Below are 144,179 nucleotides of genomic sequence, written 5' to 3'. Positions count from 1 at the left end.
TTTTTTTTCTTTTTTTTAATTAACAACCTAGCATCATAAAAATCAATTTGTCTGTCTTTAATGTGGTCATTTTTACCAAGGCAATGTGAATGCAGAGTGAATACAAACCATTAGAGGTGCAATATAATAATATTTTATGCCCTTTCAATTCATTGTGAATTGTGAGTAAACAAAATAGAACATTAAAATAATTCAACTTCCTACTATATTCCAACAGATGAAATAGCACACACAAAAAACTAAAACTATCATGAAAAGTAACACATAGAAAGATTCACAAAACCCACTGAAGTTGTTCCAAGAAAGAGCCAGAAGGGACATTTGCCTAGAAAAGCAGGAATCCTGGGGATTTAACAGACGAGTGACAGCAGTGACAGCAGGTAGGAGTGGGCAGCTGAGAGGTTTGGTCTCGTGGCAGGGAGAGAAGCACTGCACCTGGTGTTTCTGGGCACTCATGTTGGTGGGAAGCAGGTAAAGCAGTGAGTGAGGGCAGAGAATCCAGACAGAAGAGGGCAAGGAGAAAGCTGAAAATGCTGGAGAGAAGGGCTGGCCAACTGGAAAGCCTTTTCAAATCAGCACTGATTGGAGAAGAAAAGGACAGACAGGAGGAGGAGGAGGAGAAGAGTATGATGTAGCTGTCTCAGAGGTCTTCCACCACTCTAGCAAGTATGAATTTCTCCAGCTGAGGAAGGAGGGAAACTAAAGCAGAAAAGGCAGCAGGTAGAAGATCCTTGCCAGCTTCAATCTCCCAGCCAAATTTGTTTAGCATGGCCGTGCATGCTTTGGCTGGCACCTGCTGAGCTGACCATTTGTGATGGTTCAGAACAGCACTCCTTCCCTTCTCACTGCATGAGATGATCTTGGGACACTTATGGTCAGCATGTAATTTAGAAGGTTATATGGTGAAGCTGTAATTCTTGGAAACAAAAAAAGTGAATCATACACACACATACAATTAAGTCTATACAGAAGAACAGTTTTTTGCCTGTTACCATGCACTTTAAGTCTTGCAATACTGTGAGTAAAATTTCAGTGCCACCTCTCTTTAGAGCAGCCTCTCAGTCAGTGCTGAACTATGACACACCTGTGGCATGATACAGCCCATTGTATCAGTTCTCAAACATTTGTGACTCAGAACTCAACAAAGCAGCTCCACTAACGAAGACTTGCTATTTCATCATGCAAAGAGTTATAATAGGTAAAAATTTCAGGCATCTACTTATTTTTGTTTTAATTTCACATGGAGACACTGCTCCAGCATATGCACACGTCCTAATCTGGTTAAACTAGTGGTAAGGAGTAGCCACAGCCCGTAGCTGCTCCTTAACACATAAGAGATAAAGCAGATTCTGAGGTGGCAATGACAAAGTTTGCATTTCCCTGTTTTTAGTTTCTCAGTCATCATGAAGCATACTGTGCTGCTCAAAGCCATTTTTGCTCTCTACAGCAAACAATTTACTTCTATCTTTTACAGGAGTCTTTAAAAGCAATGTATCCAAAGAAAACTTCACGCGTCTCGATAACATGACCATCATGGCCATTTCATATCCATAGCAGAATATATTAAAATCCTCCTTGAGGAACAGTTTCCTCACAACCTCACTTACATTTAACTTGCACTACTAGCAGAGATTTCTGTTCTGACACATTGAGCCATCCAGTGGCACAGATTGAAACAAACTACTACATGTGCTTGTTAATACATTTCTGCAGTCATTTCCTTATATGAGATTTATATTAGTGATTATGAAAAAAAAATAACCACAACAATAAAATATCTGTCTAGTGATTATTGTAAACTGAACTGAAGGGAATAAAAATTTCTAATCATTTACAGTTGAGCAGAAGTGGTCTCCTGACATTGATTTAATAGAGAAGAAGATTGGAAAAAAAGAAAGAAAATAGGCTTTTAAGTCATGATAGTGGCAGCTGGCAGCATCCTGGTCCATTCTGTTACCTCTGAAGAGAATAAAATTTATTTAGGTTTAACTAATATTCTGAAATCCTCTGACTTAGCTTGTCTCTCTTTTGTGTGTCTCTGAGGTTCACCTCATCTGGAATTAAATGGTATTTTCTTCTCTAACTTTAGAAAAGCATATCTCAACTTCATTTTGCAATCTTTTTTCATCTGACTTCCTGTAGTCACCCATTTGTTCTTATCCACAGAGTAGTCTCTTAATTTTTTCATCATGGTAGCATTAAGTATAATTTAAAGCAAAATAACAAACAAGTTGAAATAGCATAGTATAATATGATCAAGGAACAGTTTCAAGAAGTCTTTGCTGTTGTCTGCACATAATCTGATTCCAATCAAGTGAATCTCAATGGCAATTTTACTTCACACAAGATGCCCTTACTCCACCCAGATCTGCACTAGCTTCAGCAGGGCTGTGAGAAAAGAGACTCAGAGGTTTTACAAGCTTTATCAATGCCCACCTACCTCTTAATATGTAAGTACTCCTGATGTGACATCTTTGTCACAATAATAGATATAAAGCAAATTTTGGATGGAAAATTCCAAGTCCAATTTTCAAGTTCAGTGTTTAGGTCATGCATCTGCCCTTAAGCCATCTCTTTATACATCCATGCTTTTCTACCTACAGTGGTTAATATCAGATGTCAGTCCTTGATGTCCTGCAAATTCTTACTATAATTGTTTGAAGTTGCTTAATTTGTTTCAGATTACCTTTTGTCAGTGTTATATTCTTGCTACTGCAAAACAATACTTAAGTATTTTAAATAGCAGAAGTGTCTACACACAGAAGCAGAGTTCCAACCAGTGATGGCTTTAATGCCACTGGGGGCAAAAATCATCCCCACTGAGAGCAATAATTAAGTATAGTGTGAGTTTGGGTTTTATATTTTAAAAGACTGTGAGCAAATCAATTGTTGAATAATGATGCTATAGCAGTAGCGAGTAGAGCTTGGCTTAGCATGGGCAAAGAAGAAAGATCATTAGCAAATAAAATAGGGAGCACCTCAGGGGACACGCCTACAGACAGTCTGTCACCTACTGGTTTTAACATTTCATTTCAAAATTTAATTAAATATCCATTTCTGAATGCCTAAATAAAACCAGCCCCTCTGCATAGCGTCAACATGCATCAGCTCTCACTGATAAACATGAGGCTGCAAAGATGTTCCTCCTCTAAACTTTTTGAGAGTTTAGTAAGAAAATAGCCAGAAAGCCTATTCATAGTTCAGCAACCCAACAAGAAATCTAACAAAGGTAAACAATATTAATACTAATATGCAGCCAGATGTACTGGAAGCATTAACAGTGCTATGCAAAAACTATGTATGAAGGAAAAATATTTCGCACTAACTTAGCAAAGGACAGGGCTGAAAGTATCTGGTATCAGTGGTTAATAAGGAAATGCTTCATTGATCACAAAAACAATGAAAGTCATCTATCATTCTAGTAAAATTCCTCTAAAAGAAGATAAAGCTGTGGTTACAGTTTGCCCACCCTTACTGACAAGTATTGTTCACCTACACATTATATAAGAGAATATGAAAGTACAATCAGCCGTACTTAAAACACACGTAGGCCTAATTTTTTCTGAAGAGGTGTTTTTCAAAGGGAGTAAAACCCTGTCTTATCCAGACTTATTTTTTCAAGAAATTATGGATAGTCTTAATTTCAGAATAATGAAAATGAGCTATTCTCTGATAAAACACAATGTTCACTAGTTTAAGGGAAAACATTTACTTTAAAAAGCAAATTTTGAATAACATTAGGATCTACTTTGTCTGATCAAACTTTGTAATTTATCTTGGCAATCACTACAAACACTATAAATAACACTAGAAGCATTCAACATATAAATAATTAAGAACCATTTTAGACTTTATGGGATGCCAATACTGATTCAGTGCTCAGTGTTGAGAAAGAGCATTGCAGAATCTCACTGTCACCAGAGCATCATAAAGAGTGAAAGATGCAAAACAAAAAGAAATAGTTCTGTTCTGGGGACTGGTTAATCTCTAATGATCAATCTCTTTAAAAAGTAAAGGCAGCAAATCAATACAATGTGCAGATGGTGATGTAGGTGTACTCCACCTCACAACGTACAATCTTGAAGTCTGCTTTTTCTTACAAAGGCAATCAAGGTTTGGAGGAGAGTGATGGCAAAGAGCACGCTGGAGTTTCAGAAGCTCTTACAACTGAGCTTTCATTTTCCATCAGTTAAATATACCTACAGCTTTTTGAAATAGTTGTCAGCTTCTCAGAAATATGACTGTTGTGCAAATGCAAGAGATACCTTAATTACTGGTGTCACTGCATTTTCACCAGGGGTTTGTAGGCTCAGCAGTTTTTATACTTTGCAACTAATTCAACACAACTGTAGTAGCTCAGTTATGTTCTGCAACAGGTGGGCAGGATGACACTGTGAGCCATCTGTCCATTCGTCTGTCTTAGAAACATATCCCTTAATTTCAATAATACTCAGACATTATGTCATTAGATAGCTGGTAAAATCGTCTCTGTTTATAGATGGGCAATGAAATGAGGCCTGGGGTCTTCCTTCAGGTTAGGGCTGAAGCTTGCTGTGTCAGTTCCCTTTGTGATAACAGCCCAGCTTTCCTTCACCCATGACCGTATCTCTGCCTACAGAGCCTGGTGCCTGCAGCTGACACACTGCTGGAAGGCATCAGCCCTCCTTACTGTCTTTGCAATTGCACAGCACTGTGTTCTGGAGGAGGAATCCATTTGGTTCTTTAGGATGTCATCATGATCCTAAAGAATTGCTACAAAAAGACATGGAAGCCACTAAAGCCACTTGCTAATTCAAATATGGTGGGAGTAATGATATTAATATACATGGCAGTATATACCTATTACCAAGGTAACTCCTATTTGTGAGAGTTAGCCTCCCATGTCTCTGCACAAGAGGGCTTCTGAGGGCTAAGAATGGGGATATGCTTTCTCTCTTTTTTATATTATCATCAATATTTCCTCCTTTCTTCAGAAGTAAAAAGGTCTGGACAAACAGAGAATCTTTTCAGTATGGCAGATTAAGAATTACAAAATTTGTGCGTGGTGTTGAACATGTTTGAACAAAGTCATACTGAGAAGGCTGAAACCAAGTGAATGTGCAGCCAGAACTGTAGCAGAATACTAAGACTCTGCATACATCTCCTATCAAGAATTTCCAGTGGGCAGAAGGGGCTACACACTTCCAAATGGACAGTGGGAAGATGTAGCTTGCTTATGCTCTGTGACAGGGATTGCTGTTGAAGCACTGAATTAACTTCTGAGCTGTGAGGCAGTCAGTTGGGGCATTAGCAGTGCCAGGACACCGTGTTAAGGCTTTACTTACAACTGTGAATCCTTGTAACACAACACACAGGAAAACATGTCTCTTGGCCCCATACTATTGGAGTTGGGCTGAATGATCTTAGAGGTCTTTTCCAACCTTTATGATTCTATGATTCTATTACTAGATTTGCTTGGTGTAATAAATGCCTGTATTTTGGCACAAGAGCAATGGAGCCTTGCTGCTCTCAAAGCACCATAAAAATCTCATAGTAGCAGAGATGCCAGCAATGGCTCCTGCGCTCCAGAACCCTGTGATCAGCACCATGCCTGGGGCTGAGTGAGAGTATCATAGAATCCTTTAGTTGGAAGGGACCCGTAAAGGCCATCTTGTCCAATTCCCCTGCAATGAACAGGGACACCTACACAGTTCGATCAGGTTGCTCAGAGCCTTCTGCAGCCTGACCTTGAATGTCTCAAGGGACAAGACATCCACCACCTCTCTGGGCAGCTTATGCCAGTAGATGGCAAGGCTCAAAGCAGTCGTATAGCTATGCACAACAGAAAGTACACTGTATAGAAGAAAATGCGTAGAAAACCCTGTAGGCAGCCTTGCCTCCCCATCCAAGCTGTGCAGGGGTAGCATGTAGCTGGCACGATACATGAGCAGGAACAGGACCTGCTGTGCTTAGGGCTGCACTGCTGCATCCACCTCATGCTCCTGCCACAAGTGTGCTGCTTCTGCATTGAGATTGGGACTGAAGCAGAATTAACCTTGAGCTCTCTTCCCAGCAAGCAGGAAGCCAACGCATACTTGGAATTGGGAGCTGCCAAGACAAGCCCTTGCTCAGGGCAATTCCAGGTGGACACCACAGCAAAGTCACTCGCACCTGAGGTCACACAAAGGCAGCACTCCATCTGCTCCCTGAGGAAGCCAACACAGTGTTAAAAAGTGTGTGGGATGCACAGACCGTATTGGACTTTAGACAGGAAATTATCTTTTCAAATTTTGGTTGAGCGATAAGAAGCTTTTAAAACTAAAGAAATGAATGATGTATGCAAAGCTGTACTTGAAATGATTCTGGTGTTGCAAATTGCCATGCTCTTACTGTGGAGCTGATGAAAATAAATGAAGCTCTGCGTTGCTGGGCTTTTTCCTCCCCCTTCTAATAAATGAAATGAAAAAGCCCCATTATTGTGCCACCTGCTTCAAATTCCTAATTGTGGTAACTGAATTCTGAAATTGTTTGTTAGCTGTGTAATATCACAGGCATTAAAAATACTGAGAGGCTATTAAGTTCTTTAAAACACAGCACCGGATAAAAAGGTGCAGCTATCTTCAGATTTTATTTCCATGAAATAACTTTTCCAGTGGAGAAATGTGTTAAAATCCTACAAGTGCATGCTGAAAAAATCCCTGTTAATTTAACAGTTAGAGAAGCTGCAAAGCAAAGACCCAGGAGAGACACATAAGCATATTTCAATATTTTTAAAAGAGAGCAGTATGACATTCTGTTCGTATTTTTCTGGCACAGAAATATAAAAAATTCAAAAGACAAAAGAAATAACGTGAAATTCAAATGTTATATTTCTGATGAACAGGTAGGTGTGTGCCTATAAGCACATAATCTTCCTGTGTGCCTGAGCTATTGTTGCATGTGTGTGCAATCCATCCCATGCAATTCCTAAATTTCAGTTTCTCCTTTTAAAATTGTTCCAACTTAGATATCGACATAGTTTTTAAATTAAAGCAAACAAAAAATCACCCACAAACATGGAGATAATCAAGATGAGCTAAAAAGAAGTCTTGAAATAATTTATCATTACAAGTGATTTTTCTGGAGATCCTAATCCCATTGTTTCAGTCATTTTAATGAGAAAGGACTGAAGCCAGTTCAGCAAGCAGATCTTCTGCAAAAGGTTATCGCCCACACGCATCCTAGAAAGTCTTTTATTTTACAAATGCATATGTAGATGCCTACGTATATGTATGTATAAATTACAAGATGTGAAGCAATTTTTTCCCTTCGCTCAACTTCTAATGTGTAAAATCCCAGTGCAGAAATGAGTAAAGGGTTAAGACAACAAACTCAAAATTCAAGTCAGCTGTGACAATATTCAGCATGCTGAACTGCTGAAATCTGCCTGGAATTAGACGTCCCTTTGCCCATCAAACCAAATTAACCATTTTGTCATTATCGTGCTTAGGAAGTATTTTAGAGTATAGGGGCCTGGAAGGAGGAGGACAGCTCTTGCTTATCCTGACACAGTTACTTCCGAGCTCCGGAGGCAGAAGTCACTGGGAAGCCCCAGAACAAATCCCAGGAACAAAAATTCTTTCTCAGCTTTATGCTGGCTCACAAAGGTGTCCTGGTGGTGGTGAAATCTGGCTTCCTTGAAAAGGAGGAGATATCCAAGTTCAGACAATGTAATCTGAATGTTTTAGAAAGAAGCAATAGAACACTGAAAAGGGAGCAGCCGGAGAGATCCGTTGATAGAAAGGAGTTTAGCAAAGTTAACACTAAACTGATTAAAACAAGAGAGTGATTGCAAGTGGAATTTAGCAGATGCTATTTAAATAAATTTTTAAAAGGTTGCAAGCAGGCAGCAAAAACAGGTCTTGAAGGGATTAAGAGGAGCTGAATAGTTACGCATCTCCAGTTAATTTATTTGATTATTTTGCCTCTTTTGTTGTACACAGATTGTCAAACCACAAACTCCGAGTTCTGTTTTGATTGATATTTAAAGTGATATGATGATTAATTTGCACGTACACATTTTAGCTCTTGATTTGCTTGCAAACTAGCTATTGCAATTGCTAGTGTGATTACGTGAGAGCTGTGCTTCCCAAAGAGCCCAAACCCGGGCCCTGAAGACAATGTCTGCCCAGAAGCCCATGTAGGCCGTTTACTGCCAGAGCTGCCCCTCGGCTGGAGTCATCCTCAGCCACTAAGAGCTCCAGAAACAGCCACAGAAAGAGCTGGGCACCTCGACTTGCTGGAGCTGAATTTCCATGTGTGTATCTCTGGAGACAGTGCAATATATTCTTTTTTTCCCTCCCCCCCCCCCCCCAAAGAAAATGCTGGGGAGAAAATGCTTGTGAAAAATGTATGGAGGAGGGCAAAAATGTGAATGATCACAGCAGTGTGGCTCTTCTTCAAACAAATGTTTGTGAATATTTTTGTGAGACTAAGCGCATTTTGTTTGCAGTATGCTGTGTGACATTAGAAAGAGAATATTTAAGAATACAGGCTCACATCTGCAGAAAGAGCAGCGCTAATTATGAGAAAACAGAGAAAATGGACATAAAATGCAGTAATATATGCAGAGGGTTTTTTAACTCCTCTAAAAGTAAAAGGAATGAAAACCTGGTAAAAGGGGAATAAAGCAAGCATTAAATATAAACATGCGTGACTATCTATCTGGAGTATCTTATTTAGATTTTTCAGCTATTTATTGTCTGTTAATTTCCTGTGTTTCTGTTTTTCTATTGAAGCATCAAACACCAAAGCACAAACCTTCCAGTGGCTCTGCATATTTAATACATACACACACATGCACACTTTCTATATGCTCACGCAGCGAGCTGGGTGCTAAGGGTACGTGCTTGTATGCCTTGGAATAACTACATTTTGCACAGAGTAACTAGCAGAAATCAATCGTCCTTTTAATTCTCGTGTAAAAGACAAACTTTTCCTAACGTGATTCCTTCTCAGTCTTTTGTAATGAACTTCTGTAGAAAGCTGTAGGTAGCAAGTTTCATCTGTATATCTAAAGCTCAATATGATTTTTTGTATTAAAAATAAAGGGGAAAAGCAGGGGAAATATTTTGAAAGTCAATTAAAATTTTGTGTACGTTTTCATTTTTTAATGATAAATTAAGTTACTAATTTTGTCCGTGCTCTTTGTAGACACTGCAGGTTTAATTGCTAATTGTTAACTGCGAATGAATACATTTGCATATTAATTAGCTCCCAATTTACATTTTTAATTTGCTTCCTTCAAAAGGTGCAAGATAAAAGGTCGTGTTATTTTAAATAATTTATGCTTTATTGCATGAAATACGCTAATATGAAATGTGCCTACTAATTTTAACCCCTTTTCTAAGAAGCAAAGTGAAGAACGTTAAAAAGAAAAATGAATCTGGGGGTGTTTTGAAAAACAACATTATGCCATGTTGTTCTTCAGCATTAGAACTTGCTTTTTTCCTGAAGCCTGATCTGGTTGAAAATTAATGCATTCTTTCTTTCACCATCAGTTTAAAAAGTGATAGTATATTTGAAGAACAAAACAGCTGCCAAAGGGGAATTGATTGTTGTTGTTTCCTGCAGAGGATTAACAAAAAAGGTTCTGTCCCTCTCTCCCCCCCATCTCTCACCCCAATATCTCTTCCAAGTAAAAGAAAACTGTATACAGTAAAAGGATAATTTGCCCAAAGCATCTTGCTTACAAGGAAAAGAAACACTGTTAAATGTCCATGTGCACTTACATAGCAGGCTTTTGATTTTAATAGTCAACAGGGATAACCAAAGAGGAAAAGGATGCCCCACCTTCCAGGATCACAACAAGATAAGCTTAAAGAAGGAAAGTCTGTCTGTTTGATTCATGTGACCGAGTTCTTCTTGGAGGAGAATTTCAACGTGCTGTTCTATACATATCAATACAAATATGCCTAGGCAAAAATGTTATTACAAGTGATCCTAATGTTCCATAAAAAGTGTCAACTGCTAGCCTAAAAACACAGAGGCACAGATTGGATCATATACCAGCACTGATTGTGTAAACATCTCCTTCTATTTTGATTCCCTTTTGTTTGTGACAGCAAATTCAGTCTGAAGAATCTTGTGCTTATTAAGGCTTTTATTATCATAATTGTTCTGCAAGTACAAAAGAATACTGCTACTTGTATGTCAGAGAAATATTATATGTGTATGTGGTATGAATCTAGCTAGAAAGAAACTGAGGCATGTAGCCTGAGCACTGTAAGGTCTTCCTCACAAGGACCAATCCTGAAAATAAGTTGTGTGTGGTCCTTTCTGCTGTATCATTATTAAAAAAAGAATGATGACTGCAAATTATGCACATATGAAAAAAAAGTTGTGAGACGTAAGAATTTTTAGGAGCACAAAATTCACAGCAGAAAATGGAAAATGTTTCCCCCCAGTTACCTAGCCTGAATCCCTATTTGTTTCTAGATTTAAAAGTGTTCTAACCACATTTACTAAAGTAGCTTTGATATGATTTCCAGTAGCATTAGAGAATTCTTAACAGAGACTGTAGTTTTTGTTGCTTGGATAAAAAAGGACAAAAAAGCCTCCTTAGTTTGACAACACAAAAACACTGGAAGAAATAACAGCAATGAAGTATTATTCCCTCTAGATGTGTCAGCTGCATAATCAGATCTTCAACTGTATTAGTACAGTTCTTGAAACCGTGGATCTCAGTTTTTGTACATCTCCACTGAAATAAGAAAAGCACTGCCAATTTGTCCATTTAGAGTTATCAAGATAACGAGAAAGCAATCTCAATATTTCTTATTTCAAACTAGACTGACACTGCATGAAAACAACCAGGACCATTGAGAGCCATCAGCTTCTAGCAATCACAATCTACTGAAGAAGAAAAGAGACTAATATCAAATTAAAGATGATTGTAAAGAAATTGCCTTTGATGAGCAGGGTGGGAAAGAAGGAAAAAAAAAGGAAGAAAAAGAAGACAAAGGTTGGGTTAACACACATCAGTTACTTGGATACAGCTGATACTTTTTGTAATGTATGTAAAGTATGCAGTGAAGTTATGAGCACTAAGTTAAGAAAACTTCTGAGAACATTGTCCTTTTATATGTCTTGTTCTAATCATATTGGCATGATTAATCCTTCACTGCATTGTACATAACACAATGCTTCTGAAAATAAAGAATTAACTGTATTTCTTTTGGATTTGTTGGGTTTTTTGTGTGTTTTTGTTTTTGTTCTTGTTTTTTTTTGTTTGTTTGGTTGGTTGGTTTTTTATTTGTTTTTTTTTTGTATTTGAGCATAACTACAAAAAAAAAAATCCTAAAATACACATAAAAACACAAAGATACAACTGCAGAAAAATAGCACATTGTTCTTTACCACTATTTACTTGTTAAGTTTTCCTAAACAAGCACTGAAATTAGTCAGTTAATTTTCATAATAAAGATATTCAAGAACAGCATAAATCACATAACTAAAGATTTGTGCAGGAAGGATAATCTGTGACATCTATACTGCTTTTGCTTAGAATAACAGTCAAAACATTTTTGCTTCTTGCAGGTCATGTTTATCTGTAGAAAATTTGAATTCTCAAGGTGTTATCCATACCCTATTCCCAACAACTTTCCAAAAATAGAAGAGAATCCCTACTTTACTTAAAATAAGTTGTGGCACACATGTGGCTGAGTTCTGACTTGCAATCAGGATAAGTCTGGAGCTTGGGTGTCAGATCCTCAGCTGCATCAAACTCCTGCAGCTCAGTTACACTTGATAGGGATATCCCAATGGAGGATATAGTCCTTTCATATTTCAAGCATACATCAAGTACTGCCAACTGTTTTCAAATGTACCTGAAGTGCTGGAATGTCATTATTACTAACTGATGTCTACATAACACCTTTAATGCAGTATAATGTATTTTACAGATTCTAGTGCCAGATTCCACCTACAGGAGCACTAGACTAAATCAGAAGGAATACTTCAGAAAAGAAAAAGCAAAGAAAAGAGAAAAGGAACAGCACATCTTGAACCAGAAAGTGCATCTGGCCATTAGCTGAGTAATTGTTTGCACATTACTGAATTGCAAAATCAGACAGTTCTGGTAGGACAAGGCAGCAGTTCTCCAGTACCAATGTACAATTAAACATGGTTTCAGGTAACAATTCCTTGATGTTAGTTATGACAAGCAGTAATTAGTTCATGGCTGTGTAAATATATTCTTATCTAGGTAACGTTTTTCATTGCTTGTATCACAGACAGAAGCTCCAAGAAACTTGCACAATTAATAGTAAATTTATAGATGATGATAAAGAGCTTCCAAGGTGTACTGTGTAACAGATAGTAAGATCGAGTTTCTCTCAGGTTCTGGCTATATAACTGATCTGTGACAAAGGTACATTGCAACATGATCTGGAGCCTAAACTGTTGCCAGCTGTGGCCTTGGAAGGAGCGGTGACACACAGCACTGCTACCTGCTTTGGCTGTACTGAGGAAGAGCTGACCACTCCGTTCTGCAGAGCCATCGTCTCTATGGTGCTAGTTGATTTAGTACAGTGTTTCACAGAAATTCACTTGAGACGTGATAAATTTCAGTGGCTGCATCATCCATGATGGAAAAAGTGCATTTTGGGTATATCTGTACAGCACATGTGCTAGAATAAAAAAAAAAAAATTGGGGTATCAGCAGCAGCACAGTGCAGCACGTGAGATACTAACCCCTCACAGTATTTAAGAGACTATTAAACATGGTACTGAGGAATGTATGATAGAACTTGGTAAGTGAATTCAGTCATTTGATTTGATAATCTTGACGTCTTTTCCAACCTAGATCATTCCATGAATCTATGTTAAAAAAAAAAAAAAAAAAGTATCGAAGTCCAGGAACAGCTGCACCCTGTAATCCCCAAAGTCTATGGGAGTACGTGGCCTTCATGGTTCTGACTCCCTCTGAGAGGGATTTGCTAACCCTTGCTCTCTCCCACCTTAGCTTGCTTGGTAACCAGGTCAGCAGCACTTGGTGGCTGGCTTAACAGAAGATGCAGAGAGTAACCTAGGGACTGAGATGTGACGTTTGTACTATCTCTGGAATACAGATATAAAGATCAAGAAGTGGGAAACATGCAGCAGACAAGAAAAGCTTGGTATGGGAACAGAGAACAAGCTGCAAGAAACAGACTGAAAGTTATTTCAAAGATGATTATTTCTATTGCTATTTTATTCTTGTGAGATGCTCAACGAAATGGAGCCTGACATTTTAGAATATGTTCCTCATGCTGTGATACTAATGATTGGCAGGGTATTCAGCTGACTACTTTTAGTCTATTAGACCTTGGAAGCATCTGAGACTATTTTAAGAGGCTCACTGTAGCATGTAAATGTGAAACCCTACATGTGATGACGTGCTTCACTTATGAAATGGTGAACTAGCCCTGAGAAATTATTTGATTACCATGGCTTATGCCAAATAATAATTGATCAGTGAAGGATTGTTCTCACTGATGAACTATCGCTTGCTCCAGCACGCTTCTGTAGCATATGTACTTATGAAATAGTTGTCTTTCGAATACTTCCCAGGACTCATAAATAGCACTGCTTCAAATAAAATACTCAGTGCTATCTAAAGTGGGAAACTTAATTCTCCTTATGCTGAGTTGAGCTTGAGGACCAAAGCAACAACACAAAACAATTTGTTTGGTTTGTAAACTGAGAACAGTTTCCATGTGACTTGCTTGAACAGGAAGCACATGTTGAGAGCCCCCAAGTACCATTTCCGCAGAAGGATTCTGTTCACTGAAAAGAGACCTTTAAAAATATCCAAGATGTGAAAATATATTTGAGAAATTTTCATGAAGAATTTTTAGTACCCTCTGCTGTAATAAGCAGAAGGTGTTTAATAAACATGATATGCAGCAGTTGCTAAGCAGAATCTGATTTATGTACGGTAGCAGTTAGAAGCAACTACACATCAGGGTTGTACTCTTTATCTGACTGTGAATTCTGATTTTCTGACGGAAGCAATTGTGCTGAACTTTATTTATAATCAGCTTACAACATGGGTTGCAGTATTATAAATGCTTCTCAAGTTACACAGCAAATCTTATTGTTTTCTTGGGGGAATAAGAGACCTACATTATGAGCTTTAATTGCAATATGGGTGATTGTTAAGGGTAATAAAGACTTTCCAAATCCTTCTGAGCTCATACAGAATTTTTGAAAAGGATGCACAATAGCTCAGGATAGTTGAAATGATATTGCATCTACCCAATACACACATTCAAAAATAAATCGTTACTGAAACTTTTTTTCCATTAGTTATTAAAACACAACAGATTCCTGTATGGATTATATTTCTTCACTTGTGTAAGTGAAGAAAAGGAGACAGAAGTTTTAGTGTTTGCTACATCAGTGTGAAGAGAGCTTCATTCCATGGAAGTTAATAAACTCCTTAACTTTATATCAGAGTGAGATCAGAACCTGACCCAGAAGCAGGGCAAGAGAGAGAAGTATTGTTACATTTAGTGGTGTTTAGGAATCAAACACACATTCTGTAAGCATACAGAACAGAAAAGAGGATGTAAACTGTGCTTCACAGGGCATTAATCGATTACAGCGCTCTATCCTTATCTCATTATAAGTCAGTAAAATCAATGAAATGATGTTTACTCACATCAGATGAAGGTCTTGCCAAAGAGAAAGCAGAAAGTACACCAAGAAGTATCCAAATCTGCCTTCCCCCTTACCTTGCTTTTTCCCTTCCCTTCCCCCCATTAGTAGACTAGAAATTTTAAAACAAAAGATTAGGAGATTTAATAGACTCCCCTTCTCCTCTCCCTCTCTATGGATTTGTAGTGCTAGCAAGTGGTTAATGACATTCATATCACTCAAGTCAAGTAGATATGCTTCAGAATGTCCTCCTGATCTGATGAAAACACATTTCTGGGCAGGCATCTGTATGCCACATTGTGAAAAAAAAACAGAAATAGAACTGTGTCAAGGAATAAGCTTCATTTTTATCTGAATTAATCTGATGTTGTCAAATAGGTATCATAGTATATTTACATACACGTACTCTTTTTTTTACCCATTGAGACAGACTGATAGTTTAATTTCTTCCCCAGCATTTTTTTTAAGAATCCTCAAAGTTTTCACAGTAGACCAATTCTGTAAGCTATCTGACACACAGACCCTAACATAGCAAACTCTCCCACTGACAGGCTTTTTAAAGACCAAGTGCTCACCAACAGAGCACAGGTACACTATTATTGCTTGTGTTTACCAAAGGATATGCACAGAAATGTTAATGTAGAGGCTTTGGCAGGAAGAACAAGAGTGAGAGTAAAATGACTTTTAATTTGAAGAAGGTAGGGCTGGCTTTTAGGTCCCTAACAAAGCATTCTGTCCTCCATCATCCGAAACTCATAGCCTCCCCTTGTTTGCATAGTGCTATGCAGGAACCAGGGAAATCTCTCATAACTCAGTGAAATACAATTGAACACATCCACAGCAATGAGAGAACAGGATGCTAGTCCACCCAGACCAGCATGGCACATAAAAGTTGCCGCAACAGCCCTCTTTGCCTCCAAAGAACTGTATCCGTGCTGCTACACTCCACAGGAGTAAGAGTTTTGCAGTTCATTGTTGCTGGGTCAGATTATTCCTACAGTAAATTTATCCCCCTATTAAAATTTGTAGGGTGACTGTGGATGGATGAAGACACCTCTTCCATACACGATGGACTGCTGTTCCATCTGCAGAAAATGTGCTTCTCCTTGTCATCCCACACCAAGGCAGACCCTGCAGTGGAGGACATAGTGATCACGTATAATAACCTTCAAAGCCCACTTTGTTGACAACATTAATGTGTTATATCAAGCTAAGTTCTCACCCTTTTTCCAGCTGCCCTGGCCTGCAAGGTTTGTGTTTCCCTCTCTCAATCAATAACTGCTTAAGTGGCAAATACAGTTCCCATCCTCCAGCACTAATAGACCCTCATGTAATCAGGAAGCATCAAGATGAACCCTCAGTTACCACTGTGCACCCTGTTTAATGTATGCAATTTTATGGTCTCTGATGTATATGGTTCCATTACTGTCTATGAATACGGAGTACTTGAGCTAGTTAATGTATTATTTATTTTATTGCCCCTTTGTATAAGCTGGTGTTTGTAATTTGGAATGTTATATACTTTGGTTCTATAATGGTTTCATAATGTGTACACAGCTCAATAATTAAAAAAATACATCTTACCACTTCACCACCAGAGCCAAGCTTGTTTACACTGCTAACTGCACTCCCTGTTCTGGCTCATTCTCAGCCATCCGCCAGCCCTAATACTGCCAACCCCAAAACATGGCTGTCTCCAATGTCCAGAAACGGCCTTGAGAAACACAGTGCAGAGGAGATCTGCTTCAAGAGGCTTCCAACAGACTTTGCTATGCTTTCACCTCTGATGCTCCCCTCTTCCTCAGCAAGGTCCTGAACTCACTCATAGTAAAGCAAGGACATTTAGATCCAGCGTGTGGTCAGCTGGGTTACCTTCTTTGATTCTAAGGATAGAGGGCCCCACACAGAGTTTCACGTGTTTAGTAGCAGATATTTTTCCTCTCACTGACAAAGTAAGCTTCTGTCATGAAGCACGTTTGATAGCATGGAGAGTGGAAAGGAAAAGACAGTTTCTGTTGGCACAAAGACCTTGACAGGTGATCAGCGTGTCCTATACACAACTCAGTCCAGACCAGGCACCCTGCAGCACCACTGGGCTCCTGCCAGATCCTCCCAGCTACCTGGAAATTCACCAGCCAAAGTTCATAGCTGTATCCTTCCAGGTACATGCCCTCCAATTTGATTTAGTACTTTTTATCCAATTACATCAGTCACACTAGAACTATGACCTTCAAGGAGTCCAAAAATATAAGAAAGCATAGTGTATTCTTCTCTTCCTCCTCACGTGGAGGAGTATGTCAGTCTAATCACGTGGCATCTCCACCGAAAGCCCTTTGGTTTCATTCCCAGGTCTGCAAAATGTAACTGTGGCACGACACAGGCTCTCTACCAGCTCTTTGGCTGAAGGAGGCTCTACCATTAAACCAGATAGTTCACTGGCCAGGATGATAACACTGACAATTATCTCAATTGTTTTATTGTGGTTCTCCACATCAGCACAAACACTTGGTTTTGGCTGAAACAGCACTAGTAATTTAAGGTCCACAGAGGATTGTGTCTAACATAAAGGCATCAGCTGCCAGACTTCCCAGCTCTGTGGCTGGAAGCAGAGCCAGGAGAGTGCACAGGTGAGGGAGGAGAGTGCACAGGGATGAAGATACTGAAGAGTACTCAGTTTATGTCAGCAAAGAGGGAAGAGTCAGTGTAACAAGACCAAAGCTTGTTCTGCTTTTTTTCACCCAACACGATCTGAAACAATACGATGTAATGCTCAAGCACCAAACTTGCACAGAAAGTAATGATGAACAGATTCACTTGCAGCATCAGAGCGTGGTAGTCTGAGAAGTTCCTTACAAACAGCCAAGTAAAGGCCACCTGGCCCCAACAAAGGCATCTAACACAGGTTCTGCTTGCAGGCATGGTGACTCGAGAAGGGATGGGATGTGCACAGAGCACAGTGCAAGACAGAGGAAGAAATGTGGGCAAGTGATGTGAGCTGGGGAAGACTGAAATACAGAATCAATATTTGTGTTCAGTACACAAGAGTGTAAAACGGATTCTTCTCAAAAGTTGGGCAAAACTAGCCAAGTTAATAAAATTGTGCCTGAAGAAAAACACTCAACTATGCAGATCCCTGGGAGAATGTAGATGGAGTGAGGTTCATATCATCGAACGATAAATGAATCCAGGCCTCCAAATGCACTAGCAAGGACTGCCAACACCCAGAAGAGAACCCTCGATAACCTAAAATCTAGTACTCTGCCTTGATTGTCAGTATTGGTGCCATCAGAGCATCACTGAGCTGAAAAGAGGACTGGAGGACTTTGTGGTGAAAGCACTGAGTATGAGATGCAGATTCTGCTTCTGCCTTTCCTTACAATTTTTCCATGCTGCCCTTGCCAAGTTAGTTTTCTGTCTCACCATTCCACTTATTCAGATGTCAAGTACCACATATCAGAGATGGTTTTGTTGTACGTGTTTGCAATATAAACTGGGAGAGCAGACTCCACCATCAGGTGGGGCCAGCAGGTACAAGAAATAAAGAGCAACCACCAGATAATAAATAGTATTTAACCAGTTTCTACCTTACCACAACTGCACTGATATAAATAACCAGTGCTGGTAACAGGTGATATGAAGCCACAGACTGAAAGAGAGAGAAGCTTTATCTGCTTAAATTAACCAAGTACACACATACACACACACGACAGTTTTTCAAAAATGAGGATGCAGATGAGAGATTCAAGGACAGTTCTAACTTGCCCTCTGTCAATTTACAAGAGAATTTATTCCAGACTATTCATACATGAATATTTAGCATGGCAACAATTACATCCAATGACACCCATGAGATACATAGTACTGAAGACCCTCTCTAAGGAACAAGCACATTCCTTGATGTCAATTTTTTAACTGGACTGAACACTTGAAACGTGAGCATTACATTTCTTTATATCTTGAAGTAATATTGCCTTTAATTGTTATATTAATTTCTTATATATTGCTGCCATGTTTTATAAATGAGAGGTGTGATTGATTCACATGAGCAGAAATGGATACGTGACAGGAAGTAAAGGGGAGAGAGTGGCTGCTGAGGCATGTTAAAATAGCCTGTGGTCAAGCTTATTCGTAATGCAAAGACCTTGTTTTTATTGTATAGAGGAAGAAGGAGGGGGGAGGGAGAGAGATTGTTAGAGGGAATCACTCAGGGCTTAAATAACGCAGACTTAAGAACATATAAAAAGAAGGTTCCTTCAAGTTCTCAAATAAGATTTAACCCCAGAACCACAAAGTAGTATACATAAATTCTATATATATCTATGTAGAATGCTTTTCTGTGTGCATGATTTATTTTCAATATTTTTTTTGTTATCATGTCCTATTTATAAGCTCTTGCTGCGGAGCACATTAGACTGTTGTTTGTTTTTCTTTAAAAAGGCAATTAATATTCGTACTAAACATTTCAGACACAAATCTGACAAGGCCAACAAAATGGGAACCAGGAAATACAGAGGTCACAGCCCATGCAATTGCAGTTATGATAACTCACCTTGTGCCTGCTTGCTTCAGGATTTACATTGGACTGGAGATCATTCCAAAGAGTGTGTCTACTCGGATCTGGGAAAATAAAAGGATGCCTTTTTTTTTACCATGCGATGTCCTTTCTGGAGAGGGAGTAGGATATGTTCACATGGATCTTGCTTCACTGCAGAATTGAATGCTGCAGATGAGAGTCCTCACATAATACATGGAATCATCTCTCAGTTCGAAGCAGTACATGCCTCACCTCCAAAAACTTTCTAGTAACAACTGAAAGTGCCTCTCAGAGTTTCCATGACCACTTAACTTGTCTACATTATGTCAAGCCAAATTTCTTTTGCCAGGATGGATTTTAGCAGCTATACTGAGACTGGTGACAGTGAAAGATAGAGCTTGGCAAGTTGGTCTTCTACTGGCACGTTATCAGTAAAAGACATTTATGATAGTTCACTGAATGCTTCCCACAAACACAGAAATCCTTATAATCCTCGTCTTAGGACAATTAAGTTTAATAAAACCTTCTAATTAGGTTTTACAGCCTTCTGAAAATATGTTTTTGATGGAACATTGTTTTACCTAGAGAAGTTGCCCTGGAACTCATTCACAGGGTATGGGAGCATATCTGCAACTGTGACCTATGCAGTACAATCCCTGAAGAAATCCACTGAAAACTCCTCCTGCCAGTTGTATGGTTGGACTTGATAGTATAAATCTCAGATACTGAAGGATTGTGTTCTAAGCAAAAAGTATTAAGTTGCAGTACATTATTCACTGGGTTAGAAAAGAACAAGCATTTAATAATTGCAAATTTAAAAGTAAAATTCTGTTAGATTGGAGTAAGGAGATACATCATTAAGGGATTAGATACTACTGAACAGAGTAATGCAACGAGCTCAAGAAATGAAACTAAGACTTTGACTCATTACTAGCCCCTTAAAAAGCAATGGCACTGCCTCTCTGAAATTGATTTAGTCCCTGTCCATGCCACCTCTCAAACACTATGGGAAATGTCAGATATTTGCATCTTTACAGTGGTTTCTAAAGCTGCCAGTTTAGTAGAAACTCTTTCCTCCATTCAACTGATCACAAGATCAGGGCACCATTCATCCAACGTATTCAGTGAAAGTTTCCTCGTGCTTTGTTCTTGTTTTCCTGCTAATAGTGTAGATGTTGACTGCTCATTCCAAGAGGATTGTTTCTTAGCTCTCTGCAAGCAGAGGTTTCATCTGTGATGGGCATTTGAATTTGTGAATGTTTCCAGAAAAACTTATCATTTATAGAGTTTATCCTAGGGAACTTGTAAGCAAACATGAATATCTCAAGATTAGATTTCTATCCAAACTCTAGTATAGGACTTTTCTGAAGCCTTCCAGCACGTAAATCTTAAATCTATAAAGAAATATTGTATCAATAAAGCCATAACTTAAGACAAGTTATCATATTATGAAGTCATTGTATCATAAAGACATAAGTCATCATATCTTGAAGTCATAACTTAAGACAAAGGAGTGGCTGATGTTGATATGAAGCCATCATCAGCACCACCTATCAGCACCATCCCGGTAAGGCTAATACTACTGATGTATTACTGATGTACTGATGATTGGGCCAGGCATAGAAACAAAGTGTAGGGAATTCCAGCCTGACTAGAAATTTTACAGTTCTGATCACTATGACTAAACTCTCGTTTAATTTGTCACTTCTCAGCAGTAAGTCAACATAGGTAAAACTATAAACTCCAGTTGGAATGTGTAGATTTTGTAGATTGAACAAGATTCTCCCAGGTAAGAGCCTATTAAGGCTTGCAGCATTTTTCAAGGGGTTGTGTAGATCAGCCATAAGTATTGTGGCTGGTCATATTCTTAGGAAGAGTTTTCAGGGAGTAGGATAGGGTACTATGAGCCTGACTGAAGCCTTCTAACATTAACAGAGGAGCAGATGTTAAGGCTACTGTCCTTCAAGCTGCTACTCCTGGCTCTGAGCAGTCAGTGAAGGAGGAGAGACCATTCCAGAAGGTAATCAATCACTTACAGTTCTAGAGGGTGGTTCAGATAGTGTGTATGTCTCTACTTGGTTGCTTCAGATGCCTTCAGTAATTAGGCTCTTAACATATGTAGCATGGAGAGGTGTAAATTTAAGGGCAAGCTCAAGACTTTGTGCCTTAGGGAGGGAGTGCGTGCAAATGAGAATTATTTGAACTACCAGACCTTTTGTACTCTGTCACTGTATTGGCAGAATTTTCATCTGGGCAATCTTAAATTTAAGTGAACTAAAGTTGGACTGGGTAACTGAGTTACAATTTAAGGAAGTTTACCAGCATGAAAAAAAATGTACGTATATGTGTGTATATATATGTGTGCACTATTATTACATACAGAAGCTGTCTGATTTTGTTGCATAACCCTGACCCTGTGACACTATTTTCAGTTTTTATCTCTCCATTCAACACTTCCTTCCCTTGTGGAATGTTATCACTCTTGACTCATCACCCACAGCAACAGCTCACTCTGTTCAGTACAATTCCTTATCCTGTAGGCTCTCCACTGCTTTTCTTTCTTACCAGAACTTCTTTTTTCCAATCCTGAGTAAACTGACAGTAACCTGAGCTATTCTGGATAAATAATTAAGTCCATGGTCTTAAAAATCTTATAAACGGTTCTTAATCTCTTCATGTATTACTGTAAATAAATGGAGATTTTCTTACGTTAACTTTTGGAGATGGAATCTGAGAAGAAAATGTGTTGTGCTGACAATCATCTTTCTCAATCATGCTTGAAATACTGATTTCCTTGACTAGAAGCTGTAAGGCACAGATTTAGATCCTGTTGAATTCAAGTAGAGTATAGAGGAGTGACTAAGGGAACCACTTGGTGCAGTGTCTTTAGATAAAAGTGACTCATCCCAGGTCACCTTCCAAGCAGCAACCCTGATCCTACAACCACTTAGGCAGGCTCCTTAATTTGCGCAGAGGCTCACTGAAGACCTAATTTTGATTGAAGACTTTTCCTTTGCAGTGCTTTCTATAAGATTGGAGTGACTGTGAAGCCCAGCATCTCCTATTCTCTCTCTGCTTCAAAATTTGTTGGATTTATGTTATCAAATAGCTAGCAACTTCTCAATTATAGATGTTGTATGTTGGAATTCCCACTTATACTATTCATATACTGATTTTAGATTAGGAAAATTCCTATTTTAAAATCTCCACTTTTATTCAGTACTCTCAAAAAATAGTATTTTGAGGATTCAAGGAAAGACTCAGGAAGTTACACACATTCTAAGGCTTACAAATATCCCCAAGAATGCAAAAATTTACATCCAAATGTATTTTGTTTAAATCCAATATAATAACAAGAATAGTTACTTCAAGAAGCACATCTGCCTTTTTCTCCCTCTTTACATTCAAAAAAGGAGCATCACATAGAAGTCTTTCTTCCATAAACTAATCCAGACACATCCAAACAGCTGAAAAGAACAATCCCATTAAAAGAAAAGAATCAGAAAGGAAAGGAGGACTGTTCACCTTTGCCTCTGTTTGAAGGTCCTTGCATTCACACAAAAGGCCCCTTTATCCTCCACCTCATTTACTGGCAGATCTGCATCTCCAGTCGTTCCAGTCCAGCACTGGGCTGGCTTCATCCCTAGCATGAAAGTCCCATCCAACTGCTAAAAATGGCCACATTCTCCTTTATCACAGTATTTGAAAAGAAACACCCCACCCCCCAGTAAAACAAACACCAAAACACACTGTGCCCTATGCTTTCAGATGGACATATAGAGGTTTGCTGATTAATTTTCCAGCATTTTCCCACTGTGGAAAGAAACACAACTGCAAGAGAACAGGAGGTATTGACCAGTTTATGCTGAAACCTGTGATTCATGCAGTTAACATTCTTCCAGAAGCCTGTGGACTTCAAAAGCACATGTGCAGTGATTAAGAAAAGCCATGCTGTGAAGGGCTGGCATTGTAACTAGAGAATTTATGGCCTTCCTAGCTATGATTTTCTATCATGGCTTCAGCAACGATTCCTTTGCATCTTTAATTCCAGATTAATCTCTATGGCTGAAAAAGGCTGGTGAAAATTAAAAACTGGCACACTGCTAGACAGCCTCTTAGAAGCCCAGAGGCTGGAAAGCAAGGTGTAAAGGCAGCTATGTGATAGGACCAGCTTGGGGTTGCAGTGATAGGGATGAGTATACTACTGCAGACGTTAGCTCTCTAAATAAAAGAAGTCATTCCTACCAACAGAGCACTGCTGATTGTAAGGGAGCTTAGAGACCTCACCAGGCCAACTTTTCCTTTAAGTCTTTGCCTTTTTTTCTATCTCACTGTAAACAGTTCATGGCAGCTGTCAAGCTCCATGTTCTGCCACATCCCAGTTTCCTAGATCTCTGCCCAAGTCTTAGTACCTGTTAAATTCTTTGCTCTCATCCTCAATGCTCAAATTTTTCCCTCACTTCTTCCTTTGTCCACCACCAGTTTTGCTTCCCATCTCTGTGTAGGGAAGGAGAGAAAGAAGGAGCTACCAAGTGCCATCATTGTAGAGAATTCAGCAGAAATTCTGCGCTTCTAGTCACTTTTAGTCTTAGCCTAGAGATCTTCCACAGTCAAGCTCCTAGGAGGCACGGACACTCTTTGTTCCCTCTGTATCACTCCTCTGATGATCCCTCTGTGATCCTATACTTGGGTTTTCATTTCTGTAGTCAAAGACCCAAATTACTCTATTTGGTTTTATACTCAGCCTTGAATAATAGGAGTACCTGCACATAGTGAGACCTCAGGAAATACATTTCGGCTTCCAGGCCCTAGGCAATACCCTTACCACTGTCCTTTCACACTACCAGGGCTGCTGACAAAGTGGGCATTAGCAAACATTGCTTTCAAAATCCCACGAAGGGCTCAGCTCCCACTGGATTATCCTCAGCAGGTGTCCAGGCACTGAAGATTGCAAAACGCAGCTCCAATTGTTTGGAGCCTCTGCTCAGACTAGAGAGATTTCTGAGCCCCTCAAAGACCCCAGTGACTAACACTGCAGAAATCATAGCAAAAACATGACATCAAAATATGTACTGCACATACTTTTGAAATATTGTCCAGCACTAGATCAATGTAAATACATTTTCTTCCTATTAAACTTACTGGGAAAAAAAATCATCCTTTTAATGGAGCTATGATGATTTACACTAACTGATGTTCTGTCCCTTTATGTTGTTCTATTCTTATTTTCAGAACAGCAGGGAAAATTTCACTATTATAAAAAAACCACAGATGCTGTTATTAATTTCCTGTAACTTTTGGAAGCTAGCAGTTATGTTTGCTTCTCTTTTGCTCCCTCACTCTCCCCCAAGAACAATCAGAATAATAGAAAAATATACAATGTTGTTATGATTACATCTTTTTTCTTGCTTTGGTCTAATTTTTCATACACTTTTGTTTATACCTTTCTGGAAGTAGGAATTCTTCTTTGAGCAAGAATCCTCACAAAGAGAAATTATAGTCATCTTATACCTAATGCATCACTGAAGAAGAAAGAGGATTTATTATCCTTCAAGTATCTTTTCACAAAGAATTTATCCCAGCAGGTGGACTCAATCTATGTGGGGTAGGTAAGCGTAAAATTTGATCCACAGATTTTAGAGCTACTGTAAAATAGCCATTTATGTTGGTACCTTTACTAATAAGTGTTTCGATTGGCAATGAAAGAGATTAAATTGAAGTTCCTCTACTACTTGATGAAGTATACTTTGGCAAATGAGGGTAAAAACTATTCTGTGGCTAGAAAGAAGGCTTATTTCCTTTTAGAACATTGTAGTACATTTTAAAAAAATGTTCTTTTTTCTGTGTCATGCTCCATCCTTTCATCTTCCTTTTCCTTCCTCTCAAATTCTGCACTCCCCTGATTTACTCACACACTCCATTAGCTTCACATTTTTTAGATAACTATGAGCAGAAACAGCTTAGATCTTTGCAATACTAGTCAAGGATAACATTCACACTCTTGACAAGAGACTCTCTCAGCTCTAATCTACTTCAATTCTAATTGCTGAATTATTAAAACCAGAGACCCTCTTGTGCTCTGTCAATACCTACCTTGCTGCTGAAGTATCAACACTGATGGTAGAATGGCTGCCAGCTGTGAGCTTGTGGTGTGCCTATATGGGAACCACTGGAGAAGGATCAGCCTTTCCCCTTCATCCATGAGGAGATTCCTTTTAAATGTTAATTGTTTCTAGGGAAAAAAAAAAAAAAGTCTTTCAAACACTGCCTCCATTATGAATGTAGAACACTTGCAGAATATCCTGGCTGCTCTTCAACTACCAACAACTCATGTGGAAAGCTAAGCTTTCCCCTTACCTGGGCTCTTAAATAGCCTCCTCACTGACCTGAGCATGCCTGACAATGAATGTGATCACCTGAGGATATTTTCAAACTTTCTTCCATCCAAGCAATGATCAGGGTGAGGAGAGGTATGCTGATTTAAAGCACAGCTGGAAAGGAAGGGAAAGTATAGAGGTGATGCGATGCGAGTGTGTGCCACACTTGGCTATCTGGATAATGACTATTACAAGAGCTTAGGCTGTAGTGTGCTTCTTGGCTGTGTTGTCTTCAGTTTGCAACTGGCATAAACCAACAGAGATCAGGGAGCATAATTTGTTTGTGTGATGTCCAATATTCAGCCCTTTCTGGACCCACTCATGGTAGCTACAACAGCAGTGAAAGTTTTGATAACTCATTAACTGTGAGCATGGAAATGAACTTATGCCATGGAGACATGGCAGAAGCCACAAGAATATTCACTCCACTCTGCTGACTTTCTCAATGTCAACCAAAGTTACCATGATCCTAGCAAAGCCAATGTTGTGACTGCAAAGTCTACTCTGAGCTGCTTGTTTATATACTTACTTGCTTTTGAAATAAAGAAAAAAAAAAAGAAAAGAAAATGTTTCTGCTGTCTTCAGCACCAGAAAATAGTTATTTTTTACAAAACCTATAATTTGAGTCTAATTTGACCTGACAGAGTCAACTGACCATGCAGTTACTTGGCACCTGCTGAATGCCTCCCCATTAAGCCAAGTCTATGTTAATAAGCAGCAGTCATTACTGTTCACTGTCATAAAATTAAATCAGTTACCTAAGACACTTCCCAGTAAAAATAAATCCTGATAAGATACATTCCAATTAAGAACCAAATTCTTCTTTTGTCTCCATTCTCACTGCTCCTGTCTTTAAGGTCCATCCATGTACCAGCCAGGTTATCCATGTGCCTGTTGCACTTCTGCACACTGCCTCTCATATTCTGGATCCTCAGGAGAGAAGAAAACATCCAGCTGTTTGCTGCTAACACACACAAACAGCAAATTGCAGTGGCTGCTGGCCACCTCATCTGTGCTGCAGTGTTTACCTGGGAACAGACCTCAGGCTTTATTTTTTCCATGCTCTTCATGTGTAGGAGTAATATGGAATCAGTTGCAAAGCTATCTGAAACATTCATTTTCCATTTAGTATGTTTTTAATTTGTTCTTATTTGAAATTAGGTATTTTGATTTTTTTATGTTTCTAAAAATTCTGATTAGAATATTGTAATATTTCATTTTTAGATTGTTTTTTTATTACTTTCAGACATGCCAGTAGTAGAAACACATAGTGTGAATTATACAATTCAAAGCTATGTTATGCTGTATTCTGTCACGACACTGTTAAAATAGTAACATAATTTATCTTATGGTTTATAGGTTTCAGCTTACTGTATAAATAAGTAAGCTTAGCCATGACATAGTACAATTTGAAATATTGTATTTTCCAGATGAATATGTGCCTTTGTTGTGCAGTAATGAAATCTGCTTTTATTTTGTTTTGAATGTGTCTACTCTTTGCTCTGAAACTAAACAAGTTGGCACTTTCAACAAGCAAATAAGCTGATGTCATACTTTTGTTTCAATACAAAGTAGAGGCATTTTGATATAGAAAGCAAATATTTAAATATGTATTATGTAGTGTCTGCCTCAATTAAAAAAAAAAAAAAGAAGAAGAACAAACCATAACGTAAAATAAAGTACTATAATATTACTGTTATCATTAAGTTAATGTTATATCTGAAGCAGCAAGGAACTTAACATAGTGACATTAGTTTGAATTTTTCACAAACATGAAGTGCTATGAGAGGAAACCATGGTTTTTCCAGGAAACCAAACAGTTCAAAATGATGTGTTAAGCCTTTCCCAGTGACCAAATTAGTGCACAGGACGATGGTAATCCTACAAATAAATTGAGGCAGCACTTTTGCATACACAAGTTTTGATCCTTTCAAAATTAGCAATAATAATATCTGGCTCCCAGACAGACAGCACATTTCTTCGCATCTCTGAATGCTTTACAATGGAGATCAGCATCCATCTCACAGCTTTATAGACGGAGAAAAAGAGGCACCAGAAGGCAAGTGGACGTGCCCCAGTTCACCCTTGAGGCTGACAACAGAGGTGGGAAAAACAAATCAAGTCTCTTTGGTGCTAAATTTCCCACCTTCTCAAATAAACCTAATGACCTCATCGTCATTTGTGATGAATAACCCATTTATTGTAAAAAATGCACGGAGCATCACAACAACACATATCTGTCATTTTCATCTGTAGTGGATTCCTCTTAGGCTGTCATCAAGTGTCCCTTGAAAATGTCCCTTTTTTACCCAAATGTGTACTCGGGGTTAAAATTCTTTGTATGCAGATGCTTATTTTTAGATATCATCTCCATTGGTTGTTAGTGAATGCTTAACTTTCACAGAGGGTCAGAAAAGGTCATCACTATAGAAAAGCAGTGTATAAACTAACAACTCCGCCTGGGTCTCTTACTTAAGGGGAATAATATACTGCATGAAAAAAAAATATTCTCAATGTGTTCTACTGCAAAAAGAGATGACAAATATATTCTTACTCAAGGCTGCAGTATGCCATACAAATTTTATTTTTTTGAATATTCTGAATGACATACACCCATAGACACATCAGATAATTTACACAGTGTATGCAGGGAGTGATAATGATCTTACATCGTCAGACAAAAAAGAAGAAGCTTTGTTAAAGCAAAGATAACCCGTGAATAAATCACAGTTAAACTTAAAAAAAAAAGAAAGGAAGAAAATAAAAAACAAACAACATTGGTGTGCATGGAAATTCCATGCTAATGTTGAATTCATATTTTTAAATGATGGAGGTCAGGAAGTTCATTCGTCATATTCATATTCATATTCTGCAATCAACCACAATGGAAAGACTCTCTACTACAGACCTCTACCAGGGTCTGTAGTTATAGGAATAGGAGTAATGTTTTGAAACTAGATATAAATTAGGAAGAAATTCTTCACTCAGAGGGCAGTGAGACAATGGCACAGGCCAGCCAGAGAAGCCATGGGTGCCCATCCCTGGAGGCATTCAAGGAGAAGATAGATGGGACCCTGGGCAGCCTGATCTGGTGGTTGGTGTCTCCATTCACAGCAGGGTGGTTTGAAACAGATGGTCTTTAAAGGTACGTTCCAACTTAAACTTATGATTCTATATTTCTAAAAAAAAAAAAGAGCATGAGAAATGTATGACTTAGACAAAAGCACATTTTTCAGCATTCCCTTCAAAAGTGGGAAAAACAAAGAAGAAAAGGAAAACAAATAAACCTTGTCAGTGTTGAGATTTTTTAAAACACTTGGATTTAATTGGGAAAAAAAAAAGAAAGTGGGGGGTTATTTTTAAATGTTGTCTTTTGTGAAATCTCTAGTTTTCGTTCAAGCTGCGTCAAGTGGCATAATAAAGTTGCTGCAGACATGAGAGGTTGTAGTAATTTCCCCCAGCTTTTCTTTTCCTTTGTATAGCAGCCCTGGGCGCTGTTAGTTGTGCTCATTTTGTAGCAAATCTTCTTGCAGTGGGAGGGAAATGGTGGGAGAGCACTTGTGGAACGAGAAAATTAAAATAACAATGGAGTCGTGTGGGGAGGTGCAACCTTCTGCCACTGACTCAGCACGCTCGCCTACATGCGGGTGATGGTCCATATGACTTTCACTGACCTAGTTGACTCAATCAAAGAACTTGAAATAAAACGTGAAGACCAACTTGGGGACTTCAAAGTATATTAAAAATCTCTACCAAGTTCTTGTGCACACTGAGTTGGAAAAGGAAGAAAGTAAATATAGAAGCAGGATGTGAAAGAAGAGTTTTGGAGAGAAAATTGTGGAATAATTAAGCAATGCGATTTAGTATTTCTGATTTAATAAACAGACAGACTTGTCCCTGGTTAGAACTCATAGCTTTAGCATAGTGCAAATGTGTGAAAATTTTTACCAAGGAAGTTCTTCAATTGCCAAAGTTTAAGGCAACTGAAGAAGAAAATATGGGGCAACATATACTTCTCCACAGAAGATATCAGGGGAAGGAAATCCAGAAGAGCATCAGGTTTGTTTAACAGTCAAGAAGGAACATGATATGAATAAAAGGCAATGAGAGAGCACATTAAAGAAAAAATCCTGTGACAGTTTAAAAAATATGTTGCTGGAAAGCATCAGGAGACCAGACTTTTGGGGATAGACTGTCTTATCCTGTCTCCCTTAGCATCCTGCTAAGGATAGTCATCTCTGGTCTTGTGCCTTTCAGTTAGCCTCACTCCTCTCTCTCTCTTCTCTTCCTCCATCAAAGAATTTGGCCAGAGTGGTGGTGAAGTCACCATTTCTGGAGGTATTCAAGACTGATGGAAGTGTGGCACTGAGGGACATGGTTAGTGGGCATGGTTGGTGGTTGGACTAGATGAACTTAGAGGCCTTTTCCACTCTTAATGATTCTATGATTCTATAATTCATTATTTTGGTCTGACCTTAGCAGGAGGTGCAGAGAAAGGCCAGGAAGGGATTTTGTTGGGCTCTATAACACCAGATATTTAGCTGCCTCCTGCAATCTAGGGAAACCTGCAGTTCAGTGCCCTACAAGAAACCTGACCTGAGCTGTGAAAAAAAAAGATGTAAATAAAATTGCCCCAAGTGAGATGTTTGGCCAAGAACAGTGTGGGTCGATATAGCTGTGGCCAGTAGTGCTGGCAGGGTGGTGCTCCCCCAGTTGTCCCTTATGTGCATGTTTGGGGAAGGGGGGAAGAGGGAGGAAGAAAGGAAGGGGGCACAGCAATAGCCCTTATTTCAGCTCTCTTCCTAACACTCCGTAGCAAACACTGTAAACACCTGCCTGACTCCTTGTTGAGAGAGAAGGTGTAAAGGAGGATGTGAGATGTGTGGGAAAGGAAAGGAAAAGGAAAGAAAAAGGAAAGACATCAGCATGTCTATATTAGCATGAGTTTAAAGAAACAGATTTGTGTTAAATACAAAAGTGAATTGGGGAGGGAAAAATGAACCTGTAATCAAATTTAGACTATTTAGCACTTAGAGCTGAGGCTTGGACATCTGAAAGCACAAAGAGAAGGTTTGTGCTGAGTTACATTCGGATGGTTTTTATTGCAGCTACCAGGATTAAATGTTACTTTTTTTTTCTTTCTTTCTCTTTTTAATAAAAAGGAAAAGAGAAACATTGTGGAAATTACTAGGCTTCTAAGGAAGTGCAGCTAGTGTAATACACTAAGTTATCAGCAGATTGCATGCTTTGATTTGGTCTGAATAAGTTAGGTGCATGAAAAAAAATCATTGCGATTTACAGATTTCTCCACAGTTTGCCTGTTTTATAAGGTTGACTCATTCACAGAAGATTAGATTGGTTTGGAATAATCCCCCTGGAAAAAAAAAAAAAAAAAAGTTCCACCTTTAAATGGCTTCTCTTTGAAAGCAACAATGTGTAATGCACAAGCTGGAACTAAACAAGCTCTTCATTCTGAATATGCCTCAATTAAGTGTATCCTTTAGTTCTGATGATGAAAGACTCAGAATATTTCTCTTCATACTACTTATTGTAAAGCTTCCCTTTTTTGCAAGTGTGTTTCAGACTTGATTTTGCTTTACTGGGATGACTGACATGAAGGAGCATTTGATATCTAAAGCTCTAAATTGGCCTTTCAAGGATTAGGCTATTGTTTTTGCTCTGTGAATGGAGAACAACACATTTAAATCTGACTCAATATTCTATAAAATTCACACCCTTTCTACTTCTGCTTTCCCATAAAAATTGATTATTAGTACATACATGTACTAGAGATTTCTACAGATCCTGGTATCTGTCTATCCATTCATTGGCTGCCATCCTCACTTACTTTGCTCCTCACTAAGCTGGATTGCCAACCAATTGCATTTATTTCACAATTTTTCTACTGTTACAATGGCTGATTCCTGGACAAACACCCAAGAGTAGCAACAGGAGGCCTCCAGGACTAAATGAACTGCTTAATATATGCCTGAGAGCTCAGATCTTGCCAATTACCATCCCGTAAAGATCTCAGGAGGGTTTTCAAATCACCAACAAGTTCCACTCCCTCTCATCCCGCTTTTAATGTCATTCTTCTTGGAGACATCTTCATTGGCCAGAAAAATACACGTTCTATTTCTATAAAGATGATCCTTCCACTAGGTCTCCTCTTGTCTGTATGGCACGACAGAAATGTAATGAGGCATTTGTGTTTGATTCTGAATTTGACAGAATTTTTGAAGGATGTTGTTGGGTGTTTTTTTTTTTTTCTAATATGATATCACAGAAATTACAGTACATCCCTTTTACTGCTGCCCACAAACAGGCTTCTGATGAAATCAAATTAAAACCATCCAGCTGACTTAAGAGAATCAGGATTTAGAGAAAAGCAGTTTGTACAGAAACAGTCCTGAGATAAAAAGATTCCTGCTCAGGACCTAGAACCTTTGGCAACGTTACAGTCTGGATCCAGAAACAGTACATTTGCAGTCTAAATCCTGGGATATCACAGAGCAATTGTGGCAAATTCAAATTCAAAGAACTTCTCAGAAGTCAAGGCAGACTGACCTGGTCTGGGTAATAATTGCCTCTACCCCATGGTGACTTTTAATCTAAATATTCAAGTAGAGGCATGATAATGCCAGCTTAAAAGCACCATGTCCTGATTATCTTTCAAATGAAAAAAACTTGTGAGACATTTTTCTGAGATGAGACTCACCCTTTGTGCTGGAAGGTGAGAGCTGACCTCTGGAAGCTAGAATCTTCGCTCACATAACATGCATATTGTATTTGCCCTCGAACAGGTTTTCCCTATCTGAAAAAAAAATCTTTTGTATCTCAGTATTTTCTGCATTTATAAAGTTCTTTTGTTAATGATAAAGCTGCAGCAAGGGTTCACATACTCTCAGAGTAAACACTCTGTGCAAGTCAGGACCAGAGGTGTACGCTTCTATGAAGCTGCCCTCTTCAGTTTTCACTTTATCAAATAAATTAAAGGTGCTTCATCTATACTTATAAGCACATCATTACTTCTAAGTGCCATATTATTATTATCGAAGTGTTCTTACACCGTCACAGAAAGACCTTGACATGCTGTAAATAACTGCCTCTCGCTTTGATACTGCATAGACTCCCGCAATTGTGCCTATTGTCTGCAGGCATTATGGATGCCTAATATGAAAGAACTGGAGAGCTCACACTCAAAATGAATGGATATACATTCTCTTTCTATTCAGCCTAAGTCTCTACCTCAGGGAATGTCTGATACATCATCTTGGGCTTTGGGACTGAAAAGGCTGAAAGGGAAAAGAAAAAAATGTACACTGACTCTTTCAGAGCTTATTTTTCTTCATCACCCTTCAGGAAATGAAGGAAAGGTGGGGTATTATGGAACCAGCAGGAGCTGAACTTCAACAGCTTCATAGGTAAAGGGCAGGTGCTTAATTATTTGCTTACATGAAACTTTCTGATCACTAACCTTGTACTAAATACTTATAGGCATCCTGATAGCTGCTATCCTGTGCTAGCCAAGGCAGACTGCAGAAAAGCCTTTAAATATCACAGTAATTTAGTATTTTAATGTCCAGTACCAGGGAAATGAGCAAACAAAAATCATAAATATAGATAAGGAAAAAATCCAATACAATGGATGACTCAGAAGTGGGTCAAATTGCCAAGACATATTAAAGACCAAATTTGAACCTGTGGATCGAGCACTTATAACTGGCAAGACAAAATCTGTGACAGTAGAAGAGAGAGTGTTCACAGTTGCAAGTATCCGTCTGGAGAACAAAATAAATAACAAACAGATCCATAACCTTACCACCTTATCACCTTTCAGAAAGGCTGAAAATCTTCCTTGGCCACAGAGCTTCTTCCTAGCATTGAAACATCCATTTGCTCACAAGCCTGCCGCCAGAGGCATGATAAAGCCTGCAAGAGCCTTTATTGAATTGCAGGTTGTTTGCAAATCACTTGGAAATGGGAGAGAACAGTGACAGTGTAAAGTCCCTAGAAAGAGTTTGTGTTATTTCCAGCAACATGTAGTGAGTTCAGCTACAAATTACACAAAGTGGAATTATTTTCAAGATATTGAAAAATCGGACATATCTACAAAGTAATAAAAAATTATTGCAACAGTTTCTTTCACCAATATGTCTATCTACCTCTTCCTAGAAATGGATGCTTTTCTGTAACCATCCCTGTGATTGTAGCCTCCCATTAACAGAGAAAAAGACTAAATATGTCAGCAATGATGGACATGTATAAAACAGCCCAGCTAGCTCTATATACAAAGCCACCCCTTCACAACATCAAGAAAACATTAGATGCACAACTGGCAACAACAGAAAGACAACCACGTGTACAGAGAATATGAAAGAAATTGTTTGGAGTGATTTCTAGCCACCAGCTTTGGAAGAATTTTCCAGTAAAAAGAATTACTGGCAAAGCTTCCTGGCAATTAGTTTCCTAATGAATCCTGATACATAGAAGAAGGGAATCATACAACTTTGCTGCTTGTGAGCGAGGCCTGCTGATGACATGCAGGGAACCTTCCAGTGTTGCATCCTGATTTGCAACTAGGTTTGTTTCTGCTTGGACAGCAGAGCCAACCCAAGGCTCAAAATGTGGGCTGATTCAGATCTTCTTTCTTTATCAAACAGTGATTGCAGAATCTTTGCTGTTGCTGAGATATTAGCCAGAAAACAAATCCCATTAAGAAGAAGAAAAACCTCACTGTGTTCACTTATCTTTTACTTTCCGTTTCTGTGGATCAAATCTACCTCCCCCATCTAAATATTTTTATTAGATCATATAGTAGACTGAAATGAAATTAACATAATGAATTTAATTCCTGTGTACTGAGCTTCAAATGCTGTGCCCATGTATTTAGTGGTGGCTAAATACTTTGCTGAGTTACAAGCTAGAAATCACCATCAAAAACACTGACTTTCAACCAAAAGAGACTGGCAGTTTGTTATGAGGACTGCCTGACTGAGGTCATTAAAATTTCGTAGTTCTCCTAGTGGTTAACATAGGAAAAAAATTGTATTGTTATGTAAAGAGAAGATATGTAATATAAATACAATAGCCAGATATGGTTACACCATACAGAAAATTATCCTCCTCAAAATCATATTGATGAAACTAAATAAAAATATCTAAAATATTTCCTTCTTCAGATATTAAGGTTTAATTCCATACATTAATGAGGTACAAATCCATGTTTTAATAACTTCCTGTGCAGTGCCTACTAGGGTGTTTTGTTTGATTTGGTTTTGTTTTCCAGATGAGGTACACAGCAACCCCCTGCATGGCCTACATAGGTCTTTGGAAAATAATTTAAAATTTCAACGGCAATGCACATTATATGATCACCACCACCTAGGCAATGACATTAGTTGCCATAGTAACCTCAGGTTGCATCATTAAGAATTTTTAACTTTGACACTTGGGAATCATAGCTTAAAACACTGGGAGAAGAGCTTGAGAGAGGAGTACAATGCAATAAGGAGGCTGTGCTCTCTGTTGCACTAGGTCTGGCTGGGGAAACAATAGAGGGAACTGATGGCATGGATGTAGCAAAAGGCTTCACTGCTTCCCTCCTGGATGGTTGAACCTAAAGTGAAGACTGTTCTCCTGTTTTCTTATTTCTCTCCTCCTTTAGTCCTGCATGTATTTAGTGCAATGCGCCTAAGTAAGAATGATTACCAGTGATCTCCTTTTTGCTTTTTTAAACAAGTTAGAAATGCACATGGCTGGAGAATGACAGCTGGCTTTTCTGAAAATGATGATGTTTTCAGGAGCTCAGTTATTCTGGGTCCTAGTGTGTTTGCACTACAGTGCTGAGGTTACTGTGCTGATTTTGATTACTAATGTATTATGCTCACAATTAACCAGGGCATTTACACCATGGCCTTTGTTATTCCATAAGGTAGCCTTGTAAGTGCTGAGAATATCCCATGACTTCTGTTTATGTTATGTCAGTACCTTCTCTCTGTTAAATCCCTTTGGAGTCATTAAATTGAATAAAATATTCACGTGGGCTTTCACAAGTACTTTCTGTCTAATTTAAAAGTGATCAAACCCAAAATTTTCCCAACTATGAGTGATTTCTGTTTTGTAAGACATATTCCCATTTGGTCCCTCTTTCTGTAACCCTGCCTTTCCCAGTGGATTTGTGATGAAAACAGAGAATGATGAGATCAGAGCCAGAGGAATCTGAATGAGGAGTTTGTGTAGCAGTGTTCAGACCATTTTGCCACCCAGTTCCTCTGGCTTTTTTGCCTCAAAACTCAGTAGCTGATGCATGCTAAGACTGGATTTGAAACAGAATTTTGGAACATGAGCATTTGCCCCGGCAACTCTTCTGTAAACTCCCAAAGTCAAATGCAACAGTTCCATGTTTTCATTCTTTAGGAATTGTACAAGTGCAAATGCAGTTATATTTGAATGCTATACACATGAAGCAAACTTCAAGTTCCAAACACAATTTCTGTATGACGTGTGAACAGTCCTATAGTTCCACAGGAGATGTCATGCAGAACCTATACTTTGTTTCTTCCTTTCTTTTTTTTTTTTTTTTAATTTGTTATAGTTTTCATTTTTTACCTTTCTTTTTATCCCTTTTCCAAATCATAGAATCATAGGATTTTAGAATCCTTAGAGTTAGGAGGGTCCTCTGAAGGCCACTAATCCAACTTCCCTGCAATGAAAAGGGACATCCACAGCTAGATCAGTTTGCTCAAAGCCTGATACAGCCTCTCCTTGTCAGTTTCTAGGGACAGGGCATCAACCACATTACTGGGCAATCTGTTCCAGTGCCTCATGATCCTCATTGTAAAAGACTTTTTCCCTATATCCAACCTAAATCTACCCTCTTTAAGCTTGAAGCCATTTCCCCTTGTTTCTATCACCACAGACCCTGCTAAAGAGTCTGTCCCCTTCTTTCCTATAGCTCCTCTTTAGATACTGAAAGGCCGCTATCAGGTCTTTCAGCCTGTCCTTGTAGGAAAGGTGTTCCATCCCTTGGATCATTTCTGCTGCCCTCCTCTGGACACACTCCAACAGGTCTATGTCTCTCCTGACTGAAGATTCCACATCTGGATGCAGTACTTCAGGTAAGGCCTCATCAGTGCAGACTAGAAGGGCAGGATCACCTCCCATGACTTGCTGACCACGCTGCTTTTGATGCAGCTCAGGGTACGGTTGGTTTTCTGGGTTGCAAGGACACATTGCTGGCTCTTGTCCTCCTTCCCATCCACCAATACCCCCAGGTCTTTTCTGGCAGGGCTGCACTCAACCTTCTCATCCTCCAGCTTGTATTGGTGGATAGGGTTGCCTCGACCCAGTTGCAAGATCTTGCATTTGGATTTGTTGAACTTCACGATGTTCACCTGGGCCCACTGCTCAAGCCTTGCTTCAATTGAACCATGTTCATGTACTTTTACCAACTCCCATAAATCCTGGACACTTTTGCTAAAGGTTTATGACAAAAGACACTCCTGAGGTTCCTACATATTTCCTCTAACCATTACCAGTTATTTCTGGTGCAACAAAGCTGAAGTCACACTTTATTTTGATGCTTTAGGAATATAAAATACAAGTTTTCACCCATGATTTATCACTAATTTGGGGTATAAGAATCTAAATGGGACATTAGACAAGCACATTAGTGCAAAGGCTACATGTTATGAAATGGCTATTAGAGATTACCTTTAAAAATATATTTTACAGCAGATATGCTCATCTTGTTGAATAATCATTGGCTGTACCTCTGTGTTAAATTTATTAGCATATCTACAAGATGCAAGTACATTTTCATTATAGGAAAATGTACTGGATGGCTATTTTCAAATTAAGAATAATCACATGGTGAGATATATTAAGCAAAATGGAATTGATAGTAGTACTGATGTGTCACATACACTGCTATTGGATTTTGCATTAGAAAGTGTATTTCTTTGCTGTTATTATTTTAAACACACTAAATTGGCTCACAAACATACGCATTTCTATGAATCCTAACACAAGTAAAAATTTTCTGCAGTCAGAATTCTTGACTTTGGGATAGTTGCAAATAAACTATACACAGTTGAATTAGAAAATCAAGAATTTCATGCTATTCCTGCCAGACAAATATTTATTGTGACTCAAGACACAAATGTGCAAGTTCACTGTAATACTAGAGGACTTAGATTAAATTGTTCAGATTAAAGGCTAAAGAATGAAACAATTCTATCAATGAACAAACTACTCTGTTGTTAGTCCTGCCTAAAATTTGCAATGGAAGTGTAATATATGGAATGAGGATGTGTTTCTTCTCAGGTTCTTCTTCAAAACTCTACCAGTCTGTGGAATAAAGATCATGAAGAATGGCCATGTTATTGTCTCCTGTTGCAGTCCAGCAATCTCCTAGCCTATGTACAGTGCCTTTCCAAGTCCCTCAGGCCTATTAAGGGGATGGCATGATACATGCAGCATTGCCCAGCACATAGATCACAACATCATATCCAAGGACCAGTGTAAAAGTGATCCTTGAGTAGGATCCTTTTTGAGTGGCATTCTCTACATCACCTCGTGTGTAGACATAAGTCCTCCATGCCTTCAACAGCCTGGTCATGGGGTTTCTCTATGTGTTAAAATCATCTTAGAAGTCAAGGCAAGAACATGGCCTGTCTGGTCTCTTTGAGCCACTAGCCCAAGAACATAGCATAAAAGAACTAATAGCTTCCTTTTCATACAGGAGATAGGAGGTTTCCAGATGGGTTTAGTAAGCACATTCTTTTTTTTATATGCCAGAATCATACCTATGATGAGGAGATGCAAGCAGCAGTGTCTGCTTTCCACCGTTGCATTAATGCTTTCTCTTCATTTTCAGCTTTCTTATAAGGCAGTAAATCTTTGAAAAAGAATGAGCTACACCTCAGAGTTAGCCCCCTGATAGTAACCTCTCTCCCCTGCTGTTTGCCTTTGACAACAAAACACTAGCAGCAAGATAGGGGGTTGGTTTTGGTGGGAGGGAGGTGGATGCTATATAATGCGTATACGAGGGGTAATTTGGAAGAGCGCTAAGAACTGTTCATCAGTATTACTGCATCCCTTCCAGCACACTCTACATGTTTTCTCTTACTTCATATTAAAGAGATATTTATTTGGTGTTTGCACAGCACCTAGCATTATGGGAGCTCACCTCATGGAATATGAACCTAGGCCTATGAGCATGTAACTCAAGGAGGAGTCAATCCACTGGTGCAGGCACAGCAACATCACCTGCAGCATTTCCATTACAGAAACCATGTCCAGACAAGCTGAAGGCACTTCAGCTGGAAGGACTCTCTACTTGTCTGCTATATAATGGCTGTCATGACATTTCCTACACTGGTGTCAAGTTGATCTTCTAGGTATCAGGAAAAGTCCTTGAACTGACCGAGAGTTTTCAAAGGACACCTTGAGGGAGCTGACAATGCATCTAACTCCTCATGGGCTCTGTTGTTACTGAGATAACACTGCCTACAGGATAGCAGCTGGAAGCAAGCAATACTGGCAGTGGTATGTGCAGCTCTTCTGACACCAGAGATGTCAATGTCACTAAGAGGAAGAAGGGTATACAAGTATACGTGAGACACTGCAAAAGACAGAAGTATCACACACACATCTGCCATGGCGGACATGAATGCCAACATCATGCAGTGTGACCTTGAGAGCGAGGAGTATAAATTACAAGGTAACCCTTGCAATTAGGCTGAGAACCACCAAGTTCTTATAGGTGAACATAGCATGTAGCTGTGTCATCAGTGCTGTGGCACAAAGGGTATAATTGAGCATGATGTTCTGAAATTCTGAGATGATATTTGGGGTGATGTGAAGGACAGAGGAGAACAATGGCTTCTCAGACCATTTTTTTTTCCACTGCCAAAGTAGAAGCATGTACAGTCTTGCCAGAGGAAATCACTAGGAATGATCTAACAGAAGAAGATCGAGATACCAGTGGCAACTGAGTCCTCTGAATGGACATGGGGTTGAGCTTGACTTTAGAACTGGAGAAATCATTTAACACTGTTCTGCAGGACAGAATAAAAAATATGGTGGTGAGAGAACAGACAACACCTGAGGTGTATGACTGACCCTACTAGATGCAAGATGCAAGCATTCCTGAAGCCATTTTAGGCTGTCCTGAGCTGGAGAGCTCTTGTACTTGGCTGTGCCTTGGAAAGACAGTTCAGTTCTCACACTATTTTTTTAGTCCGTTAATGAAAGTGCTTTCCTAGGGTGCAAAAAGTACAAGGCAACAGGACATAATAACATGTATTAGCAGTCTCTGATATTAATAGTACAGATTGTCACATGATATGACAGTGATTAAAGTGGGAATGGATGGAGGTCTCCCTTTCTTCTGGGAGGCACTGTTCCCCTTTGCAAACAGAAAATAAACACAGCCCTTCCAGAGCATAAATGCCAATAACAGTGAAATTTTGATTAAATAATAGATATGTGTTCAGAAGCACTTTTTATAGTATGTGATTAAGAAAGATAACTAGACATCCTTACAGCTATAATGATAATAATTAGCACAACACATAAAGTGTAGAATATGACACTGGAAAGGCCACTATTAACCTTTCCAAGGGTTATTTTTTGGTGCGTTTTTGACACTATGGACAGCAGTGTTCAGAGAAATAAATAAAACTACAGACGTGACAGCTCTTTCCAGCAGTTCTCTGGTACGTAAAGAGGAGGTGCAGAGAGGAATGAAATACCTTCTATTCAAAACAGATGTTTGTTTAATATCAAACATCTGAGTTGTCCTAGAAAAACTGTTCTGCTAAGATTTCTGCAAGCATTGGTAATTCAGAAAACTGACAACAGAGCTTCCCTGTTTAAAATTAGGCTATAAATATCAGCTCCATGCCCCAGACCGAAGGCTTTTTCTTATTCCTAGCAAGCAAATTTCATATCTCTAAAGTGTGATACCACATTGTCCAGCAGATCACATACATTATCAGATAACACTAATCTGTGAATTCCACATTATGACATTTCTGTGCCTTGAAGCTCTGGTGGAGAATTACAGACCATACACGATTTATCATAAAAACTCAACGGCTATTTTATCTCCTACCAGAATTACTTAATGTGGAAGGGCCGGGTAGGTAGGTAGGGAAAGGAAGAGAAGATTGGCTGTGATGGCATGAGGTTCTTCAGTAACAAAAGAAAGAATGAGTAAATTCAGGGAGTATAAACACGATTCAGAGCAGAACACATAAATGCATGGAATAGCCAGTATTGGTACAGACTACTTTAAAGAGTCCTGTGACTGGAAAAGAGAGCACCAGCTCTGAAGCTTTGTAATCCACCTGTAATAGAGGCTGACCTCTGTAAATCAGTCAAGCTTGCAAACATGCCACCAATGTTCAGTTCTGCCTTTTATGTGATAAAAAAAACCCTATTAGTCAAAGTCTTCACAACTGCAAAAATCATTTTGTATGAGGCAAGAGGACGCCATTATTTTAAATAATAGCATTGTGATGTGATAGATTGTGTGAAAGAAGGTTGTAAATTCTGGGTCAGTCCTCTCTGCTGCGTCCTGCAAATAACATAAGCAATCCTATAGTCCAGACTGTTCAGGATAGTGCTTTTAAAACACATCAATTAAATCAAATTGAAGCAAATTCAGCCAAGCCAAGACTTTTTTCAACAATTTATTATAGAAAACACAATTAGCTGGAGGCATTTGGAGGGGTTTTGCAAAATCAAAGGCTGAGCTGTAACTGAGACTAAGTTTTCAAGCCGTCAACTCATTAATAGCAGAAAATAGATGTGCTGCTGCAAGGCACCATATCAGAAGTGAAAATATGGAACTTGTTACTGTGACATCAAGAACAGAGTGAAATGATAGAATATTTTTGTGCTGGCATCACCTGTGCTCTAACTTCATCCTTAGAGTTGAAACTCAGACCCTCTGTATCCAAAATTATTGGCCTTTGGGGCAGAATAAGCAGCTAATGGGTAGAGTTCTGCAGTTCAAGTCTCTTTTGGCAACAGCGTTATCCTAATTTTTCAGGATCATTTTCCCAACTCTCATTTCTCACTCACTTTCACTACCCTCTCTTAAAATACTCACTGTCTGCATTGTGCTGGAGGTATCAAAAATAGCTATTACTAGAATAAGTGCATGTTAGCCAAAGTCAGGCCAGAATAAAGAAACCTATTGCTCTTACCCATACACCCTGAGAACCATGTACTCTGGCATCACGACTCCTCTGTGAAAAGAGTTGAGAGTTCAGCCTACAATAGCTGCTGAAAGGAGTAAATAGCAGAGGCAGCAAAATGTTCTTTAACCAGCAGAGCAGGGCCTGACATTCTCTGCAGGAGAGAGTAGCTGCATAGGCACAAAGGAAAAGCAATTTTGCATTACACTTCTGTGGTTAGCAGGGACTGAAACCACCATTTCCACAGTCCCTAAACTTTTGTCCTAATAAGAAGAAAACTGAACCACAATAGAGCCATTACTATGCACACAGAAACATAGCAGAAATCCATCCCTGCCCACTGCAAAATTCATATTAACAGATGTCACGAACTTCTTTGACATGTTGAAATCCATTTGAAGTGAATGCTGTCACAGATTCAAAATAGGCTTCAGCTGGATATTCAAAACACTCTTCATGGTAAAGAATCATCTTTCCACTTGTGCATCTACAAGGGTCCCTACTGATGCATGTTGTTTGTAGACTCAAGGTAAAAACACCCCTTGTGTTCCATATGCAGAACAGTTTTCTGTTACAAGTTGATTCACATATCTGAGTCCCTAGCTCACTTCCTCAACAGTCACAGCTCAGCCCCACATATACCCCAAGAGGACAAAATGGGGTATTTCTCCTACCAAGGGACTTACGTGGTAGGATACTTGGTAAGGGATACTTATTTCTGCCATATGTGCAAGGATTCTATCACCAGTTTGGGCTTCTCCAGGTTTCTGTCTCTAACGCAGTCTAGTTTCATGTTGCCTGATCTGATCCCATTAAAGCAGTTCCCTGTTATCACCAGGGCATTAGATTTATACATGGAATGAGTATGAAGCAGGTAAAGATAGAAAGATCTGAAAATACACAGATGACTATAGATAGGAACAGTTATTTTGATGAGTGGATCAGTAAATCATTAAATTAATCCTATCACAATGCAGGGGAGAGAACTATATTAACCTTTAAAGGTCCCGCTGAAACAGGGAATGCTATACAATGCATCGGGGTAAGGAAAATGATGAATTAAGTAACTTACCAATCAAACACACCAATAATTTATTTTTTCAAATATACAGTGATAGTGGTGATTGTATTTTGTACTTATGAAATGCCCCTCACCAAATCATCTGCATCTCTACAGAATTACATCACAGACAGCTTTCAGAAAACACAAATTGCATTCGGAAGCCATATGAAGTAAGCTTCTGATGAAGATTAACCATGAAGTTTGTCTGAATTTCACTGCTCATACACTCATGAGGTATCTGATAAAGCATATTTTCATATTGACAAACATGTCACTTTTCACTAATACAGTGAGCACATAGATGCTGCTCCAATCCCCAGGAGTGAAACATTCAATGCACAGTTAAGAAACTTCTTAGAGCACATACACAAACTTTAGGGATCCCCATAAACAGAAAAGTCAGAGCAATAAAGAGTAAAAATTAGCCTGGAATTATTTTTGTGTTCTCACTGGTCTCAATTCCGGACCCCTGGAAGTTGCTAGAAATATCATCGCTGCTGGTACAGAAACATGAGAAGACCTCAAGCTGCTCTTGAAATATTACCACTCATTTCCTGATGTGAACTCCCTGACTTTATGGACATGAATGGAATTCAGCCGTGTGTGCTTAAGCAGCTTTTTGAAATCTGAGATATGCTTGAAAAGCATATACATGTAGATGTATATATTAGCAGGTACCTCAATTAGTATGGAAAAAACTTGCATTTTTTGGCAAAACTTCTACCTGATGAGGTTTTTCTGACTCTTTCCTCAAATATTAAAATGGTCACATAAAATAGATCTGTATATTGAAGATATGGCGCTTTTGAGAAATTGTATGAGTGTTCTCCCTGGGTGCAAAACAGAATGGAACGGTAACATTACCCTCAGGTCAAATTTCATCCCCTGAAAGTATGTCACACCGACAACGTCATTGTTGGACAGACAGCTGTAACACAGGCAAACAACCAAAAAAAGAAAAAAGTCCAGAAATCCAAACAACCAGCTGGACACTCTTACGTCTGAAGTACATACCTGACATGCAGAGAATTCAGGCACTATTCTCTTGCTAGAAGAGCAAGCTTAGTTTTCAAAACTCTTTCCAGCAAAACTTTACTGATGTAAAAATATAATTGTTCACGACTGGTGAACTTTCCAACTTGAAGGCCAGAAGTAATTGATAAGACCCAACAAAGTCAGAATGCAACTCTTCCATTAGCCCATAGCTTGTTTTTGCACCTAGCACCCTCTGACCAGACACCTTGACCACGCATTGAACAGCCAGATGTTGAGGTATTGGACAGGTTGCTCACCAATTCAGATATTGCTAATCAGAATACAAGTACACTCCTTTATGCTAATGATCTGCATTTATAATTGCAGATTCTATAAGAAGAGCCTTCATTGTCTGAGGTAGCTTTCTTAACAAGTGAGTGCTGAAAGCCTTCTGACCTGAATCGCAGTTCTGGAGAACCCCAGAGGTTATCCTGGATTCAGATGAGCCCCCAAGGGAGCTGGGCATTTGCTAAGAGCACTCCTGGATACTCGAATGTGTGAGCTTCCAAAAATACCACATAGCATCAAACTGATTTAAAATTTCTATTGGGACCTACTGCTCCCTTGTCTGAGATATTTGTAACAAAACAACAACAACAACAAAACCCTAGCTGAAAAAGTCCTGCAGGGATGACTAAGTTGCATCGGTTCTCCCAGAGGTATAATGTATACAAATCAAATCAAAATATAAATCATTCCACCCTGTTGTGGGGTTTATGCACAGTTTCTTTTAATAAAATATGCAAATATTTTGCAGTAAATTGATTTCCCAGTTTCAGTTCTCTTATCTCCGTATTTATTATTCATGATTCTTCTACTCCCCCACTTGAGTAGATGAAAAAAAAAAAAAAAAGTGGGAAAAAGCTGTATGGAGTTCACTTGCTTTTAGGAACTAGCTTTATTATTGTTATTATTAGCACAATTTTATACTCCTAGGAGTGAAAGATAAATGTAGATATTACTTCTAATCTCAGCCAAAGCTAAGAGGTAATACAATGACACCCTCTTTAATGCAAATCACTGCAATAAATGACTACATAGCCCAAGTGCTCTACTGCATTACAAATTGTAATGAAAGTTTGAATTGCTGAGCAAAATGACTGTTGTTTAACCTGTGACCAAGCTGGATGGTATCTGTTCTGTTGTTAAAGGTGTACACACCACCACAAAATTCACAAATATTTCACCTATCTAAAATCATTGCTAACTAGTGTTTTGGCTTTAAAAAAAATAAAATAACAATAATTAAAAAAAAAAAAAAGGATCCTTTTTACCTACAAGCAAAGCAAGCAACTACAGCTGCCAGTCAGTTTCACATAGCATTAACCACTGTATGCAATTACTATTTCCCATCACAACATGGTTAGCAAGTCCTGCAGAGAATCGAGATTGATCCAAGCAGTGTACTGTTCTGGTGCTGCTGGAACAGAAGAAAGATGAGGCCACTGCTGGATTCCAGATGCAGCTCCTCACATGCCAAGACAAATGATGGGGAAGAGAAAGAGATTTGAAAGGAAGCAAAGTAAAGATTTCATTTTTATATGGGGAAGACCCTACTACCTCGCAGGTAGCTTAAATATGACTTATGACAAGCATATGCTTCAAGTAAGCTCTGTTTTTGCCAGCTTTACACAAATTGAGCTACTTTCAATTTAATTAGGCATAATAATTTCTTCCCATTAAGAACTTCAGTGGATTATAGTCTCACTTTTAAAAATGTCTCTGTGATTTAGCAGCCCAAATCTGCCTTGTGAAGGATTTAAAAGTTTTATTCTTTCACCAACAAAAAGCAAGGCCTGCAAATATTCCAACAGGAGCTACAGCTGAGTAGCAGCCTCAAGAGGCAGAGGAAAAGAAATATTTTTTACAGATATTTTAGGTCTGTTGGACTGGTTCAAGGAATAAACTACATTTTCTTCTGATATGCCAGTGTCTTATAGGACTTCAAGTGACTGTAACTATGAATTTTGATCTCTGCAGAAACAACATTTTCATCTAAAAATTCCTCAGAAGCAAAATTCTCAACAAGACCCTAAGGTGGGCTGTTTGTGGAGAGGACTCTGCAAGGTTTGGCCCAAAGCGCTGAAGATCAAATTCTCTCTCAAGTCAAAGAAATCGTGTCAGCACAGAATCTGGCCTTAGGTATCAGCGGTGAAAAGAGACTGCACTGAAACAGCATTGGCATTGCAAATCAGATAGGGAAAGACGGAAAACTTCACAAGAAGGCCTCAGATTTCTTTCTAATCATTCCACTTCTTATCTGTCAAGAAACTGATGGTGTTTGTTTCTTCACTCCAGCATCAGCCTTCAGCTGGTGTTTGTCTCCCACTCTAAATGGAATGGCATCGCTAACCTAATGTGGTCACATGGATAGTCACACCCCTACCTCCAGAAAGGACTCACAGATTTACTCAACAGTAGAGCCTGACAACAAGTTATTTACCCTAGGCAAGATTTCAGGTGTTTACTTTTGCTTGACAGGCAAATAAGATGTTTTTCATCAGTTAATTCAGTGCATTACAAGAAAAGAATCATATAATCATTAAGATTGGAAAGACCAATAAGATCATCTAGTCCAACTATCGATCTAGAAAAGAATCATATAATCATTAAGATTGGAAAGACCAATAAGATCATCTAGTCCAACTATCGATCTATGCCTGACTGCCCTAGATCATGTCCCTCAGTGCCACATCTACCCTTTTCTTGAACACTTCCAGAGACAGTGACTCCACCACCACCCTGAGCAGCCTGTGCCAATACCTCACCCACCACTCCTTATAAGAAGTTGTTTCTCTTAATACCCAATCTAAGCCTCCCCTGGGACAACTTGAGGCCATTCCCTCTCATCCTGTTGCTGTTACCTGGGAAAAAGAGGCCAATTCCAAATGATGAGTGGCCATCCTGTTTCTCTCTAAAACCTTACTGAAAGGGCTTCTCCCTCTCTAGTGCTGGTCCTGCAGCAAAGGATGGGCAGTGGGGCAGAGATATCTCAGCTCACTGCACTCAGCCAGCTACGGTCAGTTATTGCTCACTGCAGCTTGGCAACAGCCAACACAGAACTTTTTATTATTATTATTTTATTAAGATGTAAATTAAATTTAAAAAACTCTACCAAAAAAAAAAAGTCTGCTTAAAAAAAGTTTGTTCATGTTGCCGAGTATTATCTGTAAGTCCTCCAGCTAGGCTAAAAGCCTATCCCACTGCTCCTTGGGATTTCTAGTGAATTAATAATGTCACTGATGAATATTCAAAAGTAGGCAGCTATTGTGCCTCCAAGCACATAATTAATTATTCATTACACATTTTTATTCACTGAATTAAAAAACACAGGGTGCTCTGGGAAATGAAGTGTACTTCACTGCAGGGGCATGAAATTCTACACTGCCCCTTTAAGGATTATTACTCTGTATTTATAGTTGCCAGGGCAACATAAATGCCGGGCAATTAGATCATGGGTTGTCCCTGAAGACTGATGGGATAATAAGCAGTAGTCAAGTATTAAGTTGACCCAGTAAATGTCCCACATGAATAAACCTGGGCTAGGACCACAGCTGGCATCTTTCAAATAAAACTTTTACATTAATATAGTTTAAAAGGTGCATTTATCCAGGAATTGTGCATGCATCCACAGTGGAAAGGCTGCAGGAAGGGCTAATACCACTTCCCGGTGGTGGTGGTGGGCTTTGTTCCTGGGGCTGGGCTTTGTGCGAAGTTCAGAGTGCGTTGGGCCTCTGAAAGGCTGAGGAAAGTGGGGGGAGCTCCATGTTACCTTCTGAGAGCATTCCGCATCAGGGAAGGGAATTTTCCCCCTAATTATGCTGCAAAGCCCCATAGCAGGGAAGAAAAGCAGTTTTATTCTGGGCTTAAAAAAATAATAATAACAACAACAAAATAGATTCAGAAAATTTGCAAAAAAGGATAACTATTTAACTGGTTATGCTTTCGCCTTAAAACCAGTCTCACAGAAAACAGTGCCAAGAGAACCCCTGTAAATTATTACCTGCAAAGGAGTCCTGTTACCAAGTGTATTTTTTTTTTTTTGCAAACAGAAAATAGCAATCTAAAAATATTCAATGAAAAGGATCAGGAAGATTCCCCTAAACTACCTTTTTCTTTTCTTTTTTTTTTTTTTTGCCAGTTTTGCTGCAAATATCAAATTCAAATTGTGTTTAGCTATTGGACATTCCTTTCATCACTGCATTAATTTCCTTTTCACAGGATTTAAGGCATTTCTCTTTCTCTCAAAACTATTTTCAAGTTAAAAGAATGTGTAGACAATCTCCCCCTGACATCATTTAATGTTTTTCCCCATTAATACTTTTTATTTTATCTTTTCTTAACTAAATGCTTCCCACTGTCCCTACTGGTGACACAAGGTGATGGTTTTATTGTGCTTTTAGCTCACTAATTTTTAGGAGGAAAATGGGAAATCTCAGCTTATCTCTGCCTGCAGATACATGGCTATCGTAGAGCATGAAATAGTCCTCAGTGAGAGATACATTGATGCTTTCTATACTTTTGTAATACAAGCAAAAAAAAAAATAAAACAATTCGTAGGAAGTATTATACATCCCCCAGTGTAAGAGAAAAGACCCATCTTATCAGTGCATGTGTTTGCACATAGATTTATCCAAACACAGAGATATACATCACATTGCCCTAGACGGCTGAATGCATTTCCTCATTATTTAAAATTGTGTTTAAATCTAATGAAATGACTGGCTTTGTAGTGGAAACATTTGGAGGAAGAAAGCGAGTGCTCAGACATATTTTTTCTGTCATGGCATTATTTGCCAGGATGTCCCTGGCTTTCAACAGACTGTACTTTTAATTATGTGGGGCATAATTCTGAGAATCAAACAGCTTATCAGACTGAGCCCTGCGGCCTGTTTCTGGGTATTGCCTGCATCATGTAGGATGGGACATCATCTTTGTGTGCACAGAGTAGGACTGTCCTGTAGTCCTATAGGCTAACACCCGAGCTGAGTTGCTGAAGGTCTTGCACCCTGTCAGGGCTCTCCTCCACCATGTAACGATCCATGAAGGCAGCAGACCCCAGGATATCACCTCTGCTGCTTTTATTTCTTCCTGCCGAGTCCTGTGTGTATTTCCCAATGACAAGTCAAGAGGTACATGGGGATATTTCTAGGTACAAAATATATTCATTTTCATACTTATAAATATGGATGTGGCTATGTTTTATATATATGTATACAGACACTAAAATTGAAAATGTCTAGAGCAAATTAATTCGGTTGCATTTCTGGATTTGAAATATCAGCAAAATATCATTTCTAGCAATTATTTTTAGCTACAGGTAAATGACAGAGGACTGGTTGCTTCAGCAGCTTATATCTGTTTACGAATTACAGGAATGCAAAGAATTGACAAAAATAATTCAAAAAAACTTTCATGGCATAGTGAATCCCAGGACAATCTTCTGCAGAACTGGCCATTATTTCTCCACTCAGACTCCATTCACTCCAATAAACGCATGACAAAAATCAGCCACAATGGATGCAGGAATCTGCAGGATTCCAGTATGCTCCGTTCTTACAGGAAGACACAAAATAACAAGCTGACAGGGAATTCTCCACATTACCTAATGGTTATACAAATTAGGAAATGCCCCAATCTACCACACCAAGCAAGAAAAAATAGCCTGATCAAATAGAGATGTTGGTTTTGCTGGAAGGAACGCACTATCTAAAGCTCAAAATAGGTCATGTGCAGATAACCAATCACTGTGCAAATAGTGACATTGAAGAGATGGAATGTACACGACCATGGCTTCAGCCCGAGAAGTTGTATTCAGTGATTTTCCAACGGATGCATCCCAGCCTCATGATACAGCAGCTCTCATTCCAAAGTCCAGGTTCCAAGAAGTTCAGCCAGAAGCAATACTTCACCAGTATTTCTAGCTCTCCTTGAAGAAAGGACAAGTTTGGTGATTATCCTATACTTCTGCAGTGCAAAGATGGGCATTGAGTTCCCTTGGTAACTTTCAGCTCAAGTCAAATAAATCTACCTGAGAGGACTTCAGGTAAATTGAGAGTATCAGAATATTGATATGCAGAGGTGCAAATACAAAATGGTCACCCAGCAAGGTCCACCTGCTGCACAGTTAGAGGTCATGATGTCAAATCCATGGTTCACCTCTCTTTGACATGTAATGGCAATACTACCCACATTGTCTCCTGCATGCAGGGTCTGGCCAAAAAGTTACTGAAATATTTATCAAATACATTATTAATGTGATAAACACATCAAGAAAGCAAGGATCATCCTGTGTTTTAAGTCCCTTCCATGCCCGGTGTCTTGTCATTAAGTGTCAAGCTAGACACAATATGACACAAAATCTCCTGCGTGTGGGCAAGAGTGCTGGGCACTCTTGAAGAGGTCCATGTCAGAGCTAAAAGGACAGGAACAACACCATCAAATAAACACATCATTCAAATTTCTACACTCGCATATTTTCCTAGCAGAGGGAAATTATACACACACACATATATACACTAACGTATACATGTGTACCGAAAGTCCAAAGTCCACACACTAAGTGGAAGGGTCTATGTAGCAAGGCATCAGGTCTTTAACCAACAGCATTGGCTGGCTTTTTAGCCACCAAACCATACAGAAATTCCTTCAAGGAGCTCTAGAACTTAAGCAGAGAATTTAACATGGGCTGATGTGTGTTCAGATTTGTTCACCGAAGGCATTCTTGATTTACAATGGAGGAGCTATTATTGGGAAGATAGCATCCCACAGTCATTGTTATTTGAGTTAAAGTCTCAGGGAAGAGGGAATAGGTTTTTAGGAGAGACACAATAGCCTTTTATAGTAGTAACAGGACAGCAGTAAGGCTGAGAAGGAGGAAAGAACATGAGGAAAGGGTGAAATTACAATAAAACTGTGCTCTTTTTAAATAGCGTTACAAAAACTATGAGAAAGGAATATCTATCTCACAGGCAAATCAGGTCACTCAGCTTAATTCTTACTGTTGATCAGGAGCACATGATAATTTAATTTATTAAAGGAGTCTGTATTTAATTTTACGACTAAGTAAATATACTGAGGTACATACATGTTCATGTATCTCTATACTTATATAGGGAGAACAACAGAAGACACTTTGATTGTCTGTTTCAAGCAAAGGGAGAGAGGAAAAGAATGGGGAAAGGAACTTGCCTCACGTGCAACTTCCAATCCTTAATTGTAGTACACAGATTAATAGGGAAGCAGACAGACAGGTGGGCAGGAGGACACAGATAAAAGGGCATGAATGTTCAAAGGAAACATAATTACCTTCTATTCCCTTGCTCTATGGAAAATAGTTCAGAGTTTCAATACTGACAGAAGCTAAAAATTGAACCATAGAAAAATGTTCTTCACTAGAGGCTGCAAAAGAGCCTCAGCAACAGACAGAGAAAAGTTGTTCTGAATTCCTTCAGGCAGGTTGGAAGGCAGCTCTGACTTGAATAACACAAGGCCTTTGAGGCATACAGATGCCCTCCTTTCTGAAAAGTTTTTTCTTGGAAAGCAAACTTCCTCCTCCCAACTCATGCTTGGCAGAGAGGATTGAAGTCCAGGCTTGCTGTGCAAATTATTTCATTCCAGTGCTGGTGGACACAGCTCAATAAAAGTTAATAGCCTCTTTCCTGCTTATAGCTTTTTATATCTAACACAGACAGTTATCCAATCTGTCCCTTTCCATAGAGTCTTCCTCATTCTCTCTTTCAATTCATCTTAGTCTCTCTTTCCCACCCATCCTAGCTGTTTTTCCCTCTCTCTTCAAACTCCATTTGGAAAAGTAGCATTTAATTCTGAGTCCTTGTGATAGGAAAGGTTCAAGCTAACCTGGAAGCGAACGGATTACAGACTTCCATCTCTACAGAGTAACATGTGGTACAATAATAATAATAGCCCCTATGGAGCAGGAAATAGCTCTTTCTCCATGTTTAAACAATACCCAGCAAGATGAAATCCTGCCTAAACCATTGGACATATGTATACTTAGAAGTAAAACTAAGATAATTTTGAAAACTTCCTTGATTATGTTGGGGGATTCAAGGCTGGAAGGATGCACACTGCTGGCAGGGCCCTACTAGCCCTGTATATGTTCACTCTGCTCCTCCTTTGCTCAGCTCTGAGTTTATCCTGCTGGTTTTCTATGAACAGTGACAACTTCTTTAAGCCAGTGTTAGCTGGTCTTCTCTATCACCATCTTCAGCCATGTCCATATTTTCTTTAGAGCAATAATTAAAACAACATATTCACCAGCTGGGTTATTTTTTTTTCCCCTAGATTTAATCTGTTCAGGCTCTGATTTACATATTAAAAGCACTAATTAGCCCCTCAGAGTGTCTGAGCACGGATAGTGCAATAACTGGTCATGTAGTCACTAGAGACCACTCCCTAGTGCTTTTGGTAAGATCTCATCTATGCAGCCTCAGTCTCTGGACGGCAGGAATGGCCATGTGCAGAGGGTTGTCTGCTTTGTTTCTTAGCATTGAGGGACTGTAGTGCCGGATTGCTTCATTCTTGCATTTTTTCTTCTCTTTGAAGTGTCGTGTTTGATCTGTCTGCTTGTCTGTCAGGTTTTCCCCCTCCCCCATTCCCCACAGGGTCACGTGGGGGAGCCTGCAAGAGGATGGGCCGCCTTTGGCCAATGCTGCCGCAGAAAATTCCAATCCAGTAAAGGTACCATGGCCTTTTCTCATAGCTTTCGTACAGCATTCAAATAAACAAGAACTATGCACTCAAAATAAATAAATAAATAAAATCCAATAACCCTCTGAGCCATTCCTCTGGCTAAGGATATTCGAAGGAATTGTTTAATTTTCTTTGCATGTTTAGAAGTCACCTACAAAATGGCTTGTCAGTTCAGAAACAATGCTCAGTAGCCCCAGGTAAGAAGCCTAAGTCTGAATCTTGATTGAGCTTCTTTCCAGAACTGCCAGGAGCTGCAAAGCTCCCAGACTAAAAAGAAAGGGTCTCTAAACCCAGCTAACTTCATGGAAACATGGAGAGCAAGACACATACTCCTTCCCCAGCAGCCACTAGGAGATGAAGTTCTCTCCATTGCTCCATTCATGCATCTTAAATTAATCTTGCAAGAATATCCTAACTCCATCATGGGATAGGCAGATAGTTTTCTGTGCAGGAACTCGTTTTGGATGTCAGTTTGAATAATCAATAATGCTAGGAAAAAGATCAGTGAGCAATGTTCTAATTACTCTGTTTGCTATCTACCCAAGAAAATCTAGATTTAATGTTGTGATTAGCCCCTAAAACTGTTAGGTCCATGACTGTACCCGTGAGCACTGTCGTAATGCAAGTGTTCAACAACAGCATTATTACAAGCCATGGAAACATGGCATGTAGTTCATAAAACAAGTCTGAGCAGAAGAGAGCAGGAAAAATGAGAATTTTGTGAAGTTGTTGTCCTGAGTGAAACTTAGTGTTGTGATTCAAATAATAATTTTTGGTGCAATTATTTTTTATTGCCTGGAGGAGCCCTAAAGCCTATGAGAAGTTGCAATACCATAGAGGAAAAAGGCAGATGGCATATACTTAAGCACTAGAGGGTTTGGCCAAAAACCAAGGGGAAATTGTCTTGGCTCCGACACCATCTTTGCTAACTATTTTCTTCATAACAACATTATACTTTTCCAAGAGTCCCATTTCAGAATAGTTTTTTTTAGAAGCTTAAACTCTAGAGTAAGTAGGAGACAAAGATAGAAGACAGCTCAGGAGAGTCTAAAATCATAGCTTCTAAAATGGTTGATTTCTATTCAAATTAAAGAGAGGTAATCCTGTGGGATGTAAGTCTTTTGACACAACTCTGCGTATGACCCTCTGCTCCCGACAGAAGCCATTATCACTGACATATTTAAAAACTTTATGCAAAGAGAGTAAGTCTGCAAAATCCATTTGATTTAAACTAAAGGCTCTCTAAGGCTATCAGAACAGGCCCTCTGCCTACCGAGGGAGCTGTTTGACTAGTGCCAACTCTTGTGAGATGCCTCTCCAACCTTTAAATGGGTTGGAAATGCTCAGCAGACACACTATTCTGATTAGCAGCTTTACGATTACAGCAGAGGATTGACTGTGCAACTGTCCTCATCCACAGTACATCTTAATGATTTCAGAAAGTCACATTCCACAAAGAGGAAGAGAATGACTGCATTTAAGAACACTTCCTTCAAGATGGGGACAAATTCTGTCTTGAATACGTGAGAGCTGATAACGGATTTCCAAGGAAAAAAAAAAAAAAAAATCTTTGTAGAGCAAAATCTCGAGACCTCCTCACCTAATTAAGCACTTCTCACTGAAGTTTCCTTTTAGAATATGTATCTCAGTACACGTTTTTCAACTCCTGTGATAATCTAACAGGTAATTTTTCCCAAAACTTTCTAATAAATCAAGCCATATATTTTGCTTGATACAAGTTCAACAGAATTAAAAGATTTGGCATGTTGTAACCAATATTTACCACTAACCAGAAAATAGCAAAAAGGTGGAGATTTTAGAAAGCACATCCAGATTGGTCTGCTAGAGAAGAGGTTGGAGGGCACCATAGCCAATGTTAGAAGCTGGCATAAAAACTCCAGGAAATGAAATTTTTCTTCCCAGTCATATCAGCCTTAGAAGCAAACTGTCTCATGCTTCCTCCTTCTCCTCTTCTTCACATCCTTTTATCACTTTCAGTTGTCAAATAAGATACCTCCGCCATTCCTAACCCACTCAAATTACTTCTTCACTTCAGTACTGCTCTTTAAATCTCTCTGCTGTCACTCTACCAAAGTTTTCTATTCTTCCATCTGACTTCCCAAATAGATCATATCTGAGCTTTCTCTTGTCTGTGTATTTAAAGTCTCTGAAATCTCAGTACCATTTCCAGTGTCCAGTTACCTTAGACAGATTCTTAAAATTTAGTGAGTATTAATGCCTATTGTTTTTTCATGATCTTCATAACAAACAATGTTTTGGAGATGACGAACAACAGAGAAATATATTCTTTTGCTTGTCGCAAACATGTAGAGGCAAGCTCTCCTTGCATGCTGGGGCAGCAAGTCTTGATATTTGGCACAATGTTATCTGTAAGCACATTAGGAGTGTGTAACTTTGGGAGGTGTGTGGATGAGGACTCAATAAAAACTTCTGCGGTGACTAATACAGAAGTAGATTTCTTCAAGTTTTACTTTACAGTCAGTTCATAACTTTTCCAAAAGTGGCAAAGCAAAACTCAGTGCCACAGGTAAAACCACACGAATTCATGAAGGCTTGAACTTCCAGAGTCAGATCCAAGAGGAACCTTTCTCTTTCAACATGATAACACAAGATCCCATACAAACTTGAAGACCTTGGAGCACACTACCAGTCCTGGCTGGACCGTTCTAACACACCCATGATATAGTCTGGATTAGGCACCTTCTGACTTCCTTCTATTTGGGCTGATGAAAGATGGACTGTATGGGCAACATTTTCCTAGCAATGGTACCATCATAGCAGCTGTGAAACTGTGGGTTACCCCCACTGGTGCAGATTTTTTTTACACGTGCGGCATGCAGGCTCTTGTTCATCACTGAAGAAAATGCAGAGCTAATGATGGTGACTATGCTGAAAAACAGTTCTGTAGCTGGGAATCTGCTCTATCAAACAATGTTATTGTGTTCTTTGTATCTGTTGTAGTTTCCATGGAAATAATTAGGAGGCGTTACTTTTGGAGCCACCCGTGTAATTAGTTTTAAATAAAACTCAGGCTCAACCACTGCCACTGCTAATTGCTAGTTAAGACAAAGCCTCTTGCAAATGATCAGTGCATGTATCCTTTCCCTCTGTGCTCTGCAGTCTCATTTGAAGGCCCTCAGTCTGGACTGTGCCCATCAGTGAGCAGCACTTACCAAGCAGGCCAAAGTCCACAGTGCCACATTTTGGTAGCAGAAAGATGTTGCTGAAAATAATTGGGTCTGGCAGCACTCGATTGGTTTCCAAAACCAGCCCATAAGTTCCAAAGCTCACAAAGTGTTTGGTTGCTCTGTAAAGCAGCCACATGCCTAGATACTGTGCCCAATTAATCTGGAATGAGTTTGATTTAACAATGTATACTCGCAACAAGCTGCTTCTGTTAGAGGAAAAAGAAAAAGAAGAAAAAAATATTTTAAAGTCTTTTGTTTCATCCCAGTTACACCTTTTTACCTTTCTCTCATTAACTGTGTGTCTGCCAGTGCCCACAGGTATTCCTGAGGGATGTGGCAGGAGACAACAGTACAACTGGCTTCCTGACAAGGGAGAGGTGGCCTGCCAACTGCTACCCATTGACTGGAGCGTGTGCTTGGCTCTGGGAGGCAAACACTGCTGCAATATGCTCTCCCTAGAGAAATCCATCCTCAGAAATCATGACTAGTGCTGAAACGTTCCCAGATCTCACTGCATTTTTGAAGTACGAAAGTTGAGCATCAGGGGAACCAGTTAAAGAATCTGCATTTAAACTGCTGGAAACAGTAACGTTGTGCTTCCTCCTAGCACCATTTCTGCTGGGTTTTTTTCAGTTGTTTTTCTCTCATCACTCCCATCACCAGTAAAAGCATACACAAGGCAAATCCAGGCTCCAGATTCCTGTTGTCTTCTGCCCAGATTTAAGACATTCTCTCCTCAGGGGAATGAAGATTTTCCATTCAAACAAGTCTGCAGACATGCAGCAATGCAACAGTTTGCTGTCGTGTTGCTGGTGTCTTCCTTCCCTTAAGTTTCATAGTCATCTGTAAACTAGTTCTGTTAACATTACACATTCACACAGATTCACAATGTGCAAAAAGGCACATCCTTTCTACTAGGAAAACAGAATGTATACTGTGAGAGGTGTCTGATGTAACACCAGCCTAACACCACTGAAAGCAGAGAAATCAAGCTACTAATTTCAGGCATCTCTCTGAGAGCAGAGTATGGTTACAGGGATCCCTAATAGCTTCCAACACTGGAAGAGACAGAATTTCCCTACATAAATGGGGTTGGGGACCACCGATTTTGAAAGCATTGAAAGCATTTTGCATCTCAAATATACAATCTTTCAGCAACAGAGATGCTCAGGTTTCTCCAAAGTCCTCTATTAGACCGTGACTTCAAGAATAAAATGGAAGAAACTCATCCTAAGTTCAGTTCAGTTTTTCCCCAATCTAATTCACCTTGCACTGTTAGATACAAGTATTGGTCAGAAAATGCAGAAATATCACATTACTTATGTCTAAACAAATTAAATGACTTGATGTGTTATGCCTCGTGGGATACCAGCAACTTTAAACCCCCTGTGCAAAATATTTTTTCCTGCTAGTTTGGGAGGAAGGAAGTTGGATTTAAATACAGCTGCCTAAGTTCAGTCAGCCTTAGCTGTTGAGCAGTGACTAACTCTTCCCATTTTACCCCAGAAGACTTTTAGATTGTCTATTTCCAAATCCTACAAACACTGAACAGCCCCATAGTTTCCTTCCAGCAGATGAAGTCTGGAGCAGGAAGTTTGCTTTCATCTTTTGGCTTACACCACAGCCAAAACAGACAGTATGGAGCGCACACCACCTCCAGGCACCAGTCTCTGAAATGTGAGACTGGAGCAGAAAAGGATTGGCTTCTGCATGATTTCCAGACTGAATTTTCCTTGTGAGGAAGGAGGACAACAGTGCTGGCACAGAGTTATCCTCTTGGAGCATTTTACCCTTTCTCAAAGCCCTCCCCAAACTGTGCACGAATCAGCCCTCCAGGACAGCTCACATTTCTGACCAGATTGTGCACAAGGTTCCAGCAGCCGCCTGGAAAGTCACTCCAGCAATTAAGTGTTGGTAGATTATTTTTTTTTAATATGAAGGATATGGCCCACTGTGCGGGGTATTGCAGCCACCCTCCCTGTCAGGCCGTTTCACAGTAGTATTGTGGCGCCATGGAGAGGAGCTAATTGGATTTGTTGTCACCTCCCGAAGCTGCCAGGAGCTCACGTCTGCTCTGGTTACAGATGAAGACATCACGGTGACAGGCTTAGAGATGGCTCAGCTGGCATCCTAGGGCCACTAATAGAGCCATGTTGATTTAATGTCCGAGTGGAGAGGTGCAGACAAGCTGTTCAAGTTTTCTATTCCAAACAAAGCAGAGATCTGTTATCAGATGTCTGTGGATCAGTAAATAAACTTCCATGTGGCTCTCACAGCACCTAACCATCGCTACAGAAGAATGACGAAGTATTTTAACATTGAGATGGTACTTTTAAATGAGAGCACTGTCTCTATGGTTTATATTGCCCTCAGGGAAATCAGTTAATTCCTTCATACATAAATTTTACTTAACTATGTAATTATGGATGAATCCTATTAGTCTTTAAATTGCTCACTAGTTAAAAGGTGTGTGTGCGTGTGTGTGTGTGTGTGTGTGTGTGTTTCCTACATCTTTTTTTTTGTGTGTGTGTGTGTGTGTGTGAGAGAGAGAGAGAGAAAAGTACAGATCATCTGCACTTATGAAGATTAAAAGCCTAGTTGTGGATTTTTGTTTGTTTGTTTTCTGTTTTTCTTTTAACTTTAAAGCATAGAAATTACTCTAAGACTAGAGCATGATTCTGTGTCTTATTCGCATCGTACTCTTTACTCAGAGCACAAAACTGGGCTTAAGTGGGCTTTTCTTCATTCCCAGTGCATCCCCATCAGCACTCACACCCTAGCCTCTGGCTTCTATTCATGTGGTATCACCCGCCTCTGCCTCATGCTCCACGGTAAGTGATCACTCACGTCAGTATGATGAGTGTAAGAAAGATAGTTCAGACAGGACAGAGTTCTTTGATACATGTTTTCACAGCTCTGAGTCACTTTTTTAAGGTCTGAGCATCCAAAGCCACATTAGACTTACTTTCAGCAGCACTTAGGTCCCACTAGCACACTTCAGGCTTGAGTTCTTCAGAGCACCAGAAGTCCTGCTGTTACTAAAGACACATTTGCAGCCAGAGTTTCAAAGCATCTTAGCACCATCTTAGTGCAAAACTGATGATTCAATAGAAATGGAGCACTCTGCATAGACTGAACAAGCTAGATCTACAGACATTCATGAAATGGGCATAAGGTTGTTGACATCTCTGGTACTTCTACTGGTCCTGTTCTTTAGCAAATCCCAAATTTGGTTACATCCTCAATCTCTGATAGGCAAGAGCATAGCCAGGAGTGCTACCAAGCAAGCTCACTGAGACCCTGCCACCTATTACCATCAGCACCTCCTGCAAAGGAAAGGCCACATCATTGACTCACCAGTTCTTCTGCTACCTTTGGATCAGAGGATAATTCAGGCTGTCAGAGACTTCAGGAGAGTTCTAGCCAAAGCAAGGTCAGCAATGAGTCCAAATCAGCTCAGGGCTTTCTTCAGCTGAATCTTGGATAAAGCACAGCTTGCAAGGCCAGCCTGTTACACTACTTCACTGTCTTCATAATCAAAAAGCTTTTCCTTCTGAAGGTCATCTTCATGCCTTTCTGCTCATCATCCATTTTACCTGCACTCTATCTTGTCTCCTGCAGCCTGTATTCAAGTTTCTTGAATACATTTCTGGCAAGTTCTTGGCTCTGTCAGTTTCATGAGATGGCTGTGTTCTGCTTGTCCATCTCTAGCTCTGAGGCCAGCCTGGGGGGAGCACATTATTGCCCCTGAATGGCTCAGGTAGGAGAATTGCTTGTGCATGGCTTGGGTGCAGTAGTTGGAGGAGGGGGCTACCTCCTTTCTTTTTCTGTCCCACCCTGTCCCACTTGGTGGCCTGGCAGCTCCACGAGAAAGGGAAAAGGGCAGAAGGATGGCATCAAAGGAAGAAAGATGCTCAGACAACAAAATAGCTTTCCTGCAGTTAGTCAGTTATGTCCACAACTAACCAAGGTCGCATGGGGCCTGGACAGATTGAGGGTAGAAACGTAGGGTTGAGGATAGACTTGTCTCAGTCCTTCATCAGCCTAGCAGTAAAGTCAGAAATTCGAGTATTGATGTTCCAAACTTCTGTCCAAATCACTGAAATCCACCCCTTCTCCCCAAAGCTAATTATGTACTTATTGTCCTCATCTGAAGAGTGGGTCATGCCTCTGTACTCTACACAGTTCTATTTAAGAAAAGAAAAAAAAAAAAAAAGAAGGAAAAAAAAAGCCTCAAATAAAAAAAATCCAGAAAAATGAGATGAACTGAATATGCCCTCTTCTCTTCCTCTGGGGGCTTGGCTGGGCCTCTCTGCTGTGTCAAGCCTCTTTGCCTCATCGAGAATCGAAAGTCTCAGGGTTTCATCACTGATGGCTCTCAACAGCAGTCATGTCCAGACACACATTGCCATCCAGAGGAAAGCCAAAGTGTTTGTCAGTTAGAGGTTCTGTGTTAATCTTGACCGATTGGTTCCACTCCACAGCAGCACCGCATGTAGTCAGTTACTGCACCACCAAGGGGGACCCCCCAGTCCCTGTCCCAGCGCTGGTAGCCCTAACAGCTTGGGCCTCCTCACTCTTGCAAAGTGAGGGTGGGAGCTCAGACAGCTGGGCAATTACTTCTCTGATAGACACAAGGAGATCATGGAGCAAGAAGCCCATCTGGTTCTAAAAATTTACAGCTTGGCCTAAAAACACAGTGGTGCCCTGCCCGTTGTACTCTGAGATGCAGGTAGAGTTCCTGTGCTCCACACTGCACTGTGTAAACAAAATCTTTGATGAGCTGCCTGAGACATCAAGACGGAGCCGTTTTGAGAATGGCCCAGGGGCACAACCAGCCATGGATTTTGATGGCTTCCAAAACTTTTCCCAGGAATGTAGATCGGGATTTTCTGTGGTACAAACCAGATGGACACTAGAAGTTGGGAGATGAGGTGAGACAAGCTCAGACCAAATTCTTCTGACCCAGCAGTGGAAGTGCTGCCTGAAAAACTATGAAGAGTCATCCTCTCCTACAAACTGAGTTCTCACACCCCCAGGCTGTCTTTTTCAGATACATTATAGGCATCTTTTTCTTGCTAGGCAATAGGTTTTCATCCTTAACATGTTTTTCTGGTGCAGCAGAAACTGTACTTGAAGAAAGGGTCAAAAAAAGAAAAAAAAAAAAAAAATTCCCCAGTGCATTTTTTTCTAATGGGAAATCTCCTCTCTGGTTACCACAGTCTATAATCTCCTCTGAAGGTTACAGTCTGGACAACCTGGACAGATTTTCCTTCTCTCTAGACTCCGTTTCTAGCTCTTTTTGTAATCTTCCCCAAACCTGTTAGGGCAAACGATTCCAAACGATTCCAGATTTATCTACATTCCCTCATATTAAATGAGCTAATTTGTGTGTGGATTGTGGAGTCACTGAGTGGATTAAATAAAGCCACCCAGCTGAAAATACAGTGCAGTTCTCCAGATTTTTCAGGCTATTTCTTCTGAAAAAGAATTCAGAAGGATTTTGACTGAGATTTGGATTAACAGAATTAAGATAATTCTGGCTCCCAAGGACTGGCTAGGATGCGCCACCTTCTCTTCAAATATAAATTAATAGATTGTTAGAAGGAAAACAAGAATACTATGAATCTAAATGCAGATAAGACTGGTTAAATCGTTGTTTTATCTTCTAACTCCTGGTCTCTACATCTCTAGACTGAACTGAGAAAACATTTAGCAGTATAAACTCTAAGATTGTTTTTGACTCCACAATAGTCAGTAAGCAGCAGACTTCCCATGTCCATCCAGTCCACAGCCCCTCACTACAGAGCACACTTTTCTCTCCCCTTGCATGGGCAGGGATACATCCTGCTAGATCAGACCGCAGTGAGTTGAGGTCTGATCCCAGCAATAGGCAAGTATATTTTATATCTTTCATCCTGAATGTTTACTCTACGGCTAGAAGCAACAATGAAACTGCTTCTCATAAATAAAAATGAGTTTCACTTTCTCCACCCCCAAATGCTTTTTCCTCAGATTTAGCAATTAATCCAGCGTTCCCTTGGATAAGTTCCCAGTCGGTCCAGTAGACACTGGCTTATCCCTATCAGCTGCCTCTCCAGACAAGGTGCAGCTATGTGCTGACGTAAATGTAATAACCTAAAGTTTGCTACAGTGATCGGTGATCACTGTGTGCACAAAGCAGGCTAGTGTAGCTGATTAAAATGCATTGCTCAGCATAAGTGATCATTTCCTAAAGTCTTGAATTACAACAACTTGTAATATGAGAAACGTGGAAAGGAATCCAAGCAAGGTCTAAAAAAGCAGTGGCAGAACATGGTATTATCTGCCCCAATACATTGCCCAGCTATTGGTGGATGAGAGTTTTTTTCTGTCTTTCTATTGGTGATTTTTTCTTTTTTCTTTTTTCCCCAAACTGTTTTCAGGTAACTGATTTTTAATTTTAAATACATATAATTCACCTATCTGAGAAATGACTAATGCCAATCACTAATGCCAATGAAGATCTGCAACACTCAGACAAGGAAAATTAGCACGATACGGCAACATAGCGTAGATGGAACACCATATGCAATAAGGAGAAAGTTACTGGTATGCTGAACTTAATTAACTAACCTGTTCGTTAGTAGGAGAACACAGCAAAAAGCTCTGTTCTTATGAGTACTCCCATCAGATGTCTGTGCTAAAGACAACGTCTGGGCATCACACAGAAGCCAGCCACAGAATCCTTCTTATGATGGGTGAGAATTAGCAACTCCTGGATGGGAAGGATGGCCTTGTTATACACCAAGCACTGTACATTTCTCCAGCATTCTCCTCCTGCCTGCTGCAGAGATGTGACTGGGTCACAGCCTGAGGGAGTGTCATGGCACCAACCAATTTGAGCTCAGATTCTCTGTACTACAAATGCTCTACTCTACTTTACAGTAGTAATCTTTAGGTCATCAAGAAACTAAGCTCACATTCTTCAGCTTTGACGGCATTAAATCTGAGAGGAGCTATCAGCTCTTCAGAACCAGCAACCCCAAAGAGTCACCTATGCTATTCTTATTACAGACCACTTTCTAGCAAAGTTCATTCACAACATTTCATAGTCAAGATCTTTATACCAGCAGTTGTATTCTCACCTCCCAGCCAGAGGGTCCTAGGTACAATCTCTTTGGACATCACCTCACATGCAGCTATGATGCAGCAGTGTTAGAGAAGCATTGCGCTCACCTGCAGAAGGACAACCTGAAGCACATTAAACCTCTCAATGTCGGAAATATTAGCCATTTCACTCCAGAAAACAACAGCTATCTCCAACATCTGCTGCTCTGCAGGCATTTCACTAGTGCTGGGTGGAAGGAAACAGTGAGACACTCTGTAAATAGGAGACACTCATTTACAAGCAGCCCCAGCTGATTTAAATTTCCTTCATTCCTCACTGCTAACTTAATGGATGAAGAGAAAGCTGAAAAAAGGCAGGGTTAAGCCTCGCTTTCTTTCCCTACTAACCAGGGGCTCACAACGGGAACAGTGCTTGAAGCCCAAGGTTGATATCAAGGTTTGGTAAGGAAGCCCGAAAGAACTGCTTAAATCCCCAGCCAGTCTGTGAGGCTGACCTTGATGTGCAGGGTTTAAGCTGAAATCCTTTTACTCAGTACACAGCCTTCATCTCCACTTCAACATAACTATGACAGTGTGATATCAGTAATATCTGTACCATGATTCTCTTCATAGCTATTCAGTTTATAAGGTTATATGTGTACGGATATGCATGTATACATGTAATAGCTCCATCTTATCTCAGTGTACTTTTGAAATGCAAAATGCCATGGCTATGTGAGGCACAAAAAGATCAGAATTCACACACACACACACAAAAAGAATTAATATGCTAACATTTGTATCTGTAACTACAGCCATTTAGTAGTAGCAACCCATACAGATGTCCCCAGCATCACACAATTTTATAAGACCTAACACCAGCCACATCAGTAAAGACTCCCAGTAACCTCATTTATATCAACTTTTCTTTTAGTATCTCTCTCAACCCTCCCTTGCATCCTCTTGTTACCTTGCATCGTGCTATTTGGATGCATTTGGTTGCCCTCTGTAATACTATAATGTCTAGAGCAATCTCTAAAAGCCTTTGTTTGCACAACAACTTAAAAAGTCTTTTGCAAAAGGCGTTCTTGTGTCTTTCCTCTTCAGTGGGCTTCCCTCAGCTCAAGGAAGTAGGCTTGCTTTCAGTAGTACGTATATTCCTGGCAAAGCTCTGTTTTCTGTGCTTTGCTGAACTCCTGAACACAGATGTCCCATTTGTGTTTCATTAGTACATCAGACTCTCTGAGGCTTTCGACCTCTGCACTAAGCAATAATTACCTGGCGCAGCCCCATTCCCTCGCCAGCTGGCCTGGGAGCTGCTCTGCTCAGACCAGGGCTCTCTCTGCTGTCAGCCCTTTCCAGTCAACTGGACAGCTCAATCAGCAGAAAATATCAAATATGGTTGGTGCTTGAGCTCAGCCAGCATTATTTCTGCTTGATGTGCAAACGCCTCTCTAAAGAAAGATTATGCTTCCCAAGGTCTAGACTGAAGACAGAAGAGTTAAGATGTCTTGCAGGGTTAGTTGAATTTTGCAGGCTGTTTGGACTGATCATGTCCCTCCTTGACTCCAAGCAATGCGGTAGACACTTTGCTCTCTCAGACCCAGTGACTACTTAATTTGTACAAAGTGGAACAGCTCCGGTGAGAATGAGTGAGTGACTGAGACTGACAGCAGTCCCAGGCTGAAGGTGAATCCTGGGATGTAAGCAGGCAGTTTGCCCCTGATTGTTCCATATTTCTCACTCCTCCCACACATGCATGCAGGGTGGTGGGAATGAATTTGCTTTTACAGATTTCAAGAAAGGTGCAGTTTGTCTCAGTGCAGAAATTAAAACCTTGGAGCTGCTCCCAGGCAAGCATTGCTTGCTGCACCAGAAACCACACACTGCAGCACAGGAAAGCCTTATACCCAAGCCAGAACACCTCCAGCCTCTCTGCCACGGTTACAACAGCACGGTGGCACTTGCTTTAGGAGTTCTGCCACCTAATAATAATAGAAAATACTGTTAACAATCATTTTTTAAACAACGGTCATCATGCTTCTCAAACAGGATGATGCAGATTAGCAAGAGACAGGAGCAGATGAAATGATGGACTGATAGCCTGGGAATCATAGAATCATAGTATCATTAAGGTTGGAAAAGACATCTAAGATCATATAGTCCAACTCCAACCCATCCCCACTATGACCTCTAACCCATATCCCTTGGTGCCACATCTACATTCTTTCTGAACACCCCAGGGATGGTGACTCCACCACCTCCCTAGGCAGTCTTTGCCAATACCTCAGCACTCTTTTGGAGAATGTGTATTTTCTAATATCCAACCTGAACCTCCCCTGATTTGGAGAATATGAGACTGAGCAGCATCCGAAGACAGAAGATGATACATGGGTGAAGCGAAAAAAGGTAAGCAAACCCAAAATGTAGTAATGCTGACTAATAACTGATTCGCAAAGACGACAATCAAGAACATCTTCTATTCACCTAAGGGAATAATGGTGCATCTTAACATCCACAACAGCAGCACTGCAAAACAGATTTGTGGGAAGCTGAAGAGTAAAGGGGAACTCCTGTGTGTTTCATTCAGCAGATCCACTGCAATCTGTGCAGGAGCAAAGGGAGGTTCCATTGGCTTAAAGATAAGCCTGTTAGTTGCTAAAAGAAGGCAAAAGCCATAGCACAGGATGATGATCCAACAAGAGAGAGATAATGGAGACAAGTTGGTTTCTTGAACTCCTACAGCCCTTCTGCAGAGTGTACTGTTTTGAAGAAGTAATGCAACAGACACTGAAGGAGATTTTACTTCAAATAAAGAAATAGAAACTTTCATTTTGCTCAGAGTCCTCTAAGGTATTAAAGAAGAGTCGTCCAGTATTAAAAAAAAGATGGGGACATTCTGAAACAAAAGAAATATCCTTTCTTTTCAGGAATACATGATCACTACATGTCTATTCTCAAAAGAGGAAAGAGAAATAAGCCAGAGGAAAAAGATGGTAGTGTGAATAATGGATAATTTGATCTAGTGGGCATAATTGCAAAATGGTAGGGTAAGATTTATAATTGAAATACAGATATTGATGAGTTCAATCTGTACAGAATAAGAATAACAATAATATTTAGCAATGATGCAGCACTTTTTGTCTTTAGAGCTCATTAACTAATTAATCTTCACAACACCCCTGAGAGGCAAGTAAGTATTATTATTATTAGCCCTTCAGAAAGATAATCCAGGATAGAAGCAGGGGAAGGTGGAATTCAGAGCCAGAAGTGACTTTGTAATAGGGAAGAAGGGGGAAAAATAACTCCGTTGTTCAGACACAGCAAGGGGTAATTCTATTACCAGAGGAAGACAGCCTAGCACAAAAAATGTTCATATAGGAGACCTGTGCTTTCTTCCATACCAGAGTAAAAGGCAGAAAAAAAGAGACAGAAAATAAAACAGTGGAGTAAAAATTTTAAAGGAAAATAAAGCTAATCAAAAAGCAGCAGAATGAGTTAATGCAAGCCAAGAATGGCAAAAGGCAACAAGATGGAACTCAGGGCTAGAGCAATGCTCTTTCATACTAGTAAAATGAACTACAGGGCTGGCTTTGAACAGAAAAAATAATAAAAACCACCGTGTTTGTAGACGATGAAGAATTAGCAAAGGTCTTGTTGATAAAGCTAGTGATAAAACACAGGAACTTGGCTGTGCTGAATGGAAGTCTGGCAGCAGGCTCAGATCACAGAAATCCCACATACTGAAATGAGATAATTCTTGACATTTAATTCTCTTATTCTCTCCTCTTAAGTGTGAGAGAAAACAGAAATATTGAAGGGAGAAAATAGGAAGCAGGCATAACAGTCATCTTCCAAAGAACGTGGGAGCTAATGTGGGCAAGGCTGGGAGGAAGAGCCATGGATCAAACTATTTAAGAGTTGCTTTGTTTCTTATGTCTTGCACCAAGAAATTTTTTGCCTCAGATTTTGGAAGTTAAGAAAAATAGTCAGGTTAGTCTGAAGACGTTAACTATGTTCTCTGAACTTCCTTGTAGGTAAGCTGGGACTAGTTCCAGGCTCAATATAAAATGTAACTTATGCAAAATATTTTAAGTGCAACTACAGTGCTTCTGTATGCCCACAAATTCCACTATTGTTTTTTAAACACAGAGATTCTCAGACATACAAATCAGTATTTAAGACCAGCATCACAGTTAAGAATAACAAACTGGCAGGGATGTGAGAGTGAGAGATGGATAAGAGGAAATGTGAAGAGATAACAACTTATTTCCACAAAGCTTACCAATGTTTAGTCTGGAAATCAAAACAAACTATGTTATTGCTAATGTTTTTCTACCAAAAGAGGAAACAAGGCTGGCCATGCAGAGAGAGACAGTGGGACAGTGATCCTCAAAGGTAGTTAAGTGAGGAGAGACCTGGGAGGATGCAGGTTCTCCTCTACATAGACATCAGAACTAGATTTTCCCACATTTTCATTTTGATACACATTTCCAATTTTAAACTCAGCTAAATCCTTACCATTTGTTTTGGAGAATGTTATTTAGAAACAGCAACAACAACGTGTTTTGCTTATTTCTCTGCATATTTAACCAACTTACAAATATTCTTTCTCACTTCTCTTCCTCCTATATGCATGACTGGCCTAAATAATTTGGGAGAAAGCCAGGCTTTCTCTGGGACATATCCCAGAGAAAGAGGCCTGTTTTGGAGCAAAGGCACACACAGACTCTAGAAGCCTGCTGACAAAGGGAAGCCCAATAATTTTTTCCTTTAGATCTTAGAATTTAGCTCTTGCACTCTTTTAGCTTTTGTAGATTTTTTCAAGGAAAAAGGAAGAAGGAGGGTGTTTCATTATTAAATGTCAGATGAGGAGTTTTTCTTCCTGCATCCCTGTAGATGAGAACCAAAACTAGGGCTATAATTAGAGGTTCACATAAAAGCTGAAGCTTTTTTACGTCCTAAATGCAAACCACCAAAATGTACAGAGTGTTTTTTTCCAGTCCCTCATGGTCATATCAGAGACACTACAAACTTCCGTATGTGCAGCAGTACTACATCTTCCCCTGGATTGGGTCATAGTTCTGAGAACTAGAGAAAAAGAAATGTTTAAAAGAACTTTTTGTACTGTTCCTTGAGATGGATCAGCAGGGCTCAGAAAATCTGTCATGAGGATCCTCGCTGGTAGGGCTGATCCCAGGAGTGTGCATCTCTTTGGCACCCAAATGGCATCTTGAAAAGGTTAATGAGAGCCATGTTATAGTTGCACATGCAGAATGGGTAATTTCCACAAAACACGCTACTAAAGGGGAGAAAAAAGGCAAAATATACTATCCTATGTCCATCAGGTATAACCCTCAGTAGGACATGGTTTGTTTATTCCTGCACTAAAAAGAGTATGTATGTTCTTTTTACAGAACATACATGCTTCTTACTGTGAGAAACACAATTCTTTGGGTTTGATTTAATAAGCTGTTTCCCATCTGCAAAAGAAATCGCTTTTTCTCCTGAAGGGGATGGGGAGGGTGGGGGGACTAGGCATATTCTGTGCTTTTTATTGAGTAAGCCACATTCAGATCTTCCTACATGATCTTTGGGAAAGAAAAAAAAAAAAAAAAACCAGGACATGAATTTCAGAGCATGTGCTTTTGTGTTATTCAATATGACTGATAGGAAAGGATAAGGTTGAAGTTCAAGGTAAGTATGGAAGTGTAATTTCTCTCTACACAGTCACAAATAAAATGAGTCTCAGCTCTACAGGATTAAATTAATTAAAGATGGATCTTGTGCTTGATGTTTGATAGAACCAGAGTTTGTAGTGGTTGTATCATGAACATAAGTGGATATCTCTAGTGGCTAGCTAGTATTTTCTTTATACTCATGAGTGTTTACTGTGGCACACAAATGCTAACTGGTTTTATCACACAGTCATTATCATATCTTCTTCCCTTTCTCTCTACTACTCAGGTGTTGCTGCTGCAAAATGATTTCATATCAATTAGGAATTCCATTTCCTTCAAGGGTCCACTGAAGGAACAGCCACCTGTAATGCATGCTGTTAAACTTCAGCTGCTCTATATCTTCACAAGATCTTTTTTTTTTTTAATTCCATGTCCAAAATTGCAATCTTTTCTGATTAAAACTAAAAAAAAAAAAAAAATCTAGAAATTTATGCTGTATATGGGTATGTCTTTGGAAAATTCAGCTTCTGTGACACTCAATAAAAGTTGCAAGAAAAATCTTCTAAAGATTACTTTAAAGATAAAAAGAGAAGTTGAAAATACGTCAGATTTTTCATCCGGTGTAAAAATCAAACAATAGCAAACAAGTATTACAAAGTTTCTGTGTTGCTGTGAAAGCAAAGGCATTTCATTAAGCATCCTCTAAAGGTGACAGCTTCTTATGTAAGGGATGGAGATAAGAAATTCAACCAAAACAAGCAACTTTTATCCTTATAGGGGGAAAAGCTGTATAGATTCTACGTAATTTTATAAAAAGAAATATTTTTTTTTGCTCATGTATATAAAATAATCAGATCGTGAACAATAGTTCCAACCGCACCTTCACATCATTTCCTAAGTAACATTAAGGGTATCTGGCATTTGGAAGGTTAATTTTCTTATCAAAACTATACAAAATCCTAATTTTGCAGAGTAGCAATTTGGAAAAAAATCAGCAATGGGAAAATGTTGGTTATGCAGCACTAGACATTCAGTACTCAGGGGATCAATTATAAAAACACTCATTCAGCTATTTCTATTCAAATGAACACCTGAAGAGGAGGTCTCAATGGTTTTAAAAGTGTGTGGATATTACTGGATAAATGTTAGTCCAATAAAAGAGATCATCATCTGCTATTTGTGTGCATTTAAGTTGACACTAAAAAGATCTTTGTGGAATATTGCTGCTTCTTTTTCTTTTTGTGTGTGTGCATCTTTTATCTCATATTCCCTTAACACTTTGTGAACTGAAGAAAATAGACCAAATGAGCTGTTCTTTAAGATTAAAGGGGCAGCATTTAGTTGAACACACCTGAATGTGGAAGGAGTCTATTTTCCTCACACTTATGAATATGTAATGATGTGCTTGGAGGCACAGTCACGAACCCCTAATAAGAATTCACGAGTCTGTGTTTGAAAACAGACATTTGCATTTGCCCTCCGGTCACAGTACATGGGTCATTCTTATTCAAAAATTTATTTGCTTTATTTTTCTATTCCCCCTCCCGTTCCTTCCCACCTCAAAATATTTTCTCGTTTCTAGGTTTTGTTTTGAGAAAAAAATTAAAAAGGGATGGATAAATCCCTCCAGAACATTCAGAAATCAATTAGGGTGAGCATATTCAGAGACGTATGCAATTATTTGTGCAAGTGAAAAACTCCATTGTCTGATTTGAAGAAAGACAATTTTTCAGTCTCAAACAAACATATACTGTTTGCATTTTACAGGATTTCAGAAGAAACAACAACAAACCCTACGTAGGTGCATACTGTAACATTTAAAAAAATGAAAATTAGGACCAGTGTAAAAGGAAAAAAAAAAAAAAAAAAAAGAAAGCAACCTAGATTATGGATATTTTTCATAAAATTGTGGAAATACTTAAGAAACTCTTCCAACAAGAGAATGTTAATACAGTGAGCTAATCAGTGTCACATACAGAACTGCCAGCTTTGAAGGCACAGTATCCAGGTGGGTAGGAACAGGCTGTGTGGATGGGTACTTAATGAGAATATTGCCTTTCTCTTAAAATTTATTCTGTAAAAAGCTGTTGAGGAGCTTCTCCAAAATACGCTCAGAATCATTTTCTTCATTTGCTAAACAGTGTGTTATAGTTTCAAATTAAGCACAAGGGAAATTTTTTTCTGAGATGTTTTAAATCCCATTTTCAGTTCTTTCTCATCCCCTCCACCTTTCTTTCAAATCTCTTTCAAAGAAAGTAAGAAAAAGATAAAAAGAAAGAAAAAATAAAGCAAAGTGAGAGAGAGTAAACCTGCAGCACTTCACTCATCTGAATAACTACAGTGGAAAAATCAGAGGTGTTTGCCTGCGTGAAAACCAAGAGACTATTTAAAACAAAAAAAAAAAAAAACAAAAAAAAACCAGCAAAACAAAACAAAAATCAAGCAAAGTCATTTACAGAGAGGGGAATGGAATTACTGCACTAATGCAAATCGTTCAAAACAATCTCAGATACTCACTATCACATCCTCCTGTTAATGCCGAGCTTTCTACAGCTGTATTAAAGATTGCATCACGACTTTGCTAAGGGTCAGTGGAAGTTAAAAACCCATCCCATAGCAAGGGAGGATTCCAAAACATTTAGGGTAAAAGTTGTAAGCCTAATCTGTGGAAGAGTTTGAGTTTGTTGTGAAGCTGCTAGGTTGGTTCTTGGTGGGGAGATGCATGCACAGGTACACACAGACATGCACCTTCAGCACACACAGATGCACACGCATAGCTAGAGCTGATTATGGCTTACTATACATTTTCTGAATTTCACATTACTTTCACAAGTGCGGTGTTCCTAGAAAATAGGAGCCTATTGTGATAGCTGCAGTTGAAAAGCAAACTGCTATTTTAGATGTAACAGTGACACCTGCAGTCGGGTCCTGCACACTAACATGCAAACATCTCATTTAGAAAAATTCATCCCTATTTTTGAATCATGTTGTTACAGCCATACATATCTCCCGCTTAATTATCCTCGCGTACCCAGAATTTGCCTCTCCCCTTGGCAGCACAATCAGCTTCCACACCAGCATGAATCAGCTCTTTCTCGTATAAAGCAAACAGCCTGCCATAAAATGCATAAATAGCCCAGAAAATCTTCCCTGAGCTGCTCGGCGGGAGTCTCGCTGCCCATGCATTCACATACACACAGATCTCTCCTCCACAAGGCATTGCAGAAGAACCACCTGCCTGTCTGAAAAGCTCATCTCCACGTTTCAAAGCTTTAATCACTTTTCCGTTAATTGCGATATAGTGTTACATTTGGTACGAATAAGGGCTGGATAACCTGACTATCTCCGTGACTCCCCTTCACTTTCACCACTCCCTCCTTGGTTTGGCTATCAGTGGTGAGGGTCAGTAACGTGAACACTGTTCCCCTTCTTGCCCAGGCAGCCCAGGAATTTTTTTTTTTTTGAATTTTTTTTAGAGAAATGGTATTCTGTTTGGATTAGCAATTCGAGGGCTACTTTTAGAGGCCTGACTCTTCAGTTAAAATAACGTACGGAAATCTGTACTTTAGTTTTTCGTGTTTCTCACAGCATGCTGCTTATTCAGCTTCTTTCCATATGCTAGAAGATAAGCTCCTTTCCTTTTCTCTTTCAAAAGTGGAAAACACAACTTACAGGTAAATCTGTTACTTTCCTGTAAGATATTTTTTTTCTTTTATCACCAATTCTTTCAACACACTTCCAAAGCAGATTCTAACTGAAACCCGTATTCATATTTCACCCAAGCACAGCATGAATCTGGGTCTTCTTTATGGCTCTCAGGGCTACTTCTTCAGTCAGTAAGCACCTAGAACCTTGCCTATAGACATACTCAAGTGAACAAAAAGATTTCTTTATAACTTTTGTCAATATTCTGCTGATTGCTAGTTGAGTAGCAGATGTGCTATGCTTAATGGTGCATAGACAAGAGGCATTCCCTAATCCCTAAATGAACTTCTTATCTCTAAATATACACAGGATAAGCTATCTAAACTCAATTTAGCAACTACGCTATTAAATCTACCAGAACCAAACAGCAAAGGAATATTGCTAAAGCCAAGCACCTGTTAGCAAAAGAAAACAAGAGGCGAACAAAGAATCCTGCCAAAACAAAACAGTGTTCACTCTAGATCAAACTAAATCAGATATAGTTCTACTTGGGTTAAAATCTATTATCACTGCAACCTTAATCCCCACAACCTCCTTCCGCAGGTGCGTATGTGGTTTTTAAATCCTCTGTTGCATCAATGCTGTCACTTACAATTTGCTGCAGAAAAGTGAGTCGTCACCAGATCAGACTTTTTAACTGCATGTAGATGCAGATGGATCCATTATGGGACTTCAGAGAAACACAAAAAAGAAGGTAGTGTCATCTGGTGGTTAGATTACAAAATTGGGAAGGATAGCAGACGTTCCTTCTGCATAATTCTCTTTGTGACCCTGGTGCATACGTACTATCACTCACTGAATATCTTCATATGGGAGCTGAGAGTGTTTGTTCTCATTCAGAGGCAGGTTTTGAAGGCTGGTCTGGCCCATCAGCTCCTCAGCAACAATCCCACACACCTGTGTTCTGCATAGAGGAGAAAGCAGGGTACAGTCAGGGAGAAACGGAGGAACGCTGATTTCATCTCTCGGCTGACCTTAACGCAGGTCCCTGAGAGAAACCTTCAAGTCACAGCCACCCCCCAGTATCCTTAGAGCCACCTGCAGCTCACTGCAACCCCCACCCACACAAGCGGCTGGGCAGCAAACACCCAGCCTCTACACAAAAGACCTCTTCCAGTTCCCTGGGCCAAACGAACCAAAAAACAAAAACTCTTTAATATTTCCACACAAGTATCTTCTTCAAGTGGTTTACTACCTGCATAGAGGGATCAAGGAGGGGCAAGCTAGGCCAAGGCACAAAGAAGATCCCAAATATTATTGGCCTGGTCGCTGCCATTGCAGAAGTAGAGAACCCTGCCATTGACCTGAGGGTTCTTTGCTGCACCAATACCCACATTCTATCTTTTTTCTCAAATCCACCTTAATTTAGACCTGCGCTATTGAAAAAGAGCATTGAAAAACATTTAGTTTTGCAGACATTGGTCTAAGGTATACCAAAATTCCAAATAAAATTACTGACTACCTTCTCCATCAGAGAAGAAGAGAGATGTTTGTTAGATGTTAGGAAGACATTTTTCACTCAGCAGGTGGTGAAGTGTAGCACAGACTGCCCAGAGAAGCTGTGGTGCCCCATCCCTGGAGACACTCAAGGCCAGGTTAGATGGGGATCTGAGCAGCCTGATCTGGTGAGGGGCAGCTTAGAGGTCCTCTCCAACCCAAGTCATTCTGTGATCCATCTGCACATAGAAAAGAATCCCAGCTCAAAGAAAGAGCAAGTCTTCAGGCTGGGACCAAAAAAGAAGACTGAAACCTGCTGCAGAAGTACACTTTTAAGATGTGTTTTGCAGCATCTGCCTGTGTTTTCTTCAGCTTGTGCTTGTGGTATTGTCTTATTACCTTAGGAAAAGTGTCATAAAATCAACACATTAAAAAAAAAAAAAAAAAAAGGTAAAATATAATTTTAAAAGAAAAGGCTATGCATATGCAAAGTTGATTCAAATGCTTTCAGATTGCGCCATAGAAAAGCTGTGGCCTAGTTTTTGAAATACATATTTCACTTTATTTTGCACACAGCTGGGTTTATATTGGCACTCACACTAATATGCAAAATGCAGTATCTTGTATTCATGAATGACTCTTTACAAAATGCCAGGAGGGCACCTGCTTTCCTTTCTTTAAGTCTATACCATGACAAAGAAGAAGCCTGTATTAATGGCCAGCTTCCAGCTCTGACCACAGCCTTGAGGGATTTATGCCAGCTGTACACAGGTTTGGAAGTAAACAACATGCCCTGGTCAAAAGGAGTTTCTTACACTCCACAGAAAGAGACTGCTAATGAGATGCAACATGCTGAAGGAGGGAGTATGCATCTCGTCCATGCTAGCTGTGAATGGAGCTCTTACAAAGAAGGATACATATACTCAAGCGCATCGCACGCATCTTGGTCCTATCCCCAGAATTAGACCGAATCCAGTGTATTACATACATCATCCGGTCCACATAGCACTGTTGCAGATGTAACTCACAGAAATTCTACCCATACCCTGTGTTTCAATTTTGGGCTTAGTGCAGCTATCAGAGTGCTAGGCCTAGTAATTAACAGTATCCTGGCAAGTTTTAAGTGGTGGGATTTCTTTAGAAGGTGCACCCTCTCTCTGTGGTGTAGGTAGGAACCTGGCTGTTTAAGCCATTTTTTTTTATCATAAGAAGTTGCTTTGTCTACCATCCAAGACTGACAGAACTTCAGAACATGATGCAAAACTCATCTCTTTTATGGGATTTTCCCCTCAGAAATACAGTAACATAAAAAAGACATGTAGTGCTGACTAAACGCATACTTATAATAAAAATTCTAAATGAGATATACATTTCACAAACATTTGTGCAGATACTTAGAACATCAAATAGGAATTTTTAAAATTAGATTGATATGTAGACTCATTTTTACATGGTTTAAAAAAATGAAGAAACAGAAATTCAGCAATTAAAGGAAGTTGATGAAAAATGTGTTACAATCTTCCTGCATTCAACTTTTCTGTGTTCTGAAAGGGTGTTCTGGTACGTGCTTTCTGACGATTCTGACTCAGATTAACTATTTTTCCCAACTAAACTAGGGCACCACAACCTCAGTATGCACTTCTGAGGTAAGCAAGGTATAGTAAGGTCAAGTGAAACTGCATTTAATCAGGATTCTACCTACTTTGTAGGTATTTCTAGCTACAAACTAGGATTTCTACCTACAATTGTGATGGTTTCCTATCATTACTGTGCTGAGTTTCACATTCCATCTAATCATCAGGCTGCTTTCAAAGTTCTATTGGGAAGATTATTATAGTTGGAAATCCCTTCTCCAGAGTGGTTGTATACACTATAGAAAAATTTCCAGTGGCAGTCAGCAGCATATACATCAGGTTTGAGTTAACATTATTATATACTGGAATTCTTCAATCAATGGGCACTAGAAAGCACCTTCTGTTGTCTGTTCTATGAGAAAGCGCTCTAATTTACTATCTGCCAAGCATATAACCATTGCCTAAACAAATAAGCTTTCTACTCCACAGCTATCCTAATAGCATTGAGGTCACAGCTCTTCACTAAAGAATCAGGAGTAACTCCACAATCTATAGTAACCTATTCCTTGGTTGATGGGATACCCATCAAAAGACCCTGTTCTCATTTTCTTCCCAATCTGATGATGAGCAGCCTTGGCTTACAGAAGCAACCTAAAGATATCACAGCACAACTCTGCTTTTCAAGTCCTGTCCTACCTCAGACAGGACTCAATCAGCTGAAGATGGGTTTGCTTGGTACCATATAATATCCACTCCCACCCCTGCCAAAAGCCTAGCACACCTTTTGTATTCACTGTTTTTAATTACAACCTGCCTCTCAGAAACTAGTTTTAAGCATGCTGATGTGGGAAGGGAAAATGCTGAACGTGGTGATCCTGTCCAACAGAAATACAGCTAAACCAGAAGAAATGGGACAAAGACTTAGGTACTTTGAGGAGCCCTTGAGAGAGACCTGGATAAGAGATATGGATAACACATTGTGGATAATCACAGCATTACTGGCAAGCATTCAGCATGGCAGACATTACCATAACATTGTCCCACTTAGGTTTTTTATTTGCTTCCTCAGTTCAGTACAACATGTGAGAAGAAAGTAGGTAGAACTATCTTAACAGGATTATTTAGAAAGCTGCTGAGAAGACTTGATGGGAATGGGATCATCATAGGACACATTCTATTCCCTAGTACAAATATAGACACTTCTGTATTAAATAAATCAATCTAGTAGTAGTTGTCATGATTAGTTACCAAGGTCTATACTTCCTCCAGGTTTTATTCCAGTGTTGCACAGGCTAGCCCTTAAAAGGCAGTGAATTTGACTTCTTTGTGATTAGATTATCTTCTATAAATCATGGTAGCACTTTAGTGCAATGCTATATGCATGGGAGGAACAATGCACTGCCTTCTGCTACTTTGTAAGACTAACATGCTTCTCTTTCATCTAAAGTTGTCAAATATACTATACAAAAAGTATATTATTAATTTTTTTTACATCAACAGAAAACAAGAAATAGAAGGTTCTTTTTTTTCATTTAATATGCAAACTGAGTTTTAAAAGTATTTTTTCATTAAAAATTAAAACCCTTCAACCTTACTGTTGTGAAGAACCCAAACACAAGTCATGCAACAGCCTCACTCATACAAATAGTGTCTTCCCCAGTTTTCTGACAGTGTTCCATATGAAATCAATTGGAGCTTGGACAACTAGAAAAAGCTGGAAGTTGTAAAGAAAAAGGAAACCAATCTTTCAAAAACATCACTGCATTCCCTCTCTTTCTTCACAGGCTGGATAGATCACATATATGCATTGTTAGTTTACAGTGCCAGAAGCTGAGAAGCAGTACACTCTAAATTTATTTTCAGATACACTATACTTGAAATGCCACAGCAAAAAAAAAAAAAAAAAAAAGTAAAAAAAGTAGGCTTACAGCTTTTAGGATTTAAACCTCTGTATTTTTCCTGGGGGATAACCACCATATATATATATCTTGAAAAGACAAAATATTATGTAGTATGCTTTTAATAGAAACAGTACCAAATTGCCCATTGTTATTGTTTTCCTCTATTGGAAAATTGTTCTAACAGCACATATAGGTAACTTCTTCTTTCATATGATCGTTAGAATTAATTTACAGCAGGATGCAAAGATATTGCAAAGATAATACATCTGATACAAAACCAAGATGGGAAAGCGAGCATATGAGTTTCAAGAGATATGTGATTCATGCTTAACATAAAATCCAGTGGAATTATTTTGATGTATCAGAATTCCAAAACATTCCCAAAGTCTCAAATGTTAACAACCAGTAATCATGAAATGTCTGATAATCACTAATCTCATTTTGTACACAAGGTTGAAACAAAGAGTCAATGCAGCCCAGTCAAGGTTGCATAACTACATACAACTCAAGATTAGAATTCAGACATGACTTCAGTGGGAGCCAGTCTTTCCAATAAACTGCTCCGTATCATAGCACCAACCAGTGGGGTTGGGCGTTTTTTTTTTTATGTTATACATTTTTTTCTTATATGTTCATATTATAGCAACTTTGAAACGACTGTCTCTTTAATTCTGAGCAGTAAATGACTACGACTATTTTGTAAAAACAGGAAGCATCCTATAACACCAAAATAAGCTGTTACAGCTGAAGGCCTGATGTCTTGACTCTCACAGTTGTTTGAATTTTTTTGTTTTCGTTAAGACTAGTGACTGGATTCAATTTTACACTGCTCTGGGAGCTGCAAGTAAAAAATGATACATTTAAGGTAATCTAAAAATTTATTATATTAGAACATCAAATAGTAACAAAAGGTAAGTTATCCCTATTACAAATAAAACTAAATGCCCATAATGGATTTTCATATCATCTTTGAAAAATTAATGGCTAGAAAGGAAAAGCAACTATTTGTAACAAATGCCAAATAAATCAAATGTAAAAGTATTCTTAATGTAAAAAAAAAAAAAAAAAAAAAAATGTCCTAATAGTACTAGATCAAGCTTGCTGGTTTGACTTTATCTGTAAAGACAGAACATCTGGTGCGCTTCTGGCTAGACAGGTCTTATTCAGAACAACACTACAGAGACTAAAAACCAATTCCTACACCTTTAGAACAAACAAACGCAAGTTAGGTTACATCACTGCATTAAAAAAAAAATTGACAGAGTAGAGACTCCCCAGAATTAAACCAGAATTTTCATACAACAAACTCAAAATTTGTAATTTAAAAAGAGAGAGAGAGAAATAAAAGCCAGTCAAGATGCAAAATTAAATTGAAGAAATTCACTGTGTTTATATTAACAACTGAAAATATATTAACTACATCAATTCAGCATTTGGTTATTCACCAAATTACTCCGAAGTTTTACCATGCGCAACTCAAAAGCTCGTAGAAAAGGAAACCTTTGTTGTTGTAATTTTTTTTTAAATTAAGAATGACAAAGAATCTATATAAAGCATTAACCTGTGGATTCATTGGTGAACTACTACATATTTCAACTTGGTTTAAAAACGAATTAGTTAACAGATTGTCCTAAGAGAATAGCCCTAGTAAAATTCAATGATAGCATTTGTACAATTTGTCCACAGAAAACGATGATCTACCAGCACTTAAAATGTGGTCAGATGGAAAAGATTAATCTTTCTCCTGTACATACATTCAAAAGCACAAGATGAAAGCAGGCTACTGAAACTGCTTCTAAGTAACTGCTTTTGTTTAGGTTTGTAAGAATATCTTTTTCACTACTTACAGAGAGAAAAAAGTACCCCTAAATGAGATACTGCCTTTAGTGGTCAGAGGGATCATTAGCATATAGAAAATCCACACGCTGTTCTGGATGAAGATAAGAAACAGTAGGAATAATCACTAATAACTCTAATATCCTGCATGAGCAGATGGCCCAAAGTATCAAATGTTTTATCGGTCTTTCTGTTTCTTACGTGGTGACGGATAAAAATTATACATGATAAACTGTCGCTGAGACAATGAATGCTTCCATCCATCATTCCGATCTTCTCTTATTCCAATCATGTGATTGAGTTGAATCAAGTTTATGACATCTTGGCAGGGACATTCCTACAGAAGCTAATATCTAGACTGAATACATGAATAATGCATTCATTCCCCATTAAAAAAAAAAAAAAAATGTTGGTTTTAAGAACAAAGCATCTCCATTTCACTTCATTGACCCAGTCCACTGTGAAATATTTCAAAAGCACTACCAGATCTTTCAGAAAAATTTCAAAATGTATCTGCACTATCCTTTATATCACTGTTTAAAACAGTATTTGTTCTCAAGACAAAATATATATATATATATATATGTATGTGTATATATATATATATTTTTTTTTAAGTGCGATTATCTTAAATAAAGAAAATCTTACTTTAAGAGTGCACACTAAAAATCTAATAGAAATTCTTCATAGAAGCTGCAGACTCCTCTCTCCCCATGCACTGAACAGTCTTGGCACAGCGTCCAGGCATGGCCAGCTCTCTGCTGGGGGCAACGTTCTTGGCTGTGAAGGCAGAGCATGCCCTCTGTCACTCATGGCGAGTAGTCCTGTCCAACTGTCTCTTTTCGACAACTTTATCATCAATCTCTTTATTAACAGCTCCACTGCAGACTGAGAACACAAACAAGGACAATGCGCATGCCAGATTTCTGGAAGGCACACAGCACCAGACACTATGCAGGGCAAGGTTTCAGTAAATCCAAACCAGAAGCTGCAACTCAAAATTCTCACATGCTGTTTTGAGAAGCATCATGTATCTAATTCAGAAAAGAAAAACTGAACAAATCCAAGTTTCTCTGTTGGGAAAGATAGGGAAGATGGAAAAGACAAAAAGTTGTTTTTCAAACATCAACACCCTCCCCCCCAGTCCAGTTTTAACACCATATGAAATGTACTATCAATTAAGTGTACACAACCAAACATTCTGTTCAGCTTTAATAACTGTATCTACCTTAGGTTAAAATTATTATTTAGTAATAATATTATTAGTAGTATTATAATAATAATATTACTTATTAGTATTATTATTAAGTGAAGCAAACATCATAGAAATAATCACAGATTAAACGAAAATTTTGAAGTGTTGATTTTTAAGCATGCAAAACATTTACTTAAGTAGCCTTAATGAAGAAATTTACTTTTCAAAAGATGAACATAAAATGCATTCATAAAATAGATATGCTAGATTGCAAGCAAGACAGAAAAAAAGACATTTGCACTTGCAAGCTGTCCGGTATCTGTGTGGGCCATACTTATTGGGCAGTTTAAATGCATTGGCTATTTTCTCAAGTTAAATAAATAAATGCAGCTTTACTTAGCCAGCAGGTTGAAGTTTTTATAACCATACATCAGAAGTAAATTTCCTCTTTATCCTCTCCTATTACTTATCTGGATTCAAGTTCTTATTTAAAGATGGAAATTCACTGCAAAACCAAACATGATAATATCTGCATATACCAGGTATGGCTTTTTTGATTGTTTCTGAACTATTAGGAAGCTATTACATTTAACTTACGTAACTCAATACCTTGCAAGCTTAGAAGGTAAAGATTTCATAATGCATGTCATATTCTTAGCGTATTCAAACATTCAACTAGAAAACAAGAGTCAGAGAATTAAAGTCATTAAAAAAAAAATAAAATTAAAAGTATGCCAAAAAATGAATTAACCAGATCACAGTTACTGTGTAGGAGGAGGAAGGGAGGAGGAATCAACCACCAAAACAGAAAAAAACACTGCATCCCAAACCTAAAGATAGCATCCCAGAATTTTGTCAGAGCACTACAAATTAGCTATGCCTAAACTTTAATAGAAAACCGTGTAAGCTTTAAAAGTCCAAAACACAAAGCAACTACAACAAAAAACCAGATGGGACATTCAGCAGTGGTTCACTGTATTATCTTTTTCATAATAAAATGTGCCCTCTGCAGTTTGATATCAAAGTTCACATTCCTTTGGTGATGACAGCAGCAGATGTTTGATGTTTGTAGATATTTCAAATTATCAGTTTGAACTTTGTAGGCGTATCAAACTGCATCTGCTTCTATCAACAAACCCAAGATGCTTTATTTCTACTAAACAGATCCTTAACTCTACTAATTTGATTAAAGTAAAATAAAAAATGGTTTTTACTGATGTACTTGCAATATGAACATTTGTATCTTTAAAAAGTGAACCTATCAAGTACAAAGCTAATGTATTGTGTACAGATAAATATGAGAGTACTATCAAGATGTACTGCTAAAAGTGATAAAAATTTGGTATTTTTCAGCAACAATGTCAAAATGAGATTAATCTACTTGTCTAGTGTATTTATAAATTCACATAAGACATGCCAGAATCACTTTAACATGTGAAATGCCTTTTCTAACAACATAAGCAATAAAAACATTCTGTATACTGTCAGTGGTTTCTCTAGTATTTTTTCCAGCACTTAAGAGTAGATTCTGGCTTCAATACTACCTAGCATACTCTTGCTATACAGTCTTTTTTTCATTATTCTAGGAGATGAAGTAATCACTTTTTACTGCTTGTTAAAATTTGTTCTCTTATTATGATACACATACTATCATTTGATATTCTCTACTGCTCAGTTACTACATACGACTACCAGTGTCTGTCAACATACTGTAGCTAAAAACACACCAAAACATGGTTTGCATACCACAGTAAGGAAGCACAATTTTAGCTAAAACCTATCAACTCAGAAGTCAGATTCAAATCAGCATTTCTAAAGTGATCTGTTAGAAACACGGCTTATGAATGTTAATTATTCTGGCTATAACAACAATTTTCAATGTCATCTTTGCAGATCCTCTGCAGATCCTTTGCAGATTCATAAACTTCCAGAACGCAGAACAAACCTATTGAAGCCTACTGTTGGTAAGATGAGAAACACTGAACAGAAATCTGTACATCTACTTGCAGATTTTTATTGGTTGGAAAGAATAGAAAGGAATTAAAGCCATAAATAACATCAGTTGTGATGAAGGGGAGAAGGGACGGGCAAGATATAAAGATGATAAATCTATTCTAAACAAGACAAGCAATTGCATGCTGTGAAAAATATATACAACACAAAGGTCCATTGTTTTAGGCACGGTAATTATAATATGAAGACCATAATCATCAGTGGTTTTAGCAGTTAAAGAAATTTTAGTCGAAGGGGAGCTACTTGAAGTTACTCACATCAAGCATTTGGAGGATTGGGCACATGCTGATACAAAGATCAATCAAGCGATGCAGTTATCTGTAATTTTTACTTTTATTTCAGGGCAAGCTTATACTGTTTGACAAGAAACAGTGCCATCTGCTGACAAAAGAAGTAATAGCAGGAAAAGCAAATATAAGACAGCAAGACTGTTAATGATTTTCTTAATAAACTTAGTTTCAACTTCCAAAGATAGTAGTGAATCCCCAGATTGTTTACACACGTTTCTTCTAGTATTGTCTAATAATTTAAAGTTGAGATGGAATCCTAATCAAAAGATGAGAAAGAGATGTTCTTTAAGCGTTTTGGCAAGCCACATCTCCATCCTCAAGGCCGCTGCACAATCCACAGCCTCTCTCTCTCACAGACTAGAACTCAACATCCTGTTAAGTGTTACTTTCTACATACAACATGCTTACTTACAGAATGATGATTTATGCTGCATTTCTTTTCGACCTCGTTGAAATTTGTATTAGCAGAAAGATCAGGAGAAAAATATGAATTCAGAGTAAAAACACTTTTGTACATTCAGAAAAATGAGGCAACTATGGGATTGTGCTGTTTTTTATTGTGTTTTCAATGGAGAAATACATCATCTGTTTACAAAATAGCTCTTGAAAAATACAAGGAGTACAGATACTATAAAACAAAGCAAACTCCAGTCATGAGACACTACGTACATCATGCGAAAGCAACAGTCTGATCTCCAGGTTATGAAAACTAGAATTAAAAAGTCACTATACAGAAAAGTTCCAAGTTCCCAGCTTGGCAAAACTTGGGTGCAGTTACATGAAACGTTTAATAAAATGAAAAAGATTTTTTGATGTGTAAACAAAATGACAAGACTAAAATTGTGCCTGGCAATTTCGATCTAAACTCCATAGCTACACAAAATACACAGACACCTTGTACACTTCAACTGTTAATATAACCTTCTTTGGGAGGTGGACAACAGCAGGCTGCACAGGGCAAGGAAAAGTGAAGATTTGTATACTAGACTTCTTAGACAAATGGCAAAAAAAACAAACAAACAAAAAAAAAAACTTCAGTTACTGCACAGCCTAAGTAAAAGATAAGCTACACTCTGACTTTGGAGAATTAATTTAGAAGGATAAGGGGAAGAGTGTAAGTAATTTAATTTTAACATGAAAGATGCACGTGTAAAGAGGATGGAGCACAATGGGGGAAGAGAGTTCATAAAACATGCTAATCAAAGTATGGGAATATGATTTGATATCCCACATATCAAATAAGTAACAGTAACATGAAGTTTGTTATCTACATTTGTTATTACTGCTGATATCCCTCATATTCCTCAATACTGTTCTTCTTTGCCATGAGAGATTCAGTTCTTTCAAAAGAAATAGTTGTTACTTATCTTTTTTTATAGGACTACAGAACAAAAAATAGGAGTAAGAGAGTTTAGTAGATGTCAAGTGCTTACTAGAAATAATATTTTTAAAAATTCAATGTCGTTCAGTATGTAAAACTATTTTTGATGAGCCATCTAAAAACAAAAAGTTTAAAATTCTTGGGGAAAAATCTTTTTTCCTTTATTTAAAATTTGAACCTTTTAAATGCATACAGAACTTTTATGGAGTGTACAAAAATCATCTCATATTTAGTGATTCAAAGGCCATCAAGACAGGTGTTACATTTCACAGGCACACAGATTTACTTAAACACTTCAGTGATGGGACAAACTTTTGAATTTGTGCCTACAGGCCACAAGGTATTATGATTATGTAAGGGGAAACAAAAAACAAAAAACAATATTATGGTCTGGCTTGTTTTTATTTTGTATAACTATTGTCCTATATGGTGCATACAAGCTGCAATAAAAACCCCAACACTAAATGCAAAAGCTTTTCCCAAGAAATACAATAAAGAGCTCAAAAAAGAAATAAGTTTGATTAGTTCAAAGGAAAGTTTATTCGCTGTTTGACTGCTGATCTGTATGCACCTTAAAACAATCCTATAAATAAAAGTAGACAACATCTTAATCAAGTCCCACCAATACCAAAAACTTCCCAATTACTTCCTCAACATATGTCTCATTACCCCAGGATTGGACATTCCACTTGAAAGGCTTACTGCTGCTTGATGGCAGTTGAACTAGATATACTATACACTTTGTCTTCAATGTATAGCATATCATAGATCATCATCCCATTTGCAGATTACTACTGAAGAGATTCATCAATAAAATGAAAACGTATCAGCTGAAGATCTAAGATTAGTCATACTCCAATAAAAAAAAAGTACATAAAAGTGCATTTAAGGGATTCTTATGCCAGTTTTATCTCAATTTTGAAACAATGCATCAAACAAATTCAATCGGTATGTCAAATATGGATACAAATAGTGTTCATGTTTTTAAAGGCAGTAATCCTTTGAAATACTTAATGCAACTGTTGCTAACACATTAATAGTACTCCTGGCTTCACATACTAACCTGGACTTCCAATCAAGTGGTGATTTTAGCCCAGAAAGGGAAGTGCAGAAAATATACCTAAATCCATTTCCGATCATGTTCTAGTCTTGCACTCTCTGTTCTCCTTTTTTTTTTTTTTTTTTTCTAGCATTAGAAGACAACAGGTTGAGTTGGCAGATATTGTTTATGGACCCCTGAGGTTGTTTTTACCGGTTCAATCTCAATTTTATTGAATTCTTGATAACAGGAATAGGATTTGCAGGGAGAGCAGGGATATCGGAAAGATCTGTACTGGGTGTTTTCTGAAAAGAAAAGAAGAAGTTTGGTTGTATTTTAACTGTAAATTACAGGAATATTGTAGAAATTGGTACCAGTGTTCAACAACAAATCAAATCTTGAAGAGTAGTTCGGTAAGGATAATTACAAACTATAAAAACAGAAGCAGATATTCCTTTTGCCTATATAGCCATTTTTAACAACAAAAAAGTGCAGTTATCTCTTTCAAAGTGTGCATTTCTTTTTTCCACAACTGCAACAAATTAGGAGGTGCTGCAGAGAAAGCTGAGCCTACTAAGACTGTACCATAATAAAGATATAATATCCACCTAATAAGGTTGACATCTACTATCAGATGACGATGTTTAATATTTCAAGATTGCTATGAATAACTCAGTAACTCTCTTACTTTGAGATTGAAGATAAGATGGCTGACACCTATGCATTTTGTGTCCTTCTACATTTATACTTCAGATTGTTTAAGAATACATATTGATCAAATTTCCAGAACGAATTAAAATAGATTAACATGGAAATACTATGACAAAACACTGCTATGTGACTGGAAAAAGAATTTCATGCTGAAAATACCCTGAACACTTTTGTCTCCCTTAAAATAATCTTGTTTGCCTAAGTTATTTCAAAAACCAAGAAAACACTCAATATTCAATACAATAAATTAATTTCTTACATGCTTAAGAAACCTCCATTTTTAAGCTGCTACCCCTTCATTTGCCTTCCACTTCTGCATATTATTTGACATCACAATAATCCAGTTATTATTTATTACTTCACACAATTTAACAGAAAATGTTTTCTTATGTTATAAGCATTCAAAATTAGTATAAAGTACATTTCACATGTGGGAAAAACTGCATTAAAATGACTACTCTCAACAGTTGCTTCATTAAAATGAATCAGCAGAGTATACTGACTGACATGATAGCAAAACACAATGCAACAAAGATTCACAGCAAAATAGCTTTGATAACCCTCCTTCCCCACCAACCTGCACCCAGTAGCCCACTGCCTGGTTCATGCTGACCTGCATTGTTTTCATGTCCTGCAACATAAGCAATGTTCTAGAAGCCAATGAAAATATTGAAAAAGTGACAGAAGAAACCCAACATAACTTTATAGTTTCCAGATTACCTTTGCTACAGTAACAACTACTGAATTTGTAAGAACTAGAATACTTTATATAATAATCTCTTAATAGATGAAATAAATTTGGCATACTATGTGATCTTTAAAGAAACTAATTTCCTTGAAGTAGTTTTAAGTGCCCACATAACATCTACAATTTCTGCTAATTTTGATACCTTTATTAAATATTGCTCATGTGGCCTGCTCATATAGTTCAAACAGCCTGTTAACAAATACTACTACTGCAATACATCACCATTTTCAATCAATATATTTACTATACATCATCTAAAGAGTAGAGCGAGCATAAAACAATTTGTAGTTGTGAGCTTTTAATCAGTAGAGCAACAATTAAGGCTTAAAAATGCCAGTAAAGATGTTCTCCAGAAATGATTATAATATTAGGAAAGAAAGCTTTAAGAGACTATCACAGAATGCTACTTACACTCCTTTACCAGCAGTGAAGTGAGATAGATGGCTAATAAACTATCAGATCAGAACTTTTCTCTCCCCCCTCATACCAAGTACAAGAATCTGAAGCCAAATTTCTCACATTTTCAAACTCTACGAGGACATCTTTGAGCAGCAGCTATTTAAAGCATTTTTTTCCTTGTTAGAAAGGATTATTCTGTGATGTGCAAAGCACAAAGGAATAAACTGAGCCCCTTACTTTGAAGGCACAATTCAGAAGAGCGAATCCAGCTTCGGTCAGTTTGTATGGCAAGCCATACATGTTTAGCTACAATGCATATTCAATAAGATCAATGACCATCTAAAACACAAAAATTGTGACAGTAACAACAAGCAACTTTATTTTCATTTCATTATTTTCAGCACAGACCAACATAAAGAAACAGAAATCCACTGTTTTCAAAGCCAGTACCTGAGGAGCTTGCAAAGTTGTCTGAAGATGTTCCATTTGGGAATTAACATTCACTTCCGTCTCCAGTAGCTCCTAAAAATAAACAGATAAGAAACCACGTCTAAGGCCTTACTGAAGTCCAGATAGATAATATCTATCCCTATATCCATCTATCTCTTCCCCTGTCCACTAACAGATTTACACCATCACACAAATCAACAATGTTGGCTGCAGCAGGGCCTTGGCCTTCTTGACCTCAGCTATCTAGCACTATCCTATAAACTCCTATCAGGTTACTTGTCCATGCTTCCACTGCCTGTGAATTTTCTTCTTGCTCTCCAGTTTGATCAGCACACTAAAGAATGTTTTGCCCACTAGGAATTTGACAGCAACACAAGTCACCTCACTTCTCATTTGTTGATTGGTACACAACCCATAGCTTTTAAGCAAAGTCCTATAGGAAAAAGTTGTCTGTCATTCAGTTTATTAAAGAAAAAGGATACTATCAAGGAAGACTACATGACAGATTAACACACTTCTTGCAAATTTGACTGCTTTTCCACTATTACGAGTTAAGTAAATTCCTTCAGTGCTACAGAACTAAGCTGAAGTCACTGAACTCAGTTCATGAACAGCTGAAGATCAGGACTAAACTCCTACATAATCACAATACAGAAACTGTTTCAAGAACTGAATATTAATTTCATTGCTCACTATTTTTTTTTTTTTAGCAGCCCCCCTACACTTATCACTACAGATCAAGTTATCCTCAATCTCTACACATAACCGCATCTTCCTGCCCCAACAGTTTTTAAAACTAGAAGGACTGAAGATACTTTAAGAGTTTTTTGTGGAAAAGGAAGCCAGAAGAAAGGTTAATTACTTAAGTCTGCTTTTACAGAGGTTGCAAATAAACACCGTTTTTAAATTCACATTTACATAGATTCGTTACTGACAAACTGGTAATAAGGTTAAATTTACCATTCTGGCAGAACAGTATTCCTGCTACTTTAGTAAATTATATCTGTTTTCTACTACCAGATGAACATCAGTGGGGCATTCAGTGGGACTGAATGACTAAAACAGGACAGTGGGTCATTCTCCTTTTAATGAAAGCCTGTTACTTAAAATTGTACCAAACAATAAGCCACACCTTGCTAAGAGGTATACATTTCAAAGCAGAAAAAAAACAAGTCCATGTTAGTTAAGAAGTCTATTCCCTCATGTCCTACCATACAAATTATGGACATAAGATTTAGAGAAGACTTACAACAGAGCCTAACAGGATTACCTACAACTTTTCTAGTTACCTGTATCCAAAGGATCTAACATCGACATTAGGATTAAATGCTTACAACCATTTCTGCCTTCACCTGTCTCAAGTTCAAAGCGATTTCAAAGTGACTAAATCAGATTTTTCATTGAAGGATGTGGAAGTTAAACGCAAGTATTAACGCATACTAGTTATTTTAATTTCTTGGCATATTTTTCACTGTATTCCAAGAGTACCAAGACACGCCCTATACAAATGGTGTAAGTGGTTATCATAAAGCTAAGGACAGACCATCACCCCTTCCACTAACAGTAAGCAAAAATATTGCCTGGCAAATTTACAAGATACTGTAGAAGCACACCTGGACCTCTGGAAGTCCCCAGAGGCTTTGCTACAACTGCATAAAATATCCGTCAGAAAAGACTTTATATAGCACCATTCATTTCCACACAATCTAAAACTTGGCAAGTTAGCACAAGTTTTTTTTTGTGCTATGCATAACACAGTGGGAATGAACAGCAAAAAAAATCACTATCTATGTATCAATGGGGAGAAGGTAGCCTAGTATCAGCTAACATACTGCAATTTGTTAACATACCCTTTGAAGAACAACATACGAATTTGATGTCTTTAATGGTGAGTCTATACTATATCTACAAGTACTACCAGTCATTTCTAGGGTAAAAAAAACACAGTGATTTTCCAAAGTAAGAGCTGCAATGAATGTAGACAAAATTATATAGACCAGTGATAGATACCTTTGTTTCCATTCTTTCATGCTCGTTCGCATCTATACAGCTAGTAGCTTCACTTATTTCATCCTGCTGAAATGCACACAAAACAAGAAAACTATTACCAATAATGAAAACATTAATTAAAAAACACAAGAAAATACACGGAGAAAGAATTAACTGCAATGCTCATTAAATTGCTTTTAAGAATTTAGAATCTAAGTATTTGTGCTGATGCATTTATATGTGTCACATGATGAGTATCAGCATAATACAGAACATAACACCTTAGTAAGCTGAATATATAAAGAAAATGCAATCAGAGTAGGAAATACACAAAACTAACAAAGTATTTGAAATCTGGAACATGAGAATCAGTACTCAGAAGCAAAAATTAATATTCAAAGATTTGGATTGGAACATTGCAGAATGCTACAATCTCAAAATCTCAAATACCTCTTCAATTTTCATTTTCTTGGGAGAATCTTCTTTATGGGGAGAAGATGTCCTTTTCACTGCTGTGACAGGGCTAGGCGTTTTTGTTGCAACATTTCCTGAAATTCTGGGTGATGGATTTAATAGATGTGTTGAGGAAGCAATTCTAGAGATGGTAGGCTTTGGTGGTGGAGAAATGGCTGGTTGTGTGGCAGTTTGAGGAATGCTTTCATTTGAAGAACCTACAGGTAAATAATTTTAAAAGCTTCAGCAAGATTAGTTCAGACAAACATTTCAGTTTCCAGTTACTAGTCAAGCAATCATTAATCAAATAGGCTTCAAGAAAGTGGAAAAGTTAGTGGTAAAAGCATTCCATTTGGAACAGCAAATGTTTAGTTTCAAGCTCTTTCTAAAGGAAGAACTCACATATCAGACACACGGCAGTGATAGTAGTGACACTCTGCTAGGCCTAATTAGCTCTGTTAAACAGCAGATTATACTAGCCGAGTGAAGCTCTGTGCTAATATACTTATTGTGTTCTTGGTACTCCAAGAAGTACTGCTTCTGTACTCAGCCATACATACATTGCCTAAGAGTGCCTTAAATGAAATCCAAGGCAAATCTGATACTCCCTTTTTCATAGAAGCCCTGAGTATCTCTCAGGCTCAGAGTACAAAACTATGAAGTGAGAGAGAATGACATAAACATCAGACATTCTCTACATCCTTTTGCAAAATGTTCCACTTAACAAAGCTATTCCTCAACAGTTGCCTATCTCAAACCAATAAGCATATGTAGGATGCTTTTCCTCTATCCTCTGATGAGAAAAAAAGTACACACCTACTCATATTAATGCACTTGTAACATGATGAAAGAAATTAGAATCATAAGACTCCACCATGCTAAACTTCTGAGACTGATCAGCTTTCATCTTGAAAGGATAACCAGCTGCAATCCCTTTTGCATCTGCCTTGGTTCATGTATACAGCATAAGTACCAGCAAGCCAGCAACTCCTTTCTTAAGTGAACATTTTCACCAGATGCCTTTGTTACTTCACTAAAACATCAATTCTTTTCAGAAGTACGTTTGCATTTTCTTGTAGAAAATATAGAAGATAAAGCAGCACACACAGTTGGATATGCTTAAAAAGACATCACTAGAGAGCATATGTTGTGCTGAGGCTTTTTCACTCCTAGAATCCATTTCATGAAGCAGGAGAAGGAGCATGGGAGCAGTTTACAGGCAGTAAAGAACCAACCCTTGGATTTAACTATGAAATGGATTAAAAAGAAATGAAAAAAATTATCTTCTAGATTTGGACATTTTTCCTCATTAAACCAGTCAATCTGTAAACATCATCTACACTGGAAAACTTTATTGCTAGTGTGAGTGGCAAACAAAAGAATAAACAAACACTGCTGCACAAAATACCCTGCCGTGATTTCCCAAGTCTAAAAATATTAGATTATCTGTTTATCAAGCAGAATATGTTACGGTACATATTTCATGAAGACCTCAATAGAAGAAATCCTGCTTTACAAAAATCAGTAGAAGCAACGTACTACGTCATTTTCCTTACCCCCTGAGCTTTCACTGGAATTTGTTTGTGGCACAGTGACTTCAGAAGCCTGTATGTTGGTCACAGATGCTGCTGTTACAGCTGGCGCAGGACTGCTTCTGCTAGAAGAAAAAAAAAGAAAAAATGCTTAATATGAGTAAAGCATGCCTATCCACTTTTCATCACCACACAGTATGCATGGCCAGCACAGCTGAAACAACCTACATTACAGAGCACATCACACAGTTTTATGCCATAGCATAAAGACAGAATTTAGCATTAGTCATCTATGAAACTTGAGCAAATACAGCTTTTTAGACTGGCAAGAAATTGCATTAAAAAAAGGCAAAAGTTCAGGCAAGTCTGATCAGATGAGATACAGGGGGAAGTACAGTAATTATTTTCCCATGGGACACAACAACAAAGATATACAAGGACTGGAACAGAAAGCCTGTTTTCAATCTACATGCACCACTGCAACTGTAAGTTCTGTCCGGATCTTCTCAGCAAAACCTGGGATTTCACATGACAAAATTTTCTTCCCTCTCTTTTTCACAAACTACAGAAACAGTGTGTTTTTTTAAATAAGACAGGTTAAGTTATACTTCAATCTGACATGCTAGATACCATTTGCCCAAAAACTCCATATTCTCACACTTCAACTCCCTGCTCACAATCTCTCAGAGCCCTATTACTATGGTGACTAAGTTTTTATTTCACCTTTTCTACGCTCTCGTATCCAATCTCATAACTCCTCATCTTAAGTCCAATGCTGTGCTGCTCTCCATCCCACAAACGTAGCTCTGCTCTAGCGTTCAAACTGGAACCACAGAAGTCTTCAAGTTCCAGTCTGAAATATTTACACCCTGACATAACAGTACTATCTTGTGAATGCAGTACTTGCCATACTTAAACACAATTCAGGAACAGAAAGTAGCCTCAAGACTGAAAGTCTTCATTACCCCTGAGAACTTCCAGAACTGTTCAATGGACTCGTCTTCATAGCACTAGTAGGCGAAGGCACAGACGTGCTGTTATCACTGTCCATAGACAAGTCTAGGCTGCTGTCATTCAGAGCTGTCAGTCTGACTCCTTCTGTTGAATGCTACCATCCACAACACAAAAGAAAGTTATTAGTCTTAATAAAGGGCTTAAATAAACAAACAAAACTGAGATTCAAAAGACATGGCATTTTAGTCATGCAAACTATCAGCCATTACATCTGTGAAGAAAAAATAAATGAGGGGTAATCTACTATTGATAAGCTTCTACAGAGTTAAGCACATATATGTGCCCTAAATATAGTTATTTTAAGAAAAAAATCTGAAAAGAGGATTGATGTAAAATACAAAATACGAATGGACAATTTTCCAATCTTTATATATGTCAATAAACCACTACCATGTCATTATCAGCATTTATGTTCCCCATACTCAAAAATCAAGTACAGATTCAATAATGTTTAAAAACAGAAGATGAACTGTTACTGTATTTAGTGATTGTTATTTTTATTTTATTTCAAGTTTCTTTATTCTTCACAGCCTACAGATACTGCTTTTACATTAGCTTCAAAATTAATAGTGACGTACACCGAAGGATACAAAAATGAATACAAAAACGTAAGAGACCAACTGGAACTTGAATAGGAGAATGATCACTGCTGAATATCAGTGGAGGACAAAAACCCTACTATGACATACTACTACTTAAAAAGATGCATTACTTAATATTTGCATTGATCCCTGAAATGTACTGAAATCAAGTATAAGTCGGTTTGTAATAAAAAATATTCCATAGTTTTAAAAAGTTCTTAATATAAAGCACCTACAGTAAAAACAGTTTACCTTTTTCTTTTTCTGAAGTACATGATTAGGTAGCAGTTGGTGAAGTTGCTTACGTTTCACATGCCTTGCAGCAATCTTCATATCCATCTCAAACATCTTGCTGTTTATTGCTTGCCTATAAACTACACAATTAGAATAACATAAATATGTATCGAAGTATATTGCAAAGTCCACTTATTTGCCCAGGAAGAAATTATTTGTGTTACAGAATATCTGTCACCCTCAAGAAAACCCTCTGGAGAAAAAAGTGAACTGTCTACTACGCCAACACTGAGAACACAAACATCACAAAATTTGCTAATTTTATTGTAGAAACCGTAAAAAAAATCATTTTATTCTGAATTTATACCCAGTAGAAGTTACCCTAAGTGAAGGGACATAAAAACCTCACACTAAGAAACTTTTAAAATGGACTGAATAGACTCCTAACTGGCTATTTCCAACAATTGCTAGAAAGCACAAGGAAGTATCTGGGTTTACTTTAAGAAAATGCCTTGGAAAATGCATTCTTAAAATCTTAAAATGTCCGGATAACATACGTCACTAATAAAGCAAATGCTCAACTACCAGTTTCCTCTTTTAGAAAGAGCTAGATGCATGTATCAACAATTAAGCATTGATACAAATAACAAGAAGCTGATTTAAGTATTTATAAGATACAGACAAGGAGTCTTTCCTTTAGTTCAACAGAAGGAAAGATGAACAAAAAAGAACAAAGTATCTGTGAGAAATCTTACAAAGTTAAGTTTAGATTCGAAAACCAAACCTTTGAAAGTATAACCTAGATAAACAACTAGCCAGTTAGCGCACACAGAAGTAAAAAGATCCACAAAAGCATGTTTCTAAGTTCTGTGGCATGCTGGAAAGCATTAGTTTTCTCATGTTCATAGTAGCATTTAAACTTCTGCTCTCCCAAAGGCAAAAAGAAAGAAAAATAAAGCAGGCAGGTATGTAGCATTCACCAAATTGTTTTGCTCTGAGATTCATTCACACTCTGTTGAAGCCTAAAGACGTAAGGATTTTAAAAGTGAATACAGTTCATTAAAAGCTCATAGCTTTTGGATAATGTTTTGATAAACAGACCAGCAATTACACCATTCCTGAACCCTCAGAATGTAAAATGATGTCTAGAGTTTTATCTTTACCCACTTACAATCAAAAGGGTTATTCCAACTCATTTAAGAAAATAATAATCACCTTGACTGACAACACTATTCCCATGTTATCAAATCATTCCTTACGAATTTCTTACATTCTATAAGTTTTTCACGAGTGAAGGAATAAGCATTAAGAAAAAAGTTTCTCGCATTTATGGATGGACATGAAACCAAAATTAAATAAGTAGTATGAAGTGCCATGCAATAAGAGGCTTTGTTCAAGAATCAATTAGATATCAGTTATAACCCACTGATAAAACCTCTTTCACAAAATATGAAAAAACAAGCTATACACATTGTAAAAATGAAGTTAGGTGAGGCTGATTACATATTATAATTCTGTCTGCTTAACAAAGATCCAAATATAATTTAGTATTTTAATGAGATCCAAAAGATTTGTGTTCATCACTTTAATCAATAATAATCAATCCAGTTATTAATCAGGAGCTTCTAGAAGCATTACAAATCACTATAACTTTTTCACAAAATAACACTAACTCCTTACCTGAATCCTTCTATTTCTAGGTACAGTTCTACTACTGAAAGAATAGATTATGAAAAAAATAGACAAATAGCATGATGTAACAAGTTTCATATCTGAACATCTATAATACAAAACTCACCTGTATCTGTAAAAGACTGGATGTCATAAGTAAGATCCACACTTAAATTTTCAGAATTTTCAGTTTTCTTAAACACCAACCCAATCACCCACATTGTACGGTATTCTTCCCTGCAAAATGTTATATAAAGTCATTTTTTTACAATATCCACCAACAGGTATAACAAGTTACTTGCTGACATTGGTGTTTCATTTCCAATACAAAGAAGTCACAAAACAGATGATCTCCAGCAAATTTAAACCAAGATTATCAGTAAATAACATCATATTATTAACTGTGCTTCTGCAAAGATTCTCTGATTTATATAAGAGTTATCATTAGCCATTACCACATAGGAAACAGGAGACAGCAGCTTTTCAGCACCTGACCTCGAAGTCAAAATATTAACATATTCCCTGACGAAACAATTTCAATTTTACCATCTATACTTGTTTTCAACTCTCAAATTTCTTAGTTGACAGCAAAGTGCAGTTTTCAGGTAAGAAACTCTTCACTTTGACAGTTTATTCTCAGTTATTGTACACTGAAAATGAACTATCACATCCTATTATAGAATATATCAGAACACTTCAAGGCACCTGATGCTTTAATTCCATGTATTTTCCTTGTAAGACTGTTTCAGAACAATTCCACCTTCCAATCAATTACTGAACAAATTTAGAAAGGCAGGTGAAGAACCACACTTCATTGACATTAGAAAATGAGTCTTTACTAGTAGCTTAGCCACATTAAGTCTACTGAAATAAGAGCTAATCAGTGCATGATCATCTATGCAGTTCTATCTGTATTTACCTACTAAAATGGTGCTGAAGTTTTAGTGCCCTCTTTATTCATTTTTCACTTGGAACAAATATAATTTCTGTATTTAACTTTTTAAGGTTAACGGCATACTGTCATTTCAAGCAGCTGATGTCTGGAAAAAGACTATGAAAAGCAAACGTTTTTCACATATTCCCTACTTTTCCATTCTCATAGTTCACATAACATTATAATTCCTTCTAAAGGAAATTAGAACACTATCTAGACAGAAGCTGAAGTCTTAAAAAGAGAATTTTTAGCCCTCAGCTCCAATCATTGTTCTGAGAGATGGAGAACGGGAGTGACAGAGGGTGAAAGAAGTTAAAAATCCCCATACAGTACTAGACAGCATTAAGTGCTTGGTTTTCCCTTCAGTGTTTTCAAATCTTTAAGAATTCTAGCATCAGCTTTTATCAAGTTTAAATGATATGCTTCTCAACTGCTAAATCTTATCTCATCTACTTAAGTTATTCAACATTCACTTCTACCATGTTTTATTTTCTACTCAATTCTCAGTGCTGCTTTGTAATTAAAAGTGTCATGCCAACTAATACCAGGATAGTCAATCAACAGCAGCGAAATAACAGTAGATAACAAGGAGTTACTATTATTTGCAATCATGCAATTACTACAATTATTAGTGAAACACATATTCCTTCTTTAAGATTGTTTTCTGGCTTAGACACAATCTTACACAGAACAAAGAACATCTGATTTTAAAAACTACTTAACAGCTGAAAATTGTATGCCTTTAGGGACCGTCATGAAAAATTAACCTAAGATTCTAAAAAAAAATCTTAGTTTATTAATTATGATATTTTTGCTTACTTGTCAGGATTCTCCTTGGGTGCTGGGAATGACTGTGGATTCACATGAGCCAGTGTAATGAACTCGTTTTTCTCCAGGTTTCCAACTAGAATTCGGATTTTTGATTCCACCAAACCCACCCTGCATAAATGTCATTCATGAGTAAGTTCTCATTAATATGAAATAGAAGTATCAAACATTACATATCAGGCAGAAGCTGTTAGCATTTTGCTTACATAAGTTTTTGAGACTACAAATGAACTAATGCACAATATATGACGAATTCAAATCAATAAGCAGAGTAAGCATGTTACAAAAACTTACACAAAGCAAGCTCTGAAATGAAGAATGCCCTGAAGCTTTATGATCTGCTTTTATAAGTGGATTTAAACAGCTAGCAATTAAACATAAGTAATAAGCAAGCACAAAAGAACTCCCAGGTATTTCTGCCATTTTCTTTTAACATCCAATGTAGAATTTTAAAAGAGATGAAAGTTTCCAAAACTTGACAGTCTTAGATCTTTAATAGAAAAAGAATGTAGAAGTGGGGAGAGGCATTTTTAGTTTGATAAAAATATTTCTAGAGATTGAACACAGACTTACTAACAACTGCTTTTTAAAGCACATAAAGCTTAAGAAAATAAGATTTGTGAAGTGAACCTGGTAGCGTTGAAAAGAAACATAATTAAGCCAATAGTCCTCCTGTCCCAATCCTTCAATTTTATTATTTTTCAGAAACATATCACCACCTTTGTTAAATTTTGTAACAAAAAAATTGCATTTTGAAAGTTTCACACCGCTTCATTAAAAATACACTGTTCAATCTCCTTGAATTCAAGGTTGACAGGCTTTAATCTGCCTTTTTTTTGGAATAATAGTAAGCATTGTACTTACCATTCTAGTCGCTGTTTTTCTGTCGGTGCACTTGCTAGAAGCACAATATAATGCCTTTGGAGATAAAGACAATATGCTATTCTATTTATGCTTCTAAAACTAGACATTCAAAGTTTAATATTAACATTAGTAAGGTCTACATTGCAAACTACAGATTATTAGCTTAGTTCTATTACAGGGTATTTTAAATGGACAGAGGGGCTATGTTCCCCAACCACGTGATTAAGAGATTTCTCAAAGCATTTCAAGTTTTAGGAATGCTTGCAACAACACTTGAATGCCAATAACCTTAATAAAAAGCTAGGAACATAGCACCAATTGAAAAACAGCACAGAAGCTTCCAAACATAATGAATGGGGATTCAGCTACTAGTGAGTCCTTGCAAGTAAAAACAATTGTTCAACCATCTCTACATACGCTAGCTGCCCTTTAACATTAAATCTGAGTATTTAGATGAGAGGTTACCATACATTCATTCTAAGACAGAAGTAACGCTGAATTATGGTTTACAAAAGTTTCATATCTGCATTTTAGAACCACCTAAAGATGCTTATCTGGAATTTTACAAGACAAAAAAAGTTTCCTCTGGTAACAAATTCTTAAGCTCCCAATTATATTCCAGGATAACCAGTATTCACCTGCTGTAAGCAAGTTTCAAAGGAACAAAATACAAAATAAAAACGGTACGTTAATCAAAGCAACCTAGGATGGTAAAAAGAAAGATGATTATCATGAACTTCAATAGTAACAATACAAAAACCCCTTTCTTTTAACCTGAGTTTATAATTGTGGGGTGGCTGACAACCTTACATGTCTACAGTCAGGCTTTTCTGACGCTTACGACATTGCAGACTCTCCAAGCTAAATTAAACTGCCTTTACCAACTATACTGATATGGTCTACGTAGGTATTCTCCAAGCAGGATTTAAACATCACTACTACCATGAGGGTTTATACACTTGTGCATGTACATGAGAGAAAGAAAAGCAAAGTCAGTGCTGTTGGAAAAACTATGGTGCAAAGCGTACTCTGATACTACAGACCTTCAAATTGTAACGGTAGATCAAAATCAATAGACCAAACTGGTAACTACACATTTTTGTATTTATCCATATAGGTGGGATACAACAGAGAGAGGAAAAGAGTCCCTGGTGAATGCTATAGTCCTTCTAAATTCAGCCAGCAAATGTCACTGAACTACATGGATTCAAAATGAGACTCAAAAAGATTGCCTTCCCTTTTAAGTAGCATGTTTTATCAACTTATTTTTACATTTTGGTGTATTAACCTCCTCATACAAAAAGCATTAAGGAGTTTTGCATACTATTTTACTGAAGACATCCTCCCTTCATCTCCTTCTTAGAATATCATGACACTTATCACTTTTATTCCTAAAATCTCAATTATTGCTTTGGGCAAAAAAGAAAGTGAGGGAGAAGCTTAACAGATTTTTCCAAAACATTAAATCTAAGTACACACACTGCCACCTGAACTGATGTTGAGTCATCATGAAGGAACCCTAAAAAAACAAGCATTAAAAAAAATATTCAAACACCACAAAAGAGAATAAAGGTCCATTTCTCAAATTCCATATAAGTCATTCATTTCCAATATGGATTTCTTCTAAGGAACACTAGACATACTACAATCATACAAGATTCCTACATTGTTACCTATCACATACCCTAATGGATTTTATTTAATGGAAAAGACAACAATCTTTTTGATATTTTCCATAATGTATGACTGAATCAGAGATGAAGCTGCAAGTGTTTGAAGAAACTCATTTTTCCCGGTAATTAGTACAAAAACAGTCTTATTAAAAAAGTTCAGGAAAAAAAACAAAACATGGATTTCACACTTGTGAACCTCAACTAAGCTGATAAACATGGAAAAAAAAAAAAAAAGCTTTCTTTGTAAGATTGACGATTAGATATTTTTGCCAGGGTACTGCTAGGTATAACATTTAATTGAAAAATAAGAAAACATGAAAATTCCCCTCTCTACTCCAGAAAACACATGTTATTTGTGCTGAGATTTAATTAATGACTGTAAAACTTCTCTAGACATTTTCACTAAGACTTAGCTTTAGAACAGCTTTTATTACTGAAAATATACTTTGCTTTAGGGTTCAAGGTCTCACCGCTATATTTTAGAAAGTCACTAATAGTTATCAATTCTTCATTTCTCATTTCATAACAAAAAGAGTGTCAAACTCAGGAGTATCCATTACTTCACAATAAGAGACCAAAAAAAAAAAAAAAAAATGAAGTTACTACCTCTCGATGTTGTTCACCTAAGATGCACATAATATTATTTGGAAGTACTTCTTCTGAAAATAAATTTGTGCCTATTCTTTCCCACTGGCTCCCTATCAGCATTAAGTTTTCCTAAGAGCAACTGAACACAGACATTATGAAACTGACTTGCATACACACATAAAAGTGAAGTATTTTTAAGAGACAAAAGGCTTCCTGAAAAACCCAAGAGCACACGAACTTGTTCGTTCATCTTTATCTGTACTAAGCTCTCCAGGATTTATACTTACAATATACCCACTGCTTTAAAGTCCTATCAAGGCTACAAACCTTTTTAAAATTATGCTCATGTTTATCTATTTAGCAGGATATACCTTGTTAATAAAGGAAAAACATAAGAGCTCTTCAAATGTATTTCTCTCATTACCACACTGCCATCTTGGTTTTAAGTTCTAATTATTTCATTCTCATGAAATAGTTCATAGTGATGTTACGTCCACCTGAAATCATCCCTGTCATTTCCCTGCAAATTATTATAGCCAGCAAGTATAATTCATTACTCTTTTCCCACCATCTCAGAATTTAGAACCACACAAAGTGGAGAAAGCACAATACAACTCCCTCACTTCAAGTAATTGTTGATGTTAAAAAAATCAAAATAACACAGATCTCCATATTTTCCCAATCTCTAATTTACTCTTGGCCATGCAGGTATGCAGTAGCCTCCAGATTTCTTTAGTTACACATCCTTGAAGTTTTAAACAGAGGTAATAAAGCAAAAGTGATTACAATCAAAATTAATATTTAGCAATTAATTTCTACTGGAGAGTGAAAGAGACTACTAAAGCTATCCTTTAAAGGAAGAAATGCTTTTAAAAGGATTGAAAAGCTTGTCTTAGAGCAAGAATCAGATTTACCCTTATCCAGAACACTAAACATAGCTTTGAGCTTCAGCAGGAACAAGTGAATAATACACACAATTTAAATAGGAAAAAGAGGATGAAGGGGGGGCAGAAAAATATATACTTAGCTTTCAGATGGAGATTTGACCAATGAAAGCATATTTATTACACGCTTATCACTACATATAATTATTTATTTTCTAACAATTACTAACCAAAGTTTTAAATAAACTTACTATGATGCAACAGAGGGCATCTTGGGTAATTTAAATTAAAACATGCTCTGTAATACCATACATGGTTAAAAAGAGAAAAAAAAAGGTAAGATTTCGTGCAAAACATACAAAATCTGGATCTTCAGTGCTGGCAAAAGCAATTTTTGTGGCACTGATAAAATTCTACAGCTGATACATACAAGAAAAAAAACCTGATGAAATTGGGATTATTTCAAGTAACATTTAATGTTTCTTTCAAAAATAGGAAAAATAAAGATATTAGAAGGAGCACAAATTAATTTATCTGCCGCCCATTTTTAACTTCAAAAAACAACAACTTTGCAGTGCCCCTTTGAGCATTTTCAAATTTTACCTCTAAGTTACAACATAAAAGCCATTCAATGTTTTAAAGCTTTTATCATGCAAAAGGTATAGAAACAAAACACAGACACATTATGAAGGTCATCAGTCTCTTTTAATGGGGGAACTGTATATTTCAATCTTGTTTGGATTAGTACATAACCAACCACCCAGCACAGAAACAGCTGTAAAATATATTTGATTTCGACTGAAGAAAAATGGGTCTCCAATTTCAATTGAGGGCAAAGAAGATGTAGTCCATATTTAATAATTCATATTTATTATAAAAATACAACTTTCATCAATATACATTTAACAAGCTTCTGCCCCACAAGTATATTACTAGAAACCCTAAAAACGTTGTGTGAACTTCAATTTTCCTCTTATTGTAGAAACATTACAAAATTAGCAAAGCTAGATGTGAAGATGTATTAATAAAGAGCCAAAAGCCTTAAGCTTTAATGAAAAAAGTCCAGTAGTAGCTAGTACATCTGGTAGTTAGTCAACACAAATGCAAAAATGCTTTATTATCAGAGTGAACTGTTGTCTGCAATGACAAATGAAAACACACAGTATCAAGTATGTATTCATCTTGAACATTGACCTCCATAATTACTTTAACATCTTGATTCTCCTGAGAGGTAAGACCCATTTTTAGAATGCTTACTGAAACCAACAGATAACTTTTACACCAGTCAAACCAGCTGATTTATCTTCAATTTTATTGGCAACATACCAATTCTATAGTTAAATAGTGAATTTCTAAACATTGGGTCACAAACTAACAGGCTTCTGAATTACATCCTGAAGACACAAAGGGTATCTGATTATATGGCTCATTTTCTAAGAGAAAGGGTAATAGTGCATTTTCTCCTACACAGAAATATCCTAACAAAACACTTATTGGATGTCAAATATATTTAAGATCCTGCACTACAGAGCATCATTAAGTATTTTAACTGATAAAACTTAAATATTCTGCCATGCCATAAAATACATACTTGTACTTTTGAAAGAAGTTTGGAGCTTCAAAAAGTTTGGACCACTCTGCCTTACTCAGCAAAATTTCATCTGTGATAGCAAGACCTAAATTATAGAAAAACATTTAAGCTTTTTTTTTTTTTTTTTTTTTTAAATACAATCTTATATCCACAGAAAAACAGCTTATTAACCTAGCAGATATTATTGTAGGTAATTTTCCCCATTCAAATTCAAAAGCAATCTACCAATGAGCTTTACATTCTATTCAGATCTTAAGTAATTATTTACACAGATTTACAGTGTTTTCAAAAAACACACTCAAATTAAAATTAATTCTGACTGATGATTACATCTTTGTTTTCTTTGTAACGTACACAGCAAAATTTAAATTTTCACATTCACCACAGTTCACTTCATGTTCACTCCAAAGAGAGATGTCTTTCACTGCTTCAATCATCTATACAAGCTTTTTTTCAATCATCTGTGCAAGGGTTTTGTTGTTGGTTTTTTTTATGATCACAGGGGCAAAGAAACAATAAGAAAATGAGCCACTGCCCAATGAGAACTACCAGTGGTTGCCCCTCTGCACCAAGCCTACTTCTTGCTTTGATTACATTATCTTTTAGCAACTATGATTATTGATGTAGATTACTAGAATAAACTAGTGAATTCAGAGAAAGTCTTATATACATTGCCTTATATCAAGGTCAGCAATCCCACCTGATGGCAGTTACTAATCTATGTGCCAGGACAAGAGCCATAAACATAAACCTAAAAATCAAAGATGTGATTTTCAGAGCACTAGGCACTAATTAATCACCTCGGTTTCTAAAAGTTAAGAAGAATTCTTGACTGAACCACAGAATTCCTTGCTGAATTTAGAACTTCAAGCCACCCAGGTGTAACAGACTAGCTTCACCTCTCGCAAAATAGATTCTGACATACAAAGTTACTTAATATCCCCCCACCAAAGTATACCCAAAATTGAACTATTTTAAATCTTTTTTAATACATTTATATAGAGAGCATAAGATAAATACTTACCTTGTTTAAATTCCTCAACCATGACCATCCGTGTGGAAACGGACACATTGTAGGTAGAGTTCTGCTGTGGGTATGCTGGTGTAATTATAGGCATAAGATGGTACCTATCACTGGGGTTTACCTATACATAACAACAGCCAATCAGTTTATCTTCAAGCACACAGATAAGTTAACAAATTTGGATTTCTCCCTTTGCTAAAACTGAGTCAAGTTCTAAGAGACCTCAGTGTGTCAACCAAGTAAATTTACAAATAGTTCTGAAAAAGTTTAGAAGACAAGGATAGTGCTTTGACAAAGGATACTACTCTGAACCAGTGATGTGGGAGGACCATAACCTGTCAGCACATAAGATGCAGAAATCCAGAAATAACAACTGAAAAGAACCATTTCATTCCCTTTAATAGAAACTAGCTTCTTATTACATCAAAACAAGAATACTTCATCACCACATGAGCATCTTCATAGGAATGACTGTTTTCAGACATTGTGAAAAATATTTATACTTTATTTCTTGGATTATGGAAAATAAAGAGCCAGCCTAAAAACTGAGGCTCTAGGTAACCTGAGAAAAGCAACGCTTGCATTAATATATCTTTTATTGAACAGTACACAGGGAAACAAAAAAGGAGGGACAACACACACACACACACACACGCACGCACACACAAAATACATTTAAAATGGCATTAGGGTAGCAATCTTGTAGGTAGAAAGGATAAAGCCCTGTCATAACTTGTCCCACTATGTCTAGCTGCACAGACAACTCTGTAGTATCACATACTGATCTCAAGCCCACTGTCCCAATAATAACAGTTGATAACAGTAAATATTCTTTGTCTCACACTGCTTAAATGTGGACATCTGTCAGTCAAAAAAACAGATTTAAAATACCAACGGTTTCAAAACTCAACCTCTGGTGCTTACACTATTGCCCCAAAATGATGAGTTGAACATTAAGTAATTTAAAACTGGTAAAACAACACTAAATACATCCACACTATCCTATATTGAAATCTTTGAATATGACTATGTGTCTGTGGCAAACTGTTTCTTTGACTACCTGAAGGATATTCATGTCTAAAGTCTTTAATATGGGTGCTACAAATATTGTAAACAGCATAACCAAAAACTTAAGACATCAAGATATGATCTTCTTTGGTTCAAGATGAAGAGACGTTTACATATACAGTTACATATAACTGAACCCAACCAACTGTGATTGTTGCATTGAAGTGAATTCACTATAATTGCAAAAATTAAGAGACCTTAAGTCTTAAGTTTTAAGATAAGTAATTTTTCAAAAATGCACTGTTGCAAGGCAAATCTAGTCATACTGAATATTTAAGAACACCTGTTACAAAAGTTGTATAAAAAATACATTGTTCAGCAAGTGTCCTTCAAGCAGTAAGTTTACAAAGTTAAGCTTTGCTGCATATTCAGGAGCATCACAGATTACTATGAAGAAGACATACCCAGATATTAATTTTATTAAATCTACAATGAAGTTCACCTACTATTCTTTAAGCAACTGAATTTATTGTACAGTGTGACTTATAGGGGAAAAAATAATACACTAACCCTTGGGTCCCATACAGGCAAATTAAGATTGCATTCTTCTGGCTGTTTCAATAGCACTGGATTTGGCCATTCCCTGTTCAAAAAGATTGTAGCACTGAATAAGACTATTGGATACAACCACGTATGTTCAACAAACAATACTTCTGAATGTGACTCTTCTTAACTCTTCTCAAGCATCATTTTCTCAAGACAAAGCTGGACTAAATGTAGTTCTTCACATAACTTCTAATGTTGAACTACATCATAGCTTTAATTGGCTTCTCCAGAACATCAGAACAATTAATTTCTATTGTTTTGGAACTTTTAAACAAGTAGTTTAGATAACTGAAGTAAACTACTATAAATTCTCCTCAGTGAAAACTGATACTGAATCCATCTTCATGCTAGCCCTTCCATAGACAAAATACAAAAGCAGCTAGCATGATAATTGCTCTGTAGCATCATTGAAAATAATACATACTTAAATAGGAAAGAATTTTCCAATCCAAATTGCAAAAAGAAACCGTACTGAAAGAAACACTAAAAACACAGAAATACCACTTATGCTCCAGATGTCTCTACCATCACAAGCACAGCTAATCTTCCTCATAAAGAGCAGAGAGCAGGTAATTGGTATTCATAAATTAATGCTCCTATGGAATGCACATATAAAATGTACAGCAGTGTAAGGCACAAATAGAGCCTAGAACCAATTTTTCTGTATCAGACTCAATATGCTCTATCCTCAGAGGCTATAAAACCTATGAATTCAGAACAGCAAAACTACAGAACTAAGGAAAAGCTGCTATGCTTGAAATAAAGGTACATTTTGCTGCATTGATTCTAAACATATGTCCATGTCTGATAAACAATACAGTCTCCAGAGATGTTCCTTCAGGAGAAGCAGTGTTTGTAACCTGCAAAGCATACTTCTATCCAGTTCACTTTAAATTTACTTGGAACTTTCCCACTCTTCTCCTAAGTTATACAAACCAGCTTTCTAAGGTAACTATCTCAGTAATACGAAACCAAACACCTGCATCTCCACATTCACAAAATTAAAAAAATAAAAATAAAAATCAACAACAAAAAAACTTGCCACTGGTTCTCTTGAACTGTATTTAAATTATGCCTAACCAGTTACTGATATACCTTTTTTCACCATCATCTCAGTATCTGAATGTCAAATGACTTCAGATTTCTGATGCCTGCTCTTATTTAGCCTCATATAAGGATGGAGGGTAATGTTGATTTACAATAAATACTTAAGAAAATTAATTAAAAAACTAAGTATTTTTGTTTCAGTTACTTTAAGAAAAAGACTTGTTGGATGACTTTTATTGAAAAACCCAAGCTAACTATTTTCTGGCAGCAAGAACAATGCTTATCACTCTTAACTTAATCTGGTAGCAGCTGAAAAAGATACCATAAAAACAGGACTAAAATTTAGTGTCTACAAAACAATTTTATTTTAGTGTAAACTAAATTTTAAAAAAACATACCATTTAGAAAACACCAAGAAAAATTTATGTACAAGAGTTGATGCTATTGCATTTGGATAAAGCTGGCAAGTTCTTGCTACTAGCATAGCCCAGGAAACACCGCCAAGGAAACCTAGTATATTGGAATAGATGTTGTGGCCTGTAAATTGAGAAGGAAAGAGACAAAAAAGAGAGAGTTATCAGCAACCTTAAGAGTTAATGAAAACTTCACAAGTTTTGGAATAAAACTGCTTACGTTTTGCCCATAGTTTGATAGCTCTCAGTGTTAACCTGAAGTTGTCAATGTTTGGTACTAGATGCAGAATTTCATCGGTTACCCGGCAACCTGCCAATACAAAAAAACCTATTACATTTGCTGCCTCAAGTTTTTTTGCTCTCTTCTTCTCTCACACCTTAAAATTTGTCAAACTTTAGATCAGCATGCTAGAAGCTTATTTGGTACTTTGAAACTGTTCTTTTGAATCTGAAAACTTGATTATTTTGTCAGTTGATAATTTTCATCTTGTTTTTACAGCAGCACAGAAAGCCTGGAAGCCTTAAGACAAAGCCTGCAGGAATTTATGACAAGAACAAGCTAAAGAGAACAGCGTTTCAACATATTCACTGTATCATTACTACATATCTTCAGGCTTAAAGAATAACATTATATGCATTTATATTACTTGATGTATTTAAAAGGAATTTAAAAGGAATTAAAGGAATAATAGTAATAGTTAATATAAGCTGCAGAGAGCTGCTTGCAAAAAATAAAAATTAAAAAAAAATTATATATTCTCCTAAGGAATAGGAGGAAAATGTGAAAAGAGAAACATGAATTCTAGAAAGCACACAAGGACGAATTTCACAAAACAATGGGAATTGGGATAATCCTAGCACCCCATTGCCAAGAATTTACAATTTTCACTTGATATTATCAAATGTTCAGACTGTACAGAAACCAGTGATACATGTGCTCCTCTCCCTCGTGTGCCAAGCTGCATATTGGCTGGAGTCCTATCCTCCCCTCCATAAATAGGTATTTTTAAAGCTGTAGTATTACAGACATGTAAGTGTTATTCAAGCTGGTAAACTATTACAGATCCCAACTCTAGCTGGGAGAATTTTGAGATCCCCAATTGATATCCTTGAAGTAATTCTGTATAAGTTTATGCATGCTAAAAGATACAGAATTTTTAAAACATGCAGACATCTTTATTTATATAGAAATAGGTAGTTCTATACATTAAAAGTCTTGCAGTCTTATTAGTTTCTACAGGGCATCATTTATTCAATTGAAAGGAAAAGCTTCATAAAAATCTGGCCGACAAAAAACAACTCTGATATGGAGTTCCTGCATTTTTAGCTAAGTCTGCAACTCATCTAATACATCAAACAATCCAGGATACTTATTAAAAGATTTGACAAAGTCTGTATAAAATTTGCATATACATACCATTAAGACTTCGTATGCATCTAATGTCTAAATTTTTAAGTAGGCTATCATCTCGGAGGTCTAAGTCCTCAGGAATAGTTTGCAGTGCTAATCTTGCAAACAAAATATCAATCTTTAAACAAAGAAAAAAATAGAAAAACATTAGATAGCTCTTCTTCTCTTCTGTAATCCATTTTTATTAAGTTGACTAACACTAAGTACAGCACTCTTTCTAGTATAACTAATCTATTTAAACAACACACAGTAACACCCCTCACAATCATTAAATGAACCATTTTTAGATGTTCTGTCTATTTTAAGACATCTTTTCCAAGAGGGTAAGATGTATATTAAGACCAATGCATAAAAATTATGCCCATTGTTAATATAAAAATCCGCGAGGGACAAATACCACTTCTAGGTCCAGAATACTGGCACAGTAGAATTTCGTGAATTATGAAAAGGTAAGCCAGAATGAACTGAAATAGTTGACACTGTCACCAAAATACAGAAAAAGAGCAGAAATTTCTATTTGAGTTGGAAATACTATGTCAGTTGCTCCAAAAGTAATGTCTCCTATTTATTTCCACAGAAACTACAACAGATATGAAGAGCACAATATTATTATTTGACAGAAAAGACTCTCAGTTAAAAAACACTTTTCAACACAGTCACTACACAACTACACATTTTCATCAATGATGAACAAGAGCCTGCATGCCACACTCGTAAAAATCTGCATGGTCATCCAGAATGCGGCTTCACATTTTTTCCCCACTTGGAAGAATTCAATCTCACACCTTCGCTTCTAAAGCACTACCAATCAGAACTATTCCCCTACTGCCATCTGTCACAAAATGGCAACAAAATGTAACTGAATATTCTCCAGAGAGTTCCACTTCTACTGCCAGACCAGCAACATATGCGTCTGATGTCCATGAGCCAAGATAATAAAATAGAAGGCATTAATTTCTGAGTAACTATCACTCTATACTTCTCATTGAAAGTAAATTCAAAATGAACTACTATGACCATTAGAAAGCCTAGCAGCTCAGAAGTTCTTCAATAATAAAGATATTCCAAATCAGGAAACGAATTGCCTACTCTGTATCATTTTGTGGCCAGAAAAAAACAAATCATTCATCTACAAGAAGAAGCAAAATTCAAGAATACTCCTTCTTATTTTAAGCAATAGTATAAAACACAACTAACAGAAAATTTTGAAATCTCACTGACAAGATCACTACATAACTGATCACTGAGGCCTTTCCCTCAGATCTAAATGTTTCTTCACAGAAGAGAAATTAACTCCTGGCACTTTCTACCTTTATTGTTAAAGAAAAACTAAAGGAAAATCTTCCAATACCAATGTACTTGACACAAACAAAACCATTAGAAACAAGATCTGCACAAAAGACGACTTCTTATCATGAGTTTGTTCAAGACAAGAGAACTATTTAATGTACTGTCAGAAATATGGGTTAAGTCTCCATTCATAAATCTAAACCATCATTTCCCATCATTTACAGATGAGTGAGCAGAGCTAAATTCTATTACACTTATAGTAGATAGTCCTTTTAGTTCTCCTGTTTTCACTTTTCAATATTACAGAGAGAGAGTAAACATTGGTTAGAATGTGAGTGAAAAAAAAATACAAATAACCAACAATACCTATGACAAGTTTCAATATTTAGTATGAATATTTGAGTTAAGTAAAAAGTTATCCAGAAGAATATTTCTAGTGTCCAACTGTACGGACAATAATAAACTGTCTAAAATAAATGAAAAATCATATTCTAGCTTACCATATAGTATCACATACCTCTGCACATCTCTTTAATTTGGAATAAGTACATCTCTCCAACTAAGCATCAACTTACATAAATGTCAGTGAAAATACAAGAAAGTAAAGCTGGAATTGTGAGATGACTCATCATCTTCTGGAGACTCAGAAACTGCCAGTACCCTAAGGACGATTATAATTGCAAGGAAGAGATCCAAATGACACTGGGAGAGAATGAGCTCTCGAGTCTTGCACACAGTGCTACACCTAACTATGGTTACTCTTCAAACTGTTTAACATGTCAGATAATTAGCAGGGGTATTTTTTCCTCACTGTGAACTACCCTCACACCCACCAGTTAGAGTTTTATTCACGTAAAACTCTGAGAAACTGTGTATATAAACATGTATATTTCTATCATGTATTTTTGTCTTGTCATCAAGAAAGCGACAGGTTGTCTGTAAGATGGTTGTCTGTAAGATGGTCTGAAAAAGATTTATAGTATCTTCTTCTAACAAAGCAGAAACGTTTTCCTCAGCATGTCCCAAAATACTAAAAATCAGGTTAAGCAAGTTTATCACTCCACAAGAACTGATCTGTGAGGCTACAGACAAAATGGACAGAAGCAGTAACTCTGGTCACCTTAACAAAAGCATGAAGAGATAGAGGTGAAAGGACTAGCTAACTCCCTTCAGCAACACATTTTTAAGATTTTCCTTTAGTATAAGCTATTAAAGCATATCTGAATTTGAGATTTGAGTAGTTAATAACTAATAGTAAAAAACCTAGTGAAGAAATTTATGAACTAAATTATTTTCAACGTTAATTCTTTAATAATGCTAATACTGGTACCCTATAGGTCAGTGACTAATCAATACAAGTGGGTAAGAGAAAAAAAAAAAAAAAAAAAGAACAGGGAGATCTTCACACAACTTCTTAAGCAGGTTAAGAAAGGCTGGTCTTAAAGGTGCGCTTTAAAGTTTCACAACCAAGGACTGTTATCAATTACGTGAATATGAATTTAGAACAGTCACTGTAATGGAATTTGTATTCATCAATATTATTTAAGGAAATGCTGAAATCTTTGTTTTAATCATGTTCTACCAAAATGAAATGTAAAATCTTTACCTCTATTCCATCAAAACATAGTTTAATAACTGGGACAAAAGCTTCTTCAACAGCCTAGGGGAAAAAAAAAAGTTGTATTTTACTTTCAATTTACAATCTTTACAATCAAGCTTCTTTTTCTCCTCTTTTCCTCTAAATATTCTAAGCCAACCTATGGAGATTTTCATTTTAACAAGCATCTTATATTCTATTGTTTCTGCAATAATATTATACGAGAAATGACAAAAAGACAATTTAATTCACATTAAAAAAAAATCAAATATCTTTTCTAAATGGGGTCATTAATGAGATACTCAAACAAATAGCATCTTCAACAAACATAAGAAATATTGTATCTATTCTGCAATCTGCTAGGAATACCACCTTCCTGAATTTCAGACTACATGCAAATATGCAGAGGACTGTCTTTGTAAAAGCTTGAATCACAACTGAAGAAATTTATAGTAAATTTTGAAAGCCAGATTATTAAAAAGAATTCAGACAACACAGCATTAAAACAGTAGTTTCAGTGCATGTAGCATTACCACCAGATGTTTGCACTACACTGATGGAGTTACTAACTATGGGATGCAAGGAGCAAGAGAACACTGCAGGGACAGACAAGTTTATTTTAGGACAGAGTCGGACTAAACCAAAGTTTAAGATTTGCCAGCAATTATCTTCATCTAAGGAAAAAGAACTGCGGCTGAGAGATTCTACTCTAACCTCACACTATGAAAAATTAAAACTCCCAGTAGCTGACCTAGGAAGGCTTGTCATTCAGGTATAATAGAGAACAAAATTCTTCTTTTTTTTTTTGCTACTCTCTTTTTCTTTCCTTTTACACAATGGCAATCTTGCACAAGCATCTAAAAATGCAACCTCACTTTTCAGAATCACAGTTGACAGACAACATAAAATATCTAGTAAATATCAATCACTGTAATGGTTTACATATCCACAGCATTAGAAAGTATACTGTTGTGCTACTGTTTATAAAACTTTCATCAAAAACAAATTAGCCTGAAAAAAAAATCAGGACGGAATACTTTTACATTTGCCTCTGCCACAGAAATCAAGCAAAAATTTTACAACACAGGGCCAGGAGTTTCTTCTGTCATCCAGACTTCGAAACTATTGTATCCAGTAAATGAAACAATCAAACAAAAAAAAAATTGCAAGAATCTCTAAATATTTCACATATGTTGATACATTTTGCAACAATTTAACTAAAAATCCACTGCAAGCCTTGACAGTAAATTTGCAATTACTTATTTAAGGAACCATCTTGCACTTTTCAACATTATCACTTCAGACAGCTCTATTAAGGAAATCACATACCCTCAAATCTTTTACTTCTTCTTGCTGTTTCAGTTTTTCATAAAATGATGTGAAAAAATCACTTCTTTCAACATGTCTTGGTGCAACACACAGGGCATCAATATCAGCACCTGTAAATGTTCATTGATGCAAGTACGTTACTCACACTTCACACACATGAAATGCCAACAATAGTCAGATTTTTCTTCTAGAATAAAACAAAATTTAGTTTTTCTTTCTATAGCTGCTCCCAGAGTTGACTGGGAATGACTTTTAAAAAGTCACAAAACACACAATACATATATCCTTTTATTTTGCCATATTTGCAATAATTTTCAAAATGAACAAGCCATGAGAAGCCAAGTATGCAACCTTCTTGGTTTTTTTAAGCAATTTCCAATGTGTCCCCCCCCCTTCCCTTTTTACAAACCACAAGAACATGGACAGATCCATGTTTTAACTTACAATGAAGACTAGAAGTGGCTGACAAAAATCTAACACTTCAGCACGACACTTAGAGATACATCACTATCTCAGACATAAAACAGTTTTTATAATAAATGCAAATTTTACCTTTTGTATGGACCCCTAATCTATAGGATCCAAATGTAAAAATTTTTCCTCCAACATTTTCTATTACAGACTGTGGAAGATTCTAAACAGAGCAAATAAAATTGGTTATTTTTACTGTAGCAAATTATAATGGCACATGTACTATAAAAGGAAAAATATCCATAAAATTCATGTTATTACAGATTAACATCTTTTTGAATAGCAGATCAGTCCTTAAATAGATGTTGTTTCAGATTAAAAGAGAAGTACATTTTGCATTTGTATAACTTATTTGTAATGTCACAACTATGCTAAACATTACTGCTTCAGTCTTGGTAGTCATTTCAGCAGTTCTATACTTCAGGAGCTTTAAAATATTACAGATGCTCAACTCACCTTTCTTAATGTTCAAGCAATTTAAGCTGACTTCGAAATTATGATATTTTAATTTAAAGCAACAGAAAAATATCATTTACATTACCAATGTTTATTAAATTACTTTCATTCAGAGACATCAAGATTACATTCTTTAAGGTAAGTTTGTGTTTGTGAGAAGAGTTATTTTGCAATAAAATTGTTTAGTTACATTTACTATCATGAAGATACTGAAGTTCCAAGGTTTGTATATTTAAAGAACTTTCAAAGCCACAGCTTCACAGTGGCCAAAGACAGTTATCATTTCAGAACAGGATGCACTATGTTACAATTCACTGGTAGTCACACAGCAAAAGACATGAAGAAATTCAAAACAAACTATAAAATTATGTATGTTGGATGAACTTCAAGTAGTTTCAGATCTTACACCAGTCAAGATTAAGTCTCTATTTTGTTTCCAACGAACAACTTGTACATAATGTGCTTTGTTCCTTCATAACGTCCTTTCTTCATCTTTTTTTTTTAAATAACCTTGTACTTGTCTAAATGCTCATGTCATAAGAGAACGAATAAAACCCTAAACATGCTCAAAACAAAAACAGCTAAAAAAAAAAATAACTAGAGTTCTCTTCTCCTATGATGCATCATTTTTAAATCGGTAATATATATTGAAAATATCTTGATACTGCAGTCTTAGACTGAATTATCTCAAGTAAAATACATCCATACCTTGCTTTCACTGATTTCCCGTATCCATTCCTTTACCAGGTTGTTTAGTTTTCCCAAAATTAAAATCCTATTGATAAAACAGCAGAATCACAAACCACGAACACAGTAATGCCTTAAGACCTTGATAATCATTATATGATGAATCGACTAGAGTAACATTGTAGATCTAATTAAAGATCTCATCTCTAAAATACAATGAAACAAAGTCACTCTTAAAATAGTCACACCACTTTTTCTTCCTTAAAGATATTTCAGTCATTTAAGTTTTGAAGCAATGCAAGCATGCAAAGTCTACACACATTTTAGATAAATGGATTCTACTCACTTTCAAAAAATAAAAACTGATTAAACCACATGAATCTTAAAGAAAAGTGAGAAAAAAAAATTCTAACAAGCTTATTGACAAGAAAAAAAGACGAGAAATAAATAAATAAAACAGTTACAGGAAAAAAATGCAAGCCTATCTCCTATATTTAAAGGCTATTTTAATCTCTATATTCTAACATACTCCTCTTGAGGGTAGAAAATAAAGTATTCAATATTTCAGAAAGCTTTTAAAAAAGCACCTAAAAGAATGCAAACATGCTTGGGGTTCAGTTACTAACCATGTGAATGTTGAGATAAGAGAAAACTGGTGCAATTGTGTTTGCTCACCTGCGTTGCAGTTCTTCTTCCTCTTCAAATACACCGTAGGGTTTAAGGGTTTCAATCAATTTCTGGGTAAGCATGCAGTCAATCTCCTTGGGGGCAGCTAAACTGATAGGTGAGGTAATGCCATAATGCTTCTGCAGTTGCTGTGTTTGTGATCCCTGGGTTGTAACAGGACTAATAAAGACAATTGGATAATGTTACTGACAGAAACAACATATATATTTCATTCTTATCTGAGTAGCAAACACATCACACGCCAAGGAAAATAAAATTAAGCCTACTGGTAGTCACATCCCAGACCAACTTGCATTAATTCTGAGTTATTACCGATAGTGGTACAATTACTTTTCTCTTGCACTGTTGCAAATTTCTATGAGGCACATCTTCTGTATCAGTTGACGTTACACAAAACACTCGCCTAAGAAAGCAAGCTTTGGCACATTCTGAGCTCAACAGCATCACATAATTACCTTTAAGATGACTTCTCTTCTGGCTAGCAATACAGGATGGTTTAGAAAAACAATGACAGCTCAATTTTTGTTGGCAAAAGTACTGTGATACTGTGAATCAAGGCTATATGTATGTTTTAGGCTGAAAGGAACCTTTCAGGATCATCTTTTCAAACTAAGCATAGCTATCAGTCAAACTACAAGCACAAGAATAGTATTCAAGTCAATTCCCCAGATTTCAAGGTTTTGAAAGGACAGATAAGCAAGCAAGAGTGTTTCACGAGAAACACAGAGGTGAAGGTATCATAATATTATGAAATCAGTAACTGCCTTCTTAGATTAGCATCTGGAGTACGTGAACAGCCAGGCAGTTTTTGATGATCAGTATATATTTGTGACACTCATGTTCAAGAACTTATTTTCAGAGCAGTAATTCTGAGTATTTCAAAACTAAATGTGCTCCTATGACACATACAAGTGTTTACACTCCATGACTGCTGCATGCTATGCTCATATAGTTAAAGCTTATTTGAACTAACAAAAACAGTTAAAAACCCTTAAACTTGCTCCAGATCATAGAAATGATATATTCCTAACATGTACAATAGCCAAATTTTAACTGTTAAGAACTTAGCACCCTTGCTGCTTATATACTTCAGAGATGTAAAAACTACCCTATTTAAATCTGTATTAAAGTAGCTCTAAATGTTACTTGCAGCATTAAAAACTAGTTTTATATGGACATATTGACAAGTTTCCTCTAAGTTATGTATATTACTATATCTGAAAGTGACAAATCACAAAGTAATACCAAAAAGAATGCTTCCTGTAAAATATGAAACAAACTTGTTTATTAGCTCTTACAAGACCAGCATTATAATCCCTCATCAAAACACATCTCAAGAAAAGCAGACATTAAATAAATAGCTATTTCAAAAAGCTTTTCCAACATCTAAATCATTATCTGAACATTAAAGCAATATTTGTATGAAGATGTTTAATATTCAGTGTTACACTCTTGCTACACAACCTTACTCCTTCAATATTATAATGCAATGTTTGCATTTAACACCCGATGTACATAATATATTACTAGTTTTGGCTCAGATTAGACATTAATACTTCTTCTTCATGAATTCAGCTATTCATTCTACAAGGGAAAAGGCTCTATTACCAATTTGGTCTCCTTCAGCTTTCATAAAATCTAAAAAGCAATTTGTCTCTGTAAGATATTCAGACTGACCATGTCTATGAAAGTCTCGTTGTTTGCAAATGTAACACTCCCCTATGTATCACTGTATTGTCACTCCTCCATGTTTACACACATGACTGCATTTCCAAAAATAAAATAAAACAAAATAAAATTTTCACCTAACTACTGCACTACTAAGAAAAGCTACTGCACAACTTTATTTTCACTTCCATAATCTGGTCATCATCTGCTCAGGACTTAATTCCTCATTTTTATGAAGACTATGAATTATTATGAATATTAATAAAAGCATATTGACTTAAACTGACCAAAACCAAGAAAAACAAGTATAACTTTCCACAGGTTAAACTGATTTAATTCAAGTGATTTTGAGCCCTATGATTTATTCTATTGCACGCTAAGCTTTTCTGCTTAGCAAGTCCTCACATAACTGTCCTGGTACAACTGCCTATTAGAAAAAGGAAAAAAGGAAGCAAAGCAGGACAAAAAAAATACCAAAAATAGTACATAAAAATCAACCCTAAGTAATAATCTCTGAGAACATTATTTAACACAGCTGCTTCTAACTAAGGTTTTAACTGCCAAACAAATAATTTGGTAGCATCTGAAACATTCATATAGACCTTAGGACTTTTCGCGAATGAAACCACTGATGTTCAGACAAATTATATAAAGCAGTAATTCAAGTTAAGGATAAAGTAAGTTACTAAACAATTTCTTGTTTTAAAGGGAATCTTAGAGATGTCAACAGAAACAGTACTTTCAGCCACTTGAAAGAATCATACAGTATCCCAAGTTAGAAACAACTCATAAGGATAATCAAGTCCAACTCCTGGCTCCACACAGGACCACCCAAAAATTAGACCATATGTCTGAGAGCATTGTCCAGACTCTTCATGAACTCCAGCAAGCTCTGTGCCATGGCCACTGCGCTGGGGATGCTGTTCCAGTGCCTGACCACTTGATCACAAAATATAAGCTCTCAATACATAAACATCCCTTGCATGTTATGCACATTTTTTAGTTATACCACAAAGCAGGTAGGTAAATTTGAACTGCAATTTCTCTTTTCCTTTGCCAACTCTTTTTTTTTTCTAATTAACATTCTTTTGAAATGTTACAGTTTATTTTTCAAGGTTTTTAAACCAGTAAGTTAAAACAATGATTTAGTTTTACTTGCATATTTTTCCCCCATAAATTTGCTAAGCTTCACTCATCCATAACTGCACGCAATTCAACAGCTACTAAACTTCACAGAGAAGTCTGACTAACCCCAGATTGGCAGAAATGGTTTCTGTATTAAAAAAAGATTCAGCTTTACTCTGACACAGAAACAATAAAGGAGACTCCTGAAGTCAAGTCAGTAATGCTGACCCAGTTCTCCATTGACAAGTACTGAAGTTAAGGCCATTCCACAAGCTCCTTCACATACATGTAATAATTGCATAAGATACAGCAGAGGTATAAGAGCAGAGTGTAACAGGTGTGCCATTAAATGGAAGTTGGAGCGAAATGGAGACTCTGTGGCCAAGTTCTGTGATTCACAATAGTTCCCTAGGCAACCTTAGGTGTCCACAACACAGGAGAACTTGATATACTGTCTCTAAGAACAACGCCAGGATAGGGACTTGTGGATCCAAACTGCTTACCTGCCACCCTTTTTGACTAAATGCCATCCTTTGGTGAACTTTGCTCATTATAATACCAAAAATACACCTCCATCCCAAAAGCTACCGTCTCAAAGGCACAACCACTGAGCACGCACTCTGAATTTTTTTATCCCATACCTTTAAAAGCAAGACATGAGAATTTTATACCAATCAGAATAAATGTAATGACTAGTGTGACTCGAGCTCCATTTGTAGAATAAGAAGTAGAATGAAATGGATTACAAGAGAGAGAAAATTTAGGAGAGGGTACCACTGTAGACAAGACAGGACATCACTGGCTCATGGAATCCGCCAACAGGCTGAGCCCGTCTTCCTCCTCTATGCTGACACCTACTGGAAAAGGCTCACACAGCCCGCTATGCTGATAGAGAAACTCAGTAATCTCTGCAGAGCTTGTTTTATAACCCAGCACACTTGGGACCAGGCTGTATTACTCTTACTTGTTTGCATGCACTTTGCATTACTCTTGGTTAACCTCACATACTCTGCAGGTAGTGAATTATCACCAGCAATCTAAAAGAATCTGTAATCTGTTGCTAATAAACTGCACCATCCACTAAGCTAGTCATGTGACTTCTGCATGGACATGGCCAAAATTCTTTCAGAGATCGAGCCATGTGAGTTTTGATTGATTGAACACCGCTAGATTAATAAGGGAGATGTGAGTTAGCTCACCGAACAGCGCTACACAAATCAGGCAGCACACTAATAGTGAATTCGTAATCATGATAGTTCATATATCAACCTGGACTTACGGTGCCAAATCAAGCATTACTCAGAAGACTGCCCTCAGTACAACAGCATATCAAAAGGTATCAGCAAAGTACAGAAGAAATGGTATTCAACACGGAAAGCTGAAGCAAAACTCATTCTGGGATGCAAAAAAATCTACATAACTCACGTTCATCTATTTAAGTGACAGCAAATCTTCGAAATCGTAATGTAACAATTAGAAGTATGTGTTTCTTCCTCTACCTCTGATGAAAAAACAAATTTCAAATAAAGCATTTGTTCACACCTTTATAAATGGAAAATAAATTATAACTGAAACATAGAATTTAACCTCGTGCTTATTTTTAATGTTGTATTCACTTCACATTTTAGCCACAAAATACTGCAACAAATTTACACAAATCTGTAAATTTTGTGGCAAGTATCAACACTAACCTTCTAGCTGAGAGGATCAGGGAAGTTAAGTCCCTAGGACTGGGAGTGGGAAGGCTAGTCAAGTCAGCTTGTCATTGAAGTTAAGCATTAACAAAAAAACAAGGAATATTAAACTAAAAGAGAAAGTCCCAACCCAACCATTCAATCTTAACAAAAGGGGTAGATTCGGTAGGCCCTATAAGAGTCCAGCAGACAACTCAAACCATGCTTATTTACTTATTCATTTTAATGAGACTAAACTTTTAAGATCATGAAGATTACGATATTGTTTGAGGCTGATGTTGTTTATTTCCCATCAACCATATACACACACACACAGATCTGGCTCTTCCACTGCTATGAATATAAAATACTTGCCAATAACACAATACAAAAAGTTGCAGAAAAATAAACGTAGACTTAAATTTAAAGACACTGTGGCTCTTGCTTTATTTTGTCCTGAACATTTAAGGAGCATAGGCTCTTCAAGCAGTTTATACAATCAGCAAACTCGACCATAGCTACGGTGGTTTAATATCAAAGCACTGAATAACTCATACTCAAGCATTAATCTCAAACTCTCAGAAAAAAACACCTGTAATGTAGTTTTCCCCCTACCAGCCCCCTCACACACACAAAGTTCCAGACTATACTAAGTTTACGGAAACATAGCTAAGATACTTTTTTTCTCCTTCAGAAACCAAAACAGGTCATATCTTACAGTTATCAATAAATACTGAACCAAGAAGAATAAATCCAGGCAATACAGCCACAGCTGAAACCATATACAGCCAACACTGATGAAAGAAGAAAAACCATGGGCTGTCCTAAAATAGGCCAGCAACCCACAGAAAGTTAACTTTAAATGTTTAACTTCAGTCAGGAATTCCGGCTCAGTCTTGCCTCCAGATATGAGTATCCATCTTAAACACTCTCAGTAACTATCCTCTCTATTTGCCCCCACTGACTACATCAGTAAAATTCAGTCTGTCTTAAATACTGATAAGCCACCAAAGTTAGATTCCTGAAGCAATGCTGGTCATCATAACATCTGATTAATCAACTGCAGCTAAATTCACAAAGCTCAAGTTCCAGCATGTTAGATTTCAGAGAATGTCTTAACAAGTTTTGTTTATTTTGAAGACTTCTCCATTAGGGATTGACCACGTCAATTTCAGATTAAAGTTTTTGTTTAATGCTAATGTATTAACCACTACACACAATATCTCAGGAATATAGGAAAAGTCTCAATGAAATCTGCACAAACCCATCACTGGGAAACATGCTTTTCACCTTAAGACAATCCAGCTGTCCTTTCTGAGCAAAAGGTTTTAAAATTCAGCAAAAAATAAAGCGTGTAAATTGCCAGTATGGTACGTTCAACGCATCTAAAGCAGATGCAATGACAAACAACAGAAGGAAGGAAGAAGAGATTCAGCTATGGCAATCGTCCCCTCTGGCTCATCTGTCTGGGACAGTCTTTGTACAGAATAGCAAAAACAGCACGTCCAGACACACACACCCATCCATGACATTCTTAGTAACAACAGTTTCTGATGTTCTTCTGCTTTAAACGGCTGAAATTTTTACTGCACTGCACAGGCAGCAACTGAAGGGAAAAAAAGAAAAAAAAAGCCACCCAAGATTTATTGCTATTCTTGAGACAAAACACTCAAGGTAGTAGTTTGAGAAATTCTGTAAGGCTGAATATCAGAAAGCAACAAAGATAGGAATCAGATGAAATGTTTCAATATTAAGAGATTAACTTGCCTTCAAGGTGAAATTCACCCAGCCCAAAATAACTGCATTTCCAAGTACTGTGTTGTATCTCTATCTTCACAGGTATCAAACTTTTTTTTTTTTTTTTCCTGGAGTCACAGTAGAAAACTGAAAACTACCACAAAAGCACTTATGGTTCCTACTGTACAACATCCAACAAATTCATCTTCAGCTGAGTTTTTTAGATGAGTTTCCCTTTGACTATCAAAGCTTCAAGGCAGATTTCTTCTGCAGTATGTCTGGTGCTTTCTGGAATTAGTAAGCATTTAATTCCTTCCAAAATTCAGTCTATAAAAACCTGAGCTCTGTTCAGAAACACAACAGTTACCTAGTCCCACTCATGAAGTAATACTTTTTATAAACTTGACCACTACCCATGCCCCAAAACTCAAAGACCAGTTAACAGAATCAACAACTTTCACAACACTTCTGACACTTAGAATCATAAAATCACAAGGCTGGAAACGACCTATAAGATCATCTAGTACCACTGCTACCACAAGCTACTAAAGCATATCTCGCAGCTCCTCATCCAGACCCTTAAGAGTTCAGAATGCTGATTCTGTGTGCTTTTTCCACTGATGGTTAAAGAAAAAAAAAGTTTTTTTACAAAGATTTTTTACAAAGACTTCAGTAGATGCGTAAGTTCAGCAGAGAAGCTTTAGATGCAATAATATCAGTAGTTTAACGAGAGACAGATTCATACTGCTATTTCTGTTTGGAGAGACTGAAAGGCCCAGGTTACATGAAGAGGCTGCATCATCAGTTTACAGAAACACAGCAATCACTTCATTGATTCCAAGACTTTTCTCCATAAAACCTCACCCTTTCTGAAATACATGAATCTCAGTGAGCTTCATTTCTCCCTGCCATCCTATGTTCTAGATAATGCTCACCAACAACTACTGTTTATCTAACAGTTCGCTAAAACTTATCTGTATAACATGAGAAATATTCACTTTTTACTTTTGTTTCCATTAAGGCCCTTAAAAAACAAACAAAAACCCCTACAAAGTTAGTTGCATAAAGGAAATCTCTTCTTTTACACAAGGAATTAATGAGAATCATGATAAACACTCATAAGTCCCCAGGGTAAATGAATGCTCTTATTAACCATAAAAAGGCTTTTTCAAAAATACCAGCTATTGACATCAATAGAACCTGAGTCTGCTCTCCTATAACTAAAGCACTTTGCATGCTGCACACTTGCTGAGAACTTCAAACTAACACTTTTGACATAAAGACTTACGAAAGCTGCTGGTTAGGTGAGAGATCAGCTCTGACTTGGCTTGTCAATAGTAGACAGCATCCTCCATTGTAAAGTTTAAAGGGGGGTCTTGAAAGATCAGGAAGTGATATGCACCTCAAACTATACAATGCTACTTAAGAATATGTAGTTAAGGTATCAAACTTCGACTTTAAGAAAAATGAGCAAGGAATTCTGCACCTTTCGAAGTAGAAGATCATTAGTGTTACAGTTCATTCATTAGAAGTAGCACAAAACTTTTAGTGTTGTTATGAAACATAGTCACAGCAAAATAAACTACGAACGAACAAAGTATCTGATTTTCCTGTTTTCCTTAAGAAACAAAGGAAAAAAAAAAAAAACAATGGATTAAAAAAAAGCCAATATGACACACCTCAAACTTTCTCGCAACTTTTCATTCCTGTAATGAACATGTGCAAAACTTATCTATGAATACACTGCATTCTCATTATACATAGCTCAGAAATTCCTTGAGATGACCCTACTACCTTCACCCATCGTAGTGATCCTGCCACAGATTTTTGTTTCAAATTATCTGCACCGTGATGAATACAGCAGTATCTTAGATTCAATAAGCAAACTGGGCTATTCTGTACGTGAACTCTACACACAAATAACAACAGTGATTGTAGTAATTCCAAATTATTTGTAAATCAGCATCCCACCCTGTCTCAGGTGTACACATACCTTATTCCTACAAGTCACACCCATCACTGGCTTATTCAGGATAAATAATCTATTAACATTCGCACTATGGAACAAAAGAGTTTTCTTATCTCAAACATGTGCCGTCAAAACGGCAGCCAAAAAAAAAAAAAAAAAGAGGAAGTAGCGGAATAAACGGAAGCGGAGAGGAAACAAGGCCAGAGCCGCGTCTCCCTCCAGCCCTGCAGGCCCCCGGCGGGATGCCGGCGCGGCGGGCCCCAGGCACGAGGCTGCGTGCAGGAGAGCGCCGGCCCCGCGTGGCGGCGGGAAGGGCGGCAGGGGGCGCTGTGAGCCGCAGCGCCGTGCCGGAGTCACCGCGGGCCGGGGGAGTTCCGCAAGGACAGGGGCCGAGCTGGACCGCGTGAAAACCGCCGCCCGGGTCTCCTCCGCCCACATGAGGGAAAATCGTTCGTTTGGGGGCCGTGGGAGAGACTTCGCCGGCACTCCTAAAGGAAAGCGAAGCTTCGCGTTTGGCGGCGGGATATAAACACGCGCGGCGCTGCCGCTTGATGCCGCCTGACCCGGCGTTCTGGGAAAGCCCCGCGCACATCCCCTCACCCTCCGGCCGCTAAAAGACCACCGATAAAGTAAAGGCCGCGCCAGCGTCTCCTCCGGTACGAGGAGGAGGCAGGAGCGGGGCGGGCCGGGCCCGCTGCCCCTCGCACTGCGGCACCGGAAGGGCACGCGGCCGGCGGGGACCGGGAGCGAGGAAGGGCGAGAGGCAGAGAGCGCCGAATGCGGGCCGCGAGGCGCGGGCCCGTAAGTTGCTCCGCGAGGGTTCCAACTTACAACGGCATCGTCTCTCCGGCTCCTCCTCCTCCTCCTCCGCCGCCGCCACCACCACCGTCGCTGCCGCGTCTTCCCCTTCTCCCTCCTCCTCTTGTTCTTCGTCCTCCCCCACCGCTGCCGCCTCCGGACCGGTCACTCGCCCCGCCGGGAAGCGGGAGCCGTGACCATGGTAGGGGCCGGGGCGGGGGTGAGGGCTCGGAGGAAGGAGAAAGCCCTTCGTCGGGCCCGGCCGCCGCCGCTTCACTTTCCTCTTCCCCTCCGGCCTTCTATCATGGCGCCCGGGCGCTACCACAGCAACGTTCTAGAACGGGGGGGGTCCTGCGCAGCGGCGCGGCCACCCCCGCACGGCGCGCACGCTAGCCGGTCCGCGCACGCTCAGTTGGCCGCGGAGCCGGGAGGCATCCTGGGAGCTGTAGTTCTGGCGGGAAGTGCGCCGGGGTTTGAAAACAAAGCTCCAACGGCCGTGAGGCGGCGCGTGCGCACGGCGCGGCAGCCTGTAACCTCGGCGCCGCCGGGCTAACGCGGGGCGACCCCGCTGAAAGGGTTGACGGGAAGGGGCGAAGCTCTCACGGAATGCTCCGTGCTGGCGCCGGCCGGCCTGGGCAGCCAGGGAGCCTCTAACTGCCGTGGAGCGGGCAGTTCGGCTCCTGCACCCGTGCCCGGCGCCAGGGCCCTCGAGGCTTGAGAAGGGGCCGCGTGCGAAAGGTCCCTCCATCCGTTTCGGTGAATAAAAGAGGGAATTCTGTTCAGGGATGGGCTTGGCTTTCGTCTCTACTCACCTACATCAGACCTATTTTCTTTTTTAGTTCCCACGCAGAGCAGAGAGACTGTTTTCTAATGAGAAGTTATGAAAGCCCTGTTTGAGATAGATATAGTCTATTGCAAACACTAAGCATCACAGACTAGCCCAAGGTGGAAGTGATCCACAAGGATCAGGTCCTGAACTTCAAACAAAGAGTTATGCTTTGCACAAGCTACTCAAAAATTTATTCTTAGGAAAGTACATGTACTGAGTGTATAGCATGTCTAGCAATTGCACACAGAAAACATTTTTGTGTGTGTCAGTGTCTTATTTTTACCCTCGCTTAAAAAAAAAATACAGTCTCAAGCTACATATTTTTCTAAAATAACTAATTATTTCATCTTTAGTTGCTTCAGGTGGAAATCCGGACTGGCAACATCTAGGAACTTAAACATACAAAAAAGTGTAAAGATCCCTGCTCCCTGCTTACTTCCTTTATGGATCATAGCAGGAATACGCTGTTTAAATACAATATGTAACTGAAAAAAATCCAGGAGAAAAAAACAAAACATATTCTTAAGGTTCACAGTTGGAAGATGATGCATGAAATACAGACACATTTGTGTATTAATCAATGTGTAGTATTTCAGTAGAAGGACTATTAAAAACCTCAATGCCACATACTAGAACAGTGTAAAAAAGTGGACATTTTAAAAACAGTGTTTGAACAAAACTAAGCCTAAGAATTTTTACTGTAAATAACATTGGGCACATTCTCCCTTTCTATTTAGCAGTTTCTACAGCTGTTAGGATTTAGTGCTATTTCATTTCACATCAGGATTGTTCTTGAAGAGATATTCTGCCTGCAAACAGAAGATTTTCAAAGTCATTTTCAAGTCTCCAATTTTAAAATGTACACAAGATAACAATATACTGGAAAAAATGCAGAAAGTATTAAATATGTCTAAAATGTCATCTCTGTTGGATACGTATAAGAAGCTTCTTACAAATACACCCACCTCATTTTGCCTTATTTTTGGTAGCATTAACCCTATTTTATTTATTTTTTTACTCCACAAAAAATCCTAGGAAGTACCTTAGGGCCTGATTTCTGAACTCAAAAGACTATTATACAGTTCTTACAAAGTTTTGCAGTAAGTAGGAATGATCTCTTACTCCTACAGCTAATGTTCACTCTAAGCTTTTCATTGATTTCATTGAGTTGATAGTTTCTCTTCATTAGAAATAGTGATTGCTTGTCAACAACTTTCTAGGGAACTGAGTGAAAACATCCATACAGTGACAGATCTACAGCATCTGAATCCTTGTGCTAATACAACGGTGACCCTACTTTCAGCAGAAAGCTGAACTAAGTAACTTCTTGAGGTCCCTTGCAACTCTAATTGTTTTGAGAGTCTTACTAGATTCACTCATTAATTTATTTGTGTATTGTAAAGAGATTTTTGAAGACTACTGTTCAAATTGTACTGCTGTTCTAGAGGGGTGTAAGCAGAGTAGAGAGTGATGCTTCTCTTCCTATATGTCTCAGTCCTACAGCAGAATTGGCAGGGTACCCATAAGAAAAGCAGAAGAGCCCAAGCACCATAGAAAAATTGAGTAACTTCTCCAGTTACTCTGTAGCAAAACAGGATTGATACAGTGTCAAACAATCCAATACAGTTACAGGGTACATTAATTTTCACAATAATCACTTTCACCTGTATTGCAGATAATTAATGGTTATAATGAAAGTAGGTTGAAAATAGTTTAAGTGCTTATATTAATAGATCAAAGACTGTTAATATTTTCACTGGGGTTTTTCTAACATACAATAATAATAATAAAGTAATCACCTTACCAGAAAATCAACTGGATCATCTGGTCTGATCTTACAGCATTCATTTAACCCTTGCATAAGTGTTGGCATGACATGCCTCATTAAATAGTTTCGTAGTGGAATGGACCGGGCTTCCAATAATTCTTGTTCTTGTTTTTTAACTTCCTCAAGATGTTTATTCTACAAATAATTTGCAAAGCAAAAAAGAATAACATTAATACTAAGTTACTAAATAGTAGTTGACTAAATAATGATGGCTAGCTAGACAAAAAAAAATTGAAAAAGATGTAGTGCAAAAAGCCACGGGTAGAACTTTAAAACTCAGTTACTAGAGAAAATATGGACTGCTAAATTTAGAGAACACGGCACACCAAGGACAGCAAAGAGAGCATGACGAAAACCTCCCCAGCAAAATCATTTTATTTCTCTCATCTTAACGCCTAAAAGGACATCTATTCTAAAGTTTTCAGGTTCTCCTATTTCAATAAGGATATTTGGGAGATAGGCTAGAAAATACTGCATAGTTTTAGCTAAAAGATTACTCAAAAACATGTTTATTTTCCACTCTTCTCATTTTAGTCATTAATAGCCTTAGTCATATATAGATATAGCAAGCAGAAGAGACTTTGAAGACTTCTTTTGCATATCTAAGGCATAGCACAAAAGCAAACATTCATATAAAACTGATAAATTATTTGAAAATAATTAACTGAGTTTAACTGAGTCCAGAAATGCTTCAGAATAAACTCTGCAAGTCACTTTCCTCAAACTGCAGCTAAAGTACAATCTCAAGGACAAATGAGTAATAGCACAGGCTTCTTGAGCACCTGCCTATTTAAAAGGATAAAGTATAGATATTATTTTAATACCTACTTTGGCTCTGCATAATGCAGTTCACTTTCTTGAAAGTTAGAATGTTTAAGATGTGTTAACTACCTTTACTAATCTCTTAGGCAAGTTTATGGAGAGTACAGAACAGTATTTATTCTTGAATGAAACTGAAAACAAGTACAGAAGGAAACTCTTACAAGCCAACATCAGAGCAATATTAAATGCACCTATTAAAGGCGAGCAATTTCAGGTTATAGTTTTCCCACAAATATGTATAGGCATCCTAATGTAAGAAAATTATTTTTCTACAGAATATCAGTTTTCTTTTAAATAGAAATAACTGGAGACTGTAGCCGCATTCTGGTGGAAATGGAATGGAAAGGAAAAAGAACAAACCACCATGTATCAGCTGTGATTCAGGTGTGAACAAGAAATTTCTTATAATATGCATTTCACATTATTTGCCTAAAGTGTCTCTTTGGAGTGGCAAAGAAAAAAAAAAGTATGTGCAAATCCTGTGAAGCTGAAGCATCCTTCAGCCTGCCTCAGGCAGTCCTTTTCAACAATGCCTGGAATATTGAGTTGATTTAGATCTGGCTAGCATCAAGTATGATATAAGGAATTAGAGAATTTATGCCACCTTTCCATGTATTCTTACACAACACTGCTGGAAGCCCTATTGCTTCTACTTTCTAAAACACACAAATAATAATGTCTTCCCCAGAAATATGTATTGACTTACCCATTCTTCCCAATTTGCTATCCTTTCAGCCCTTTCCTCAGCTTCTCTACGCTTCCGTTCAGCTTCTTCTTTAGCTTCTCTGGCAAGACATTCCTCAGCTGCTTTACGTTCCAAACTCTCCTTTTCTTCATCTGTCAAGCCATAATTTCGTGGTTCCCCAATTTCTTTGATGATCTCTTTTACTATAAATCTGTTCTCAGGATCTTCATATTTGGCTACGTCTTTAAAACAATAAAAGAAAACCTTTCAAGGCTATTCTCAATTATCAAGCCAGTAATAACTGCGAGACCTAAGTATATATAGTGTTAACGTTGTTTGAATTTTCAATTATTATATGTTGTTTTGTGTCGCTTATTAATGGTTGTTGTGCTTTTTTTTTCCCCAAAGCAAAAAGAAATTTTCTACACCTGATTTTCTTTACTAATTTAGGCTAAAATAGTGTGTCTTTCTCAGATGATGATATTATGCAGAAATGTATTAGAATTATTTTTACAACTATTCTGTTTAACGCTTGCAGGCTTTTAAAGTTCTGAAATCGCAAATGAAGTTATTCTAGTATCAGATATGTTTCTTTGGCCAATCTCAAATATCACCTCATCTACAGGTACAAAACCATCAGCTTCTGAACCTGTATCTCCACGTAGATTACACAATAGGTTGCTAGCATTTGGCAACAAATTCTTGCTTCTCATTTCTTTCACTAATTCAGACAGAAGATACTAGATCATTGCTAATACAATTATTCTAAGTGTGCATGTCATTTGAATCTGAAGTTCATACTCTGGTGATTAATCCAGGTAGAAATCTAACATTATTCTACATGATGAAATTTCTTTTAGACTTCTTCATTCTCAGTATATTGAGAATTACATTCCTGAATTATTCCAAACTGAATTTTTTTTTTTTATGCCATCACTACATAAATTCCACAATTTTAGCTGCAGCTGGATATAAAAATTACCGTGCAAGACAACTTTTTAGTCATTTAAAATACTACTAAGAACATTCTTGGCATTGAATTTGAGGACTTAAAGAATACAGCCTTTTCTCAGATGACCAAGCAAGACTGCAACACAAATATTACAGCAATCATAATTAAATACATATCTACTAAAAATATATTAAAAAAAATAAAAACCTTGATTCTAAGGGAGAGGAAAGATAACCAAAAGTCCTCATAAATTAAGGTCAAAGGAAACTGTTATAACTTGAATATTCTTGTTTGTAGATCATCTAATATGCATATGCCATCATCTCCATTTTGCAGATGAAAATAACAATGCACAAAGATAACTGATTTGCAGACTTCATGAAGTGACTGTAGTAAAATATGATTTCTAGAATGTTGAAGCCTACTTCCTTTGTACTAATCATATCTCAGGCTCAGGAAAAAAAAAAAATCTTATAATGTAATTCATAAGGCCATATGTTAAGATCTTCTAAAATTATAGTGGAAGAAACATTTGACTAATCTCATTCAGTATTTAATGAATCAACAGTTCAACAGTTTTCCACTAAGGCCAGTAAATACAGACAACTTCTTTCAGCATCTGACTGACCTAAGTCAGTTATCTGTTTAAATCTGATGATATTAATTCAGCACTTCTGATAAACCAACCACAACATCAGCCAGGATAGAAAGGTATTATTCACAGAGTTGAAGATTTCTCATACAAGTTACCTTTGTAGTCAGTCTTTATATAAAGCTATATGCTTACATACTTCAGTGGACAGCAATATACTACTATGCCAGTCCAGAAAGATGCAAGAGCAGAGGTCCATAAATTATGTCATAACTAATTTATCAATTGGACTGCAAAACTGAATGATTAAAACAAACTTAATCTACATAACATATTACCTATAGATTCTAATGAGATAAATTCAGAATCCCTATGAACATACAGATATTTTTGCTGGTATTTCATTAAATACTTGTTGTATTCTTATATGTTAATGAAAATATTATTTATACATGTAATATACTTTTTCAAACTTAAGTTTTGTGACAATAGGAATTTTTATTCATACTTCAGCTAAGAATTTTATTATTTCATACCAATAAACTGAGGATGTATTTCAAGTTCATCAAAGTAGTTGAGAACAGTCTCATCTTCTGCATTTATCTCCCTGAAGTTATTCAAAGATTGCAGAAACCGGTCCTGAGTATAATGAGTTCCAGCAACAACACTTTCTGGCAGATTTATTATTCTGTTTTTAAGAAATTCATCTGATGCAGTCAAAGATATAACAAATTCTGTGAAGAACAACACATTATCCTTGACTTTACCTCTTTCACATCTATCTTCTTTCAGTAATAAATTTAAAGTCACAAATGAACACAAATAGATACATAATGTAAATATAAGCTAACGGTTGAAGGCATTTTCACAAAAAGAAAGGAATAAGAAAAACACACAAAGCAAGTCAAAACCCTCGTTTTGATTAATTGCTCACTTTCAAATATTACAGCAACCGTGTTTCATGCATTAGACATTTCGTTTATCTTCAATGTAACACAGTTTGAGTGATATTTTAGACTTCTTGTTGGTGGCAGCAATATTTGAAAGCTTTTTTTGTTTATTTGTTTGTTCTTAAGTCAAACTTACCAGGTGTGATTATTTCATCATATTTAGGTATTTTGCTTGTAATTTCTTCTTCTTCCACTAAAGCAAAAGCAATATGTAATTGAGATTATCATTCAAAGTAGCAATGCTTTTGTATTTACAAATAACTTCTATACAAATACTGTTTAAAAATAATTCCCAACAATAATGATAATTGGTATAATCTGAACTGTACACTGGTTCAGAGAGAGTTGTTAAGGAATCCACGCTTTCAGCCACCACAAATTTATCACAGGACACTAATAGCTGTTTAGCTACTCAGCAAAGCATTCTTTTGCAAATGCAGTTACAAAATATGTCCATACTACTTTTCTGTCTCTGGCCTTTCCTGCTGCTTTATATTTTCCTCCACTAAAGAGACACAGCTTGAAACAGCACGTAGAAATGGCTTGGAACAGTGTGGTTAAAATGGTTTATGATGTTGTCTGCTCCTCTCCACCGGTTCACTCAACTGCTTGATGAGCATCAGCTGAACGAGGTGGTTTATAACCAACCACATTAAGATGAACAAGATTAGGTTTTGTTTTTCATAAAATCCTATCCTTTAATTTATGGAGTTGATTCTTGTTTTTCATACATAGACAGTGCTGGTAACAATTTGCAATGTGTATTGCAGAATTCCACTTTGGTTGCATCCATTGAAGCTCATCTAATACACCCACTCTAACTCACAGAACATGAATTGGCTGAACCCCCTCACTAAGTAGCTCTTGTATATTATGAAGAAAATCCGTCTTAGAGCATACTTGTGTAGAGTGGTTCAACATGGAAAGTATCATTCTTATTTGTGTATTTATTTAGTATGTTGCCAGCCAAGATCACTTCAGAAACGTCTTGCTTAATATGTTTAACAATCCATTACAATCCTTCTTAAATTTTTAAAGCATCACATGAAAGCAACTGTGTTCTGCTCTGCAGTCAAAACAGTGTTGATATACTTAAACTAATAAGATACTGAGAAAAATGAAGGTTATGACAGTATTAGCAGCAACAAAAACAAAAACAGCAGTACTTACAGTTAAAAAGATCTCTTGCCTGGTCATAAGTCTTCGGAAACCCATCCAAAACATACCCTTGATTTCTACAAGGCATAGATTTGAGCTTATCTTTAAAGAGTTTAATAACATACTGATCATCTAGACGACCTAAAACAAAAAGAAGGTTATTAAGTACCTAGCTTATGAAAAAAAGAATATCTGAAGTTATTCTACTAACAGTTCTATTCATTTATAAGAGACAATTTTTAGGCTACAGAAAAATCTGTATTTTAAATCTCTACATGCTGTTAAAGGTTTATAGAATATAAAGCTATATAGGATGGCTTTTGTATTTAGAGATATAAAGCTATATATGTAGCTATAAAATTACAATCATAAATGTTACAACCATACAAATATTGGAGCTTTAAGGATACAAAACATGAAATTAGATATTTTAGAATAATTCAGTCAGATTTGTATATAAAAAGTAAAGAAACAGGAAAAAAACATGTGACAAATCAACTGTTTTATTTTTACAATTAACAATAAGAATTAAAGCAAGACAAAAATAATGTGAAATAGGTTTTGCAAGTTCTATTTATAGATAAATAGACTGAGAGATAAAGTAACTTATCAACTTAAACTATACATTATTGAGAAAATATACCGTAGTACAAAAGTTAGTTTTTACCTAGTTTTTATCCTCTTGCAACCATTGCCTCCAATTTCCTATGTTGTTTTGCTTCAGCTATCAGTAGTCTTAAATATTATAAACTAATGTTTTCTTTAAGATATATTACATCTTAAAAGGCATTATCATTTTTAACAACAAAATACAGCATGAAGACTAAATACTGCTAGTACTCTTCTTACTGGAATAATTTAATTCATAAGTTTGACATTGACATTCTTCACCTTTTACTTTGTATTATGCAGTCTGTTCTGAGGAAAAAAAAACGCATGAAAAAAATCTGGCTAAGGATCTAAAGATACTGAATCCAGAGTGATGACATTTATCTATCTATTTATCTATATACATACATACATATATATACATAAATACTATTGAGTGAAAAATAATTGTATAAAATATATAAAGAAGTAGAAAGATAATCCCACTTTAGTGCATATTCCCTACTTGCATTCTGCTCCATGCTTTCTTTAATTCCAGCTAACAACTCATGTGCTTCTTCTACATTTTCACCTTCTTCTTCATCATCATCATCTTCTCCCTCTTGTCTCACACTGTCAGAGTCCACTTCTTTAGGAGCCACAATTTTCTCCTGAAGGCGAGATGAGAAACATGAATTGGCTCAGAAATTCTATGGCCAAGCTTTCTTACATACATGGATGTGATAAATAAAACAAACAAACAAAAAGAAGAAAAAACAAACAAACATATACTCCTGGACACTGAGATACTAAGTAATCTGCAGTCATTAGAAGGATTTTTAAGTTTAAGAGTTCAGTGCATTCCCAATGATGATAAGCATGTCAAAAATATTTCTATTCTAAAGTCTGAAACTGTTTTGGTAGTGTATTTTTCAGGTCAGAAAAGGAGACAAAGTGAATAATGCCAGCAGTCATCAGTATATTGTCACTTCTCAAAACATTTTGATGGATTATTGCCTTTGGTCATTCATAAATAGATAAATTATGGAGTTTATATTCATTTTAAATGATGCCAAGCATCTTGAAGTCACACACCAGTTTTGCTATTGATTCGGAAATCACATCTTTAATCTTAATATGATGTAGCTTGTAGTGTTTGCAGATCTCTTCAGCAATGGTAGATTTGCCAACCCCTGGAGGACCATGAATGTAAATTTTAAGAGGCTGGGAAAAGAAAAGATGAAGATGTAACATCATTCAAATAACATAGATTTTTTTCTTTATTGAAAATGAACAGCTTTTCCCTATAGCTAATAGGAAATAACTAATTAAAACTAAAAATATGTTTTATATTAATTTACAGTATGTACCTTCTTATGAGTATCATCTATATCATCCACTGCCTTTGAGTAACAGTTAATTTAATAGTACAATATCAGCAACTGAGAAAAAGGCATATTTCTATTTAATAGACTCATAGACCAACTTATGGTGGCACTATCAGAAGTTAAACAGTTAAAAGAGACAAAACACAGCCCCTTGGATAGAATGCAATGGATTCTGGAATTAGGTGGCAGACATTCTATTGTATGAAAAATATATTTCCCATCTGAGATAGAGTTGTTGTCATCACCATAGTTATTTTGACCTCAAAAATTTCAGATCCATCACAATCCAACATCAATTTGCTGTTGTAACCTGTCTTACCCATGGTTGAATAATTACAGTTAAGAATCCAGAATAACAGTAAATATAACTCAAAATCACACATCTTTAAATTTCACATCCTAATTCAGAAGACCTAGTGGTTTACACTATTTAAGCCTTTGAATAACTACTTCCTTACACTTGAATACAGAAGCTCGAAGTATTTAGCTAACATAGGAAACAGAAAAATTGTTCATTATATTATACAATGAAGCAGGGTTAAAGGAAAGCTACATGGCAGTTAATATCCTGGCTCACTAAATATGATGAAGGACACAAAATGGTCATCTAATTATTGACTCTAAAATTAAAAAAAAAACACAGTTACTGCTTTCTTGAAGCCAACATATCTAAAATGATGTATATTGCAAACTAGTTTCAAAGAAGTAGTTTTCTATCAGATAGTTTATTTTCATCTACAAGCTTTAAACTTTAGATGTAATAGGAAATATTAGACAATCGTTTTAATTAGCACTCAATTCAATTTTCAATTATGTTCACATATTTCATGTCACTATTAACCTTTTATGTATTCTTACTAAAAGAAATGAAAGCTTCTATTTGTATAACCTTTCTATTTGAAAAAAAAAAAAAAAAAAAAAAGAAAATGAGCACTTGAGAGTAGAATATACCAAATCATTACCAAAAGTCCTCGACTTTGCTTGTATTCTTCAACAATCTGTTCAATGTTCTCCACCAGACCTGTTTGAGCAACCCATTTTATGTTGAAAGTCTCTTTCAAAAACATTGCTTCCATTCGCAGGTTCACAAGTAACATATCCACATGTGTTTGCTGAAGGAGCAAAACAACATTTATTTAACACATGTAAGCTCTGCACGTTAAAAGAACACTGTTGGCTTCAACTAGAATGGAAGGTAGAGAACAGAAAGAATTTAAGCACAGGGAAAACAGGTTTGTGTGCAAATATTTTAAGTTTTTTTTTATATATATATTTTCTATATATATTTAAATAATGTCAAAACACACACCACTGAGCAATTGTTCAATACTATTCAGAGGTCTCATACTATCCACAGGAAAAAAACATTATTTCAGAAATTCATTAAAGACTATCTTAAAAATAGCAGGGTTCTAATGTATTTATTTCACATATGAATAGTTTATTCCAGATAAGCAGATGAAGACATCTTAATTTACATATACTGTGTTCATCATGTTCATAGTACTTCATTTTATTTACTAATTTATTATTTTCTCTAGGTTTCGCCAGCATGCTCTATTATGCTTACTACACCATCAACATCATTGCTTCACTGCTTTTCTAGATCAAGATATAATTCCTCAAAAAACATGTTTGTTTGAAAATTAGATTTTAATTGCTTATTTTCTATGCTTATTTCTAGCCATATTTTAGAGTTATTATTTCAATCAAAAATATATGTATATATATTCCATGATATGATACACCTAAATTTAAATTCTTTCATTACAGAGAAAAAGGGAAAAAAAAAACCTAACTGTTAACTCTTTACTCAAGAATGCATTTTCTTGTGGAATCTTCTCAATTTTTCCTGGTCCAACGTTTTTACTGATACACTGTAAAGAAAATAAAATAGTAATACATATATTCAGTCAGATTTGTAGGAGAGAAAAAAAAACAACACACAGGATTTCTAGAAATAAAAATTATCCTTTTTATGTCACACCATATCTGAAAAATCAGTATACAGATATAATTTACTGATCAAAGAACATCATAATGACTTTCACTTCTGCATTAGTATTACATATCTCTGTTTCACTATATATCATCTCCTCTTCAGTGCTTGCAACATACAAACCCAAAAACAGATAAGTGTTCCAAAGCTCTTAAATCTATGTATCTTCTTATTGTTTAAGATCAATTAGGAGACTTATTTTATTTCTCAGCATTTTCACTTCAGATTCCTTAAGTGTTTAATTCTGTTAACAGTCATGAAATATTTTCAAATCAATGGAACACCACCATCAACTCTCCATGCTGCTATCTCCAGTTCATCATTAAATAGATATTAGTTACTAAAAAACAGATTTCAAATAAACACTAGATTCCATAAAATCATGAAAACTACTATGAAATTTACACATCTTCTAGTACACTGTCTCAAAGAGTTTCAATTAATAGACAAATAAAAGTAAGAAAAGGAAAAACACACATGATATCCTCTCCAAATATCTCTTAATTTTCAGCTATTTTCAGTTCAGAGATTTTCTAAATTGGAAATACCTATCATACGTTTAAGTAACTTTCAAAGTATTTCTCACCTAAGTACCTTTCCAGCCTTCCTCAGAGCTGATATAGTTCTCTGAAAAAATAGCCCTTTACAGCACTCTACAATACTAGCAACTTCTTACCATCACAAAAATGGTCAATTTACAGCTGCCCTCAGTTTACTATTCCGTAAACAATCATATAGCCATGAAAGGACCCTCCTGACTTCCACTGTGAAACCTGTATCAACTCACTCTACAGTATTTCCTATAGCTACTTCAGTTTTATAAAGATCCCCTAACAAATCATACACAGCTGTCTTGAAGCATTAAGATGCTCCACAGCTTGAACTGGTGATTAAGTGCATGGTGAAAGGGTGTGTCTTGCCTAGGGAGCACAGGCAAATTGTTTGCATCTGTGTTCCTCCATGTGACCAGAAAGGGTGGACCCAGAGTGGAGCCACACTGGGCTCATATAAAGGTCAGCCACTGAAGGAAGAGCTAAATCTTTTAGATTTAGGCTGCTTCCTTAGAAGGAGTACTGCAGGGTGAGAGAGTCTCTTCACCAGTTGAGTGAGTTCAGCTCTTCTTTCTGTTTGTGATTATTAGCCTACCTGCAAATACTGTGCCTGGTGTCACTCAGAATCTGTCTGAAGAAATTTTGCTTCTTTGTGAGCAGAACTGTCAAAGTTAATTCTGTAGCATCTACCCCAATACATTTTGTTTAAAGAACAGAATCCTGAGAGGACTTCAAAATTATTTTATTTTTTATTACACAAGATAATTTGGGGAAGCTTAGAAACTTATGTAAAAATGTTTAGTTTCAATAATCTTGTAGCTACCTGAAAAACAAAGTTCCTTACCTTTACTAATTCTTGAAAAGTGTGCAAGGACTCATCTACTGCAAGTATGTAGTGAAACCTTGGCCTGTGGTCTGCTATGTTTTGTAACACCCTGGAATGTAGGAAGCACAGTTAAGGCTAGTAGTTTGAGAAGCATATTGGCCTTTCCTTGTGAGATGTGTTTCAGAAGCAGTCCTAATACAAAGCTTTTTCATGTATATTTTCCTCAATAAAGAAGCACAGAAGTCATTTTTTGTAATGAAGATCAAAGGATAAAAAGCAACACCTGTACAAAATAGTAACTTAAGCTGTAGAGTCCATGATCCATTTTCAGTTCTGTGCCAGTTAACTGATACTATGCTTTATGTAGAGCGCAGCAGGTAATCTCTTAACTGCACAGCATCTGTGCAACAGATATGTAAAGTTTCCAGAAGGCACATCTAGGATTGAAGAAACTGAACTCTCTGTGTGCCTCAAAAAGAAGAGACAAATAGCATTCTTAAGTCCACTCTATACCAATTTAAAAGTCTTGGTACTTTTCTAGTAGGTTTGGAATTGTTACCTAGTTGGTTATCAATGACTGTGCAAGTGAAACATTATTTACTTACCCTGCTAAATCATGAACATGAATGGTTGGAATATAATTGTTTCCATTCCCAAAAACAGGTATTGCATTAGTCTCACTAAGCCAACCTATCTGAAAATAAAAGTGGATAATGAAGTTAGAAGGAAAAGGCGTATTTGTGTACTGGCAAACTTACGTATTCAAGATTTTAAAATTCAATTTATTGAACCATTACAGGAACCACAGTAAACAATTCTGAGAAATAGTAGCAGCCTACAAAAAAAAAAAACAAAAACAAAAAAAAAAAACACCTTTTTAAAGAAAACTCTTTGGTCCTGCCACATGTTATTTTTAATACTTTGTAATAAAAATAAGAACAATGTAATGTTGAAAAGACTTTTTTTCTCATTGCATTGATGAGATGGATATGTTCAGATTGCAGAGTGCAAATGGAGATACTGTTAAAAAGTTATGGAGAAGCTAAAACACATACGCAGCCAAAAGAATGGAAATCAATTATAGCTAAAAGTCATATCAAAGGGGTCAACTAATAAATTCTATTCACAAGAACATTAAACCTATGATATCAAAACTATTACGCATATATTTAATTCCAATGCAAATTGCCCTTAAATATTAGACAAACCTTCAAACATACTTGGATATCTACCTTAAAAAAGTAGTGTAAGACTCCTTCCCCAGCTCCATACTGAATTCCTGAAGCAACAACATAAGTTGAAAATGCTTGTTTGTTCTGTGAAGTAAAATTAAGAAGAGTTTTTATAATAATATGGTATTGCTAATGGAATACTAGCTTGTACTGAAACTTGAGAACTTGTATATCAAATGTAGAAAGTATTTATCTCTCTTAAAATTTGGAGCTAGATAATCATTGCATAACTGCTAGTTTTGTTAGTCTTATTGGTAATATTTCCTTAAAAAAAAAGCAAACAGACAGCTCAGAATTGGTGTATCTGCATTTGAACTGAAATTCTAAAAAATTCTCAAAAGTTAAGAAATTGGAAGTTAGGTATATCAGAGAAGTGATCAGAGTAAAATACGCTTCAATTTTCTTGTTCCAAGAGATATAACTAAAATCTGTGGAAGCTTTCTTTCCCAATTGTATCATTTGTATTTGATTGCTTACAGAACTGGAAGATGAGAGTCCAATACTTTTATAATTGTTTTGCTTTAATTGTGATATAAAATCTTAAATAAAATCAGTAGACTATAAAGTGTTTTCCTAACCATACATCATGATCAACCCTTGTATTTTTTTGCTGACCAATTATATCAACTTGGTCATAAATTTGCCTGTTCTGGTTGACTGTTTATGTAAAATGATACTGCTTTGATCACTAGTGAGAATGGTTACATACACAGAAGAAACAATAGTTAAATCATCCTAAGGAGAGAAATTTCTAGCAAGTCTTTTAATGGAGGATCGCTTGGATATTTTTAAGTTGAAACAAGATTGTTAAATAATTCTGGTTTTCTAAAGATCTCAAGCTTGCACTTACCAACAGAGAGAATAAATATCTAGATTTTTGCATGTGAAAAAAAAATATATTTTCTACACTCTTCATATTATTTCAGAAATATAAAACAATGAAGACTGTTAGCCAGTATTTGATTGTACAATCAAAGCATCATCTATAGATCTTTCTGCTACAAAATAAATCTTTGTAATAAAAACTATTTCAACTCAATTGAATATAGCAACTTGTTATTAATCACATGTAATATTACAATCAGAAGATATTATAGATAGCACAAGTTCTTCTCCACTAACTTTTCTTGAGTAGATAGAAACTATTTCTAACCAAAGAACAGCTGCTCCCAGGTTTGTTCTGAACAGACTGCATATGTGTTCCAGGAGAATGTATACTAATTTCTGTCTCCCAGCAGGAAAAACTTGACACTTGTGAAAGCACAGGAATGGCCATTTCTCATCTACCTAAAGAGCAGGTAAGTAGTAGGACATTTTATCATTTATCTCACAGTAGGTTCTGCGCCACTTATGGAATGCAAACCACAGTTCGTCACTCAGAGAAAAACAAACCAGTAAAACAGATCCAATTCCTTACAAAAACAAACAAACAAACAAAAACTATATAGTGTCCCGAGTCACACATCTGAATTTACTACTTGCGATAAGTTGGATAGACATCATGAATAAAATGAAGCGCTGATTTAGTAAGCTCCAGTTACACACAACATACTTAGTCACTGTTAAAGATGTTCAAGTTACCATGTAATTTTCATTGAAGCCACTAGATGTCACATTTCAGCTATTATAATCAATCCTGGGCTTGGCTGTTCTGTTTGATGGTTAGTTTCATTCTAATAAAAAGTTTTAAGTGGGAATAGCTTTAAATTGATGGATTCAGGGTCTGGACTGCCATTGAGAACAGAACTGGGAGATGAGCTATCTATGGTAGCAGATGTTTTTTTGGGATTCTGAACTCATCAGTACCTCTGAATCAGCTGCATGCTGTATTTTTTTGCTACAAAGAAAAAGGTAAAAATCTTTTTTATGTTTGAGATTTCCCCATGCAAGCTCCAGTTTTAATTCTCTCTTGTACAACCAACATAACATTGTTTTTTTGTTTGTTTGTTTGTTTGTTTTTTAAATTGAGATAAGCATGATTTACTCAGTAGATATTGAAAAATAAAATTGGGATCTGTATTATGAATTATGTAATTTAAACATAACTATTATCTATTAATTCTAAAACATGGCCTTCTCTACGCTTAGCATTTTATTAATAAGGGATGAAATTCACATTTATCAAAGGTACAATGCACCTCAAATTTAATCAAACAGTTGGTAACTTTCATTATTAAGATAGTGATAGTTCACCACTAGGATGATCTAAGTATGTTTTTGTTTTTCAGTTTTTGTAAAAAAAAGCCTATTAAAAAAAAAAATAAACAGAAAAGGTCTTAACATACATTTTTTCCAAGTTTGAGAACAAGTTTTTCAGCATTTATGTGATCCATAAAGTTAGGATGAGGTTTTCTTCTACGATAATCGTCCTCAGTAAAAGGAATCTCAGAATCCTCCTAGGAAGAAAAAAAAGTGTAACTGTTATACATGTCGTACAACTGAATATTTTTAAAAGGCCTATATGCTTAAAAAAAAGTTGTTAAAATATTTTTAAAAATCTCTTTTTCTTTCATTTGAAATTCTAAGAACTTTTAAAGCTGATACTTGAGAGAGTATGTCCAAGCAACCCTAACGTCTGCCCATCATAGTACCTCATTGCCTACACTTGTCTGTTTGGTGAAACAGATTTAACAAGTCAAGCACCCACTTACTAGTGGGGGTTGAAGTGAAAAGGCTACAACGAAAAAATATACTTCGTAACAGCAGATGAAGTTAATGTTATTGAAGTACACAATGCAGTACTTTAAATGAAATTAACAAATAAATCAAATGGAAATATTTATTCATTTCTTTTCCATTAAATGGAAATGGTAAGAGAAGTGTGTTCTCTCATATTACTTACTGGGTCGGGGGGGTTGCTTTTTGCCCAGCTCATTACTGTTGAAATGAGGATGAACGTTTTTGGTGCTGCAAAATGCTCAATTTCCATATGTAGGGCTGTTAAATGAAAGCAAAGGATTTAATCTATTCAGGCTATATAACACAGATTTTATATTTTCTTTTGGCCCTGTATATATATATTTATGCTATAATGCTGTGTGTTCAGTGTTTTGAAGTAAATACCCTTTATTTTGCTTGATGTAAAATAGAAATGAATCAATGATAAAAAGAAAACAAATAAAAAATAATGTGTAACCATGTGGTCAATAAGTAACATAATCTATACAGAGCTGCATAGCACAGAAAAAGAAATAAAGAACGTATACTAGAAAATGCTTCATCTTTACTGACTGCTGAGATACTGAAATAAGTGTGCTTGTTGTAACTGAAACAGCTTGTCTACAAAATTCAAGGAAGTTTCTTTGATTTAGAGCAAAATTATTAGACAGTAAACAGGAAAGAACAGTTTAGTTTAACTAAACTTAAGATGAAGAGCAATATTGCACTGTCACCATAAAATGATTCCAGACCATTAGAATTTGGTTACGACCATCAGGAGAAAGCTGTAGAAAATCTGTTCATGATATTTTTAATAACAGATTTAAGTAAAAATGTACTTGAGATCATAGGATCATAGAATCATAGAATGGCTTAGATTGAAAGGGACCTCAAGGATCATCCAGTTCCAACCGCCCTGCCACGGACCTGCAGATCTGGTACTAGGCCAGGTTGCCCGGGGCCCCATCCAACCCAGTCTTGAACACCTCCAGGGACAGAGCATCTACAGCATCTCTGGGCAGCCTGTTCCATTATCTCACCACTCTCTCTGTGAAAAACTTCCCCCTGACATTCAATCTAAACCTTCACTAACTGACTTTAAAACCATTCCCCCTTGTCCTATCACTATCTACCCGAGTAAAAAGTTGATTCCCCTCCTATTTTATAATCTCCTTTTAAATGCTGGAAGGCTGCAATGAGGTGTCCTTGAAGCCTTCTTTTCTCCAGGCTGAACAAGCCTAGCTCCCTCAGCCTGTCTTCACAGGCGAGGTGCTCCAGATCTCTGATCATCTTCGTGGCCCTCCTCTGGACCCTCTCCAACAACTAAGATAATTATATAAAACATAGAAACATTGAAGGTGGGTAAAAATTTGCTCCTGTGAGCAAATACAAATAGATAAGATGACAGTAGATATTTTTTTTATGGAAATAGCTGTCTACACAGCTATGTCGCTTCAAGTGTTGGACCATCCTATGACAAAGGAGCAATGGGCCATGGAATGCATATGAATTAATTGAACAATTCATGCATCATTTCCCCATGAAGGAACCCAGTTTTATATTGTAGTCAACAATAAATCCCAGGTTAATTTCTTAGACATCTATAGTAAACTTTAGTGGCTGTATAGCAAACAGTTTTCTGTTCAGTTGATAGCTGTACTAACCAGAAGCAGCCCATGTTGCTTCCTCGATTTGGTTTGCATCCTCAGTGATATTATATAAAATAACGTCACATTCAAGCAAATAGCTTAAGAGCTCTTTCTGAGAGGAGACCTGAGGGGAAAGAATAGTTAAAAATTGTTGATTAAAAAAGAAAGAAAGAGAGAGAGAGAGAGAGAAAGAAAGAGAGAGAGAAAGAGAGAAAGAGAGAAAGAGAGAGAGAAAAGAGAAAGAAAGAAAGAAAGAAAGAAAGAAAGAAAGAAAGAAAGAAAGAAAGAAAGAAAGAAAGAAAGAAAGAAAGAAAGAAAGAAAAAAAGAAAAAAAAAAGAAAGAAAGAAAAAAGAAAAAGAAGAAAAAAACAATATCCAAAATTCCTTTTCCAATTTAACTTACTGGCAGAATGTAGTTTTCTTGCACATACATTTTGGAAAAGGATGTTTGAATAACTCACAAGACTCATGTCAAACTATTTGTCAGTGAAAAACAAAGCAATGGAATGCAAATTAATTGCTGAAACTTCTGATTTACAGTGCACATTTATATAGTTCAAAAGGACATACGCTTTTACGTGATTTTAGGATTTGTATTTTCAGTACACTTATTAATATCACAAAAATATATATGGCTTTTATAGTTCTTTTGAACAAGAATCAGGTGGCAAAATGGAAACACAGAATAATCTGTTTTCTTACAAAACAATATCCCATCTTTTTGCTAACTTGTCTGCATCACTCAAACAAGTCCAACAAACATTCTGTACGACAGCAGCGCTTGAGATTACGTAGTTACCCATATTTATTTTTTATTAAAATAAAGACTCATCTGTATAGAATTTCCGATCAAAAGGTTCACATTTTTGAAGAGATTCTGGATAATCAACTTGATGGTTACAAACAATTTTGGTTTCAGAAAATAATAATCAAGCCTTCTTCAGTTAACTGAACTTTGGATGTATATGCAAAAAGTATGTATTTAGAACAGTTAGCTGTTATGTCAGTGAAGTGTTAAGGAGGGAAGATGCTTTGTTCACAGTACTACTACATTTAGGTGATAGAAGATATGAGAGAGACAACAGTGTGTTTTGAGGGAAAAAGAAAACAGATCTGTGGGTGATCAGGATAGACAACATGTCCAGAACTGTTGTTTTATTTAAAAAAGAATCTTTTTTAAGACTGGATTCCTTTGTTTTAACATTTGTTATATCCAAACAAGCAGGGAGGAGATGACAGGGTGCAGAGGAATAAATACGTGTAAAACTTCCTGCAACAACAGGAGAACACTTGATTAATGAGGATCATTTAGGTGCCTTGCAATATTTATAATGCTGTCAAACAATGACCTGAAATAAGGTTATGACTTACTGCATATGTTTCCTCTGCAAAGCGTGGTTTAATACTCTCTGGCTTAGAGAGAGTCCCCACTATTTGGTAGAGTCCCTCCTTCCGCCTCCTGGAAACTTCAGCCTCCAAGTGATTCTCACTTTCCTCCTCCTCTCCTTCCACGCTTTCTAGCGACGCTCCGACAACACAACTGGATAAATACTGAAACATACAAGACGCACGTTTGTCTCCCCTCCTCTCCGGTCCGGGTCCCCGCTGCACTGCCCGCCGCGGGCCCGTTCCCGAACCTCGCCGATGCTGCGGCCGCAGTAGGAATCGAGGTGGTTGAGGAAGATCCGTCGGCTCCGCGCAGCGCCCGCCGCCATGGCCGCAACTACGGTGGCGACGCGGCCCGTTGCTAAGGGCGGGGAGCGCTGGGCGGGCGTTGCGCGGCCTCGGCCTTGCCATCACCTACAGGTGCTACAGGGCCCACTGCGGGGGGACGTTATTCCCAACTTCCTGACAGCGGTCAGGGTAAGATTTAGTACTGCTGAGAGAAAAAAAACGTTGTAAGGCTCTGTTATATGACATCTGTTCCAACAGCAAGGAGGCTTTGAGGTGTCTGTCACTGGTAACTTGCACTAAGCAATAGTTTTGATCACAGAATCACAAAATTGTAGCAGTTAGAAGGGACCTCTAGAGATTGAGTCCAACCCCCTCCCCTGTGGTGATGATTCCTGTAGTAATAAATCATGATAAATCTTCCAGAAAAGTGCAATTCACAGATTTACAGCTGCATTTGGCCAAGAAATGTTTATTTGGCTTCAGAAAATACAAACAAATTGGTCTAAGGAGAGCAACTGAAATTATCTACTGTCAGTGCTTCAAAGCAGCTCCATGTAGGTGCCAATTCCAAACGTAAAGAATGGAGAGCATTTCCTCCATAAGCCCACAACCAAACACGATGGAATGATGTCGCTCTCTAATTTTTAATACTCCACTACCTTCTAAGAAACAGCAGAGAATTCTTCCAGAAACATCTCAAACTGTATGTTATGTA

At 37.2% G+C, this 144,179-nt stretch overlaps 2 protein-coding genes across 7 annotated transcripts; both read right to left on the bottom strand.

Moving 5' to 3' along the window:
• Window positions 1–83,060: 83,060 nt before the first annotated feature.
• Window positions 83,061–123,423, bottom strand: PAPOLA (poly(A) polymerase alpha). Of its 4 annotated transcripts, XR_014883749.1 has the most exons (23): window positions 123,117–123,423; window positions 114,102–114,272; window positions 113,448–113,514; window positions 112,365–112,446; window positions 111,813–111,922; window positions 110,493–110,546; window positions 107,603–107,714; window positions 106,406–106,495; window positions 106,171–106,309; window positions 104,690–104,762; window positions 103,112–103,232; window positions 102,088–102,172; window positions 97,352–97,405; window positions 96,479–96,598; window positions 94,853–94,962; window positions 93,073–93,194; window positions 92,191–92,333; window positions 91,250–91,350; window positions 89,691–89,911; window positions 89,262–89,327; window positions 87,252–87,323; window positions 87,039–87,140; window positions 83,061–85,248 (listed from the first exon to the last, which is right to left on the bottom strand). XR_014883749.1 is itself a non-coding variant. In XM_085225574.1 (22 exons), exons 1-22 carry the CDS (start codon window positions 123,122–123,124, stop codon window positions 85,153–85,155), a joined length of 2,214 nt encoding a protein of 737 aa, XP_085081700.1. In that variant the 5' UTR covers window positions 123,125–123,423; the 3' UTR covers window positions 83,061–85,152. The 4 variants fall into 4 exon arrangements, 3 of the variants coding, with proteins under 3 accessions (XP_085081700.1, XP_085081701.1, XP_085081699.1); XM_085225574.1 differs by lacking the exon at window positions 87,039–87,140 and having other exon boundaries at window positions 89,262–89,324; XM_085225575.1 differs by lacking the exon at window positions 87,039–87,140 and having other exon boundaries at window positions 91,250–91,347.
• Window positions 123,424–124,080: 657 nt separating this feature from the next.
• AK7 (adenylate kinase 7) lies at window positions 124,081–143,573 on the bottom strand. 3 transcript variants are annotated; one of them, XM_019616137.2, is made up of 18 exons: window positions 143,428–143,573; window positions 143,162–143,341; window positions 141,806–141,914; window positions 140,326–140,420; window positions 139,769–139,879; window positions 137,484–137,567; window positions 136,857–136,945; window positions 136,270–136,360; window positions 134,675–134,752; window positions 133,838–133,987; window positions 132,583–132,711; window positions 132,014–132,158; window positions 130,912–131,040; window positions 129,878–129,934; window positions 129,328–129,525; window positions 127,269–127,489; window positions 125,717–125,875; window positions 124,081–124,721 (listed from the first exon to the last, which is right to left on the bottom strand). In XM_019616137.2, the coding sequence occupies exons 1-18, from the start codon at window positions 143,503–143,505 to the stop codon at window positions 124,683–124,685; spliced, it is 2,142 nt and encodes a 713-aa protein (XP_019471682.2). In that variant the 5' UTR covers window positions 143,506–143,573; the 3' UTR covers window positions 124,081–124,682. The 3 variants fall into 3 exon arrangements, with proteins under 3 accessions (XP_019471682.2, XP_085081702.1, XP_085081703.1); XM_085225576.1 differs by lacking the exon at window positions 129,328–129,525; XM_085225577.1 differs by lacking the exons at window positions 141,806–141,914; window positions 143,428–143,573 and having other exon boundaries at window positions 143,162–143,302.
• Between the last annotated feature and the right edge of the window lie 606 nt (window positions 143,574–144,179).

Source organism: Meleagris gallopavo, chromosome 5, assembly GCF_905368555.1.
Source record: "Meleagris gallopavo chromosome 5, MGAL_WU_HG_1.1, whole genome shotgun sequence".
Taxonomy (NCBI): Eukaryota; Metazoa; Chordata; class Aves; order Galliformes; family Phasianidae; genus Meleagris; species Meleagris gallopavo.
The sequence above is the reverse complement of the archived record's forward strand: the minus strand, read 5'-3'. Positions and strand labels throughout refer to the sequence as shown.

What these genes read in the sequence shown, in the direction of transcription:
- PAPOLA (XM_085225573.1), bottom strand. An exon ending in ATGCATACGAAGTCTTAATG is followed by an intron (nt 106,496 to 107,602) that starts GTATGTATATGC and finishes TTGTATTGGCAG; the next exon opens with GTTGCCGGGTAACCGATGAA. An exon ending in GAAAAACAGCGACTAGAATG is followed by an intron (nt 96,599 to 97,351) that starts GTAAGTACAATG and finishes ACATTTATGCAG; the next exon opens with GGTGGGTTTGGTGGAATCAA.
- AK7 (XM_019616137.2), bottom strand. Translation starts at nt 143,505, where the DNA reads ATGGCGGCGGGCGCTGCGCGGAGCCGACGGATCTTCCTCAACCACCTC. An exon ending in TCTTACACTACTTTTTTAAG is followed by an intron (nt 136,946 to 137,483) that starts GTAGATATCCAA and finishes TTTTATTTTCAG; the next exon opens with ATAGGTTGGCTTAGTGAGAC. An exon ending in CCGAATCAATAGCAAAACTG is followed by an intron (nt 132,159 to 132,582) that starts GTGTGTGACTTC and finishes TCTCGCCTTCAG; the next exon opens with GAGAAAATTGTGGCTCCTAA.